A 144,179-nucleotide genomic window follows, 5' to 3' on the forward strand; every position below is an offset into this window, starting at 1 on the left:
CCTGTCGGATACTGCAATGTTCCCTGAGGAGGACTGACTACAGTTTAACCCTCCGAGCAGCTTCTGGAAACTAGCCCAAAGTGTGAGTACCAGTGAGCATGGGACCTACCAGTTCCTGAGTGGCACAACCTTCTGCCGAGGTCACACAGAATGGCAAAGACCACTCGGGGAACACATATATACATGCCCTCTGGGTTAGCCCTTTCTTTTGGTGCGTTATAAATGCACCCGCTCTAGTTTAAGTCCTACAACGCATACCGGCAGGGAGGAGGAGGGAAGGAAATTCACCCTCAAAAGACCATCCCGAGCCTTAGGTCCCCCAGCCAGATGCTAGAGAGGAACCTAGACAGGTTGGCTCTGAAGCTCATGTCTTTGCTCTGTATCTTGATCACAGAAGGGGCGGGGCAGTTCCATTTCAGAACTCCTTCTAGCAGATTGTACTGACTACCTCAAAAATGGCCTGGGTCACCTGTCACCAGAGACATTCAAGCAGATACTAAGCTAGAGATTATCAAGGGAGTGGTATTAGAAGAGACACACTTGACTGGAGTGGACCCAGGGTGGTGAACTCAAGTACCCGGGTGAGACCAGCAGGCATTCTCGTGGTCCTAGCTGGCAGAGTGACTGGCCCCAGCCACAGTGCCAATGGCCACATGAGCTGGGTTTGGTGCTTTTTCAAAAGCAGGTGTGTACTGGAATTAGTTTCCTGACGACTTTGAAAGACGGAAGTTGCTACTGTAAAACCCAAAGGTGAGCAGTTCTGTGAAGAGAGGCAGCCTTGGCCCAGCAGAGTAACTGGGAACAGCTGGGAACACTTGAGGAACTAGGTGGGTGCCGGGGCCATTCTCAGAATTTGCTTTGTGCCCCGAGTCCTTAGTCCTCCCTGGGATACGAGAGCCCCTGAGAAGCGCTCAGGTGTGTCCTCACCTAGGAGTCTCCCCGCCCTGAACTCTGCTGTCCTGGGTGTCCAGAGACTGTGGAGGGAGAAAAAAAATCCAGTGGATGTGCTCCCGCAGGGCCCTGGGGGGAGGAGGTAGAAAGGCCATAGGGCTCTGGGAGGTCCACAGATGGGTTGGGGGCGGGGCTTCCGGCAATGAGCACACGCAGGCTGTACCCCATACGGAACCCCTGCAGCCAGACTCTTAGCCTGACACAGGCAAGCACAGTAGTAGTCTAGCAAGGACCAGAGACAGAGAGGAGCTCTGAGAGAGACAGTGATCTGGCATGCATGTGATCTGACAGCTGAAGTCCTGTCTGCTGCTCCCCTGATGGTTGCTGACCCGCGGGAGGGTGGGGTCTACAGAGGGTCTTCCTGATGCACCACCAGATGTACAGGGAGGGCTGCTGGGTGAGTGTGGCTTCCAGAACACTCAGAGAGGAGGGCTGAGGAGCATTTGCTCCCTCTTACCAGCATGGTGAAACCTTCATCTGCAGAGCTGGCAGGTCAACATGGGGAGGACAGAAGCCGGGCTGAACTGGGGCAGCCTCTGGGGTGGTCCCATCTCTTGGACCCACCACCAGTCTGGTTCACTCACTGAGGCAGGGCCGGAGGGGGATGGGCACTACATAATTTGCATGCAGATCTTCTCCACTCCTGGGAGGAGCCTGAGATCTAGAAAGAGCCTCCTCTGTCCTCAGTTTCCATTTTGTCACAACCTTCTGGGTTGTTTTTAGAGTTGCAAAGGGCATGGAGGGGCCCAGCATTGGGCTTCCTCTGGGAGAGTGTCCAGCTCCCCATAATAAAATGTGACCTTTCCCTTGAAGCATACAAATCTAGAAGAGAGGCCACAGCATCTATGGCTAAAGTCCCATAGCTGACAGAGCCTGCTCTACAGGAGACTCAGGCTCTGTCCTCTACCTGAGTCCAGGCAAGAGTGTTTAAAGCAATGGACGCCATAGAGATGATTCAAACTATCCAATATCACATTTAAAATGTAAGACAAATTAGTGAAACACAGGTAAGAATACATACATACAAACATACATACATACATACGTACATACATACATATGTAATCATATGTATAGACTGGACATGTCTGGTGTGGAATGCTGACTAATGAATCAGTGCACTTATTCAGCCAGGCAGGTACACGTCGATGATCCTAGGCTTTGGGAAGAGGACCAGGAGTTCAAGGTCATCTTAAGCTATAGAATGAATTTGAGGCCAGCCTGGGCTACATGAAACCATGCTTCAAAAACAACAACATCAAAACCAATCCAAGTCATGACCTCAGCAATTGGGTTTGGGCTCTTCCATGGGGTGGTGCCAGGTTTGGCCACGCAGACCCAGCTTCTTTTCTATCTGAGATGTGGTGTGACCATGAGATGGATAAACAGACCACCACCACACTCCCTCCCACATAGGGGATATTGAAGAAGCTATAGGGTGCCAAAACTTAAAACCAAGTTTACAATTTAAAAATACATATCATTAAAATCACTTTTAAGCATAAATGTTGCATGTAATTAAGTCTTTTCCTTTTCTTTCTTTTTTTTTTTTTCTTTTTGTTGGTGACTCAGAGTCACTCTACGAACAAAGAATCCTGGGCTTGATGTGGAAACTAGTCCAGAGATAACCTGGTCTAAGCCATTGCATGGGGGCTGGGGAAAGGGCAATCTAAGGCAGGTATCCTTGGGGACACTGAGGTGGGTGGACTGACTTGTCTTCCAGCTAGGTGACCCCAGGGGGGGGGCTTTGCACTCTCCCCACCACAGGCTGTCAGTTGCCTGTTCCTTCTGCTGCAAAATCCCCTCCTAACTTGTGGTTTCTGTTTCACTTTGGGCATTAGTGGCCATCACTGCCCTTAGAATCAAATGTAAATCAGGAGTCCATGGGTTCCGAGCAGGGGGATTCCAGGGAGTGGAGCTGGGAGTCCAGGCTGCTCACTGCTTCCTCTTCTTATCCCAGGCTCTTCTTCCAAAGATGTTTGTTCTTAGGAGATCGGTGTTGAGGTTGGAGGGTAGGTGAGGTGCCGTTATAAATACATAAGAGGTTTATTAATGGCCAGGCATGCACAGACTAATTGCTTCTTCCTGTTTATGCACAATCAATCACTTCGACGGTGGGAACCACTGGCAAGCGCAGAGTGGATCAGAAAGATGTCCAGATGGGGGCCGACCTCAGCTGCTCATCCTTCAAGTTCAAGACTTTCCTGTCAAAACAAAACAACAGCAAGAAAAGCCAACCCAAACACGCTTGACCCCTCTCCCCTGTCTCCCTGCCGCTCCCCCCACCCCAGCAGGTGTGGGTGTGAAGTCTGTTCTCACTGTGTGGAAAGCCTCCCGCAACCCCCATACCACAAGCTGTGGTCGATACTCCTGGTCCCCTCCAAGCTACACAAGCCTGGAACAGCAACATCATGCCCTGGGATGACAGCATCAAATGGGCCTGGACCACGACTGTATCCCATCTTCATGTTTGCTGCCTCTAAGGCCCCGTTATCATGTTGGTATGTTGTGTCACTGGATCTGGGCACATTCTTGGGGCCCCTCTGGCTACTACCCACCACCCAGGATAATAGTCTGCCAGACCCGACCCTCCTCTCCTCATTAGATCCATTCCAGAGTCAGATGCTTTGTGTGGATAGAGGCCAACCCTTTATGCCTCCGGCAGGCCAGTCCAAGAGCTCTGTGCCAGCTCCTGCCTTCTCTCCAACCCCTGTCCACCTTCAAACCACAGCTCCCTCCATCCAGGTCTTGTCTCAGCCTTTTCCACTGGCGCTGACCTCCCGCTGGGAGATCTGACTATAAAACAACTCCTCCCTTGGCACTCCCCTCCCTTCTGTTCTTGCGGGACCACAAGACACAGGGGGTCTCCTATCATAAATCGCTGGTGCTGTTTGGCCATGGCTCCCTCCTGCACCTGAAGCTCAGCCACCTGGTGACCTTGTGACTTCAGGCAAATCTCCGAACTTCCTCTCTGGGGCTCTGTGCAGCCAGGGAGCTGGGTGGAGGGAGCTACTGAGAACTTTCCACATCTGGAATCACGTGACAGCTCATGCACTGTTCTTATTAATCTTAATAGCAGCCCTTTGAAGTGAGTTCTATTCTTATCTGCATTATCTCTATAGAAATGAGAACCGGGTGGGGAGGGGGGGGTGACATAACTTGTCCAAGATGTCACAGCTGTTAAGTGGCAGGCTCAGATCTGCCTGGCTCCACACTGGGAGCACATAGCCATGAGGTCTCCAGGAGGGGCAGGGATCTGGAGCACTGGGAGGGTGGGTCATGGAGGCCTTGTGGGGGGAGCTGACACAATGCAGGTCCAGGCTATTGATTTATGAACAACCAGGCCTACTGGCTGTCCCCTCACCCCTAGCCTGCCAGCGGGGATATATAGAACAGCTCATAGCCTGCAGAGAGTCCCATGCCGGGAAACCACAGGGAATGGGCAGGGTACTGTTGTTGAGTCCAAAGACCACAGCTGGGCCTGACCTCCCTGCAGGCATAGAGCAGAGCAGGCCTCTCGGAGCAGAGCCAGGGCATGGAGCTCCTGGGTAGCAGCTAGAGGGGCCAAGGTTTGTTGTCAGGATGAAAAGAACATGTGCTTTTTGGCCTTAGACCTAATTCCAACTCCAGGCATGGCCCTTGCTGTGTGGCTTTGGGAGGACACTTCACCTCTCTGAGCTTTTGTCCTGTTTTGTAAAATGAGGACATCGGCACCCGGCCTTTAAGCTCATGGAGATTAAAAAGGGCCCCCAGCACAGAGAAGGCCCAAGTGTCTCACCATCCGGTGCCTGTCTTTTCCTGCCCATCTCAAGACCTCCCCCAGGGATCAGGAGGGAGCGGGCCAGGCCTCATCAGCAGAAAGAGATGTGTTCATATCTCCGATATTAAAAGATAACCTTTCTGTCACCCTGCCTTGTTGGGAGAAGAGCCCACATGGCGTTCTGACAGTTGGGAGCAGTTCACTGTGTCTTATGATGGCTTCTACAGACAGACGAAGGCAGCAGGCCAGTGCTTTGTGACAGGACCCTTGCTGGAGGTGGGGTGGTGGTATCGCTCTAGACCAAGAGGCAGCTGAGGAGGGGGCCAAGGAGGTAGGACCCAGACTTGGAGGCTAAGCAACCTGACGACCTGAGCCTGCTTGTCATTATGAATATCGGAAAGGGGGTGGTGGCCTGTCACTTCTGGGAAGGTCTAATGCCAGGATCATAGCCTGGTCCATGTGGTGCCAGCTACCTTGCCAGCTCCTCCCATCCAGACCTGCCAGCAGCTGTCTGGAGGACTGGCTCCGTGGTACTAATGGCCACTACTGGTTGCCAGTCAGCAGTCAATGCTGTAGTCCAGGGACCCTTGTGGGCAGCTTCACCTTGTCCACCTCAGGGGCTCATCTGTCACATGTGCAAAGACCCCCCCCAAATCATCTATACATCCTTCCTTCTGTGTTCTGTGGGGCCTGACAGTCTGGGGATCCTAGGAGGCACACAGACTCCCCTTGGGGCATTCCAGTGTGCTGGCTGTGAGGTTGGACAGGCCAGGACATCTAGTCACCAGTTCATGACAACCCGAGACAGCGCAGGGACAGCACACATGTGGGAGCAGAGACAGTGACCTTAGAACCAGAGAGAGGAGATGACATCCCTGACTCAGCCCATCCCCCACTCCTCACTCGGCGTTCTGACCTATCCTAGAGACCATCTTACCATGGAGTCACTGCAGACAGGGGAGGCCAGGCTTTGGGTCTGTACCCCATGCCACTCCTCATGATTAAGAGGATTGTGGCACTGTGAACCCCTAGTGGAGCAGGGGGCCACACAGCTGAAAGGAGCTGTCATTAGTGAGGTGCCCACAGTGACCGGGTGCTTTGCAATGCCCCTGTGCACTGGCCGGGCCCGGAGGCTGCAAGGGTCCCAGACCATTCATATTAGGCTCTGTGGAGATTCCTGGTGGGAAAGTGACCTTCTGGAGATCAGGAAGTAGGCAGGCTGAGGTATGTCAGCCTTGTGTATGCCCCATCAGCCAAAGGAGTCCCTAAGATGGATTTCTTGGAGTAACTTGGAAACTAGAGCTCCATTAATGTCTCTGTGCCATTTGAATTTGGAATTGTCTCAAAAGCAGACATGCACCCTGGTAAGTGATGGAGAGTCAGGGACAGCCCTGATCTGCCCTTCCGAGGAGCCCAGGATTTCATGGGGCCCAGTCTGAGGTTCCAGTGCCCAGGGTGGCTGAACACCTACTAACCTCAGGATCATCTTTGAGGGAAGAAGGGTAGTTTCTGCCCATCCTTGCGGCCCACTGGAGCTGGGGCTGAGGCAGGGCTGACAGATGGCTCCTAGCGAAAGCCTGGGAAGGGACTGGTTGGGGAGATGCGGTGACAAGTCCGTGGTGGGACAGTGTCTCCATGGGGAGTTTCCTGGGGTTACTGTGACAACCTCATCTCTGGCTGTGGGAGCATATGAGGTGGACACAGGTTCATGGTCCCCTCCTCCAGCCCCCTTCCTGTGGCTTCCTGAACAAGAGCACAGGCTCAGCACAGCGTCTCCTCTCCAGCAACCTTTGGGACTCACCTGTCCGGAGACCAGTGATCATGTCTATCCCTGTTTAAAACTCTGTCGCAGGGCTGGAGAGATGGCTCAGTGATTAAGAGCACTAACTGATCTTCCGAAGTTCCTGAGTTCAAATCCCAGCAACCATGTGGTGACTCACAACCATCTGTAACGAGATCTGACTTCCTCTTCTGGAGTGTCTGAAGGCTACAGTGTATTTACATATAATAAATAAATAAATCTTTAAAAAAAATAATGAAACTCTTTTGCATCTTTTCTCCTGGTTACAGCTTCGTGAGGAGACTTTTCTGCCTCCCCAAAGCAGGGCATCTCCCTCCATCTCAGCTGCAGCAATGCCCCTGAGCCAGGAAGATGCTCTCCCTCCGTGTCTGTCCTGTGGTTTCTCCCTGGAGTTCTTCCCACATCTTGCTGGCCCCAGGCCACACATGAGAGGCTGGTTCTGCCTCCCACAGACCTGTGCAGGTGTCGGCTTAGACATCGCCTTCTTCTTGAAGTCTTGCCTGGGCCAAAGCCCTAATGTTGAGTAGAATGAACCCACCCACCCCACCCCCCCATCACATATACCTAGACCAGTAGCTCTCAACCTTTCTAATGCTGCGACCCTTTAGTACAGTCCCTCATGTTGTGGTGACCCCCAAGCATAAAATCATTTTTGTTGCTACTTCTTATGAATTGTAATATAAATATCTAATAAGCAGGGTATCTGAGATGCGACCCCTGTGGGGGTTGTGAACCACAGGCTGAGAACTGCTGCCTGAGACTATCTGTCCTTACAGCAGGGTGCTCTCAAAGCCAGGTGGCTGTGCTGTTTGCCGTGCCGTGATGTGGAACTGCACCCCAGCACTGACCGCGGTGACACTTGCTCATTGTTTTACCGACCCAAACTCCAGGCCCTGGAACTGCCCTTGACAAGGGATGAGCGCATATAAGGGACTATCAGCCTCCTGCCTGAGCTTCTGGGGCTCATTCCTGGCTCAGTTGGGTGCTAACTCCAGTGAGTTGGACAACCCTCCTAGCAATGCTGTCTCTTCTCCATACCACTCCCAGATTCCACCCTGGGTTCCGGCCGACCTTTAAAATTCTCTGCCTCGCTCAGTTATGAGATCCCACCTTCCAGATCTCACTTCCAGGTCATCTTGGATCTGCATATCGCATCTGGGAGCCTCACAGCACATCTGGCCTCTTGCCTGGTATGCTGCTGCTGCTGCTGCTGTTGGGTCATGCTGGGTAGTCTGAGAAGCTGCCCTAATCCTGGAACCCACGAAGGCCCTACGCTAGGTTTGGGCTTATAGAAGAGCTCATAAAACCCTTAAAAGCTTAGCTTAGGCCCCGCCTATTCCCCACTAGGGGGAAGGGGCTGGGGGCTGGGCATGATGAAGTCGTCAGAGAAGGCCGGTGCTAAAGATGTAAACGAACCCATGAAATCCCGGTTGACAGCCGTGACCGCCGTAGCTCCAGCCATTAAGCACGGAGCTTTAGCGGCCCTGAAATACACCTGGGGCGCTTGTAGCTGTGCCTGCTCGACACACAGGCGCACATAGCTGTGTGTGAGCACACACTTCTGCAGCTTGGGGGGGGGGGGCTGAACAGCAGGGTCGGAGGAGGGTGAGCAGCCCCTTAAGGGGGCAGGCACAGAGAGGAGCGAGGCCCTCCGGCCTCAAGCCCAGAGCACCTGTGATCCGATCCGTATCCTCTTCGGGCCATGTTTGATCCATGTGTGTGGTGCTCAGTCATCATCCTCTATGCCTTTCTTAAAAGGCCATGGTTCACATGCTTCTTAATTAACAGGATATCTCTTCCTCCCTCCGCCCACCCTCCAAATGTGCGGCCGATGCCAGGCACTGGAATAGACGGGCTAGCTGCTCTGGCCGTCAAGGAACAGTGTGAAGAAATTTCTTCGTTGGTCCAATCTTACTAACGGAGCTGCAAGGCCTGGGTTTCGCCTCGGTTCTTAGTTTCACCATCAGAAAAGGTTCTATCCTGCCCTGCCTTTGGGAGTCTGTCTGAAATTGAGGACTGGGTGTCGGTGGCAGTGGCCACGTCCGCCTGGCAGTGGGCTCAGCACCGGCCTCACATCCCTGCTGAGTCATCTCATGTCGGCATTTCCGGTCATCTAGAACTCGACAGGCAATGGCGGTGCCAGAGGAACACTGCCAGTTGGGGTGGGGGCTCGAAGGAGGGGTTCAGGTGCCTCAGTCGACGGTTTGCTGTGGCCTTTCTCTATGCCGGTGTGTGTTCTCTCTCTCCCCTCCCCCACCGCTTCCCTCCATACATTGGATTCAGCTTTAAACCACTCAAGCCTCTCAAGGTCTCCAAAAGACTCCCCCAAGGAGGGCATGGCGCCCCACAGCTGTAATCCCATCGCTTAGGAGGTGGAGGCAGGATCGGAAGTTCAGGGCCAGCTTGGGCTGCGTAGTGAATGTAACCCTGCCCCCCAAATCCAAAGCCTCCTGTGCCTCCCCACCCAGGTCAACCTCCGGAGTGTCCCATCTTCTCAGACTGATCCTGGCCTCACAGCCCGTGCAGTCAGGGTTCCCTCAGCCCTGGCCCCTGGACAACTTTTTAAAAACTCAGTTTCTTTTCTCTTGTTCCTAAGGTCCTTGGAAGCTCATCTTTCTACTACAGGCAACTGACTTCTGTCCTTCCCAGGGGTTATCACAGATGACAAGGAGAGAGAGAGAGAGAGAGAGAGAGAGAGAGAGAGAGAGAGAGAGAGAGAGAGAGAGAGAGAGACTTTTATTTTGAAGTTCACATGCAGAAGACTCCTCTTCCAAGTGGGCCTAATGGTAGTTGGTAATAAGACCGAAACCCAGAGGCCAGGCCATAGCAGAGGGCAGGGACAGATTCCAGCTGCCTTCAAGTAGAAAGCCATCCTGTCAGGGCTTTAAAGGACACATAGACATTTGCAGAGGACACTGAAATGCAGGCAGTAACTAAGGACCAGACTTGGGCTTAGGGGCCCTGCTAGAGGCTCTGGAGTTGTGGGCGGGGCAGACATCTGCTGGGATAAGAAGTCCGAAGCCCATTTGTAAAACGGTGCTCATGTCAGATCCTCTGTTAATATAGCCATCTCCTGAAACACCGCCTGGTGCTTAGGATTAGCTAATTGTTACTGATGACCGTGAGCGTTGCTATTGTTGTCATCCTGCTGTGGAGCAGCTGCCATGGGCTGGGTGCTGGTCAGGCTGTAACGGGTTTATCCTCGCAGCGCCTTGGGAGTCCAGCCTCTACAGCAGAGGAGGCCTAGAGGGGTGAGGTCACTGGTCTTGGGTCGCAAGACAAGAGAGGTACAAAGATGACCCAGAAGCCCCCATCTGACCCCAGAGTGCCCACTTGGACCTCCTCACCCCTGGGCAAAGGCTCTAAGGGCAGGACCTCTCTCCTTCCTGCTTCCTGGCCCCCATCTGTGGGCAAAGTGTGAGGCTCCTGCAGTAGGACCGTGACTTGGTGAGACTGGTGACTAACTGAGTCTGATCCCTAGGAGCCTCCAGTGGCAGTGACCCTTGGTAGCTGGACATGGCCGGGGCAATGGTCAAGAGGAGAGACCCCCCCTCCTGGTGGCCCTGCCTGCTGCCCAGTGCCTTAGCCCACGGCTTGTTTCCCACCGGGACTCATTTAAGAGCACCGGCCAGCTTGCTAGGGGACTTCAAAGATGGTATTTGATGAGTTTTAGCGGCTTCAGCAAAACTCTAATTTGAATTTCAGGCGGCGGTGTGTGATTTCCTCGGTGACAGCTCCGAGGGATGTGCAGGCTCGGCTGTCATCCAGGGGGCTTCTCCATCGCTGCCGCGCGCGCCTGCCTTCCCGAGGAGGAGAGGGATCTGTGAGGAGCCGGGCTCCATTGAAGCCAGGGGAGGAGAGGGCTGAACAAGTGACTAGGAGGAGACATAATAGCAGAGAGAGAGGGAGAAAGAGTGGGAGGAGGAGGGGGAGGAGGGGGGAAGAGGAGGAGGAAGGGGAGGAGGAGCTGGTACTGATAACTAGGGACGAGAATAGGGGTGAGATTGGAGGATGTGGGGGTAGCAACAGAGACCAAGAGAGTAAAGTGTGTGTGTGTGTGTGTGTGTGTGTGTGTGATTAGATCCAGAGGGAAAACGAGGCAGAGAAAGCCACAAAGAAATGGGAAACCAGACAAGCAGAGACTGGCAGGCCAAAAGCTAGACTGGAGGAGAGCAGGGATCTAGAGATGGAAGACTTGAAAGCCAGCGGAGACAGCTCTAGGGGAGACGGAGAGAACAGGAAAGGACAGGGAGTGGCGGGGGACACTGTAGACAAACTGAGGAAGATGCAGAGGGTGAGGAGGAGATGCAGAGATGGTCACACAGCCAGCATGCATTTGATGAACAGCAGCTACTCTGTGTGCAGCGGACCCAAGACAGGTCCCATCTGGAGGGCTCGAGTGCCTGTGTGCAGACACTGCTTCCAGCCAAGGTCGGAGGTGAGGTGTCTTGTCTCACCATCCTGCTAAGAGCTGCCTTGACCTACCCCCCATCTGATGCCCTGACCCCCTCAACTGGGCAGTTTACAGACAGGAGCTCTCTCTCTCTCTCTCTCTCTCTCTCTCTCTCTCTCTCACACACACACACACACACACACACACACACAAACACACACGCACCAAGTGGAGAGATTGAAGCCAGAAGGAACTTTGCCCAGGTGCAGGAGCCAGAAAGCAGCTGACTAGGGCAAAGGTCTTGGGGACAGAGCTAGGACAAGACCAGTAGCTAGCTTCCACCCTCTCCCAGCCCTCCCTCCTCCCATTCTCTTCCCACGGCTGGCAAGTGTTGGCTAAGTTTTCATTAGGACAAGATTTGAAGGCATAATTTCCCAGAGTTCAAACACCTGCCAGGTGGATTAGGAGCTTGAAAAGGCTCCTGCCAAGGCTGTCAGAAGATCCTGACCTCAGCCGGAGGCCTCATCAAAGATGGGGCCAGAGAATTCATGACACCACAGCCCGGAAGGAGTGCGCTCATTTCAAAAGCCACGGGGGGCTGGGGGGACCGGTCAAGCTGAACTGCAGGCGATTATGGTGTCTGCAGAGCCCTGCCAAAGCTGAATAAAAGACAAGAATGAAGTCCGGAAAAGTATTACCGGCTCTGCGCCTGGGCCTTGGAGGGCCCAGCTGAAGGCCTTGCAAGGAATAAAGACAGTGTCTCGAGCCAGAGTTGGCTCAGTGACCTTGGTAAGGCAGTGCCAGTGGGTGTCACACCCTCCTCTGTGGCAGGATGTCTGAACGTGAGCCTGGAGATCAGGCCAACCTTGCCACCAGACTCTGCTGCTTACTAGCCCTGGGCCAGCCTCCAGGGTACCTGCTTCTTCCCCTGAAACCTTAAGCTGCCTGCTCTGAGGGTGGCTGAGAGGATCAGGCGGGTGACAGATGTGGCTGGCCACGTGGTGAGGGGGATTCACTCAGCAAGCATTTCCTGGACACCTGCACCAGTGGAGCTGTGGGGACCCAGCAGCAAGCCAAGCTGGCCAGGTCCCTGGACTGGTGTGTGTGTGTGTGTGTGTGTGTGTGTGTGCGCGTGTGCGTGTGTGGTGGGGGTGCGGGGTGCTGTCCCCATGGTGGGGACAGAGCTAAAATGTCAATGCTCCGTTCAGAGAGAAACAAAAAGCACGTCAGAAGGAGAGTCTGAGCCACCCTGTGGGGCAGGAAAGCACGCTGTCCTTGAAGGTGACATCAGCAGAATAGTGTCCGGGCCCTGCACTGTAGCTTAGGGGCTGTGTGCTAGCAAAACTGGGGCTGCAGGGTTGGCTGCTGGGGCTTTATCCAGTGCCAGCTCATAGTGTGCCTGGTTGCTTCAGTGTTGAATGGGAGTGGTGGCCGTACCTTGGGGGTGGTGGCAGTCACTCTATCCCCTAGAGACAACCTCTGACTGTAGCTGAGGAGATGGGCGCAGACAAAATCAGCAGAGCCCAGGTTCTGGGACCAGATGCTGCAGCAAAAAGAGCCCCCCCCCCAATTCCCCGAAAAGCTGAGGGGCCATGCTTCTAGATGGGGGCGGGGGTGGGGGTGGGGCGGGGCTTCAAGAACAGAGTGGAGCTTGTCCAGGTCTCCTTGTCCAGAAGTGGAGCAGCAGACCTGGGGGTGGGGTAGCCTGAGTGACAGATGAGGGGAGGATAGTGATGGGGCTGGGGGGCTGGCAGAGGTCAGGTGGGGGGCGCTGGGCGGCTTATTAAGCTGCCAGGACCTTATCTCAGGCTCTATGGGGGGTCCACAGGAGGCCTCTGGTTTGGTCAGATCTGTGTCCAGTGCAGCTCTGACAGCTGAAAGGCCTGAGAAGACAGCTCCGGGCCCCCCCTGGGCTTCCCCTTTCCCTGCTGGGGCTCTCCAGGGTCTCCAGCTGCCCCAGTCCAACTCCTTAGCACGTGCTTTGTTTGTTAACAGCTCCAGGAGAGGCAGACAGGCCTCCCACAGGAAAGCCAAGCTAAGGGAATCTGGGGGTGCCTGCCTCCCTGTCACATACCACCCCCCCCCACACACACACACCACACGCCTGCATTGTCTGCATTCTTACTTGCTCTCCGCCTGCTTTCAGTCACTGGACTAAAAATCCCGACTCTGCTACCTGTGTGACTTTTGACAAGTGACTAACTTGCCCTGTTTCCTCACCTATAGAATCTCTTCCTCACAGGAGTGATGCATTTATCCCTAGGTGATGACCATTGGCTCCTCCAGGCTGTGGGTGAAGCCTGTGGTGGAGATGGTGGGGTCGGGGTTGCAGTGGTGGTGGTGGGGAGACTGTCTTTTCCTCCCGCACACTGGGCACACCCAGTGACTATTAATATAGCCCCTGGTCTGGAATTTTTACATTAGATTAGGTAGCCATAAGAACATCTTCTGCCGTTGAGGAACTAATCTCTGATTGGGGACTGCAGGCAAGGAGTTACCCTGAGCTGGACCCCTTGGCCTTCACCACCCTAACTGTCCAAAGGGACCAGCCCAGGCTGTGCCCTTGCCCGCAGTGCCGGCTCAGTCCTGAAACTTTGAAGCTGAGCCTATTCGCTTCTAGTCCCTGGCCTGGTAGCTCTGGTCATGAGGCGTCATGTCCGATATCCTTGCATGCACCTCACTGGATTGCAGGCTCAGGAGCAGTGTCCTTGAGCTTGGCCATCCATGTTCCCAGCACCAGGATTGGCCAGTGTACTCCCAGCCCTGACCCAGTTCCTCCTCTCTTGGTCTGGGCTGCTCCATCTTAAGTGTTATTCCCCAAGGACCCTTTTAAGAATTTCCCCCTAATGAAAGTTTCATTCTGTAGATGGACTGTGTCTGTGTCTGTAGTCTGTGCACATCCGTGCTTTGCCAGGAACAGGGAGCGGGATTTTTCCAGCCCGGTAGCTCATTATCACCCCCTTGAGGATGCACACCGCACCTCAGGCCGCCCTGGTCCTGGGCACACATGCTGGGTTGGTGTAATTGCTTCACCAAGGCTAATCACTTCTCCAAGGAACTGCTAGATGGCAAAATTGATGTCAGGGCACATTTTGCTGGTCAGCTGTGCATTCTAGGAGGACACAAGGTGCTGACACAGAGCCCTCCCTCCCCCAGCTCGGAGGATGGGGGCTGCAGACGGATCTTGTGAAGCTGTGGGAGGGCTGGGTTCCTGGAGCACCGGGAGACAGTCTGACTCACATTTTACCGATGGGGAAACCTGGCCATTGGAGACCTGGGGGGGGGGGTGGGAGCAGAATCTGGAAGAGGAGGCTGGGGAGGCTGTAACTGGAGTGAGCCCCTGCAGGGAGGTGGGGGGGGGGGAGAAGAGCAGGAGGAGGGGGGTCGATCAAGCCAGTGTTTGTTTCTTGCTGAGTCCTTTGACTGGATCTGACACAGGTTAGACACACAGGGCATATTAGGAAGACAGATGGATAATGGATGGATGGACGGATGGATGGGTGGGTGGACGGGCAGATGGGAAAGCAAACTGACCCCTGTATCTTTCCCACACAGACTTGGTAAGTCAGAGCTGCAGCTAGGGTCTCCAGGGGGGTTCTGTGATGCCAGGCGCCAGACAGGAGACAACAGAGGAACACTGGCCAGCACACTCTGCAGTGCTAAACAGGCACCCAGACTGCAAGCACCCAGCACATTCCTTATCTCTCCCCAAAACGTGTCTCTCTCCAGGTTCTCCCACAGGCCCCAAAGCCCTGGGAGTCATCCTGGACTCTGCTCTTTCCCCTGAGATCCCACAGCCAACTTGCCAGCCAACCAATCGGTTGTCTTTCCTCCACTACCCGCCATTCCCCCCACCCCATCCCCCTCACCTAGAAAAGCCTCAGAATCCCGTTGGCGCCACCGTGTTGTTCCATTTGTATAAAGTGCTAACTACTACCCCAACTACTCCCCAGCACCCACCCTTTCCCTTATGTTTATTCTCTACACTGCAGCCCAGCACTTCTGTTCAAAATGCTTCTTCCGGCCATACCTGTAAAATGACCCACATGCTCTTGTGTGACCGGCGCCCTAGTTACTTATCTCCAGTCTGGAGACCATCTGCCTGCTCTGCTCTAGCCGCACTGGCCTCTTCGATATTCCACACGAATGTTCCTGCCCCAGGGCCTTTGTACCAGCTGCTGCCTCCACCAGAAATGTCCTCTTAAGGGATTTGTTTAGCCACTCCCTGAAAACTAGCAGGTCTTTGCTCAAATCTTTTGGACACGGAGGCACCTCTTGGGTTTACTCACAGCCATGGCATGAACGTACACTTTGAATATGTCATCCAAAAGATCACATGTGGGGAGCACCAGCATTTCTTGGTTCTCTCCTCCTCCTCCTCTCCCTCCTCCTGCTCCTCCTCCTCCTCTTCTCTCTCTCTCTCTCTCTCTTTCTCTCCCTCCCTCCCTCTCTCTTTTTTTTGGGGGGGGGGCTGGGTTTTAAGACAAGGTTTCTCTGTATAGCCCAGGCTGTCCTGGAACTCACTCTGTAGACCAGGCTGGCCTTGAACTCAGAAATCTGCCTGCCTCTGCCTCTCAAGTGCTGGGATTAAAGGCGTGCGCCACCACTGCCTGGCTTGTTTTTCGTTTTTATTTTGAGATGACCTAGTCTCACTGTGAAGCCCTGGCTAACCTGGAACTTGCTGTGTAATCCAGGCCAGCCTTGAATTTATGATCCTCCTGCCTCTGCCTCCTTCGTGCTGGGATTATATCATGCCAGGCAAATAAATCTCATTTCTTTATAAAATACCCAGGCTCAGGCATTCTGTTATAGTCACAGAAAACAAGCTAAGGCACCATCTAAAAAGGTGTGCACAGCCTGACACCATCCTATAAGTCCTTCCGGTTCCAACACTTCTGGTGCTTATGGTTTCAATCGTCCTCTCTGGTGGTCAACCACCACCAAGCACATTCCCACCAAGCACACTCCTCGTTCCTCATCTGTCTTGTCTATTTAAACTTGAGCCCCACAGCACAAGCTGCAGCCTGGTCTTTGCATGATGGTTACTCCAGTGCTCAGCATCACTATCAAGCCTTAATAAATGCTTAGGAAATCCTTTTGAGCTGGGCTGGTGAGATGGCACAGCGGTTAAGAGCACTGACTGCTCTTCTGAAGGTCCTGAGTTCAATTTCCAGCAACCACATGGTGGCTCACAACCATCCTTAAAGAGACCTGACACCCTCCTCTGGTGTGTCTGAAGATAGCTACAGTGTACTTAGGTATAATAATAAATAAATCTTTGAACCAGAGAGAGTGGCGCTGACCGAAGTGAGCAGAGGTCCTAAATTCAAATTCCCAGCAGTCACATGTTGGCTCACAACCATCAGTACAGCTACAGGGTACTCATATCCATAAAATAAATAAATAAATCTTTAAAAAAAAAAACCCTTGTGAGCTGCCTGGATTCTAGGGATCTGGTGAAGCATCATGGGTACATAGGGGAGCAGGGCCTGGCTCGTGCTGTCAAAGCTAGCACACTCTCTTCTACTGCTCTATCATTTTCAGTGCTGGGGACCTCCCAGAGGCAGAGTCACACTGTCAGGATGGAGCCCAGGACCCCTCCCATGCTGAGCCATCCTCCCAGTCCCACGAACTCCTAATCGCTCCTCAGGGACCCTGCAGAGCATAGACACCACACAGACATTGCACAAGTCGTCTCAAGGGAGATCAGCGAGTGAAAGCCACAGAGAGTCAAGTGGCAGGGACAGGGCTGCGGGAGGGCTGACTGGTGCTGGAGAGGCTTCCTTTGGGGTGTTTCATGGGTACAGAGCTGAAATGTGAAAGGCTGGAAGCTGTCTGGTAGTAAGGGCCACAGTGGGAAAGTACGGGTATGCTCGCAACAGCTCAACTGTGCACTTAAAATAAGTTGGTAGATGTTGGTGTCACATATAGTTTACTACTACAATCAAACTGAACCAAACAACAAAATTCCAAAAAACCTAAACATGCACATAAATGACCAGGTGCTCAGCATTGTATTGTCAGTGGAGTCCAGGGAGGGGTCTGGCGTGAATGACAGCTATCTGGAGTATGGAGAAGATGGGAAGGAAGGCTGGTAGTGGATGTAGGTGGCCACAGCTGGGTCAGTAGCTCTGGGAGTGTGTACATATTTGGGTACCCCCATCCCTATGTTTGGAATACAGTGGCATCCCTTACCTCTGGCTGCCCAGGATTGAGCCCCGGAGGAAGCTTTGTGGGAATGCTGGGTCAGGGAAGCTCTCTCTTCTCAGGCCTCCTTCTTAGGCCATCTTTCCAGGATGAGCCAGGAGGGTGTGGCCTCAGAGACTCAGCATCTGGAAGCCCTGGGTGTCTCAGACCTGCCTCTCACAGCTGCTACTGAGATTTCAGCTGGAGGTCCATGGAGATTTCCTAGCAAGAGCCTCCCACCACCCATGGGCACCAGAACCCAGCCAAGGAAGCATGGCTTCTCCATCCAGCAGGCAGGCAGCCCCACTGTGCCCACAGCCTGTTCTGCTGGGCAGCACTCATCATCCCACTTTGGAGAATTTTCCTTCTTCCTCTGTGTGTGTGCCAGCTAAGGGGTCACAAGGCCCTACCTGCTGAGGGGAGGTACATATGGAGTTGTTCTCAGCCTCCATCTGGCAGGCATGTTGGGACACAATCCCTTCATATTTACCTGAGGATGGAGTTTTTCCCATGAGAGTTGGGCCACTGGGGCACAGCACACACAACCCAAAATAACCTAGAAAGGCCTTCGCTGCACACTGGGCATGGGCACAGGTGCTCCTCTTTCACACTTGGCATCAGTAGACACGGAGATGTTGGCACAGATGGGGCACATCTCATGTGTGGCAGTGCACAGTGTGTGTGCAGATCCTCTGTGCAATGGAGCCTTCTTAAGGTCATGGGAAGAAGAGCCTATCAGCTGCCTCTTTGGTCCCTTCTCGTCTTTCTTCAGCCCTGACCCACCACTGGGGTTAAATAGAATGGAGAATATGGGATTCTGTATTCACACCAGCATGACCCTGAAAGCGGAGTGACCTTGAACAAGCTCCTTTTCAGCATTCTGAGTGGCCGTTTGGTCCCTCTGGATGAAGAAGACTGTGAAGGCAGAGTTGGGGTGTGCTTCCTGCGGGACCCCAGGGCAGGGGGACAGCCTTGCTGTTGACAGTGTCTTCTGAAGATCATAGCAGAACTGATGTCACCCATTCAGTTGGTACTGCCTACATCAGGTGCCTTGCCTTCCTGATTTGGGCACCCAGTGGGACTGTCACAGGGTTTGGGACTGGATGGTAGAGGTAGGCTCAGCCACTTGTCATCCCAAGCCTCTGTCTTGTTCCATGCTGTCCAGTGACATCTGATGCTAAGATAGAATTAAAATCAGGTCCCTCCATTGTATCAGATTTCAAGTACCAACAACCACGTGGGCCTAGTGATTTCCATATTGAATGACATAGTAGACTGTTCCCATTGTCATGGAGTCCCATGGGACTCTGCTGATCCAGGGACCTGAACACAGATGTGATGCCTGCATTGGGGATACTCACAGTGGAAGTGACCAAATGGTGTCCCTGTCACTATACCCTGTTGCTATGCATGCCGTCACTTTTCCTTGGGAAGCAGACTTAATGCCAGCTGTCCTGACTGCAGGTCTGATAGCTGTCTTCTCATGTGACACAGTGATCTGCTTTCCTGAAACTTCAGCTTCTGCACCAGCAAAACAACTCCATGTCCTTCCAATCCCAGGAGCACTGATACCGGAATCAATGAGTCAGTGACCAGAGGTGCCAGAAGTGAAATATAGGGGATCAGGACAGACAGCAGGGACAGCATGATGGGGGTGGGGAGGGTGGCAGCTGAGTCAGTAGTCAGGGAAGCCAGACTCTGCCTAGCTGAGGAAGCTTGAGAATGAGGCTGAGGTCACTCAGCATCTCCTTACTACAGAGGGGAAAGTGGCAGGATTCTGCATTCCCATATTGTTAAAGATCTAAAGTACATACACGTATGAACTGACTGAAATAGCAGAGTGCTACTGGGCAGTGAGGCCCCGTGAGACATCTGACATCTGTCCCACTCATCCACAGCTGAGGGTGCCCTTGTTGGGCTGAGCCTTTGCCACCCTGTCTTGCTGAGCTCCACCCACCACAAAGCCTTGAATCTTCTGGCTGGGACAGAAGGGACAATGTATAGACAAGATGACACATTCTGCCCATATAAGCTTGAAGGAGCGCTGGGCCCAGGTATCGGCCCAGTGGCCTCTGCTATGCCTGTTTATACACTTCAGAAGTTTCCAGAGCACCAGCCACGTGCCTGGCCCCCGACAAGTTGGGAGAGACACAGCTGGGACCAAGCCTTACTCTCTGGTATCATTTTTCTCCTCCTCCTCCACAGTCTACCTTGACTGAGGGTTAGAAGCATCCCATGGAGTTTCTGTGCCCAACTCATTAGGTGACTGGTTTATTATGGTCACTGAACACTGATGGCCACCAGCAACTATACCAGATGAGCTTTACATCTCTCTGTCTGTTACTCTGAGAGTGTTTCGTTGTCACCCTATCTTATAGACAAGACCACCAGGATAGGGCAACACATTCAAAGTGACAGCTAACAAAGACCAGGACAGGGACTCAACCCAGAACGGAGTAACTCAGGAGCTGGGCTGCTCCGAGGCTTCCTAGTGTCTTTAGATCTGACACCCTGGTAGGATGGATGTTGCCATGGGAAACATCTTGCTTTAGGAGCCCCAGCTGAGATGAGAAGCCAGAGAAACCATGACTCTTCCTTCTAGGTTTTCGGGTCAAGGAAGCCCCACAGTATGCCACACACTGTACTGGGCTCAGAGACCCACATGGAGTTCTAGCAGGATCTGTGGCTTGCTGCATTCTAGAAGCTCTGACTGAGCTGGTAGGTGTCTGGTGAAGCTACAAGGGGTTCAGGGATCTAAAACAGGGGCAGGTCACTGGCCAGTCGTTCCATAGCAAGACACTACTGCTCAGGTGAATACAGTGCTCCACTGTCATCTCAATTGCATGGACAAAGAGGGAAAGGAGAGCCAGTTGGCAGGGGATGCTGGACAGGCTGTGACAGCACACTGGCTGTGATGGGAGTGGAGGCAGGGACCTGCCACTTCCCTGGATGACCAGGCAGAAAGCAAGAAATACAGCAGGGTTATTATGAAGGATCTCTAGGTCAGATGGCTGGACTCAAGCTCCAGCTGCACTCACAGCTGGCTACTGTGATTTCTCTGACTTCCTCATCGGTCACCCTGGAGCATCAGCATCTAGACCACAGCATGCACTGTGATTTTATGGACTAAGGATCTTAAAGGGTCCTGTCAGTGTCCACTGTGTGGGAAGCACTTAACACCAATTACTAATGATAAGAATTTGTGTGTGTGTGTGTGTGTGTGTTTGTGCACATGTGAAGGTCAATGGTCAATGTTGGTGTCTTAATCATTTCTGCGCCTTTTATTTTTAAGATAGTGGTACCCACTGAGCCTGGAGCTCACTGATTGGCTATATGCTAGGTAGCCATCAAGCCCAGGATGCTATTTCCACCTCCCTGGCACTGGGATTACATGAGTCTGAGGATCTGAACTCACAAATTCATGCTTGCATGACAAGCACTTCCAAAACAATTATGAGACTATTTCCAAGGGGAAAAAAAAGCACCTCTTCAAGACAAATAAAACAAATGAAAATTGTATCACATCTGTAGCCCTCATAGCCTTAGTCTAGACTGGCATGGTATTCTTGAACTTGTGTCTGAGTTCCTCAGGTACAGAAGAAGCCAGGTATCTTTCCAGCCTCATCTCCAAATGTCCACTGCATGTGGTGTGGGATCAGTCACCCCTGGGACCCCTTGTCTGACAGGTTTGTGCAATCAGACACCTGGTGCAGTCAGACACCTGGTGGGCCAGGCTAACCCTTGACGCTCCCATGCATGTACTTGAGCAAGGTTAACGCCAGCCATCTTTGCCCTTGAAGGGGTCATAGTGACAGAAGCCTCAAGTCACTCTGTGACAGTCTGATAATCTCATGCTCCCAAGCTCATTTGCATGACACTTGATAGTTTTCTCCTCTACATGCCCCAGGGATATGTACACAGCCTCCTTGTTCCTCAGCTGCAGCCCCTGGGCTCTGAGGCAGCCCCAGTGCTGGTCTTGCAAAGCTGGCTTCCATCCTAACCCTACCTGGATCAGGCACTTCCATCTTGCACAGGGTGAAAAGCTGCTGGGCCCCCTGCCAGTCTCCAGGGTCCCTTTCACCCCGTCCATTTTTATCAGACCCTCCTGATGCCAGGACTGTGAAATCTCTCCTGGAAAGGCCCGCAGGTCCCTGGACTGTCCTTGTCTGGATGTGTTTGATCAGCTGTCCCTGGCCTGCGCTGGGGGAACCTGGTGTGAGAAGAGGCAGGCATGGTGTTTGATTAGAGCAGCTGGGGAGCTCAGGCTAGCTTGCTCAGCCTTCTGCTAATCTCACCCCAAAGGGCAAAGAAAGGATGTTCCCACAGACTCTCCCATAGGTATCTAAGGGAGCAGCCTCGCCACAGATGTGAAGCAGCGTCAGGGAAAGACAGCCACCAGAGTGCTGGGTCCCCTTTGTTCCTAGCCTGGCGTTCCCCACTTTTCCAGAGGAACAGCCCGTTTGTCAGGTTTGGCTACTTCTTCAAGGCTCAGAATCCAATGGGGGATGGACCGGCATAAGAACTGCAGCAAAAGGCTAACTTCTGCTGCCAGGGGTTCCCATTGTGTAGCAGCTGGAGAGGAGGGCTGGGCAAGCCCCACCTCTGTAGGGTTCCAGCAGCACTCGCCCTAGGCCAGAGCCACACTCTGTCTTGCCAAACTGCAGATGTGCAGAGAAGAATGGATGGATGGGATTATAGTATACGCTGCCACCTGTGGGGAACAGCTCCCGCAGGACGTGAGGCACAGGCCCTATTCCTGCTCAGTGCAGTGTGCCTGGCGGGGATCCATCTCCAGCAGCAAGCACTACCAAAGCATCCAGTGAGCACACTGTACAACCAGTTCTGTAGAGGAGACATAGTAGCTGGGGAACCTATGCCCTGATGGCATTTGGCAGGGAACACGGAGCACAGATGCAGAGAAAAGGGAAGCTTGGTGTCTACACACATCCCAGATGCCTCTTCTCTGAGAAATCCAAGCCATAGTGGAGAAGATAGGCCCCAGTCCTTACTTTCTCCCAGTTCCTTGTGTGTGCACACACATGTCTATATGCATGTGTTTTGAGACAAGGTCTCACTAAGTACCTGGCTGGCCTTGAACTCAGAGCTGCTCAGAGTGCTGGGAGTTAGGTTTTGAACATGAGACTGAGGGTGTAACCACGCTCGCTAGGCTTGGTCTCATGCCTTTACTCCGGCTGTGCTGCTGGGGTCTCCAGGAGTCCTTTTGTCCTAGGAAGGCTGTGGGCTCAGAGCAGGGCAGCTTAGAGGCTGCTATCAGCCGTCCTCCTTTCTAATCCTTCCTAGCCCTGGCTCATCTCCTGGGTCCCTTGAACCGATCATAAACATTAACAGCAACCATTTAGGAAGCCTCTGCACTGTCAGGTACTTAAAAATGTTAATAACTTTTCACATCACTCTTAGGAAAGGCTTGTCCAAGGTGACTTTCTCAGTAAGGGGTGGGAGAGCTCGCCCCTCCTTCCCTTCCGCCTGTTACTCTGCCTCTCAAGTCAGTGACCCCCATCCATGCAGAAGACTATTGGCTCACCAGGGATCCCGCAGCCCAATTTCTACCTCTACTCAAACCGACCCAGGGCAGCCCTCTCTCTATTCCCCTCCCACCAGGGCCCAAGGACATGCTTCAGTTGGACATCACAGAGCGCAGACACTCAAGTTTGAGATGAGACCTGGAGAGCCCCACTTCTGAGAAACCCCTCATGGACAGAAGGGTGAAGCACAGGAGGTTCTGGATATATACCCACGTTTGCACCCAAGACTGTTCCAGGAATGCATGCAGAGCCTCCCTAGGTCCTAGCTTCCCAGCCTTGGGCTCACTCGCAACAGGCATCCCCTAATCTCTGGCCTTCCTAGCATCTCCTCTTGTCGGCTGCCGGCAATGTGACATCTTTGACTCCGCTTTTCTCGTTATCTGCTGCACGTTTGGTGCTTTAGGGGCCACTGACACTCAGTACTAAACGAAAAGTGGTGGGTGTCGTAGGAGTGTCGACGGGGAGACAAGGAGCAAAGGGAGAATGCTCCTTCTATCAGAGAACACGGGAGGCTGGCCCGTGTAAACCTTCTACAGTGTACTGAGTAACCATGAACTCTAACTTGTTCCCTAGCCCTGAGAGTAGCCACCATCTCCGTTCTTACTGCTGGAAGGCCAGGAAGGAGCAGAGCAGGTGTCCCCAGGGCCCCAGGCAGGACACCGAAGGACAACTCAAGTGGACAGAGTGCTCTGAAATGTGACCCACGCTGCTCCTTTGGAAAGAAGACTTAAAGGTTCAATACCACCAGCCTCCTGAAACACACAAACCACAACTGCTTCCAAGTACAGACTTTATTTCTCTCCACAGTGCATGTTGAGCAGTTCCGGTCTGCCATCAGTTTACACATCTCACGGGGCTGGCTGTCCTGGCCATGGGTACAAACAAGCACCAGCGGCCTTGCTCAGGGAGACTGCGGCCAGCTTCACAATTTGGAGGCAATGTAAAATTGCTCAAGGAATGATTTCCTCAACAACACAGTCCCCAAAGAATTCACCACTCTCCTCGTCTTTATAGGCCCAGTTAGACGGAGTTAAGTTTGAGTTTCTGAGTTTTACTATAAGTCCTCAGTGCCCCAAGGTTTCCACAGCAACAAAACTATAACCCGCTTTTGATTCCCTCAGCCCTAAGTCTTTTACTCCCAATCTCTCCCAAGTGTCTGCTGCGACATACAGGGCCCAGAAGAACAAAGCTGGCATGGGAGAGCTGACTGGAGCAAACCAACGCCATCTCCACCACTGACAACGTTCTAGTTCCAGAAGAAGCACTCCTGTTCCCGACAAGCGCTTGCCCACTCTAAGTGGGGCCGCCAGGGTCTCCATCCTTTGTCAGTTCAGGTGCTTAGGCATAAGAAACTTAAAGGCCCACCCTTCCATCCCCAGGGCTACAGAGTTCTTTCCCCCTCATTTGGCATCTGTTTGTCCCTCATCTCAGCCCTAAACATCAGTGCTCAGGCCCTAGGGACAAGGTTGCGGTATCTCCTGTGGTCAGCATGGGCTGGAGGCTTCCTTAGAATGGACAGCACAACACACAGGCACAGAACTTACATCACAGGCTTGAGTACTGACTCAACTCAAAACTTTTCCAACACACGGCTTAGAAGGTGGAGGAGTCCAGCCCTGTAAACACCTGAGAGAGACCTTTATCTGCGGCGCTGGCCTAGGCTCTGCTCGTGCATGTGGACAGCAAGTCTCACCTGTTCACAGCAGTCTGCTCTTCAGTCGCCGGTTTGCTGTCCACACACCAGCGATGGGCCAACCACACTCCAGCTCGCCCTCTGCCTTCCCCTTTGGTGGATGGATCAGGAGCCTTAGGGAGGACTGGGGCCCCACTGCTCAAATACACAAATTCCAAGGGACCTGGAGACTCCTCTAGCTGCTGCCCGAGGGCTAGGCAGGCAGTATTCCTGAGGATGAAGCAAACGGAGCCACAGTTCCATTGCAAAAGCGACATGGACTACGGAGCCCATGTGGCAGGTCTGGGGCAGCGGTGGAGCCTGTCACCTTCTTTAGAGCCACTGTAAAACATCAGACAACTGGGGCAGAGGTTGCTAGTCACCAGCACAGAACTCACTGGGGACAGGAATTGGTCGTCCAGACCCAGCATGGCTGCACCTCCAGCAGTGTGCACTGCAGAACTGAGCATCAAGCAAGCTGCCCTGCACTAAGGCTCTCCACGGCCAGCCACGATCTGCTGACTGAAGGTAGCACAGCACCCAGGTTCCGGGAAACAGAGACTGGGTTTCTCAGGCTGAACAGGGCCTGACACTCAGGCTCTGACTTACAGCTCTTTGTATTAGAGACTGACATTCTCTCTCAGGACCTCTGTGAGGCTTGCCTTTTGCCAGGAAGAGACTTTTTTGGTGACACTCGCTACAGTTCCTAAGTCCGCCACAGCTTGTGAGGTGCTGTTCCTGACAAGAAGCCTGGACGCACGTGCCTCTCCTGTCTCTTAGTGGGCTATGTGATGCAGTCGGACGGAGGAACCATCCCACTACTCATCAAGAGCTCCCCTGGTTGTCTGGCATGGGCCTGAAAGCCAGCAGGCTAGGATGGTGGAGAAACCAGGGAGGTGAAGTCTTGATGCTAGAGCACCATCTTCTGGTCGGCGTTTGGTTTCTGAGGCTGACTTGCTTTGAAAAACATTTACTTTTAGAAAGGGAAGATTCCCTAGCTGATAAGGTCAAAAAGATTTGCATATGCAATGAGGAGGGTGGGGCTGACTGGGAGAGGCTGGCCAGAGCTGGAATCCAGCCTAGACACTCACCAGTGCTGCCTTTGCCAAGCTGAGGCCAAAGGGCAGCAGGCCTTGAACACAGCTGTGGGTTAAGCTGCTGCATCCTGTCCTCCTGGGAGCCAGCTGAGGGATGGTGACAAGGCACCTCCGCCATGACCAGACTTGACCCTCATCTCTGCACATGCTCATGTGAGTTGCACTGGGCAGAAAGGTGTGGGCTTATCTCTGAGAGCAGGTGAGTGTCCAATCAGGGCATTCCCTCTGGTGGGAGTCAGCCACACCAGGTGACAGGGAGCCCCGCCTGATGGGCAAATACTGTGATAGCCCACTCCTCTCTTTGGACTTCTAGAAAAGCAAGCTAAATGCAAGCCCTTCTCTCTGAGCAGCAGGAACCAACATCCATCTAATTGCACTTCCAACCGGATTCCACAAGCCATCAATTACCAGACTGGATGTCAGGAACTGAAGATAAAAGGCTCTGTGACACTCAGACTTGAAAGAAGCATGGTGCTGCAGTAAGCCTGCAGCCAGGGGACCCAGGGAGCAGGCCATGCACCGGGCATGTGGGCCAGCGACAGGAGAAGCAGAGGCCACTTCAGATGCTTCTAATCCGTCACATGCAGGCACAGGCCTGCCTCCAGGGGCTGCTTCATTAGGCTATCACCTGATACAGAGTAAGTCAGCAAGAAGTCTCCAGGCTGGGACAGTTCAGACTTGACTAGTAGAAGGTGTGGAAGGCCTGAGGATCACAGGGGGCATCTGATAGGGAATGCCAGGAACACCCAGCAAGCAGAGGCAGTTGGATGGCCTCCCAGGAAGGATCAGGGATGCTGATGTGACCCTGCACTGTTAACATGACCACCTGTGCTACAGCCTCCAAGGGGCGCCTGAGCAGGGGGTGGGGAGGACAGGCTGCCATGCTGGGGTCCCGGAGGCTGTGTGGGGGCCTCACTGGCAGAGGCACTGGCGGTGTCTGTGGCCCTCTGTTGTCTCAGACTTAGGTAACTCCCCTGCTCCTGAGGGCAGCGAGCATGCTGCATCTCCTTGGCCATTCTGGCCACCAGCTCCCCTCTACTCTGATTCCCTCAGACTGATTCCAGAAGCCAGACTTCCTGGGGGCCTGGGGGTGGGATCCAGGCCTAGGTGAAAGCCTGAGGATCGAGGCTCTGCCACACAGGGTGTAGTACTGGTGTCATCGTGGAGCACAGACACTGTGGATCCCAGGAAAATGACAAAGCCTCTGTTTCTCAAGTGAGAGCACCAGGGGGGAGCTTAGCCAAGCAGTAGAGCAGAGGCAGGCCATGAGCATCCTTGCTGGTATGGCACGGAGGCAGGCCGTGAGCGTCCTTGCTGGTATGGCACGGAGGCAGGCCGTGAGCGTCCTTGCTGGTACAGCACAGGCTTCTTCCTCTACTGAAGGAGTAGCCACTCACTTGGCCTCGCCACAGATCAATGTGACAGTACCATCCAGCAAATCCTCCACTGTCACTGCCACAAGCTCGGAGCTGTTCTGAGAGCTCTGTGAATCTGGCAAGGTCACAAACACCTGTGAGCCGGCAAGCTGTGTCTCCTCCAACGTGATCACCTGCTCGGCCGGGGCTGCTGGCTCTGGAGCTTGGATCACCTGAAGGAAAAGACAGGAAGGCTGCTCTGGGCAGTGTCCACAGTGAGCTAGCTACCCAGAATTTACATGGCTCCCGTCTCACGCCATAATGATGATATTTATATTTTCACCTGAGGAGAGCAATTACTTACACCTAATGGGAAGAGGGAAGTTTCATACACCAGCGATGCAAAAGAGAGGCAGGCAGACAATTTAAATAACTCTGTGCACTAAATTGCTATAATTTTGCTCGGTATGCCACCTCAGGGTGCATGGACTCTATGATTACACTCCAGTGAACAGTGGCATCCCTGTCTCAGGGATGCAGAGTAAGTGTTCGCAAAAGGAGCAAGGAACAGGAGTGGTCTATCCGAGCCTGGGCCCTCAGAGGCTGAAAGCCTTTTTGGTTGGAACGTGGCTCAAGTGTGGCTTCTCCCACTCACTTCACTCACAGGCTCAGGGGCTAGGAGATAAGATGGAGCCTTCTGTCTCCTCCACACGCTGGGCCACAGCTGCCCTGAAAACCTGCACCCCCTGTTAACAGTGGCCTTCTCAGCTCTTGTGCTTCCTGATGCACCTCTGAGCTGGTACGGCTTGATGCGTTGATGTGTTTACGACAGTGTGTCTTACGTGAAAGGCACGGCTACCAGCCAGGACCATCAGGTGGCGAGCGGCACTGGGGAGGAAAGCAGGCTCAGCTCTGTGGCAGGCTGTGGGGCTGACTGTGGTGAGTTAGTACTTGGTGCAGTAGCACTGCTGTAAACTCAACTACAAACTGCCATTTGCCTTTCTTTCCTTGATGAGTGGAATCCTCACCCAGCACAAGGCACCTTGTCTGGACGCCATTCTAGGCAAGCCAACGGCAGAGAACTCTCGGTAGGCTGGCAGCAGGAGCCTCACCTGGAATCCTGCTCATCTCACTTGCCCCGTTCCCCGGAGGCTGCAGAACCAGAGTGCCTGACACCTGATCAGATGACAGTTGGCCAGAGAGTCCTCCATTGGTAAAAACATCCCCACCCAACCTCCCTAGAACAACTGACAGCGGCTGGTTTCTTTTTCTTTCTGCTGCCTCTAGAGAAGATGAGAAAGTGGAAGGCAGAAGGAAGGCAGTTAGTGAAGGCACAGGTGTGGGCAGATGCCTACTGTATCCGGCCATGTGCCGTGGCTTTTGTGAATCACCTGTGCTGATGTCCACTGTTCACTCACGCAGACAGTCTGTGAATGGGACTACACTTCTGCCCAAGAAGCACTTTTTTCTGTTGGCCTTGCCCAACAAGCTTTCCCGGGGCATCCTGACAACCCTCCACATCCCACACACTTCTCAGGTGGGGCTGTGTGAGCTGGAAGGAGAAACTAGTGTTCCATTTTGGCAAATTCCTGTTCCAGGTTCTGTCCACCTAGGGGCCACCGACAGACTAGAGTTTCCTGTTGTCTAGAGTCTCAACAAGAGTCCCACAGAGCAGGACTGAGCGCCATAGCAAAGCCCCCAGAACCTTGTGCTCAAATCCTGTGCATCGAATGGCCCCAGACTCACCTGCACCACTCGAGAGGCAGCTGCCTGGGTCTCAGTGCCTGTCACCTTTGGGTGCTCAGACTCCAAGTGGCCGTCAAGCTGGGCCTGGGAGGTGAAGAGCTCGCCACAGAGCTCGCAGGGGAAGGTGCTTTCTGACTGCTTGAAGTGCTCTGTGGTGACGTGGTGCTGCAGGGCTCCAGGGAAGCGGAAGGTGGCCGCACAGTACAAGCACCGGAATGGCTGTGACCCTGAAGGAGGCAGAGGACATCACTTGGCTGTAGAGGAATGATGGTCCAGAGCAGAACAGGGAGACAGGGGCAGACACAGTGACGACAAGGGAGCAGAGGCAGGGCTCCTGGGATGTGAAGCTCACACTCCCCTTATCATAAAGCCTGCAGCTACTGAGCAGGCTGGGCCCTCTGGCCACAGTGCCATTTGCAGTGCATTTTGTCTGAATCACCCGTGCTGGTGCCAACTGTTCACGCAACAGCAGACAGCCTGTGGATGGGACTGTATTTCTGCTATCCAGGAAGCACGTTTTCCATGCTGGGTATGGAACTTGCCAGGCAAGCAGCCTATCACTGAGCCATGTTCTTGGACTCAAGAAGCACTTCTTAAGACTTCTGAATGGGATCAATGGTGCCCGATGGCTGGAGGCTAGACTGTAATCAGGAGCCATCATCAAAGACCAGGCACACACAAACATCAAGGCTTGTAGAGCATCAAGTTTGCAGGTCAGAGCCCATGGCATAGGAGCACATCTGTAGACAGGACGGGGTACATTCCCACCTCCCAGGGTTCATGTGGCCTAAGAGGGAGCAGGCAAATGAAGCACTGGCTACAGGCCAAGACTAGGAACCCAGAGTCCAGTTTTATAAGGTGTTCAGGAGACCAAACCAATGGCTTCCTGTCATTTGATGGAAGCCTACAGCTTGTGCTCTGTCGATGCTCTGATAGGGCAACACTGGAAAAGGACCAGAGGCTCCTCTGTGACGCTCAAGGCTTCCTTAACTGTTTTCCTTTTTGTATGTGTACTTGAGTGATATGATAAAAATCAGTATCAATTTAGACTAAATGCTTTGAAACTGCAAATACTGCAGACTCTCATGACGAGAAAGCAGTGTCACTGGCAGCACTTCCCTTTCCTACGATTCTTTAGAAATGGTCCCATTCCACATGGCCCAGGTGGGAAGAGAACCAGAGACAATCTCCAGCCTGGAGCCATGGAGCCTCTGCAAGGGGAGAGCCAGAGACAACCACCAGTCTGGCACCAGGGAGCTAGCCTAAGATGCTTATATATGCTTGGCCCATATGCTTATATAGCTTAAGATGTTTATATATGCTCGGCCCAGGCTGTGGCACAATTTTAAGGTATGGCCTTGTTGGAGTAGGTGTGTCACTGTAGGTGTGAGCTTTAAGATCCTCATCCTAGCTGCCTGGAAGCCAGTATTCTGCTAGCAGCCTTCAGATGAAGATGTAGAACTCTCAGCTCCTCCTGCCCCATGCCCACCTTGATGATAATGGACTGAGCCTCTGAACCTGTAAACCAGCCCCAATTAACTGTTGTCCTTATTAGAGTTGTCTTGATCATGGTGTCTGTTCACAGCAGTAAAACCCTAAGAAGTCCCAGGGTGAGCAGACCATGCCCAAGATGATCCCTGCCTAGTGCTTTACTGTACAGGTCAGACATAGCACTCTTAAGATGACCCAGACACTCAGAGACCCCAGACACCACTAAGAAGAGCAAGTAAGTAATGGAGAAATGTAAAGAGAAAGAGACACAGAAGGATGTGGGCACAATGAAGGGAGGCAGAGCTGGAGACTTGAGGGCAGTGAGGAACAGCCTGATGTGAGCAGCTGGTGATGCCACATGGGACGATGGCATTGTCCTGGCCTGTGCTGCCACTGGGGCCATTTCTGGGCCCCTGGTGATGTAGTAGCAGGGGTCTATTACCACCAAAGTCAGCCATACCCCTGGTCTGGGCTGTTGCTCAGGGACATGCTGATGTCTGAGGGCTGTGGAGAACTAGCTCCATCCCTTGCCTGGGCATTATGTGAGAGCTGGCCCTGAGGTCATGCGAGCAGGAGCGCTGGCCTCGCCTCTAGCCAATTGCTGTACTCAGTGGGCCTGCACAACAGCCAGGAAGCACAATAGAGTTGGTCCTGGCTGTGGGAGTTGCGGGTGAGCCCACCCTGAGCACATGAGCATGGGAAAGCTGGCCCTGTCACTTATCTCCCATGCCCCCAGTGCCAGCTGTCCAGAAGAGCTCACTCTGGTGGTGTGGGTGCAGGAAAGTTGGTGGCCTCCGATACCTCTCAGGCCCAGATCTGGGGTTTTGAGCTGGCCCACCCCAACATCTACCCCATCAATGAATGCTGGAGTGCATAAAGGGGCCGGACCTACATATCCAAAGCTATAGGATCTCCATGACACAGGGCAACAGCAGGGCATCTGAGAGGAGTCCCAGCGGGGTTCCAGTATTGGTAGCAGAAGCCAGAGGCCTCACGTACCAGACCAACGGCACATTGCAACGAACAATTGTAAGCAAAGAAGTGTGGACAAAAGGGGATACTGTGGGTCACACTGTGGCACACTATATCTTCCACAATTTCTTTTTCTATTGTGGAGGAGGTTGCAAGGGAGGAAAGGCAGGTACCAGGGGACAGGGAGACGAGGGGGATTGGGGTGAATAATGTGACATTCAAAGAACCAATGAAAAGGTTCAATTCTATTTGGTAAAGCAGCAGTGGCGGTGCTGGCTTTCTCACACAGGGTCCCTCAGCTGCGTTTAGGTCAGGCTGAGGTCTTCATGGCCTCCTGGAAGCTTAGTGCACCATCTTTCAGATGAATGGAGGATAGGCCAGTGAAGGGACTCAGGCTGCGCGGTAGAGCTGTGACCAGCAGAATCAAGACTCATAGCCCACTGCTGAGCTCAGGCATGCGGGCAGAGGGGCCACTGACCTGAATGCTGGCACTTGACGTGAACCTGCAGCAGAGCTGGTGTGGGGAAGAGCTCCTTACACTGGTCACACTCATGGAACTTCAGATCTGTGAGGGGGAGAGAACAAAAGGGTGGCTATGCCACAGCTGGAGGGACTGGGGTGGGCTGGGGAGGTGGGGGGACCCTCATCCCACAGAGCATCTGCGAGTTAGGAGCCTGTGTCTGGAGAGATCTGGGTAACCTACTGGTAAAGAGCACTGCTGTGGTCTAGACTGTAAATGCAAAAGCGGGTGTGGGACTCAGGTGACAGCATACACAGAGTGCTTGGCTGGGGCCCTGCACACAGGAAATGCTCTGTGACTGACAGCTACTGCGATTATCCCCAAATGTACCTGCAAGGGAGGTATTAATAACTTCCATTCTGAAGAGAAGAAAACAGACTCAGACAAGAGATGTCACCTGCCAAGGTCATGCAGCTGCTCAGTGCTGGAGCGAAGATTCCCACCTGGACCCATCTGCCATGAAACCCACACCCTTCCTTTTCAGGTGCTGGCTCGGTCTCCTAAGGGCTAGCTGGAGTTACACTGCTCTGTGCTAAGAGGGTTGAGAATTGCCACTACTTAAACTACTGCTCCTGAGGAACAGGTGTGGCCTCCTCAGGTGTGCTAGGGCAGACAGTCACCACAGAGACAATCACCACAGTGCCTGATCGGACAGCAAGTCCCTCGACCCTCAGCTGCACCCCAGTGTCACCTGCGTGTTCTGTTTTGATGTGCTTCTTGTGTTCAACGGTGTTGGAAAAGGTCTTGTCACAGGAGCTGCACTGCAGCGATGAGAACTTAGGTGACCGATGGTTCTGAGCAGCGAACACATCTGGGTGGTGTGTCCGATTGTGGTACCACAACCCAGACAATTGCTGTAAGGCATTTGGCAAATGTTAGGTTCTAGAAAGTTCCATGGATGAGAAACAGTTCTGAGACAAGCTCAGGATCTAGAATTGTGATGAGCTGGAGGCTGGAATGAGTGGGGAGGGCGAGTGGGGAGGCCTCTATGAGCAGAGCTCAGTGGGCCCTTCCGTCAGCCCTTCGCTCACACATGCTGAGGAGGAGATGTAAAGATCTTCCTGGGCAGACAGACTACTGGACCAAAGCCTGGCTGACTGCTGCATACGCGTTCTGCTCAGTAGGCTTACCTCAGTGCTGCTGAGCCCCGGGGCATCCTCTCTGGCCCAGCTCTAGAAGTGCACTGGGAGAGAGTGTCTGTCTACAAGTCCTCAGTCTCTGAGGGATTATACCCAGCCTCAGCCCTCCCACAGCCACGGTGTGAGGCTGGCACAGGTCCGTTTCTCAATGAGTGGTTGCTCTGCTGTTTTCTATGACCAGTTTCTAACAAGTTTGGTTTACTAGACCTCTGTGTTGGTTCACTTTAATCACACACTCATCTCCAAGGTAAAACCCACGCCCTTCCCTGGGAGACAACTGGGAAGCATCAACCATTCTGAGCACAGCAGCCCTGGGTGTGCTTTCAACCCCCACCCCGCTGCGCTCCTCACACCCCCAGTCAGCTGTCCAGAGTGCGAGCACTGAAGGAGGAAAGCAACACTCACACCACAATGATGCCGGAACCTTCTGTCAACTAGCACTTCCCATCTGCTGTGGACGTAACCAGGGCCTCGTGGATGCTAAGAGTGTACTGGCCTCAGCCCATACTTTCTCAGTCAAATTATCTGTCACATCCCAGAGACAAGCTTGGACAGGATGCGGGCAACAGAAGCCAATGGGGAGAAAGGCAGGGTGGGGCCGTGCTCCTGTGGCCAGCCTCACCTGATAGGCCTTGTTGCAGATCCCACAGCTAAAGGGCTTCCCTCCAACGTGGGTCACCATGTGCCGCTCCAGCATGGACGGGGCGCTGAAGATCTTCCCACACGTGGGGCAGGGGTGATACTCCTTGGAGTGCACCTCATGGATGTGCTTCCGGTGGTCCTGCAGTGTGGAGAAGCTCATCCTGCATTTCTTGCAATCATAAGGATCTTCTATGTCTGCTTCCAGGCAGGGCGTGGGGGGCAGGGCAGAGGGAGACAACAGACAGCAGCAGTCAGTGACACGCCCACCTCACACAGCAAGATGGAAGGCTGTTCAGACTTCTTATGGGCCAGAGTCCAAGGACCCCAAGTCAATGTGGCAACAATCTGGCTCTACTCCCTGTGCCCAAGGAGGCAGGGCTCCTCCAAGCCCGCGGACTCACTGTCTACACAGCATCAGGCTGCTGCTCACCTCCACCCCTCGCTTCCTGTCTCACATGTCAACCTCCGTTCTACTTTACCAGGAGTAGGACGCTTGCTCCTCCTGTCTGCAGCAACATGGCTGGCTCTTTCCAAACACACCTTCTGAGGTGTCACTGCAAACCCTCTGAAGTGTTGCAGTGCCTCCTGCCAGTGGCAGTAGGAAGGCATTTCCTTGGTCCTCACTTGAGACCCAATAGTAAAGCCTTTAAAGCCTTTGCATAGACTTCTGGTATGTATTGGCAGATGTGTTCAGGAACCGTGTGTGTGTGTGTGTGTGTGTGTGTGTGTGTGTGTGTGTTGGCTCCCTCACAGCCTGGTGGAGGAGGCTCTAGTGTGAGTCTTACTTTAATTAGAAAAGAAAATCAAGGTTTAGAGAGCAGCCAAAATCATGTCCAAGGATCTCACTAGGGTCCCTGGGAAGAGGTCTCACCTATTCACCCATGGACACGCCAATTCCTCAGTGGGACCTCAGAAATAAGAACTACTACTGATGGACACCAATGCCATTTAGATGACAGAAAACATCAGTCTTTTTCTTAAAAGTAACTTAAAGCAAAATATTTTGATAATAAAGTCATTTGCCCATAAGAAGGGTCCAAAGCATAAACCTGTGTGTATAGTAACTGTTTACTTAGGAATCCTACCCAGAAGCAGCCTCCAGAATCACTGGCTAGTTTCCCTGGAAATCCCAGGTCCACAGTCTTTTAAGACACTTTGATTCAGTTTCTACTGGCAATACTGTAGTCGGTGAGAGCAGGGCTTGCGTGAATGGCACACTCTAGGGTGTGAACGATTAAGTCCAAAGAGTGTTTCCCTTTTCTGATAGTCCTGCTGCCTGGGAAAGAAGACTAAAGTAGAATGTTGTCATTTCCTGAGGTTGAGAAGACATCAGACATTGGCACTGGGTCAGAGCCATTCATCTCATCTGGAGGCCATGGTGACAGGAGTTCTAGACTGTCTTGCTAACTCCTTGAGGACATGACACAGGAATCCTCTCACATGTTGAACACACAGGAGCTCTGGTAAAGTCTTTGCTGGGTGACTGACAAGAGCTATAGACGACATGTTTACAGAGAGCATATACTGCAACACTGTACCCACAGCCAGAGACTCGCATGAGAAAGAAAGTGGAGGCAGGGGGTGGGAGCAAGGCACTTGGTAAGCAAGAAACATATGCTCTGAGGATGGCATTTGGTACCCAACAGGGCTGTGCTCATCACCAGTAACACCAGTCCCTGGCATTTCAGGCAAGGAATCTAGTGCTTTCTTCATGCTACTTCTGTAGTGGTGTGACCAGAATGGCCCCTAGGCTCATATATTTGGATGCTTAGTCATTAGGGGTGGGGATGCTTGAACAGGGATTAGGGGGTGTGCCCTTGTTGAAATGGGTGTGGCCTTATTTGAGAAAGTGTGTCACTGAGGGGTGGGCTTTGGGAGGCTTCAAATGCTCAAGCCAAGCTCAGTGTCTCTCTCTGCCTACGGATCTGGACTTAGAACTCTCACCTATTCTCCAGCACCATGTCTGCCTGCCCGTTGCCACACTCCTCGCCATGATGATAATGGACTAAACTGTTGAAACTGTAAGCCAATCTCAAGTTAATGTTTCCTTTATAAGAGTTGCTGTGATAGAATACTGATTAAGAGAATTTCATTTAACTTTTCCAACAAGCCAAGGTGGTGGTATTTCTATTACTATTTATTCCAGTTTGAAAGGGGGCAGAGGAGACTCATCAGGGCAAAGACATTCATCTAAGGTCTCGAGGAAAAGTATGTGGGAAGATGAAAACTCAAGTCTAAACTCCCGGGACTCTCGGAGTCCGCCTGCCGCACTTGCTGACTCAATTATACTACACATAGGACACAGCTAGAGCGGAGGACGAGGAGAAGCCAGGGCTCAGCCGCCCTACAGTTTTTCACTCACGCTGTCTCTTGGCTCCATGAGAAAGGCAGGCAGTTGGGCCGGCCCCAAATAACTCAGTGAAACAAATCGGCACGTGGAGGAGAAAAGCCAGGCAGGAGTTTGGTGTGAACACGGCAGCAGTGCCCAGCACAATGGACATTTAACTCAGGACAGCCAGGCTTGCTTCTTTAGCAACAGCAGGGGTGAAAGCAGGATGAATGTGGAGAGGGGAGGGTAGAAAATGGAGGGCTCGGTGGAATTGCCCATGTCCTGTGAGCATGCCAGTGAAGACATTCTCTCTTCCAACATAATTTGCTTCTGCCAGCCAAACACTGTAAGGTGAGCTAAAGAGACAAGGAGATGGCTGGACAGAGAAGCAGGAAGCACAGCAACATCCTAAGAAGGGATTCTTGTTAAGGGAGCAAAGGACTGTGAGCTTTACAGAACCGGGAGGAGAGGGCCCCAGATGGGACCAGCTCTGCCACAGTGATAACTCTGCCATGGCTGGCAGAGGCCTCCTCTGTGTGGTACCTGATGTGGTGGTTGCGGTACGTACTGTGGAAGGTGTGCAGGTGGATGGAGAGGCCGTTGGCTTGCCGGAAGCCCTTTCCACAGTCCCTACAGACATACGGCTTGTCCCCAGTGTGGGTCCTCACATGCCGGGACAGCTCGATCGACTGGGCGAACACAGCATCGCAGTACTGGCATGCGTACATTTTCCCTGCAAACACACATGAGTGAGTGAGAGCACGCACTGAACTCAGATGGCATGCCTGCAAACAGAGTCAACTCCAAAGCACACACCAGAGAAATGTCACTGGCAGGTGACATTACCTCAGGGAATGTAGGGTAAGTTTGAGGTACCTCATCAAACGCACACACCTCACAAACACAGCCCATCACACTGCGGGCGAGCACAACTGGATGGGAACAAAGCTCCTGTCTCCAAGAGAACCTGTCTGTTTATCAGGCTTCCACACAGAGGACACCCCCTCCCCTTCCAGCAACAGGAAGGTCCTTCTGTCCAGAAATGTAACTTAGATCTTGCAAAGCACAGTTTGTTCTCCTTGCAAAACAGCCTAGGATACAGAAGACCCTGTCTCACAATAGAACAAAGGAAACAACATCCAAATATCTAGTGAGGCTTCCCAGTACTACAAGGATGAGCTAGGGATTCGGAGGGGACAAAGCCTTGCAGTGACCCACTTCAGTCAGCGCCCAGCCCTTGATTCCTGAATGTCCCGTGTGCTGCACAGCGTGACCAGAGTTAGAAAACAGGTGATGAGGTAGCCTGAAGAACGAGCATCTGCCACCAGGCCCCCAGCTCCTCCCAGGCCGGGAGGCCACCACTGTGCAGGAGGGGCTCAGGTTCAGCAAGCCCAATGCTAGGCCCCACCCAGCTGGAGCAGGCAGCCTCGTTCTCATCTTTTTACTGACCAGGCCCTGAAGTAACATTTTGTACACGCACACACATGCGTGCAAACACATACGCACAGTGTGAATCCTAGTCCGCTATCACTCCGTTACCTACTCTATGGTGGTCTGTAGTGAGAACCTGTTACTGTCCACTTATAAGTCAAGGCTGTGGCTGAGTCAAATGTCTTGTGATGACAGACTGTGCTAGCCTATCCAGGGAGGATATCCTAGAGGAATCCTGTGAGGGAGGAGAGAGTCCAAGGGAGGCCTGCAATAGGTGCAGAGGCTGGAGTGATGTGGTGCAGAGTCAAGGCAGTGCCTCGAAGCTGCACAGCTCAGGGACTGAGTCTCTCCCAGAGTCCCAGACTCTGATCCCCATCCTTGGGGAACCCTTTAGCTTTTAGGACCCTTTTTAAAAATAAGTTCTAACTCTCTGGTGGTAACAACATGTGTTATTTTAAGTTATTATTATTGGTAATTCATGAGGACAGAAGAGAAAACCAAAGTTCTTTCCTTGGCTTCTAGAAAACCCTGGAAGCCTTCACCCTCGACAGCCCAAATGAACACGCCTCCTAACGCCGTCCCTCAGGATTGTGCCTCCAGCTCTCGGTGGTCCACAGCTCACTTGCACTAAGGAAGGGCGTGGCTAGATTGCTCATCTCTGAGGCATCCCTGATGGTGTGAACAGCACACGCTAGCCCTGTTCTTCGCCACTGCTCCCCAGCGTTAGTTTCCACCAAACAATGACTCTCTCTCCATGTCTGTCACATGTTTGCTGTCCACCTTGTCACTAAAATGTAAGTGCCACAGAGACAGGGCAAGCTTGTCTCCAATCATATGTCTGCAATAGCACTCAGGAGACCCACTCAGTAAATCTGTCTGTCTGTCTTTTCTTTCGGATTTTTGACACAGGGTTTCTCTGTATAGCCCTGGCTGTCCTGGAACTTGCTTGGTAGACCAGGCTGGCCTCAAACTTGGAGATCCACCTGCCTCAGCTTTCTGAGTGCTGAGCTTAAGGCTTGTGCCACCACAGCCTGTCAAGCAAGTGTTTCTTGAGGGCCTTCTGTTGTCAGTCACTCTCCCAAGTTCCCTAGGAAACTAGCAGCTCCATCTTCGCAGAGCCTGCGCTCTAGTGGGGCACTAACCAGGGGTGACTGCACTCTGGTGCAGATGTCCAGCACATGGAGAAAAGGAAAAGAACCAGGTGAGGGCAGTTTCCACTAAGGAGGCCAAAGAGCAGTCACAAGGTGAGCCTGGAGCAGGGAAGAGGAGCAGAGATGTCTGAAGGGCGGAGCCCAAGAAAGGGGACAGAAGCCCTGGAGGAAGTGCCTGAGGCTGATGAGGACCCAACACTTGCAGAAGAGCGTGAGAAAGGGTGAAGAGAGCAGACGGCAGAGTGCAGTCAGGGCCTGAGCATGGCTGGCCTGCAGGCTGCAGGACTCACTGCCCACTGCCGATGAAAAGCCACTGTGGTGTTGAGCAGGGGCGTGGCATGCCAAGCTTTTGCTTTAAAGTAATGGGGAATGCTGAGAAAGAGAGGCTGTGAGGCACCGAAACCATCCAGATAAGGCGGCAGAGGCATGGCTACTCACACCCAGGAGCTCCGAGCTCTTATCCAATGTCACTGCACAGGTCCCCACTGTGTTCTCTACCATCCCAGGATGCTTCCCTGTGATGTGCTGACAGCAATCCACCTGTCTCTGCCCCACCCCACCCCACCCCAGCAGTTACAGGGGCAGAAGGACTCCAGCTGGCACTTGACACAGACTGCTCACAGACGTACTCTTGTCAGGTCTTACTCCGGCTTCAACTCTATCCTAAGCACAATTAATTCCCGGCTGTACATAACTCTGACCACAAAGTCCTAAGGCTGCTCCAGCCAGCTCTCCAAGAGCCCTCAGGGAAAGCTTTCTACAGCCTGTGCAAACATGGCTACCTCTGCCTTTACCTCCCTACCTGGTGTGCCTGCCTCAGCTCCCCCAGTGGCACCCTGCAGGAAAAGGAAGGATGTCCCTCACCTTCCGAGTGCTTCTTCTTGGTGTGGTAAGCCAGGGCTGAGGCCTGTGTGAAGGTCATGAGGCAGTGCTTGCACATGAATGGGCGGTCCCCAGTGTGAAGTCGCAGGTGGTTCTTTAGTGTAGAGTTGGCTGCAAACTTTGCCCCACATTCCTCACAGGAGAAAGGTTTCTCGTCGAAGTGCTCCGTCAGTTTGTGGTACTGCATGCCTAGGTGTGGTACCAGGCCCAGAAGAGACACTGCAGTCAGCGTGAGGAACCCGGCAGGAGGATGCCCACACAAGCTGCACTTGCCAGGCTCATGCTTTAGCCATAGGAAGCCAGGCTACCCCAGCCGCGGCATCCTGCCATGACACTCACATGCCATTGGCCCACTTCCTAATTCCCAGTCATCTCAGCCTCACTCCAGGCTGAATCTGGCATAGAGATTTTTAGCCCATCTTCCCCATCATCCCTCTCTTGAAGGACTCGCCACTCACAAATGAGAAAACGAAACTCACTTTTTAAGTAAGGCAAGGCAAAAATCGGATGTAATGCCCTAGGGTTTCCATACCAATAGGTAAATGGGATGGGCACCCAACAAGCCAGAAGTTAAACATCTGGCTACAGTTATTATAATCGCCAGCGTGTGGGTGTGGTGCTAGATACTTAGTTCTTCTATCTTCAGACTTCCTAACAGTACAGAAAGGTAAGGTGAGGCACGTCCCTGACAGTTGGAGCGCCAGCCCCAGCGCTGCTGTTCTTCTCAGGATGCCATCACGGCCTCTATGAACCTGCCTTGTGCTGAACACATCGCACTCCTGCCGCACACACTGCCGGGCTGGAACCCAAGCGACAGCATCTGCAGCCACGACTGCCTTCTGACATACCTGAGGCATGGGCAAACTCTCTTCCGCAGAGGTCACAGGTCACTGGCAGTCGCTTCTTCTTCTTCTTGGGGGCATCTGGCTCTCCACCTGCACCGCGGGCATCCGGCTGTTGCTTCTCCGGCTCCTTCTCCGGGTCCCTGGTCTCGCTGCCCTCCTTACTCTGCCCCTGCCTGCTCTTGGCCACCCGGCAGCGCTTCATGTGCACCTTCAGACGGCAGTAGAAATGGAAGCTCTTGTCACAGGCTTTGCAGACGAAGCTCTTCTTGGCAGAGTCTGGGGAGGCAGAAGTGTCTTTCTCCTGTGGCTCTGGCACGGGCCCAGGCTCCCCCTGCTCCTTTTCTTCCGTGGCCTGGCAGTCTTCTCCGGCTGCCTTGGCTGCTTCTTCTGCTTTGCCCTTGGCTCCAGGGGGAAGCCGGTCAGTCACCTTCCACCTCTCCTCTCCATTTTCCTTGGTAAGGAAACCTGCACAGGAGAAGACTCGTGGCTCCAGGGCTTGGCTTCTGTTATGCTTGTGACTTCTCTAATACACTCTTAAGAGACTGGAGACTAACTGGATCCTCGGGAAACTCGGACGTAATATAGCTGTCCTCTTTACTCCCCACTAAACATAGCGAGCACCAGTCACACCGGCGCTCCCGGCTGCTAGGTACCAAGCGCACATAAAACGAGCAAATATCTTGAAGCACGACATCCTCTTACATCAACTGCTTCTTCTCAATAGAGAAAGTGCCCCGGGTCTAGCAGGCCCTCCAACCCTGTTCCTTACCAACATGTGCCAACTCCTGCATGAGGGGCTGCAGGCCAGGGAAAGACTTGTGGACACTGCATAGGAGGTGACAGATCGCAGAGGCTGAGACAGATTTCTCCATGGCTCTGCTCAGTAGCACTCTCAGGGAGGCTTCGGGGCTCACTGTCTCAGAGGATATGCTCAGCATCTAAATGAAAACCAGATACCAAGCTGTTTTAACTAACATCAGACTGTCTCCATGGTCTTCAACATCAGGGCAGAAAAACTGAATTCTAGAAGACACAGCGCCATCTTTAGGTGGTCTGTATTTCTCTCAGACACGTGAAGAACCCTGCTTTTCAGAGGACAAGAAAATAAGCAAAATGCAAACCAGGGAAGTACATTCCAAGCTGTGCAGAGAGAACAGACGGAGGCATCCGTGTTTCCTGTAAGAACTGCGTCTCAGCACCAGGCACCTCCCAAAGAGCCTCTCTAGATCTGAGCACAGGCAGCCTGGGGGGGCAGAGTATATAGATTCTAGAAGTGAGCCCAGGAAGAGAGGGCTATAAGATTCCAAACGTGAGCACATGAAGCCTGTGGGAGGGGTATAGGAGTCTAGAAGTTCGCACAGGGGGGATGGTGATGAGCCAGCTACAGCATTTGGCAGCAGCTGCTTCTGTAGAGATCAAGATAATTTTTCATAATATATAATTGTCTCCATGTCTAGAAGTAATTCTGCATGAAGAGTGGCTTCATATTTTTAGACACTTAGATGTACCCTTTTAAACATCATTTTCTTTCATAAAGAAACTGAGCGTTTTAAAGCAGGTTCAAATAGGGGCTTTAAAGAGGCCAGGAAAATGATTTCAAAGCTGTCCTCTTTCAGAATGCTGGGACTGCGGGCAGAGAGTCAGCACACACTGAGAAAATAAAGCAAGGCCGTCACAGATGGCCACATGGAGCTCTCATTGCGGAAGACATTTTACTTTCGCTCTTTTCAAGTCTATCTAAATAAACCTGATGTCCCTGCAGGCAGGCAGGAGACTAATTAGTGAGGCTAAAATGATCAACTGCAGAGGCCCCAGCTCTGAAGAGCATGGCACTCTGGAGAGAGGTGGGCAGATGAGCCTCGCCTCTGGAGCTCTGTGGGAGCATGTGCCAACTTCTTCCTGTCTGGGAGGCAGACTGAGGCGGGGTTGTCACCACTGAGGATGGTTAGAAACTTGCCCTCTGTCTATGTGGATCAAAAGGACGCTCCAGGTACATCTGTAGTTTAATTTTATGTTCCTTTATTATCCTTCTCTGTTCCAGATGTACATGACAGGGTTTAGATATCTCTTAGTCTTCCTCAGTCCCCATCTAGATTTTCTGGGATGCTGGTCAGTATGAGATGCCTCACAGAAAATGAGCTGGCACTATTCGCTGCCCCATATGGGCAAAGCTTTGTTCTATCTATGTGTATCTTGGCTCTGTCAAGAAGTAGAAGAAAGCACACATTAAGACCAACCTCTTGCATCTGAGACCAGCTGCTTGTGAGAACACAGTAGACACAGTTACCATTTCAATTGTCCCCACCGCGCTAAGATGTGCCCACTGGGGTTGGACACTGGGTTCACTGCTTACTCACCAGTGTCCATGCAAGCTTCTGTAAAGGGGATGACATCACCTGCCACCCAGGGCCGAAAGCTGAAGGGGAAAGGTATTCTGAGGAGCTAGTGGCATGCTGCAGAGGAAGACGGTGCCAGGCATCTACCTGCAAAGCTCTACACAACTTCATGGCCACACACCTCCACCTGTCCTCCACTCTACACAACTTCATGGCCACACACCTCCCTCCACCTGTTTTCTGCCCCCCACCTCGTTCACGGTCTCTGCCAGGTGTTCCTCCTCTGAAGAGAGGTGCTCACGCCCTGCCGTCTGCTGGATGGCCTCCTGGACCAGCTTGCTGTGCCTGAGGATGGTTTCCAACACTGTGCTCTCTGGGGCAGTCACTGAAAGGAAGGGAAACTGGACAGTCAGACAAACCTGGGGCATCATTTTCTCCTTCACCTCCCCACTCTGCTCTTCACAAACACAGCCCATCTGTCTCTTCACTTGGGCGAGGTGTGAGCATGGCTGCCAGCACTGTAGCCAGAGCACAGTGACGCACAGTGACGCACAGTGACGGATGGCAGCACCCACATAAGCCTCTGCAGGCATGCACTTCCTGACGTTTCCATGCGTGGATGCCGGGCCATGTTTGAATCAGGGCTCACTATCTAGTTCTTCAAATACCACTTTTCAGAACACACTTGAAATCTTTTCTTCTTGGTCACCTACGGTCAACCCACTGTGTAGGAGAACACAGGAACTTATTTGTTGTTGCTCCTGAGGGAAGGGACATGGGTAGCAACCATATTGAGAGTCGTCTTACTTCCTAGGGGTCGACAGTTGTCTCAATAGGGGCAACACCAAGGCAAAGGGAAGACAACTCACCTGCCCGGAAGAAAGCCCCAGCGCCAGCCTCTCTTCCTACTTCCTCCAGGAGAAGCTTCAGTGGGCAGGTCTCAGTCTCTTGAGCCGCTAGCAGCAGTTGCCAAATGGCTGTTGCAGAGAGAGTCTGCCTTTCCAGAGCTGCTGCCATCAGGGAACTGAAGCCATCCGAGCCAGAGTCCTGTCTCACCAGGGTCTGCATGACCTTCAAGATGCAGCACAAGCATAGGTGTTAAAGATTGACCCTGAGCTGGTGTGTGTGTGTGTGTGTGTGTGTGTGTGTGGTGACTGTATGGGGATTACAGGCATGTGCTACCAACATAGATGCAGACAGATTTCTTATTTGTAACGAAGTTCTTCATTCTTTCTCATGAGCACCTTTCTTTATGACTACAGACATGGCAACATTTGGGCCAGTGAGACTGCTGAGGTAGTACTGGCGCTGGCTACCAAGTCTAATGACCTCAGTTTGATCCCTGTAAGTCACCCGGTAGGAGAGGACTGACTCCTGCAAAGTGTTCACACTACAAACTAAATAAACAAAACCTTAAAATAAGAAACTTCATCTATTCTATTTGGCACTTTCCCTTAGAAAAGGAGTCACCTTCTAGTTCTCCTTCTTGGCATTTCCCAACATAGCCGCACACATGTATTTATAGAAAATGGAAATGGGTGTGTATACATAGCTGTCTTCCCCTCCCAGCTGCTTACCTCTCTGTCCCTGGGGGCCAAGCTCGTCACCCGTGAGATCACCTTTAGTAGCACCTGGTTGTCCATCAGGATCTCAGACAGGTTTTCATGGTACTTCCTCAACAGCTCGGCTCCGTAAGCATCAGGGTCAGGGGCGGCTGTAAGGACAGCATCCGAACGGTAATGTTTGACGTACCTGAGACAGCCAAAGGCTTCTAAGAAGACTAGAGTCATAGACTAGAGAGAGAGAGAGAGAGAGAGAGAGAGAGAGAGAGAGAGAGAGAGAGAGAGGAGAAAACAGCAGCAGCGAGCTGCTTCTGCTGCAGAGCAGAGTCCCGTGGCCAGCCCGGAGCTGCACACACAGAGTCTAGATCTCCTCTGGTCTGATCTACACAGAATCACCAGTGCTTCAGGGTCCTACAGACAGGCGAGTGGTCAGGAGAAGGCAGTGACTGACTGCCCAGCAGGCGGGTAATGAGGACGCAGCATTTGTAAGAGGCTCTGAGGTACAGATTGAGTTCTTCACATGCCCAGGGTAAAGGACCCACATGGTGATCCCAAACACCAGCATCACCAGTCACGGCCGTGCCCGGGACGATGGGTGAGGTCTGTTCGATGCCCCTGAGCTATTCCCGTAAATCATATTTCCTGGGAGGTAAACACAGTACAAGCAAACTGCATGTCCCTCACTTTACAGAATTATGTTTTTATTTTCCTCTTTGACCCAGTAAGTCCACTTCTGGAAACTAAGCCTAAAAAACCCTGAGGGCAAAGGACCACTGCCACCATAGAGCCAGACAATGAGACTGGCTGGAAAGGCGGTAGCTAACATTTGCTGATGGCCTACTATGTGCCAGGCACTTCATTAAGAGCCTAACAGGTGTCATTTCACAAGAGCCACAAAAATAAGCATGACAGTCCTTACACTGCTCGTTCCAGGGACAATGTGGCTCATAAAGTGAAGCTGTGTGTTCAAGGCACACAGACATGGATGGCACGGTGGTGGCTCGGGGCCTCCAGTCTTCCCGTTATACATCTGCCCAGTCCAGGGCACATGTAACACACCTTGCACAGCTTTGCGATTACAAAAAAAAAAAAAAAAAAGCGCACAGCCTTCAAAGGAGACTGGAGGTGTTAGAAATACAAGAGATGCTTTGGTCCTGTTGAATGGGGCAGCCTTACAACTAAAAGATAAGGCACCCAAGGCACTCACTGACTTGGGGAGTAAGACAACAGACTCTTTCCTTCTCCACTTTGGGAGCTGCCCCACTTGGTGTATAAACATTACTATACATTGGAGAAATGTTCCCCTGTTTCCCAGAAATCCATTTTTTTCTTTTCTCTTCTGAAAAAGTATATCTTGAACATATATACCCTGGAATAGGGGCAAAGAAGTTTCAGCTGGGCTAAGAACTGAAATTGGATCACTGCCTTGAGCTAAGGGACACCACAGAGGGGTGGGGTACCTGGGGACTGTAGCGTACAGCTGGGAAGGGAACAATCAGGATTTGAACTTGTCACTCACATCCATCCACACGGTCTGCTGGAACGCACAGCCTCTTGGGCTCCTCTGTCCACTCAGTTGCACAGGTGACTCTGGCCAGGCCTGTAGGAGGAGGGCTCATTAATAAATCTGAACCACAGAGACCCTAGGAGGGAGCTTAATGGAGAGGAGCCCTCAGATTCCAACTGATCTGCGACAGTGAGCTTGCTTCGTAATGCCATTTCTTAACATGTGTCTCATCTTCCCAGCATGGGGCCAGAAGGCAGCTTTAAGCTGTGATTGTCTGTACAAGCAGCTCCTGTCCAGAGAGTGAACAATTAGCTAGTACCTGTGGTGCTGGGGGATTCCGCTACTTTCTGCAAATTGTCCAGCAGGAGGCCCAGGTTTGGGAATGCTGTCCTCACAGCCTGGAGGAGTTTTACCAGACTCTTGGCAGGCAGGGTCTTCTCTTTAGTCACTCTGTGCAACAAACTCTCTATTGTCTCCTTGGGTGTTCTGCCCTCACAGCAGCTCTGAATCACCTGCAGGGGCACGCGATCAAGCAGACACCAGTTACTGCAATTCCCAGTGAATCTGACACACTACCACCGCAAAAGCCAGCTAGAGCCGTGCAAGATGCCCACCTCCAAGCCCTCCCAAGTCGGTCTCTTGTGGGTGAGTGTAAGAAACTGGGTTCCAGAGAGGAGGGAAAACGGGAAGGAGTAAGTGAAGAACTGAGTCAGCCTTGACTGACTGGCAGTCAGGGTGTTTATTTATTTATACAGAGCACAGAAGGCAGGGATAGATTCATGCTGTTCCGAGAGATACAGATCAGATCATTTTTGTCCCCAGACACGTTTGACTTCCTCTTGTATGTCTGGGGTCATAAGTTTAGTCATCATTGATAAACTGTGGTAGAAAAGAGTTATCTTTTACAAATCATTTTCCCTCATCAACTCTGTAACCCAACTTCTAAGAATCTAGAGGCGTATTTTGCCAAAGCAAATATATATGGTAAATGCCAGCCTGCTCTCAGGCCAGCAGCTCTTGTGGTTTCAAGGGCACTAGGTGGAAAGAACATCTCCCAGCCTGCCCAGGCAGATGGTCATGTCCAGAGTGGTGTACTATTAACTCTTAATGGTCCGAGTACCAACTGTCATTAGGCTCAAGAAAAATCCTCAGGCCAAAGCTGCTGCAGTTATTATTTAATCTGTGGTATAAGACAACGTTTATATTATATCTCAGTTATTATTTAATCTGTGGTATAAGACAACGTTTATATTATATCTCAGTTATTATTTAATCTGTGGTATAATACAACATTTATATTATATCTGTTATTACTTAATCTGTGGTATAATACAATGTTTATATTATATCTCAGCTATTATTTAATCTGTGGTATAAGACAACATTTATATTATATCTCAGTTATTATTTAATCTGTGGTATAAGACAACGTTTATATTATATCTCAGTTATTATTTAATCTGTGATATAAGACAACGTTTATATTATATGTCAGTTATTATTTAATCTGTGGTATAATACAACATTTATATTATATCTCAGTTATTATTTAATCTGTGGTATAATACAACGTTTATATTATATCTCAGTTATTATTTAATCTGTGGTATAATACAACATTTATATTATATCTCAGTTATTATTTAATCTGTGGTATAAGACAACATTTATATTATATCTCAGTTATTATTTAATCTGTGGTATAAGACAACATTTATATTATATCTCAGTTATTATTTAATCTGTGGTATAATACAATGTTTATATTATATCTCAGTTATTATTTAATCTGTGGTATAATACAACGTTTATATTATATCTCAGCCCCTGTCTATGGCAGAGATCACTCCAGCCAATTTAACTTTGTTGCTGTATCTTCCTGGAGGGGCATACCATATGCAGCCCCCAATCTTACATGTCACGTAACGCATATAGAAGGAAGAGCTGGTTAATCTGTCTGCTGACAGCCCCTCTAGCCCACCACATCTTGTTGACCTTTTCACATTTACTTTGTTCTGATTATCTTATCCCTGAGTGAGTACAGGGGCAGACGTTCCATGAGTATCTTGAAGCCAGAGCCTCCTAAGGAGATCTCTGGAGTTTTCATGTGAGTCACATCCTTCAAGGTGCAAGATCTTCAAATAGGCCAGATAAGGATATTTCCCTAAAAGTAGGAGGGGCAGTATGCTCAGATGGTCCCGGAGAAACTCAGAAGCAGTACTCCTGGGAGAAAGGTATAAATGATTCATAAGAAAATTCCCATCACCCAATATCCCCAAGTTGCACAAATATTAAAATCTCCCCAAGCATGCCGCGTGCTGCGATGCAGACCCGAAGTGAAAGCTGGCGTGACGGCGGCCATCACGCCATGTGGCTCAGCTTTGTTGGCTCTTTACCAAGCAGCCGTGCTACCTGTATGACTTTCGCTGTGCCAGTCTCTAGCACTGCTATTTTTCATAGTCCTGTCTCTTTTTCTATTTAAAAACAAAAACAAAACCAAAAAAAAAAAAAAAAACCAAAACAAAACCAAAAAAAAAAAAAAAAAAAACCCCAACTCCAAACAAATAGCTCCATGAAACTCTTCCCCAGCGGTAAACCTATGTATAGTCTGTTTCCAGCAGCCTGCACTGTTTAAAAACCATTTTAGAGACAGGACTGGCCTAGTACTTGTTACATAGCCCAGGCTGGCTCTGAACTCATGGCAATCCTCTTGCTTCAGCCTCTCAAGTGCCAGCTAGAGGAAAGCACCTCAGATCTGGCTACTGTGATCTACTAAGTAATGTATATCTGACCAGCTCTTTGGATCCTGTCTGCTTACTGCTTAAGATACCAAGTGTGTGTGTGTGTGTGTGTGTGTGTGTACATGTGCACATGCACTGTTCATGCAAAGACATTGGGTGTCCTGTTCTATCAATTTTGACTTTGTCTCTTGAGACAGGGTCTCTCACTGAACCCAGGTCTTGGCCTGCCAGCCCCAGTGCTCCTCTATGTGCCTGGGGCTCCAGGCACACATGGTGACTTTGCCTACTTAATGCACGGGTGCTATGACCCACACTCAGGCCCTCATGCAGCTAGCTGTCTTACCCAAACCTCTCCCCACCGCCCCCAAGCCACGTGAAATCAGCTATTCCCGAGTCTTCTCATTTTCAATGGCCATGTGTTTCAGCTCTACTCCAGCTCAACAGTCCCATTTCCCTTGCTTGTCTTGGTTTGTCAACGGAGTTTCTGAGCAAAAAGGCTGGTAAAGTTGTTGGAACAATAAAACACGTGACCGACACTTTCCTATTGCCATATAACTATTTGTTTCTTCTTAAAAATTTTATTTATTTTACTTTTATATGCATTGGTGTTTGGCCTGTCTGTGTGTCTGTGTGTCTGTGTGAGGGTGTTGGAGCTCCAGGAACTGGAGTTACAGACAGCTGTGAGCCGCCATGTGCATGCTGGGAGGAGAACCCAGGGCCCCTGGCAGCAGCCAGTGCTCTCAATGCTGAGCAACCTCTGCAGTCCAATAGACTATGTCTTCATGGTCCACGATGCAATGTGCATAGCGTGGCTCTTATGGAAATGAACAGAGTATTTCAGTGTACTTGATCCACAGCTCCCAGTGACTGATCTGTGAGCCTCCCCCTGGGAAACGCCTGCTCTCAGGAGACAGTCAAGCAGATCTATCATGCCAGCCGCTGCCATTATCAAATTAGCTCCCTTCTAAAAGAACGAATTGAGCTTTAAAATCAGTCGTTTTTCCTTGGATAATGTCTAATGTCTATTGTAGATACTGACTAAATGAACCATAATTTAAAATTTAAGAGCTTGTATTTAAAATGTGTGGTGACCACAGCACAACCTTTACTCTTTCTTAAGCAGCCTCTGTAGCCCAGTGAAGCGGCATAGGGATGGCCTTTAAGGCCAGACTGACCCAGCTGGCACCTCAGCGCTGGCTTCTGTGCTGTGTGACTTTGGGCGAGTTACATGCATCTTAGAAGCTTGTTTTTTTCCACTTGCAAATGAAGATAACCAAACCAACCCCTGTACTGTCCTTCTGAGGAGTCTGTAAGAGGAGGCTGCTGCTTCCAGGGCCCAGCGTGACTGCTAAGGACACATGTGTGCCTTCAGAAAAACCAGCATGCTGCCATCAGCCACCCACCATCTGCAAGGTGGTGAGGATGCTCTCGGTGTGCTTGGGCCCAGAAAGCCCAGCAGAGCCTCAGCCTCAACAGGCTCCCAGGAGGCAAATGTCAGGACCCTGAAGCCTTTCCTATATCTCTCAGCAGACTGTTAAGCAGCAAGCCAAAGGCAGCTACAGTAACTGCTATCCTTATGTCCTGAAGTAAAAAAATTGTTGTTTCTCAGTTTTTACACAAAGAAGTCAAGGCTTTTACAGATAATGCACAAAAAGCATAATTTGGTAAAACAAGTTCTGATAGGCCTGGCACTCGTTCCCCTGGGAGACAGGAAGCTGTGGCCATGGACTCAGTCATTTCTTCCACAGTGGGTTGGGCCGTGCCGCCTGCGTCTCCCAGGAGCAGCAGCTGTGGCTGTATGACCCCAGCTTAAAAAGTGTTCCTGTGATTTGCAACTAATTTAAGTTCTGCTGCAGCTGTTTTGTCAAGTAAACTGAAAGTGACAGGGGAAAATGACATCGTGGTCTATCCTGCAGCAGAGCAGAGAGCTGGGGCTGGCTCTACCTAAATGCCGTTTTATAGTGCAGAGTCCACTTTCAGCCTGGTTCATCAGGAAAGCTCTGGGAAGAATAATCAATGAAATCTTTCAACAGGGAATCTAGTGCAAGGAGCAACTCACCAAAACTGAGTGCCTAGAATGACCTCTAATCTGAAACCTCAGGAGGAAAACACCAGCTCATTCTCTACCATGTAAACATTGTCTATGAAGCTTACAGAACTTCAATACACCATGATTTCTAAAATTCAATTTTGAGATTAGAAGCTGCCCCCACCTGTCTGTCTGCCTTGGTTTCCAACCTAAAGTGACTCAGACAGATGGACTCAGCTCACTATGAACCCAGTGCTAACACACCAATGGTTCTGACATTTCTCTCCTGGGCATCTAAGTCACACTGGAGTTTTAGGAAGCAATGCCACAAAAATTCTCTCTCCCCACCCTTTCTTCTAGACAGACATATTTTTAGCACAAAGTTGAAATCGATAATACCAACAAATACAGTTATCTAGTTGCCCTGAGAACTCATGCCAGCAGTCTTATGAGGGTTTTAGCAGCTAGCTGTTGGGAGAATAAACTGGTGTGACCTTCCTGAAGGGCAATGTGACAATGCCCACAAAAACTTTTAAGCTCTATTCTAAAACTCCATTTGAAATTTACCCTAAGGAAATAATATTGAGAAGTCTGCAGAGCTCTGCCTACAAGGATGTCCTCTGCAACATCATTTCCTCACACTAAAATACTGGCAACAAATGCCCAAGAGGAGTGAGCAGGGTGTGGGAGGCTGTGGGAGGAGAGCAGCGCTCCCCAGGCCCACACTGTAGAGACAGCTACGAGGTAGCAGAGAAGGGCCATGAGCTGTCAGGATGCCAAGGACAGAGGAAAGTCCCTGGCAGGGTTCTCCCAACTTAAAAAAAATTTTTTTTGCTTGTTTTCCTCTTTATCTCTCTATTAACCATGTATCATTTCTGTAGACAAGGAAAACATCTTAATTACAAATGTGCCTTAGTGTTCAACTCTTGTTACAGCTGCTTCCAGTAAAGTCAGAGTCCCAGTCACAGGGGGTCATCTGCCCACCCAGCTGCCCAGTTGCCATGTGTTGCAAAGTGCATGGTATAAGTTATGGCAAGAAATGAATGGAGCATGCCACAGGAACTGCAGAACAGCCAAGGTGATTACTATGCAGGAGGTATCAAAATATCGCAGGGCAAAAAGTGCCTCGTGCCGCAGAGGCACTAGAAACACTCTCTGCAGCAGTTCAGAAGGGGGCAGAGGCTCGACACAGTTACCCTTTTTTCGGAGCCTGGCAGGAATTCCTCCTTGGCTGTTTCCAGGAACTCCACAATAGGTCTGAGCTGTGTTACACACTGGATCAGGTCCTCTTTGTGTTCCAGTAACAGAACAGACAAGGTCTTTCCCTCTCCTGCGCTCCCTGGGGGAGAAAGAATTAGAGACACACAAGAGAAGCTAGTCAATTTGAAGAAAATGACAGCGTGGTCTGTCGAGAGAGATCTAACAGAATAGTAAAGTGCTTCTGTGCACCTGAATGCAGAATCACTTTTGGAGAGGAAAATACTTTATTATTCTGTTTAAACTCTATGAAAGGAAAAATGTTTCATTTATCTGTCGAAATACAAAGCTTCGGAGGCAGCCAGAGGTTAACTTCTGGTAGGCAAGGCCACTGCTTTGTACCTAACCTGAACGAGAGCAGCTCCAGCCTTTAAGTGCTGGCTGCGAACCAGTCACTTGAGGCCCTGCTTTGGACTGCGGCGTTTTGAAAGGCAAGACGGCGACGACAGCAGGCTCGGCTTGTCGAGGCACCGGCCTAGATAACTAGGGCAGAGACAGAGGCTCGCATGGAGCCTGTGCATATTCAACACGCAGCTTCTGGGATGGCACAAGAACCTATGCGAAAGCCACCAACGAAACGCATTACTGCCGGAACTCTAAACTGGGTCACCCTGGTGGCCAGAACGCCCTCCTACCTTCTGGCTGATCTGGCTGAATCTGAGGCGCTCTCTCTGCAGGCCTGGACTCCTGGTATAGTCTCAGCAGTGACAGTGCCACCTGCACATCCAGGCTCCCACTGTGCACTTTGTCCAAAATTCTCTGGAAAGCTGAGCCTCCTCCTTCACCCTGGAGACATTCCATTATGGTCTGTGAACCAAGCACACACACACACAAACACACACAGACAGATTAATTGCCTCCAAGAACTACATGTGTGGCGTGAGGACGCCGATATCTTGACCCTCACACCTCTCCATTAGCCCAGCTCATCCTCCGAGGACCACTCCCACCCTCCAGCCCTCCCTAGGGCCCCACAGGCCCACCTCTTCCTCTGCACGGACACACATGCTGTGACTGGTTCATTACTGTTTGCTACACTGACACTTTTAGCAGGTAGCAATTTTGATTCCCGGGCTCTACAGTCTCAGCAAGAAGCCCAGCCTGGCACATAGTAGGTGTGCAGGATATTTTTAACAAATGCAGTGCACTTCTTGCCTAATTATATTCTACCAAATCTTATGACACTGGGTGTTTCTCAGGCAAGGATATCTGAATTTCAAATTGAATGAACTGTCATTTTACTATTTGAGAATGCAATTAAAATCTGTGAGTTAGGGGAAAAAAAGAACACTTTAAGTCATTTACATTCTGAATGATAGACTATTTAGAAAGACATGGGCCTTATTACATTTAGCTATACTCTGTAATAAGGCTAACAATGTGTTGGCTTATAGGTGCCAGCTGTCAGAGAACACGATCCTCATATTAATTACCCCATGGTAACACTGCTTCGACTCTAGAGAGTGTTGAAGTTTCTTCTGGAATAAACACTCACACTCAGCCTGCCTCGCCTCTCAGCAGTGCCACCTGACCTTCCAATAACACTTGGCATGGCTCAGCCTTGGGGTCATAGCTCCTGAACACTGAAGCACTATGGTTAAAAACTCGTGTTTGTGGCCAGACACTTTCAGCCATCTCCCAAATCCATAACCAGAGCAGGGTCTAAGACTGGCCTGAAATGTTGTTTTGAGGAGACACGGAACTGTCACACACCCTGGCTGTCCCCTGCCTCCTGTCAACTCTTGTTTCTGCCCCCAGACAATCCTGTAGAAAAGTTCCAATCTCCAGTCCTCTCTTCTGACATAGAGCCGCCACACAAACCTGTGAGATATGCCTTAGATCCAGGTCTGAGGGTCACAGAACAAGCCTTGACTATTTCATATCACAGTAAAATATCGGAAACCCCAGTGGCAAAATCAACCAACATGCCTCTCTTTGGTCTGACAGAACATCTCTTGTGTAAGTGGGAGAAAGAAGAGTTAACAAGAAGGTAGAGTTAATATTTCTATTTTAGCAAAAATTTATTTTGAAAACTATGAGGTCACCAAAACAAAATTCCATGCAAAGTGCTGCGTGTATACTTATGTACATGAGGATTTCTTATGGTTTCTATTCATCTCCAAAAGTAAGCTTGGACAAAACTGAGCTCAATAATCTACGTTCCCATGGCTCAGAGCACTTGCTGCTCTTACCGAGAACCAGAGCTCAGTCTCCAGCATCCATGATGGGAAGTTCACAACTACCTGTTACTTTAGTTCAAGGGGATCCTGACGCCCTCTTCTGGCCTCTGCATGCATTTGAACACACACTACAGGTGCACAAGTGCACACATGTTTAAGAAAAAAAAAATACATAAAGATCTTACTATAGTAAATGACTTCCATTAACCTTAGGTAACATATCTTCTACTTTAGAAACAAAGGCATCAGGTGAATACTTAAACCCCCTTTGGCCACATGAATTCGACTTCTCGTGCGTTTTGTTAGTTGGTCTACCGTCCCTTCAGAAGGCCCTTCACCGAGAGCAGTAGGAACCCTAGGCTCCAGAGCATGAGCTGCATGACTTACCTCTCAAGACGAGACTATGGCACAAGCCATAGGGCAAGCCTTCGGGAGGTGGTCACTGTGCTTCTCTGTGTGGCCCTGAGCATGGGTGTGCAAGCAAGTGACAGTGTAAGTGTAAGCACGGACTTGCACTGCACACCTGCTGCCCCTCTCTGCCTTGCTCTAGGAGATGCAACCACATATGAACTGCCCTAGGAAGAAGTCACTGGGAAGAAGGGACAGGTCCAATTGCAGCAGAGTGTCGTACAAAAGCATGGCTTCTGGAACCTGCTAAGGTCCTGGGGAGAAGGAGAAGAGACTGTGCCACTGAGCCTGGAGACAGCAGTAGCTGACACTGCAGCCCAAGCCTTGTGAGATTCAAGTCAAGGACCAGCTAGGTACCACCTGACTCCTGACCTTCAGAACCTGTTGGAACAGGTGCGCGTTGTTTCCAGGCTGCTGAATGTTCTGTGACTCTCATACAGGGAGAGGCAGCTAGCTCACAGCAGCCTTCACACCTAACAACCTCGGTATACACACTACTCCCTCTATTTTCCGTCCCCCCCTTCCTGATATCACTCAGTCGCCTTATTCTACCCCAGCCAGGCGGTTTCCTTTATTCACCTATGCCTCTCTGAATAGTTCAAACTCTCTCTGGCATCCACTGTGTCTGGCATTATCATCTGAGTTGAGGGGAATGGAGTTCCCACCATCGGTGTCTTCTGAAGTGCTTCTCATTATACTCTCTGCTGTCTCTCCCTTTGCAGAACTACTGAGCGGTGAAATTAAAACATTTGTTAACTTCACTGCTCGGCAGTGGTCCTCGGTGACCCCCTGGGGGGAGAAGCAGGAGTGGGCTGGTGAAGGGGCAGGAGGAGCTGGCAGCTGCCTGGACAGGCCTGCTCTTCACTCCGGCACCCAGTGGGCATCCACATAAGGGCTGGCACTCCAGGCTTGCAGGCCTTCTGCAGTGCAGCTCTGCCCAGACCAGAATGCCAAGAGGGAAACCATCTAATCTGTCCCTTCACTCAGGCCTTTTCCTTGAACTTATGTGATTATCTCACTGTCTGTGCCTTTTACACTGTTTGAGTGCACTCTTGTGCACTCAGGCTTTCCCTGTCACGCTGAGAGTCAGGGGACAGCGATAGTGAAGACGGGGCTGGGTGTAGCTCTGCGGTAGTGTGCCTGCTTAGCATGTTCAACCAAAAGTAAATGAAAATAAGCACAATACAGACCATAATAGTTCCACACTGTCCTGGTCTGAGTGCACACTTGTTGTGCACTTTACTTCTCACGCTATCCCAGAATGCACTCCTGCTGCACTAGATGAGCATGGGAGAGGCTAAGGAACTTGCCGAAGGCCATAGGGTATCACTGAATGAAACAGTACTCTGAGTGAAACACTGATACATTAAATGCATCTAAACTGGATGCTACTGGGCCTACCAGAACCAGCCACTGGACCCTGAGTGGAACACAGGCAATGTGATGACTCAGAGACTGGCACACAGCAGGCGCTCACAGCAAGTCTAACTGAGCCTTTCCCTATGACTGCAAGCCCTTCTGTACTGCGGGGCCCAGCCTTGATGAACCGTAGAGATCTGCAAAGACACCAGCCGCCGACCTTCACTCTCGTCGACCTGTGAACCGACGTCAGTCACCTGCTCTGAAAGTTACCCCAGCCAATGAGCACTGTCCTTCAGCAACAAAAAGCTGTGCCAGGGGACAAGGCAAAGCAGTGCCACCCCTGAGAACAACAAGCTGGAGGGGAAACCAGCTTGCCCAGGACTTCCGCTCTGGGAGTCTTTCTAGGGCATAAAGTGAAAGTGAGTCAGATAGCCCGAAATCAACAGTGGAAAAGTTAGCTCCTTACTCTTGACAAAGATCACTTTGCTATACACACAATTAATTAAAAGCAGGGACATGGCTTGGAATAAAGGAGGAAGACAATTAAAAGTTTTGGCACAAACTGAAGAAAATATGGGCTGGCGTGAATCATGCTTTCTTCAGCCAGAAGTCACTGTTTACTTTGTCTTAGAGTAGTGGCCGTTAGACTGGGCACCGTCTGGCAGGAGCCGCTCCACGCCCAGCCCCAGGAGACCCAGCCTGATCAGTTCCAGCTGCGGGACTGGCTTGCAGGACCCTTCCCCACATGTTTCAGAGATCGTTGCTTAGGGGATGACTTTTCCACCTTTCAACAGGTAGCTTGGGAGATAAAGCTACCAGGACACCAGGAGCCCAAGTGCTCCCTGAACTCTGTCCTGGTCAGCTGTATACCCTACATCTGTGTGTCTCAACCAGAACCCAGTGCCACTCACCAAAGGTACGAACAGGAAAAACAGCCACAGCAATGACAAAAGCCAAACCCTATAGTTGACTAGAATGTCAGATGTGCTGCTCCAGGGACAGTTCTTGAACATGCTCATGATGGAAGCCTTCCAGCAAGACCCCACCAGGAGCTGGCTACCCTCGTGGAAGGAGGTCTGCACCAAGAAGCAATCTGTAGCGACAGGGATCAGAGCTGCCTGGTTCAGACTGGATGCTCAGAGAACACTGGCTGAACCAAAGGCAAGCGAGAATGGGAACTTTCCAGGACAGCATCATGCTCTCTGTCCTCACTGTAGGTCGCTAACTTCAGCAGTGCTTCTCAAGAGTGGTCCACGGCCCACAAGTACGAAGGTGGGAGCCCACTGGGGAACTCATTCAAGGCAGATTCCCACACTCTAGCACAACCTAAGAACCAGACTCTCTGGAGGCTCACATCTTAACAAGCATTCCAGACCATATAGAACATACCTGGAGAGACTGAGGACTTTGCCCAAGACCCTAGCCCTACAGTTCAGAGGTTGGTAACTCTCTAAACAGAGGCCTGATAGATTCAGCCTGGGGCCACCACTGCAAACATCTCACACGCTAGTGTAACGCACACAGTACTAGGACACCATAGGGCACTCAAGGAAGAGGGGGCCTAGAGGCTGTTGAGGCCAAGGAGCACTGAGGTAATTACAAACCAAGGCAGCAGTTGGTACCTACTGAGCTCCTGCTGTGTGCCTGGCATTTTATGGAAGACACCATAAAAATAAGCCTAATTATGTTATGATGACCCTACAGTACCTGGTGACATTGTCATTTTATGAAGAAAGAAACTAAGATGAGGTTGCTCAAGGTCCCAAGGAGGTAGTCACACTGGGCAAACAAACTGTTAGCCTTGCAGCCGAGCACTACTTAGCAAGAAGAAGGAAAGAACAACAGAATGGCTGGGTCAACAAAGCATGCTAGGAAAACAGACCCTACCCCGCTCAGATTGCATCTGTGTGATACTAGAAAACACAAACTAATTTTGTGTGTTTGTGTGTGTGTGTGTGTGTGTTGAGGATGTTACAAAAGATTTAGTGACAAAATGACTACGAAAACCAAAGTTTAAACCTAACTGGCAATGACTCTGTCGTGTTTCTGGCAGGTTCTATGCTTGGTCTGGCTGCGTGACTTCACCTTGGCTTTGGTTCTGAGTGTTCAATGTATACCGCTTGTTTTGTACACACTGGCAGGCCAGACAGTGTCATGGTCGCTGCATCTGGCACACCAGCTCCGTCCCAGTCAGGACCACTGCTTCTAGGAGCTACAGGGCTTCTGCTGCTCTCCAAGGTTTCTGCTTAAAGAGACTCGTGGTTTACCAACCACAAAGACTTTGTTTCTCCACCACGGCTCTCACCAGGAATGCTGGATCGTGCACTCTGGGTGGTGTCGTGTTAGAATGCTCGTGTTTCAAGTTGATGTTTAAATTGCTGACTTTTATTTATTTTTTTTTTTAAAGGTTGAATGAATTTTGGCTTGGGATTAGAGCAGACTTTCACATCCTCTCTGAAATGGCCCTAAACGTACTTGTGGCAATTTGTGTGAGGCAGCACTCTCTGCACGCAGGACTGTGAAGACCAGGTATCCATCAAAGAGCTGATGATGCTCCCTGCATCCTGTAGTACCAAACAGCCAAGATTTAACTCTCTACATAAATAAGACATCTTTCTTGCTAGTATGCAAGTATGCAAATCTGCTTTTGTCTATAATAAATGATGAAGTATTATACACCAAATAATTATTTTAAAGTAAAGTTCTTGATGATTTATTACCAGTAAATGTTGGGTTTACATACACTTTCTATACTTACATTCCCAGGGTCACATAAACTTTCTCAACCATAGAGGGCTTGTGAATAGAAAAGGTTGAAGCAACTTGATTAGGGGAAAGGTGAATGGAGGGATGGACTGCCCAAGGCCACGGGAAGATTTGGAGTACTGCATGGCTACCTTACCTGTGATTACGCCTTCTGGACAGAAACTATAGCAAACTGCACTTAAAGGCATGAAGCGTACTGCAGCCAAGCACGCCTCTCTAGAGCTGACTGGAGGGACAGAGCAGCTGAGCCTGGTACGAGACAACTCCTCAGCCTACACCTAACTCAGGACTTCATTTGTGCAGTGCTGGGGATCAAATGCAGGGCTGTGCTTACTCCGCAAGACCTCTTCCATGACCTACATCCTCTGCCCTTCTATTTAATTTAATCTTATGTTCTTAAAGATGGTTTCCTTTTTATTTCTAAAGTCTAAAGCTGTATTATGGGCTATAGCAGTTTTAAATACCAAGTTTTAATAAAAACCAAGTGGTTTGTAAAGCTGATATACTGACCTCTAAACTTGAAAAACATTAACATAAGCCTGTAATGGTCACCACCATTGGGGCTTTTCTAAATGCTGTTAAAGTTATTGCCATCAGAAAATTAGAACAGGAACTAGAAAGAAAAGAAAGAAAAAAAAGGAAGTGTGCAACAGACTCACATAAAAGGTATTTTTTTTGTAATTTCTTGTGTGCATGTGAGAGTTCTTCCTGCATGTATGCACACATCGTGTGTGCGCATGGCACGCCCACAGAGGTCAGCGTTACGGATGATTGCGAGCCTCCATCCGGGTGCTAGGAACTCAGGTCCTCTGCAAGAGTAGAGAGTACTCTTAACCCTTGGGCCCATTTCTTGGCTCCTGCAATGGACGCTTTTAGGTAGAATGTTATCCAAAATGGGCAAAGCCACAATTCAAATGAAGAAAGACGTTATCAAGGTAACAAACCAAAGACAAACATGATGGGGTAAGCTGTGAAGAACAGCAAGGGCAGAAAAGAGAAAAGCATAATGTCTTCAGGGCAATCAGACAAAGGGCGCCAGAGATTTATGACTTGAAACACTGCATTCCCCCTTTGCACCCCGAGAGAGATATCAGGGTTGACTTGTAGAAAGCATTGCTCTCAAGTCAACGATCTATGACTGTGGCCAACTATTTATTAATATGGTTAGAATCAATATAAAACCTTGAATTCATTTTCAAACAGTAAACCTACAAGGAGCCAGGCCAACAATGAAACGCTGGCAGGCATTGGCTGACAGAATTAACAGTTAACTGCCTGCAGCAGCAAGCTGCCCCTCCCCATCAGATCAGCCCCCTGCTGGGTCTGCTTGCTGAGCTCTCAGCAGGAGAATGGAGGCTGACAAAGGAAGCAGGTGGGTTCTAAGTGCCTGTGGCACTGAACCCTGCAGGGTACGGTGTGTAGAGCACAGGTGGGGATGGGTCTAGGTTGCCTTCCTGAAAACAGAAAAGGGCAGCTAAAACACAGCCTGACAACCATCTGGCAGTTTCCTGTCAGGCAACGTGTTTACACACACATATGGGTCATTTTCGCCCTGCTGGAATCAGGATAACTCAGTGTGCAGCTCTAAATTCGGGCTGTGTCAGAATTCGTGCTGATGCGTACTTGGTGGTAGAGAACCTACTTCACACACAAAGAAGGTCCTGAGCTCTATCCTCAGTACTACACAAAACAAGCAGAATCCTTGGGTTTGCATTCTGGCTCTGAGTCTTATAGGCTTAGTGCCTCTACCAAGCTATATTACCTCTTTGTATTCTCAGGCATAAAACAGGTCAAAAAATAGAAGCATAATTTCTGTGAGGATTAAATGAGATAAATTATTTATCAAGTTTAGCATAGCATTACCAAACAAATGTTTATCATTGAGTTCTTGATGTTTGATAGGACCACGATAGTCCTCAGGAGATGCCATGTGCTATGCGCTTCTACTAAATACTCTGTATGTGTTCTGAGTTCTCCTTCTCTGATCTGGGGTATCGGAGACTACCTTCTGCCTCAGTTTATCCTTAATTAATTGGAAAGGAATGCTGTGATTATGGACCAAAACTGGTGATACTGTCAGGCATGGTGGTACACATGTTAGGAGGCAGAGGCAGGTGGATGTCTATGAGCTGGAAGCCAGCCTGGTCTACATAGCATGTTCTAGACCAACCAGGGCTACATACTGAGCCCATCTCAAAACAAAACAACAACGAAAACAACACAACTGGTGGTAGTCATCATGGTGCACACCTGAAATCCTAGTGCTTGGGAGGTTGAAGCAGGAGGGACTCGAGGCCAGGCTGGGCTATAGAGCAAGGCCCTGACAAAGTTTTTGTTCAAGAACAGAACAAAAAACTGATGAAAAAGTTTGACTTTCATGTGATCACAACATACGGGCCCCTTGGGAAGCACAGGGCCTGGCAGTCTTTCAGGCCAGCTCTTCCGGGAAGGGAGGGAGGTCATTTCATTTGGGTCATTTCCATTTTTCTCTTGAGGGGCAGTGACTTGGATTCCTGAGCTGGTGAGCTAGAGACAAAGGATGCTCAGGGCACCTACCTCCTTCTGAGGCCCTCCAATCTCTGAGCATCCTTCCAGTCTTCTCAGCATGTCCGGGGTGACCAAGGCTGCACTTGAGAAGACACGTTCATGTTCTAGCAGGAGCATCAGTTGGTCCTGCTTTCTCTCGCACTCTGAATGAATCCAAGAAAGAAATAACAAGGCTTTAGCACTCGAAACGGCGAAAGCACTTGCAGCTGAGGATAGTCCTCGTCGCAGACAGTCACCTAGCACACGAGGGGCAAGCAGGTCATCAGCATCCCAAGGCTTTCCCCTGACATCATCCGACTGGTGACTGTCTTGGGTTGCTCTGGGAAGCAGGGTATTGCTGTTTTAGTATTGCCTCTCTGCTCTGTAGCCCACTTCAACCTTCAATACCAACAAACAAGACATTTTAAAAGAGGATTCCAGGGATGGGCTACAGTACATTGTGGTTTTCTACCCAGTGGTGACCTCTGGCAAATTATCAGCGAAACAAAACATTTGTGGGGCATGGTGATGCATGCCTATAATCCCAAGACACTTGGGAAGCAGAGACAGGAGGATTGCCACAAGTTAGAGGCCAACATGGTCTACATGGTGAGTTCCATGCCAGCTGGGACTACATAGAGGGACTCAGTTCCAAAAGAACAAATGACAAGGAAACAAAGCATTTCAAAAAGTAAAGCCCACCAAATACTGTGCCTGGCAATAGAGTATAGATTTCAATTAAGTACAAATTTAAATGAAATGAAATACAAAATCAAATGATTGTTACCTGCTTCTGTATTGGCTCCCTGTGCCTCACTTGGGATCTGTCCAACAGGGGAAGGGGAACAAACTTCAGCTGTGTGAGGAGTCGTCCCTGGGATTTCTGCAGCCACCTGAACCTCTTGGGCAACAGGAGGGTCTGCATTTATCTCTTGGGTAGCTATGTGAATTACTTCCTGGGTCCTGGCTTTCTCAGGGCCCACTGGCATGGCAGGAACTTCCAGGGAAGATGAGGGCTCCCCAGCACCTTCAGAGGAAAGGACTTCTACTTGAGGTTTCTCTGACTCCTTGCTACCTGCCTCTGAGGACAGCACTGAGATATCCCTTACCACCTGTCCCTGGACAGAGCAGTTTACAAGGTTGGTCAGAAGATTTTTACAGCTAACAGCCACGTCAAACATCTGCAGGCTATCTGCTAAGGAGATGATCTTGGAGAAGTTGTGCTTGCCAACAGGTAGCTTGCCAGTGTATGTCATTTCTAGCAAGAGGGCAAACTCTTCAGGGCTCACCACAGATGCATCGATGGAGATGGCATCTGTGCTGTCCAGCAGGGTTTTGAACAGGAGGCTGGCCGCTGCCAGAACTGGCTTGTGGGCCCTGAAGTAGATGTTGCCGACGGAAATAGTGCAATCACAGAACCGCTGCTCCTTGCACAGGGAATAGAGCTGCAGAAGCAGCTGCTGGCTGTAGTTGGGGAGTTCCATGGTGTGGCTCCACCATTGACCTCTTCCTCTCGCCCTTTAGACTCCAGTCCTAGAGAGACCACAAAGAGTGTGTTAAACTAACAGGTATTCAGGAAAGAAAGGCCTAGGGGGAGATGTTCAAGAAGCCAAAGGCAATTCACTTATCCATTCAGCAACCCATCCATCCATCCATCCATCCATCCATCCATCCATCCATCTACCCACCCATCCATCTACCCACCCATCCATCCATCTACCCACTCACCCATCCATCCATCCATCCATCCATCCATCCATCCATCCATCCACCCAATCATCCATCCATCCATCCATCCATCCATCCATCCATCCATCCATCTACCCATCCATCCATCCATCCATCCATCCATCCATCCATCCATCCATCTACCCACCCATCCATCTACCCACCCATCCATCCATCTACCCACTCACCCATCCATCCATCCATCCACCCAATCATCCATCCATCCATCCATCTATCCATCCATCTACCCACCCATCCATCTACCCACCCATCCATCCATCTACCCACTCACCCATCCATCCATCCATCCATCCATCCACCCAATCATCCATCCATCCATCCATCCATCCATCCATCCATCCACCCACCCATCCATCCGTGTTGCTCAGCAGGGAGGGGCAAGGTACCAGGGCTCCCGAGTTACCCATAAATATAACAGTTATATGATTAGTTAGGCAGGGACCATGCTTAGTGCCCTACATGCATGGTCTCACTGGATCCTCATGGTGACTTTAGAGGGGAGTCATCTTCCCTTCTCCATTCAATAGAGTAGCTGAGGGAAAACCAGCTATGGAAAGGCCTGTCATCAATACTGGCTGAGTTGGAAGCTGGAACTGCTCTGCTGTATGCCCCTCCTACCCCTTGGAGTGTTGGCCAGCAGGAGGGACAGACATAAAGACTGGACATACAATAAATGTCCCAGTACTCAGCTGTCATAGCACTAGGCAGAGACTATCACCTTCCCCCTGTAGGAACTTGTCATGTGGTTCACACTTCCACTGGCCAGGCTTCCCTGTTTCCTTTGCTGGGCATTCTTCACTTCTCCAGCTCAAGACTTCTCTTAACTCCTAGTTTCAACATGCAGTATATCAACTTCCTGTGTCCTTTCTCAATACTTCCAAATGGAAACCTATAGGCTTTTGAAACTTTATGACTCCAAAGCTCCCTTCCATCTTCCCCACTTCCCAGAAATCCTATCCTAACTGTTCACACCAAAACCCTATCATGGGGCTGGAGAGATGGCTCAGCAGTTAAAAGCACTGGCTGCCCTTCTAGAAGACCCAAGTTTTATTCCCAGCATCTATGTGGCAGCTCACAACCGTCTGTAACTCCAGTTCCAGGGGATCTGGATCCCTCTTTTGACCTCCAAGGCTACCAAGCATGCATGTAGCACACAGGTATATATGCATGCAGACCAAACACTCATACACATACAATAAAATAAAAATAGAAATAGAAACTCATAATAACCTCTGATGCTGGTGTTTCCTCATACACTAGATCCAATCTTTTAACATTCCACTGGCTCTACTTGCAATATATGTAAATCCTCGCACCTCCCATTCCTGTGGCCAGTCTAAACCACCATCCCCAATTATCAGGATTTCTGCAATAATCTCATAGCTGATCTCCATGCCTCTGCCTGCCCTACCTTCTATTCAACAGCCAGAGTGATCTACTTAGCACACAGTCAGAGCCAGCATTTCTTTGCACGAATGCCTTAAAGGCTTCAGTGTCAGATCAAAGTCAAGGTTCTTATAATGAACTGTACCATGATCCAACTGCCACTGGCTGCCTAACCTCCCCTGCCCTCAGCTCTATCTGTGCACTGCCTTCTCTGCTGACCTGGCATCACACAGAGCACATGGCAGCCACAGGGCTCCTCACACTCATGCCAGGCTGGCTCTCTCCCCTCCACCAGCTCAGTGCTCAAGGGCTCCATAGGTGGAACATGTATAATCTGAGATGCTTCAGAATCAGACACTACGCCATTCTTTCTTTCTGTTTGCTTTATGACACTATGTCTTTCTTTATATAGTCCAAGCTGGTCTTCCTGCCTCTGCCTCCCAAACTACTGAGGAAATAGAGGCATCAGTTTGTAGGTGTGTGCTACCATCGCCAGCTGACCCCAACATGGTGTCACAGATACAGGCTCAATGGTCAACACTCCAGTGTACTGACAATGTTATCTGAGTATAATTACCTTCAGGCTAGAGTGGGAGAAACAAGAATGAATACTGTGTTTATAATCAGGGGCCTTTCATCAAATCGCTATAGGCAGATATTCCAAAAACCAATATATCCAAGAGAGTTCATGCCTAGAACATTTCCAGGTAAGAACATTTGGTCAGGGTCATTGTCCTCACTTTGTCTCTTTTCAGCTATCATGCATCACCTACAGGTATGCAGTGTGGTGGCCGTGCCTCGCCTGTCCTAGGTAATGCCTGAACTTTACTGGGAGAGGATCTTTACCACCTGCTGTCTCTCAGTGCTTAAAATTCTGCCTTGCACAATATTGCTCATGACTTGGTAGAAAGAAACACCAAGTAGAGGGAAATGCAATGATGGGGATTTGAATATGCTCCTAACAACATAGTTTTGGACAGGGGAGCCCAGGAGTAGGAGAATAGGAGTAAAACTAGGAGGAAGAGTATTGACTGTGTGTGTGTGTGTGTGTGTGTGTGTGTGTGTGTGTGTGTGTGTAAATACCAGCCTACTCTATGCTGGGAGTAGAGATGTACATAGACATCTAAACGCAGGTCCTCGTGTTGTGTAGCAAACACATTCACACACTGAGCCGCCTCCCCAGCTCTCTGAGCTGCATCTTCTGAGCCTCCTCCCCAGCTCTCTGAGCTGCATCTTACGATAAGGAGGTAAGTGGGTGGCAAGGGCAGAGACAGTCCCTGCAGTGTGGCCTGCAGAAGGCACACAGGTAAGTAGAGTCCTCCTGAGCAGGGTCTGGGGTGAAGGAAGGTTGTGAAAGGATCGGTGGTGTTAGAATATGAAGCAGGGGATTGGGCGAGTCAAGAGATTGGTCTGGAGAGGCATCTGTGCAGTAGTCAGTAGGCCACATGGAGAGGCATCTGTGCACAGTGGTCAGTAGGCCACATGGAGAGGCATCTGTGCACAGTGGTCAGTAGGCCACATGGAGAGGCATCTGTGCACAGTGGTCAGTAGGCCACATGGAGAGGCATCTGTGCACAGTGGTCAGTAGGCCACATGGAGAGGCATCTGTGCACAGTGGTCGGTAGGCCACATGGAGAGGCATCTGTGCACAGTGGTCGGTAGGCCACATGGAGAGGCATCTGTGCACAGTGGTTGGTAGGCCACATGGAGAAGTATCTGTGCACAGTGGTCGGTAGGCCACATGGAGAGACATCTGTGCACAGTGGTCGGTAGGCCACATGGAGAGGCATCTGTGCAGTGGTCGGTAGGCCACATGGAGAGGCATCTGTGCACAGTGGTCGGTAAGCCACATGGAGAGGCATCTGTGCAGTGGTCAGTAGGCCACATGGAGAGGCATCTGTGCACAGTGGTCGGTAGGCCACATGGAGAGGCATCTGTGCACAGTGGTCAGTAGGCCACATGGAGAGGCATCTGTGCAGTGGTCGGTAGGCCACATGGAGAGGCATCTGTGCACAGTGGTCAGTAGGCCACATGGAGAGGCATCTGTGCAGTGGTCGGTAGGCCACATGGAGAGGCATCTGTGCAGTGGTCAGTAGGCCACATGGAGAGGCATCTGTGCACAGTGGTCAGTAGGCCACATGGAGAGGCATCTGTGCAGTGGTCGGTAGGCCACATGGAGAGGCATCTGTGCAGTGGTCGGTAGGCCACATGGAGAGGCATCTGTGCAGTGGTCAGTAGGCCACATGGAGAGGCATCTGTGCACAGTGGTCAGTAGGCCACATGGAGAGGCATCTGTGCACAGTGGTCAGTAGGCCACATGGAGAGGCATCTGTGCAGTGGTCAGTAGGCCACATGGAGAGGCATCTGTGCACAGTGGTCAGTAGGCCACATGGAGAGGCATCTGTGCAGTGGTCGGTAGGCCACATGGAGAGGCATCTGTGCAGTGGTCAGTAGGCCACATGGAGAGGCATCTGTGCACAGTGGTCGGTAGGCCACATGGAGAGGCATCTGTGCACAGTGGTCGGTAGGCCACATGGAGAGGCATCTGTGCACAGTGGTCGGTAGGCCACATGGAGAGGCATCTGTGCAGTGGTCGGTAGGCCACATGGAGAGGCATCTGTGCAGTGGTCGGTAGGCCACATGGAGAGACATCTGTGCACAGTGGTCAGTAGGCCACATGGAGAGGCATCTGTGCAGTGGTCGGTAGGCCACATGGAGAGGCATCTGTGCACAGTGGTCGGTAGGCCACATGGAGAGGCATCTGTGCACAGTGGTCGGTAGGCCACATGGAGAGGCATCTGTGCACAGTGGTCGGTAGGCCACATGGAGAGGCATCTGTGCACAGTGGTCGGTAGGCCACATGGAGAGACATCTGTGCACAGTGGTCGGTAGGCCACATGGAGAGGCATCTGTGCAGTGGTCGGTAGGCCACATGGAGAGGCATCTGTGCACAGTGGTCGGTAGGCCACATGGAGAGGCATCTGTGCAGTGGTCGGTAGGCCACATGGAGAGGCATCTGTGCACAGTGGTCGGTAGGCCACATGGAGAGGCATCTGTGCAGTGGTCGGTAGGCCACATGGAAGAACCTGAGTTTTCTCTTAAGGGCAAAGAAAAGTCACTAAAGAGATTTGTGGTAGAAAGAAAACATGGTCAAAATGGTCAATGATGTATTTTAAATGTTATTTCAGTGGTGTTTCTGAATTTAAGGAGGATAATTCTAAAGGCAGACTATCATCAAAAGAGATCCAGAACAGACTAGTGAGAGTCTTCACTAGAGGCAGAGACAGAAAGACAGCTGGAGTGATTTAGGACCTGAACGGCATGAATGAGGAGGAAACAGCCTGCCTGTCACTGACAGGATGATCTAGCAGACACTGAAGAAGACAGGTAATGAGGGCTCAGGTTTGGATTTGTGGACTCTGTTTTTTTTTGTGGATTTGATGACAAGATTGTGGTGTCTCCATGGGGTAAGAGAAGGGTGGAGAATCTCTCTTGAGATAGAAGAGAAATAGTAGCTGCCTTTATTAAATAGTTGTGGCTACTTCTCTTGGCATCTACTGCTAGTCTCACATATTCTGACCCTGGGAAATAGAAATGAACCTTGCCTGGAGTCCAGGCTGCATGTGTGTGGAGGGCACGTAAGGTGCCATGGTCCTGAAAGCTGAATGAGGAGAAACCTTGCTTAGAGGAGAGAGACACTTGCTACCTAAGATGGATGCCAGGCAGAAGCAGAAAAATCACCAGGAACTGAGGCCCTGTGCAAAAGCCTCCATCAAACAAACGTGGCTGGGAAAATCTGAACCCTGACTAACAAACTCATGAAGGCTAAGCACCCAGTCACAGGGCACCCTGCACACTTGCTTATGTTCTCCCTCCTAGAGTGCCAGCAGTGCCCCAGGGTGGCTCATACCCACGGGTAACTCCAGTCCTAGAGGTTATGATGCCCTCTCTGGCCTCCACAGGCACCAGGTACAAACAAAGCACGCAGATGTACATGCAGGCAAAACTCACACAGAGCATAAATCTTACAGAGACTGGGGTTCTTTCCCACTTGTGGCCGTTCCACCGGCACCCACAGCTCGGCAGATGTACCTGTTCATCCTTATGATCTTCAAAGTTTCCTTAAAGAGAGTGGCTGGGGGCACTTAGCCCAACCATTTGACTACAGACTGTTTTAACATTTATGTTACCAAAAGGTACATGGGGGATACACACCTGCAACCCGAGCAGCAAGGAGGCAGAGGGTCACCCCAGGTCTACACAACAACTGCCAGCCCAGCCATGGGTGCCCAAAAGCCACAGAGGAGAAGCCCTGTGTGTCTCTCAGTGCATGGACAGAGGGCTGGGGACTCAGTGAAGCTGGAACAACACGAACAGCATGGGAATCTGTCTCCATCTTATGCCACTTAGAGCAAAGGAAAAAATGCAGGAAATTTACAGTGTAAGCATTGCCCGTGGGATCTTTGTGGTCAAACTACTGGATATTCTTGTTACTAATTAAAAAGAAATTACTAATGCAGTAAGTTGATGAATAAGCAGTCAGGCAGAGTAAGAACAAGTCAATCAAATGACAGGATCTCTTTAAAAAATGGAAAAGAGTAACGAAGATTTTTCTTCATATTTGTGCTATTTGTATGGGTGTTTTGCCTGCATGCATGTAAGTGCATCACAGGCCTACAATGCCCATGGAGGTCAGAGGAGAATGTTGGCACCATGGGACTGGAGTTACAGACGACTGTGAGCACCATCTGGGTGCTGGGAGTGGAGCCCAGGTCCTTTGGAAGAGCAGTCAGACCATCACACAGTGAGTATGGACACTAGCAATGTGGGAGACTTGATCAATAAAACGAGAGTGGAGGTAGTTATGGCCAAAAATGTTCAAGGACAGGCAAGGTCTACCTAATAATATTAAAAGTAAAAAGAATAATACTAAAACTAACAGGACAGCTAATTTCAGAACCGACCTTTGGCAAAGCAGCACACCGAGGTGGCATAAAGTCATCTTTTCTACCTACAGACATACAGAAATGTTGGATAAAACCCACAGAAATGCTTTTAAAATACATAGTCAAGTTAAAAAAAATCCCCAGGCACCTGAAAATGAAAGAGACATCAAAATCAAAGCTGGAATAGTAAATGGGAGTTGAGACCAGTGGCCCCGTGGGCTTTCAAGCTCCCGTGCAGGCTCTGGACTTGAAGGACACTGCAGCAGTGCAAGCAAGAGATGTGGCTTCCAGCAGACCAAGGAGGGGGAGCAGGAACTAAGACCCTGCACGAAGCCCGGGGCCCAGGCCCCGGCCCGTCCCGTGCTAAAGCAGCACTAAGCACCAGGAAGTTGACGGCAGCCCCTAGTTATCTAGACCCGATGTGGGGAACCACACACAGGCCCGGCACAGGCACAGCGAGCAACCTGTGTCTTCCAGGAATCCCAATCTGAGAAATTAACACAAAAATTTGTCTGTGGAATGCATCAGAAGAAACTGGACAACTTTTATAACCTAAAGCAAAGAGACTCCCACAGAGAAACAGAAAGGCCCAGGAAGGATGTTTGCCACCACAGAGCACGTGAAGATGGCCAGGTGAGCAAGTAACAGAAGAAAGTTTCAGAGGGGACCTTTGAAGTGAAGGTAAGAAAAGACTTCTTAAATGGTGCCCGAAAAGAAACAGGAGGGCTTATGTTTTGTGTGTATAGATCAACAGAACTCTCTACCCAGATTCACTAATGGGGGGGAACATCTGCAAAGTTTAAAGGCATCAATGGATTTATAACTAAAAAATATAACAAAGTCCTATAATCTTAGGGGAAAAAAATGGAATGTGCAGGCAGGGGCAAGCGATGTGACTCCCAGGCAGTGGTGCACTTGTTACAAAATAAGGGCCCGTTCTGCTTAGCAACACCTAAAGAGCAGACACCACCCTGTCAGCCGCAGACACTAGCACTATACTCTTTTAGTGATGAGGAGACGAAGGCCCAGAGAAGTTGCTCGGTTTCTTCAAGGTCAAATAGAATCACGTAGCAGAACCTGTGTTTAGGGTACTACTGGTGGGTCTGCCTTCCACACTGTTCTAGGAAGGCAGTCTGGTAAAGAGCTCGGGAGTTAGGCGGTACACACATGCCCTGCAGGCTGGGAAGCATCCTCCTCCGTACACACAGGCCGGTGCTCACTGAGCCCTGTAGAGAGGTGAGAGGGATTGGAAAAGTCCATGACTGAGAGACTAGGTAAGCAGAGATGGAAGGTATACACCACAGAAGACAGGCCATCAGACAGGAAACATCCTGTTACAAAGACACAGACATCAGATCTTCAGTACCCAGGAGTGAATGAAAATAAAACTAAACCAACAGGATGAGACACAGCAGGCAACACCATGAATAAAGCTCTCTCTCTCTCTCCCTCTCTCCCTCTCTCCCTCTCCCTCCCTCTCTCTCTCTCTCTCTCTCTCTCTCTCTCTCTCTCTCTCTCTCTCTCTCTCTCACACACACACACACACACACACACATACACACACACACACCAAGGGAACTAGTCACAGAAATCTATTCACTGCAAACAGATTAGACAGAACTGAAGAGAAAGGTCCTCAGTTGAAGAGAAGTCTGAGACAACTACTCAGTGCAGACAGTAAAATTAAAAAGACAGAAAATAGGAAAGAAAAGGTAAGACTGTAGAAGACAGAAAGACAGGAGAACATATCACTTCTGAGAAACTTCTAAAATTAAAGACAGGCTGGGAAGACGGCTCAGTGAGGAACAGTGCATGCTGTGTAAGTGTAGGGATCTGAGTTTGAATCCCCAGAACTCGTGTAAAGGCTAGGCAAGGTTGTGTGTGCCTATGATGCCAGCACTGAGAGGAAGAGAGTGGGAAGAGAGAGACAGGAAAATTGTTATCCTAGCCCAATGGCTAGTTTCTGACTCAGTGAGAGACCCTCCTGCCTCAAGAGAGTAAGTCAGTGAGTGACATAGGACACCCACAACACTCCTTGGCTTCTGCCATGCGCTTTTAAGAACACACAAGACACAAGCAACCCCCGAAATAAATAAATAAATAAAATTACAGATACATAGAGAAATGGCTTCAGAATGACGATTTCAAAATATCAATTAACACAATGGCAGACATAATACTGACTTCCCATTCACAGAAGCGGTGTCACAAGAAACGGAGGGACCCTGTTCTCACCTCTAGGGATATGCCTATAAACCGAGCACGCACAAGATGATGAAGTGGCATGGGAGATGAGCCTCAGAGAGTGCGACTAGGAGACCATCTGCGACAGGGCCACTGTGGGAGGAAAAAATGAACCAGGCATCAGGGATGAGGTAAGAGAAACAGCAGCAGCAAAGAAACCGCAAAGCTCCCAGCTCAGTGAAAACAAGAAACATTGGGAGTACTGAGAACTGGTCTGTCTTCTGTTGGTGAAGATATAAAGTAACAATTTGAGAAACTGCACATTTTCCTGCTGAAGGAGAGATCCCTGTCTACACTACATCATGGAGGCATTTTAAAGAAACTTCCAGAGAAAGCAGACACACAAGCACACATGACTAGACAAGTCCTGTGTACAGGGAGGGCACAAGTGCAGGCGAAGCTGATGCTACGATACAGTCAGGCAGTGGCACCAGGCAGCTGTTGCTGGGCACAGAAAGAGAATGAGAAGCCAGTCAGGACCACAAGGTGAGACCACGTCTGTCTCACCCTTGGCAGGTGCGGCTGCTGTATCACATGTGGGTCAGTAGGAGGCAGAGAAGAGAGAGGCTTTGGTTATGCCCAGTGTTCTGACCTATGAACATCTGAATGAGTAGTAGCCTAACCCTGAAAAGAGCCTGAGACAAGGGCCAGCCCAGCACCCTGGGGCCTGGAAGAACTCCCAGGGCAGGAAGTTAGCAGGAGATAAACCCTGCCTCGGGGCCCAGCAGGAGCCAGCTGAAAACTAGAGGAAACCGGACAGGAACAGTAGGCCTCAAACCAAGCCATACTTAGCCCAAGACAGATGACCCCATGCATGCGGCCTGTGCTGCCACTGGGAGCCACATCTGGGTCCCTGGCCTCACAGCAGGGGTCTGTTACCACCAAAAGCTAGGCAGGTGTTCCTGGTCTGGTCTGCTGCCCAGGGACATGTTGAAGCCTGAGGGCTGTGGAGAACTGGTCCTGGGGTCACGAGAGGAGGAGAGATGACCCTGTAACTTGCCTGGGCAGCAGAGTAGAACTGACCTTGGTGGCAGGAGTATGAGCAAACCCACCCTGAGGGTATGAGCATGCGAGAGCTGGTCCCGCCCCTTGTTTGCCCCGTGGTGACATGGGTAAGGGAGAGATGCCCTCCCATACCCTTGTCCCTTGCCACCTACAGCAGGCAGAAGAGCTGGCCCTGGGGTTATATGAGCAGGGGAGTGGGCTCTGCCTCTCACCTGCTACAATCCTTGGGAGAGAGGGCCTGCCCCTTGCCTAGCACAGAAGAGCTGGCCCTAGATGGGGGAATTGTGAGTAAGCCCCCCACCCTGTCCCTGCATGAGTGAGGAAGACCAGACCCTGACTCGTATCTGCTGTTGGTGGTGAGAAAGAGGAGAAGATGTATGTCCTCCTCCCTTCCTTGTCACTTGCCACCTATGACATGGCCCCAGGATCATGAGGGCAGGAAAGCTGCCCCTGCCCCTTGTCTGAGGCAGTACTTGGGAGAGTAGGTTCTTCACCTCCCCCTGATGGGGTGGGGGGAATGAGCCTGCCCCGAGGGCATGAGAACAGGAGAGCTGGCTCTAGCCCTTGCTGGCTGTGGCACTGGATGGGTTGGCCAGGTCAGGGCAGGGGAGCTTCACCCCAGTGGTGGTGGTGTGGGACAGCTAGTGGGGTGAGAAGCTCAGATACTTCTCAGGCCCAGCTCCAGGGCTTTGAGCTGGCTCACCCCACCATCTACCCCATCAATGAACTACTGAAGTGCATGAAGGGGCTAGTCCAAAACCACAGGACCTCCATGACACAGGGCAACAACAGGATAGCCAAGAGGAGTCCCAGTGAAGTTCCAGAATTGATAATGCAGCAGAAACCAGAGGTCTCAAAACAGACCAATGACTCATTGCAATAAATATTTGCAAGCAAGAAGTATGGACAAAATGATATACCATGGGACACACTGTCTCTCTCTATAGCTTCCACAAGACCAACTGCTGCTACTGAGGTGTGTGGTCTCAGACACCAACAGGCTGACTCTTGGAATTAGAGACCAGCTGAGATTAGACTCATTTTCTATCAGTTAGAAGACATATCAGTTAATGACATATAAGGAGTATACGTGTGAATCTAAGGAGAGAGGCCCCAGGGCTGGGGCAGCGCAGTGATAGGGTAGTTCCTATCCTAGCTCGCTTGTGATCCTTAACAGTAGATACAAAGAAAGGAGGAATTTATAAACCAAAGGTATAAAAAGGTATTTACAAATCAGAGGTATAAAAATGAATAAGGAAAATAAGATTAAACCAGTAGCGAGTGAGGGAAAAGGAAGACAAGGGAAGTGCACTAAACAGAAACAAATGAAGACGGAAGCAATAAACACATACGTATTAGTGATCACACTAAGTAAACAGACAACAATTTTCTTGTCAAGAAGTGGGGATCCTCTGCTTGAACTTTTAGAAACTATAGTGTATGTTTGCATGTGTGTGTGTGTGTGTGTGTGTGTGTGTGTGTACCCTTAAATAGTGCCATGTGCATAAGCATTAGTGAATTAGCTACATTTACTACCAAGAGAGGTTCCAAATAGTTTTGAAACCAACCTTCTGACTTAAGTATCTGTCTTTAAGAAACAAACTATAAATTGGGCAGTGGTGGCGCACGCCTTTAATCCCAGCACGTGGGAGGCAGGATTTCTGAGTTCGAGGCCAGCTTGGTCTACTGAGTGAGTTTCAGGACAGCCAGGGCTACACAGAGAAACCCTGTCTCAAAAAACCAAAAAGAGAAGAAAAGAGAAGAAAAGAGAAGAGAAGAGAAGAGAAGAGAAGAGAAGAGAAGAGAAGAGAAGAAAAGAAAAGAAAAGAAAAGAAAAGAAAAGAAAAGAAAAGAAAAGAAACAAACTATACAACCTTTGCAGACCACTGCGGGAACCGGCTACAGAAAGCCCAAAGCCCTGGCTAAGCTACACTTGAGAAACAAACTATACAACCTATTCAACTTTTGCAAGGCACTTTCTGCTACAGAATTCTGTTACTAAGTAAATGCATGTGATGAGCCATAGAGCTGTGGCTGGGGGTGGGGGACAACTGGGGGTGCTGGAACAACAGACCGTCCAGAGAATGGCTACACTTGCCACAGCTTCCACCAAGCTTTCCTGTCTCAGCCTAACTCCCTTTGCAGGGAAGTTCCATGGAGAGAAAACAGAAGACTCTGTACAGTGTGGTTTGGGAGGTAAAGAAACTTAAGATCTCTAAGTGTTGAAATCTCTAAGTGTTGAAGATTGACACAGGAGCGATATAAAGTATGTTATGAAGCACTTGAAGAAATTGCTAGGCTGGGGGAAATTGTCAAAGGTCCCGTGGGGAAAACATTTAAGCAACAAGAAAGAACTCCAGAAAGAAGGATGCTCCTCAAAGGAGCACTATTAAAGCCTCAAGAAAGGCTATACTGACTCAGAATAAAGACAGCAGACAGAAGAAACTTAATTGGCTGAACCAAGTGCTGTATAATGACCCAAAACACAAATGGGAATTCAACACAAAGTAGAAAACTAGGCCAGCTTTCTAAAAGGGGCACAAAGAATATTTATTTATTTAAATTCCTACCCTAACTCCTTCCAAAAAGGATTTGGAAGTCCTGAGGATCCTTATGCTACAAAGAACTCAGGAGAAAGCAAGCAGGAGCTCTGGCACAGTTGGGGGGAAGGTGACATCTCTTTAAAGAACATAGAAGGAAATAACGCTGCAGGTTACACTGTCCATATACATGGTTAAATAAAAACGTTCTGCCCTCCACAGCCTCAGGCAAGTTCCCTAGCAAGGCATCGGTGGGCACACTGCTAGGTGTTGTGGGAGCCCAGTGGAATACAAATCAAGACCCATGCCCATGGGAGCACCCAGTTCACCCAGCACTGGCACAACTGCAAAAGAACTCTCCAATGGGTTCAGTCTCAGGTCAGAGGAAGGAAAGGAGGGAGACAGCAGATTCTCACAGCCCCTGCTGAGTAGCAGGGGAAGGCAAAGGTTTGGAGCTGTGCTTGCTACTTAGACATGACTTTAACAGGTGAGCACAAAGCCAAGTGTTCTAGGCAGAGGAGACCATTGGGCTTATTTCTTGAAGGGACCCCATAGTACTGCACCAGGTGATAGAGGTGTCACCACCAAGTGACAGCAGTGTGGTGGGCATAGCCAGACACTGAGCAGAGGAAAGGGCACCTGCATTTTGAGGGCAAAGCTTCCAAAACAGGAAGAACCCAACTGAGTCGGAGCATTAGGAGAGCTCAGATGACCCAGGAGAGGGACCAGCAGCGAAGACAATGACCCGACATCCTACCTACACTGCCTATCAGTAACCAGCTGCATGTTCCCAATGGCTGGGTTTCTGTTGTAGGAGAGAGAAACTATTCTAATTAATTCTTGGTCAAAGATTGTCAGTTTGGGTCCCATACTAATTCTACCTCTTGCTTTAATGTCTCCTCTGCAAACTTGCTTTCTGTCTAGTCGCCTGGGCTCTGTGGCAGGCAGAGCTGAGGGACCTTGGAGAGCCCTTTTGGTTGCTTTCATGGCACAGGATTTCATTACTTTATCTGTCACGTCCTCCTGTCACACGACCAGATGACCTTAGTCCAATCTCCTCCTTTTCAAGGGAAGAGACTGAGGTCCTAAGAGGCTGAGCTTCTCTCTGATCCTGGTCCGCCTTAGCCTTGCGGCTGTTTAGTAGCTCACAAACAGCCAGGGCCAGGTGAAAGAAGAAGCTCTCTCAACATAATTAGAGCAAAGATCACACACTCGAGACAAGAAATGGGGGATTGCTGCACACGAAGAGATGATTTCAAATGTAAGCGACCAGAGGAATCAGTCAAGTTAAAAGAGAAGCCCTGGCAATTATTTCTGAGAACGCGGAGCCGGTTGGTGAGGTTAGAAAAGGGTGAGTGCAGCCTTCAGCAGGCCTGGATTTCTCAAGTTCAAAAGCAGCTGTCAGCTGGATCTTCTCTAACACTGCCTGATAGGCAGAGCTGCAGTAAGCAATGCAGACTTCCGTGTGCTGCTGCAAGGCTCTGCCGTGTCTCTCACATGTATGTGTCTCTAATCTTAGCACCACCATCCTCATTGCTCTGCCCCGAATACTAATGTTCTTGATTGACACAACAACTCCTCCGTGGGCCAGTGGTCTTTCCTAAGGCACTCTGGTCACTGGGAATTCCAAGCAGCCAGAACAGCTCCGGAGAACTTCAGCATGGAAGGTCTAAGGGCCGACTCAGGCAGAACAATACCCTCAGGATTTGGGAGGCTACCTCCTGAGCAAGGAGCTGCAGACACATAGCTTGCTTATATACTGGGATTGATAGCACACGATCCCATTTACCCTGTGCACAGATGCAAACAAGGCACAGACACATTCGATGCTTTGTGAAAGAACCATATAGCTAATGAAGACTAAGTCCTAAGCTAAGTCTGGGTTCTGACACACAAGCCATGGTTATGTGCTCTGCAATGCAGGGCTGCACTGGTTGCCAAGACTTAGCCACCCCCATCCCCTCCTACAGGCAACTCTTCTCCCATCGGCTGAGCTATCAACCACTGGTTACTTAACAGAAGCACTCTAGCCTCTCCTCAAGGACAGGGAACTAACCACGCTACCTACCACCCAGCAGCTCAGGAGACCCTGCTTCTGTCTTCTCTTTCATTCTCCATTTCTTCCTTTTGTGAGGTTCTAGGGACCAAACTGAGGGCTTCCTAGATGCTGACTGAGCAAATGCTGTACAGTCTCAGCTTCTTAAACTGAGTTCTTGTTATACAGCCCAGCCTGGCTTCTCCAGGGCCACTATGTCTGGTGGCCAAGTTTTCTAAATTGCTAATCCATTGCTTTCTGTCAGCACTGACAGCCTGATCTTTCTTTCTACCAAGTTATACCAGGATGTCACTTATCAAAGCATCACCAAGAGCCACCATAATGATGACCCATACTATGTTTCTAAGCAATTCTTAAGCTGTTTAGTGCTTACAACCCAGTGAGGCATTGCGCTCCATTTACAATAAAGCCTTGCCAGTGAAGACATTAAATAACAGCTCAAGGCTCTATCTACTCAGGCAAGTCAACAAAGGCAGGGAGTGTCTCACCCCATCTGTCTGTGGAAAGCGCACTGCCTCCATTTTACAGTGAAGGAAACTGGTATCCAGCAAGGGAACTGGCCCAAGACAGCACCGTAGTCATTAATGCTAGGCACAGCTCAAATGCAGATCTGCCTGGCTCCTTGCCCTTAAAAAAATTATTTATATTTTGGAGGTGGGGGAGATGTCACAGCACACACATGCAAGTTAGAAGACAACTCTGTAGAGTCACTTCTTTCCTTTTAACTTTGTGTTAATTGTTAATTATCACAGCCTAGAGTAACCTGAGAAAGGGAGTCTCAGTTGGAGCACTGCCCAGATTTGGGCATGTCTGTGGGGAACTGTCTTGATTATTAATTGATACGGCAGGCCTGCCCACTGTGGGTGGTATCATCCCCAGGCAGCCGGTTCTGGGCTGTATACAAGGAGACCAGTCATGCAGGAACCTCTGCACGCACAAGCCAGCAAGCACTGCTGCTCCATGGTTTCTGCTTTCAGGTTTCTGCACTTGAAAACCCAAGTTTTTGAGTTCCTCCACTGCTTTCTCTCAACAGCAGACCGTAACCTGTAAGCTAAAGTAACCCCTCCCCTCAGGAGCTGCTTGTGGTTGGTGTGTTTTATTAAAGGAACAGAAAGGAAACCAGAGCATATGGATGACTGGACCAAGCGCAAGTGACCAGACTTACACAGTAAGTGCCTTTCTCCACCGAGCCACCCTCCTTCTCACCCGGCCCCCGTTCTCAGGACCTCAGTTTCTTTGGTTGCCAGGGCTTCCAGGCTCCTCAGGCCTCCCCCAGGAGAGAGAAGTGCTAGCCAGCCTGATGGGAATCCCCCATTAAGGATCCTTGCTCTTACTGTACTTTGCTACAGACTGAGTGAAGCTATGTATCTCAGAGAGTGCTGCTGGCACGGGCCAGCTAGCTGGCTGCCAAGAAACCTCCTCAGATGGTCTGAACTTAATTTACCAAAAGGTCTGACTTGGCTATCAGCCTTGCGGATACATAAACCCTATCCGTACAGTCTCACAGTTGGCTAGACTTGAGAAACATAAAGAACTCAATACAGATCAGAGAACGGACCCATAATGTGAGCTCTGCCTATTCTTTGTAATAATCTGTGAAAAAAAAAAGCAAGTGGCCAGAGAAGACAGCATCAGAAAGCCCTTTACAAATCACAGAAGACAGCAGAAGGAAGTTGGCTATACGGAGCCAATGTTTAGATAAAGCCCCATAAATCACTTTGGTCATTAGTGTAAATTCAGCATGCAAGTTTTGGGATTAAGGTGCAATGCCAAATGGCAGTGTGTTTGGTCCCTTCCACCACTGAGGTCCTGTGCTCTCCTGCAGCCTGGCTCCTCCTGTGACAGATGCACGTGGGTCTCTGATGAGCCACCCATGAGCTAAGGGTTTGCAAGGAGGTCCCTCACTGATGTACAAAGCCTTTCTTGTACTCCGAGCATCCATCTGTGGCAGATCAGCCGCTCCCTCTTCCAAGTCGCCTAATTCCAAGGAATCTCCCAGTTTACTTCAGACTCAGCTTCATCCTGTTCCCTTCCTTGTCACCAACCGCACGCTGGCTGCAGACTCAACCCTGGGTCCCTCTGTTCCCCTCGGCCTCGCTCCTCCCTGGCCTCCTCCACAGGCCTCCTCCACTCCACTCGTCACTCAGTCCGCCTTCCCACCACTCATCACCAGATTAAAACGTAGTAAAGAAATTCGTTCATCGATGTACACCACCATGAAATGACCCTTTGTAAAAAGGCGATGAAAGCCAGTATGGTGGTACCTGTACCTCAGCACAGGGGAGAAGGATGGGGAGTCAGATGCCAGCATGGACTACCCAGCAGGATGCTGTCAAAAACTAATAGAGGGCTGGAGAGATGGCTCAGTCGTTAAGAACACTGACTGCACTTCCAGAGGTCCTGAGTTCAAAGAAATAGAATTCAGAAAACTCATTTATTTATGCTTAGAGACTACACAACTCAACTGTATTCATTTATGAAGAGACAGACAGAAATTAAGTAGCCTGCCCAAGTTGTTCTCATATCTAAGCAATGCTGAGGTCAGAAACCAGGATCGCAGCTTTTGAATCTTATGTTTGTATTTGGGCCAAAACAAAAACACTCAACTTCTAAGCAAACAATAGAGGCCTCAGCTGGGAGGATTGTGTCTCAGGCTGTGCAACACTGGATATGGTACACAGCACCTTTGTCACTCCTTCTTTGACTGTGATTAAAATATCAACCGTTGGGGTTAAAGAGTTAATACCAACCACTGGGGCTCAGTAGTGAATAGCACTGGCTACTCCTCCAGAGGACTCAAGTTTGATTCCCAGCACCTACTTGACAGCTCACAGGCATTTACAATTCCATTTCTAGGAAATCTGATGTCTTTTCTGGGCTCTGTGGGCACCAGGCATCCAAGTGGTACACAGACATACACACAGGCAAAACACCCATGCACATTTTAAAAAAATTAAAAACATAATATAATTTGGAAGCAATTAAATCAGAAAGTTTTCTCAATGGTAATATTTAATTGGGGAGTAGTGGTTTTTACAACAGAGGACTCACTGTTAAACTTCCCTGGAAAACTTCAAGTTATCTGAAGTCCTACCTGCTCATCTAGAATATCCTTTGATAAGATAGGAATATTTGGGGATAGGGAACAATATATTTACTTGTGCTGCTGTTTGACTGTTTTACCAAAATGAATTTACATATCAGACATATAAGTACAGAAAATGAGTGGTACCTGATAGGAAGAATATATGTGTTCTTTAGATCCATTCTAGAATTCTATCAGTACAGAGAAAGGACGTGAAATGTTCATCTGCACTGTATTCAAAGCACTAGCATTTGAATAGGTTTGAAAAAAACTCTGAAAACTTAAAATAGAGATTATTAAATAAATATAGCATAGAGTCGCACTTAGGAACTATTATGCAGCCATTCAAACAGGCTGGCAGCTGGAGGTGTGGCTCACGGGGAACATGTGACTAGCATTCACAAGGGCCGGGTTCAGCACTCAGCACAGGACAAAGGACAGGTAACCAGAGACAATACAGAAACTGGATTCCATGTAATCTTAAAGCTTTCAGATCCTGGCATGGTGGCACATACCTGTGATCTGCACACTTGGGAGGTAGAGGCAGGAAGATCAGAAGTCAAGGCAGACTAAGCTACACAAGATCTCAAAACTAAACCAGCCACCTAATTATCCTGTATCAAACGCCACCATTGTGAAAGTAAAATGATGACTCAAAGAATAGAATAGAATCGTGGCACTTAGAAATCAGCTGGCTGATAAGAGCATTCGAGCAGAGTGGGCATTCACAACATTGAGAGGACCCAGAAGCCAACCGAATGTGAACAAAGGACTGCTCAGACCAGGCAACGCAACCAGAGAGCACAGGCCAGGATCCTTACAGGCTGTAAGGAGGCAGACAAGGAGAGAAAACCTGTGCATGCGCGTGCGGTGGAGTGTGCTACAGGGCTGTGAACCTGCAGAAGCGCAGGGGGGCATGCAGATGCTGCAGCTGCCCTGGGAAACAAATACACTCCGCAGATGTGGTAGTGCACACCTACCGCTCAGGAGGCTCCAGCACATAGTGAGACTTTGTCTCAAGAAAAAAAAGTTAAATAACAAATGACCCAGCAGCTCCACTGCCAGGATACACTCAGGAGAACTGAAAACACACCCACAAAGAAATTTCTGCAATGGTAGGAACTGGGACATTAAACACAGCAGGCAGTGCTAACAACCTAATGGACATCAGCTGATTAACGGGCCCAACACACCTCTACAAGGTGGAACAATATTCAGCCACAGAAAGAAGTAAGTTCTTAACCCGTGCTACCTCCTGCATGAGAATGCCCACAGCGGGCAAACTGAGACAGGATTAGTGGTTACCACAGGCTGCAGGGCAGGAGGGAAGAGTGACTGAGTAGGACTGCTTTGAAGTGATCTAAAAAGAGATCCTAAAATTAGTAAGTAATGGTTACAGACATTAACCATGCAATTTAAACTGAATTACATCTAAATAAATTAGATCTAACAAATTACATCTAAATACATTTTCTGGAAAAAAAAAAAGACACCTTAACATTTCTAATAGCATGGGGAAAATGCTGTCTCCTACTCCTCCTCTTCCTCTTTGTCTTTCCATGTTTTAAGACAATGTCTCACTGTGTAGCCCTACCCACACTGGACCTTGCTATGTAGACCAGGCTGGCCTCAAATCACATAGACCTGTCTGCCCCTGCCTCCTAAGTACTTGGCTTAAAAGCCAAGTACACTAGCATGTGTGTATATACAGACACAGGGTTTTGTATAGACTGGGCTCCCTCCAACTCCTGATCCTCCTGTCTCAGATTTGAAAGTGCTAGCATTGCTAGCATGCACCATCATGGCCAGTTTGGAAAGGGGAGCAGCCAGTGCTTGACGGAACCTGAGCACAAGTGTACTTTAAAAGCACATGGACGTGCATATGTATGTGCAGAGAGGATATAAAATGTGTGTTAATGCTAATGGTGGTAATTCCTAAGTACTGTCCTAATAGGGGATTCACTGTCCTCTTTATGTACCAATTAATTAATTAATTGGTGCTGGAGAACAAAACTGGGCCTCAAATGCTGGGCAAGCAAGCGCTCTGCTATTGAGCCTCGTCTCCTGCTCAAGTGTGCGCTATATAGCCAGGGCATTTAAAAAATCAGAACCCGGGGGCTTACAGTGCAGCTCACTTGGTATTGTGCTTGCCTAAAACCTGAAGCCCTGGGTTCTAGCCCAGCATCATATAAACAGGTACTGTGGTACATATCAATAATCATAAGCCCAGAACTCAAGAAGTAGGAACAGGGGGATAGGAAAGTTGCCCTGGAACACAGTTTAGGATACACTAACTCTAGGATACACGAGTTTCTATTAAAAAAAAAAATTTAAAACATCAGAAACTTGGTAAGCCTGTGTAGACTGCTTCAAAGCCAGGATCTGACACAGCTCACCCTCTAAACATTTACACTCCTGCTATGTGTAAACCTTTGTAATCAAGACACTGACGGCCAGGAGGATATTTCCTTACACAGGGTGGGGTTTAAGCACACTTAACTCAGGGAAAGAGAAGCCATACATTTCTTACATTACCCACAGACGCTCACCTGCGTCCTTTCTGTGGTAGGCGTTCTCTCTCCGCAGGTGTGGTTCAGTACTAAACCAAACTACACAGATGTGGTGTCACCCCCAATGGTAAAACAAACTATGCTGTAGATTATTCGATCTGTGTGGGGCTCAGGTTCCTCCCCTCCCCTCCCCAAAGGCTGGGTGAGCCCAGCAAAGGCACTGCCGGTCAAGAGCACAGCAAGTGCTTATCAACCAGGCACCTGCTAATTTAATCTCCAGTGTCACCACCACCTCATCAGCTCTGCAAGGAAACAAAGACTGGAGAAAAGGGGGCTGGATCGATGTTTCAGTGCTTAGGAGCATATCTGTTCTTCCAGGAGACAGTAGCTCACAATCCTGTAACTCTAGTTCCAGGGGATCTGATGCTGGATCATGCCTCCATAGGCACCTGCACAAATATACACTAACCCACACATATACACATTGATTTAAAATAAATCTATAAAACTATTTTAAAAATTTAAAAGAAATTTACAGATCACTGGGACGGCTGGTTTCCACAACTCCATTGCTGGGAGCAGGCATCTGATTCCTATCCTGCCTCTAACCACCACCCTAGGCAACTAATTGCTTTTCCCAGATTCTCTCGATTTCTAATGAAAGTCTTCTTGAGGCGTTTTACAAGATACAATGAAGCAAAAACATCAAAATAGCATAGCAAACTGCTCAACCCCTCTCAGCAGCTGACTAATTCATAGAAACAAGCGATTCTGCACGGCTATTACAACAGAAGGAGGCTCTGCGGGACTTAGGTGCCTTTCTGGGCACGCTGCTCTGATCCAGTTCATCCAAGATTACTCTTCACAGACTCCACTGCAAAATCCCCTGAGCAGCACAGCCGCCTAATGAGCGACTGGGGATTGTGACTGCATTACACTTAATGCCAACTTTCCCGCCTTGCAGTCAAGAGTCTCAACAAGCAATCACTGCTTTAATGCTTTCAAATCCAGCCTCTTAAGTGTACAAAAGACCCTTGGCTTTGTCACTGATAGGCCTTTTGCTCTGACCTGAAAACCTGGATGACTTGCAAGTTCTCCTAACTTGATTATCTGAATATATCTTTCTTCGGCAGGGAACACATCTGGACTGCACATTTAACACAGGGCCAAATCCCCATCTAATGCACAAGCGAAAGCGCCCAGGCAGGGACCCAGCATCCCACTAAGCGCTGTGCTGCCAGAGGCTGTGTGCTCAACAGTAAAGGTCTGGAGTGTGCCCTCTAGACATAACTGCCCAGGAGTGAACGTCAGCTTGGCCCCAGTGAGTTAAGACTTGAGGCAAGTTGATTATTCTTGGGAACTCAGTTTCCTTGTGGGTAAAATGGAGATGACATCAGGGCTTTCTTGGCTCACAGGTAGTGTGAACATAGCCTACTCTACATAAACAAGTCCACATATACCAACAGCTCCTGCAGGACCTATCACAGACGCTCACAGTGAGCTCTTACCGCCCCACACGGGACGATGCTTCGAGGAGAGGAACATGAACGTTCTCCCGCTGAAATGAAATGTTTGCTTTCACTGCTGGGCATCGTCATTTTTAAGTTATATTTTTGTCTTTGATATATATCAGATATTACATAGTGGCTTTTGTGAGCAAAGAGTTGATACATTCTCATTGTCATCTCACATAGCTGATTTGGGATGGAAGCCAACTAGGAAAGGGGGGGATGGGACAATGTGAGGCCTCTCCTCCTAAGAGCCCCAGGCTAGGGTCTGAGTCTCATACAGACCCTGCATATAACAGGAATGAGGAACTTCTTAGGTGACCCCAGCCCAGTTCTCAGGTGTCATAGTTGAGTGTTTTATCTTGAAGTTCCTTGTCCATGGGAGTCTAGGAAGAGACTCTTCCTGTTTCCTATCTTACATGTGCAGCTGCATCTCATGCCAATGGTCTAGGACATCCTGTGGATACCTACCATTCCTCACTGAGAAGTCAACTGGAGCTGGGGATTAAACCCAGGGCTGAGAGTATTCACCCCAGACCCAAGTCCTTATTAAATTCACAATAATAAATAGCTGTCCTTTGGCACCTGTATATGTTGATTTTAGTCCCTATCAGTTATCAAAGCCTTTGGATGCCCAAAGCTCACAGAACATGTGTGCAGAACTCTGAATTACCCATACACATCCTGTGGTAAACTTTTATGTCCTGCAAATGCTTTGTAAACAGCTGTTCCAGCAATTGTCCAGGAAAGGAAAACTTGTGAACATGTTCAGAACAGGTGCATTCTTCCCCAAATAACAAAGTTGGCTGAATCCATGGATGAGAAACCCATAGGCAAACAGGGTCAACAGTAATTGTAAAAGGTAGGCAATGAGGAAGACAATAGCTTCCTCGCTGAGGAACAGGATAGATGAAGACAGCCGCAAGGTTGCCATAGGGACTCATTGGCAGTAGGCACCACTTCCTAAGCATTTCTTGTACTCTAAGCATGGCAGTAAGTATCTTATACAAGTGGCACGACACAATCCTGTAAAACCAGCGAGTCACTTACCAATAGTAACCTCTTTCCACTGAGGAAGAGGAAGCTTGACAACAAGAGGCGATCTGCCCAAGTAAACAAGTCAGTAAATGAACTCACGCTGTCTGATGTCACAGATGACACATTGTTACCAGAAAGCTCTAAGGCCCAAGCCTGAGAACATCAAATTAGATGAACCTAGTCCTCTTACATCTGAGCAACTGCTCAGAGGTACCACACAGAGTAAGCAAGGTATTTCTGGCATCAGAAAATAGGGGTGAAGTTCCCATGCACAGCACCTGCCCAGCACCAAAAAGGCCCTGGATTCCATCCCCAGCATCATTGAAACTGACAAAACAATAAAGCCTTCTTAGTCTCTGCTGTACGAAGTCCTGGTACAGTGTAAACCTTCAATGCTCTCACAAGCCCACATGCTAAAAGCATGAACCTCAGTAGAGCTACAGTGAGGTGGTGAAAGTTTAAAAGGTGAGGTGCCCGGGAAGTTGGGCACTGGGGCATGTCCTAGAGGGGACAGTGTATTCTGCTCCTAGCTCACCACAGGTCCCAAACCATCAGAGTCAACCAACCATGGGGCAAACCAGGAGCCCAAACTCTTCTTTCGTGGCTTGCTGGATCTCTTGGGTGTTTTATATGACCTCATGCTCGGTTTCCCAGCGGTGTCTGAGAATGGGGTGTGCCCGTCCACCCAGAACTCTACCGACCTCAAGCCAATGCCTTTCAGGATGCCCGGCACTCTATAGATAAGACACTTGGCTCTCAGGGAGCTCATTGCCCAGCTGGGAAAAAGAACCCTCTCTCTGCCTAAATCTGCCTTTTCTTTTGCCTTTGTAGAGAAGGCTGGGAGCACAGAGCGACTCCAGACACCTTTCTGCACCATGTCCTACCGAAATGCTCAGATCACTCGCCCTCAGGACCCTCTGTGTGCGCTCCACAGAGCGACCACGACCACGGGCATTCTCCTCTCCTATGCTGTTAACTTCTTCCTTTGTCTTTGAAGAATTGGGAATTGCTTTCATCTCTAGCTTCCCCCAGTCCATCACTGGGGAGTGTAACAAGAGGGTTATCTTAAGGAACTAACAAAAAAAAAAAAAAAAAAAAAGCAAAAGTGTAGCTTCTCCACTGCCTTTAACTCTGGCAGAGAGCCTGTGGGATTCCATCGTTATTTGCTCAAAAAATGTTCAAAGGGAAACAGGAAAATTTTCATCCTCACCATTCTACAGCCTAGGAAAGAAACCCAGAACTCAAGGGGCCAATTACTCCACCGTCTGGACTTTGACCTTCAGAAGTCTCCCTCTGGTTTTCACCTGACTGGAACTGAGGGCAACTGACAGCAGAGGGCAGCTGAACGAGCAGCTTGTGTCCAGGGTGATCATATGTAATGACTGCCAGGCCCTCAGAGAGACGCTCCGGAGCTCCAGTGCCATGCAGACCTACAGGCTAATAGAGCACATTCCACTGTCCCTGCTTTAAAGTCCCTACCTTCCTGATCGGGCTAGGAGCTGGGCACTCAGAACCAGGGCAGCCCTTTGAAAACCAATCACGCCTGGCGGCTCTAATAAAGCCAGGGGAGGGGCCAGAGCAAGCAGAACACACAGAGGCAGGGAAGCGTGGGCAAGGGTGGCTCTGCCCACAGGAGGGACAGGAGTGAGGAACATTCTGGAAGATCGGGCCAAAGCTAAGCACACAGCCAGGCTAGGGACAGCACTCCTGTCTCCCTTTTTCTGCTTTTCTCATGACAAGTGGAACTGAAAATTTAAAAAACAATCTGGAGAGGGCCTTCTACAGAGCGAAGCCTCACTTACCTTGGCAGTTCTAGTACAGAGCCTTCAACGCTTGCAAGACTAGGAAGGAGTTTACCACAACCTTATCCACAAGTTAATATACTGGAAATAATCTTTCTTCATAATTTTTAGAAATGGGAGCTGGGAGCAAAACTGGTTGATTCTAGCTCAGTGGGAAGCACCACCATGCATGCGCTAAAGGTCCTAGTACCACCACCACAGTAATAACTAAGGAAAAGAAAAGAAAGACTAATAATTGGGACCTTAAATTGTAAAAATAAACACATAGGAAGAACAGCGAACGGCCTCAGCAGGTTATATCTCTCTATGTACATACATGCAGAGCTCATGTTATATCATGTTATATCTCTCTTTGTACATACATGCAGAGCTCATGGAAGTGAGAGGGGCTCAGGGGACAGTGAGGGGAGACTGTGGGGTGGAAACGATGGAAACATGGGACTCACATATAAAATTCTTAAAAATAAAATGTTCAAATGCTCAGTGCCAAAGTTCTAAAAACTGTAGTAATTTGAGCAATGGAGCTGGGGCCCCTGTGGGGCCTTTTGTCTGAAACAAAGGCTGGCTCGCAGGCTGCGCACTGGAGTACACCTCAGCTTCAGTGACATTGGTATTCACTGGCTTCCACTTCCAGTTAGAATCAGAAAATGTGAAAATCTAACTAAAATAGGGGAAAGCTCTTCATTCAGGTGACTCTACCAAAGGGGTGGGGCCAGCAGGATCCAGTGCCTGTGGCCGTGGCCGTGAGGGTCACACAGGACAGAATTATGTAAAACACCTAGCGCAGTCCACGGCACTCTGATCAACAGCAGCATTTTATCACCGACATGCTACTGCCAGATGGGTTAAGGCAGAGAACTGCTCTGAAGCAGGCTGCAGACTTAGGGGTTCCTGGGTGTGGAACAGCAGGGACCTTTTCAGGTACAGCTCCCAATGTCCTCTCCCTGTTGCAAAGCACTGAGTGACAGGAGCTTTAATCAGAGAAGAAAAGAAGCAGAGACCAACAGAAACAGGGGCTCAACCCACAGCAGCTTCTCCCACTGCCTCCTGCTTACGTAGAGAGGTCGGCGTGTAACCCACTAGTGATGTGTAATACAGTCAACAGCTGTGTTGGACACCTTACAAATCACACCACAGAAAAGAGGACCAGTGATGAAGCCGTATGCCAGGCTACACGCTGAGCAAGTGCAATCCCTTCTCAGTTCAATCCCTCGCACTAAAAAGAAATACATCAAATCACCTTAAAAGAAGAAAGTGTGGCCCACACTGGCAATCCCAACATTAGGATGAAAAGGCAAGAGAATTAGGAATTCAAGATCATCCTTGTTGACACAGGGAACTCAAGGCCAGCCTGCGTCACATGAACCCATCTCAAAAAGAAAAGCAGTCAGGGTCTGCTAACGGGGTTGATAAGAGACACCACCCACTTCTCACTAAGGTCCTAACATTCACAAGGCATTTTTAAAGCACACCCTTAAGCTTGTCAACTAGGTCTGACCAGTTCATACAAGAAACAAAACCTAAAAAGGCACTTTTGGAACTCTAGACACCAAGGTCACAGACCTGAACAAAGCGGCTTTCCTTTGGTTGTTACATACAACATTCCAACACTCGTTATCAGCTCTGCTCCTCGAGGGGTCAAGGGCCCCGTGAGATCTGATTGAGGTGATGGGCTTTCCTCCAGGAAGAGTGAATGGCATTGGGGGGAACTCTCAGGCATCTTCGAAGGACTCATAGATCCACTGAGGGTCAATATTCCCTGGAGATTAAAGACCTTGGGTTTTGTGGATCGGTTATCCTGCATTTACTCTGTGTAAGGAAAGGAGTTACTTGGTGTTGTGATTCTGGGATCTGAGTTAAATAGCACCAAGGAAACAGGAGGAAAGCAGCTTCCTTTCCTTGCCCTCCATTTCCTGGAGGGCTGCCAGGGCCTCACAGTGTGCTTTCTCCAAATGAAATACAGTAGCCTCTGCATAGCTTAAAGAAAATGACTGCTTCACACACACACACACACACACACACACACACACACCCCGCCTCCCAATTCAATTTCCTTGGAAAACCAAAGCACTCTCGGGGTTGAGAGTTGAGGGAGGCTGAAGGCTGGTGCCTTCCCCCGGGTGTCAGCCCAGGTGGTGCTGGGGAGGGGTTATGTGAGTCCTTGGTGTGAGGCAACAAGGCACACCAATTTGTTTTTCAATCTCTTTTCCTTCAGTTCAGAGCATCATCGCAGACAGACAGCCCAGGAAAACAAGCCGCACTTTGGTTCCTCCCAGCCTTCCTCAATCTCCAAACGCAGCTGAGTGTTGCCAAAGTGCGGCTTGTTTTCCTGGGCTGCTGTCTGCACTGATGCTCTGAACTGAAGGAAAATAGATTGAAAAACAAATTGGTGTGCCCTGGCTCCTCCTGCAGTTTCATACCATGCTTCAAAGCTGGCGTCACCACCTACTCTTTACTGGAACCCAACAGACCCAAATCACAAAGTAGAAACAGCAAAGCTCAGATGGGAAGGTCCCACCCAGACCCAAAATAGCAATTTAATTCTGGGCTTGCAGTTCAACACTGCATTAACCTGCCACTCTGTGGCCAGCTCCCAGCTCCATGCTCTGGCCTGGGTGACATCTTCTGATGACATGCCCAACACGGTTACTGCATACAGTTTAAAGCAAACCCTGACATCCATTCTTTCATATGACAGCTCCAGCAATCCCTTAGCTTAGCACAGCCTGTGGTTTCTCATGCTCACGCTCTGTTCAAACCTATTCAGAAGGCCTGGTGCTTTTCAGGTATTGCATACCATAGTACAGGACGCTACGGTTTTTTGTTTTTTGAGACAGAGCCTCATGATGCTCGCTTTATGTTTCTGGGCTGACCTCAGACCCACAGAAACCCACCCTGTTCTTGCTTTTGAGTGCACCAAGTCTGGCTTAAAGGATGCAACTTTGTTAAGAAGATTTTGAAAGGAAATCCACAATCGATTGCAAACACACCCTGTAGGTAGGATGCAGCACTTCCCCCTAAGAAAATGCAGAAAGTGTAGCTCAGGTACAGCGCACTTGCTTGGTATGGTGCAGGCCTGGATTCCATTCCCGACACCCTCCAAAGTTCAGGTGTCTCCCTCCGACGGAGGAACACAAACAGCTGCGAGCTTAAAGCACTAAAATGATTAAAAATTTTCTGTGTAGACAGTTGTATAGCTTGGTTTTTAAAACTACATTCTGGGTGGATGAGATGGCTCAGTGGATGAAGGGAACCTGCCGCCAGCCTGTCATCTGAGTTCAGACACTCGGGGTAGAACAGCATGGTGGGAGGAGGAGAGAACCAAGTCCTGTAAACTGTCCTTCTTTCTCAGTCACACTGCTGCATTCAGGTACCCACACCTGACCACCACACGCTTGTCTCTCCCCTCTCCTCTGTCTGCCCCCCCCTCTCTCTCTCACACACACACACACATACACAATTAGTATATGCAATTAATGTAATTTTTAAATAATTTAGAAGAACAATTAAATTCCACTTGGGAAAACTGTTCTTTACTTAAACCTAGGAGAAACCTGTCTTCCCCACTCCCCAAAAGATGGAAAACCGCCTATCCTGTCACCCTTCATTTTGCTAATAACGTCTGAATTTACACTGTTATTTAGTACATCTGAGGCCAAATTTGGGTATTTCCAAAGAGATGTAATTACATGTAAGAGCAAACACACTGTATCCCAGCACTCCACACTGAGGCCAGAGGATAGGTTGCCTTACCAGTTCGAGACCAAGAAGACCCCACCCTAGAAAGAAAACTTGAAACCTATTAGGATAGATTCTCTTCTTCAACAAAGACTTTTTTTTTTTTTGAGAAACCCCCACTGTCCTGACTGTAAGGGCAGACAAGGACTCTGGACTCTGGGATACACCAAGTCACCCAGCTGAGCTCTTGGTGTGAAACAAATTCCTAAGTATTTGTTCAACGGCTCCTCAAAATGTGTCTATTTACTGTCCTTATGGATACATCAAGTGTGGCATCGGCGAGTAGCTGAGCCCACAAAAAGTAAGGTGTGGCATTACTCTTGTGGACCTCAGGAGCTTGCAGGAAAGACAGCAGATGGAACACAGCATGACATGATCTCTTTACTTTGGCTCCCTGCTCCCTATGCATAAACCACGTAATACCGGCCATCTCCCCCTCCTCCCTCCCCCCCCCCCCCCGGGGTAAAATGTTAATCCTAACACTATCTGTGTCACAGACTGAGTGACAGTTCACATAAGCCTTAGTGCTAGTGCCTGGCATGAAGACATTGCTCGGTGAGCGTTAACTACTCATTTTATTGCTATGATGCTATGAGATGTGTCTGAAATTATTCATTCTTGCCAGACAGGCAAGCAGGGGTAATGTAGGACTGTAATTCCAGCATTTGGAAGTTGAGGCAAAAAGATCTCAAGTTAAAGGTGAACCTGGGTGGCAGAGCAGGCTTATTTATTTACTTATTATTTATTTATTTATTTTAGGAAAACCATTTCTGTGTACTTGTACATTACCCAAGCACTTTGAAGAATTTCATTCCACAAAGAGGCAGAAGTCGTGGTTATCTTGTGCAATAATACATTTCTAGGAATCATATCTGCACATAGTAGAAGCACCTAACGTATTGCTTAAACTCATTTATGCAAGCATAGGTGTAAAAAAAAAGCCAAAAAACAAATAACTATTAAATGGGTGATGGAGATTGGCAACCTCACCACTTGGAAGACCGAGGAACAGGAGCTCAAGACCAACCTTGAAGGTGTGTGTGTGTGTGTGTACACATATATGTATATTTATTTCCAGGCCAGCCTGGGCTACATAAGATCTTGTCTCAAAACAAACAAAGGACAGGGATGGGAACCTGTCACAGAAGAACCATGTCTACATTGACAGGTGAGCATAATTTATGCCAAGCACTGAAAATTTGCACTTCCTAACCCTAACCCTAGATTGCTTAAACAGCTATAACCCATACCAAAATTTGGATACAATTACGGGGAAGAACACTCCCAGTGGGAGAAAACTTAACAGTGTGAGGCAATCTGACATAGGCTACCATATGGGGGTTGGGTGGGGGTGGGGGATTTCCCAGTGACAGCCTCACATTGCCAGCCCTATAACCTAGCACACCCTAAAACAGCATAATCACATCTCACGTTTTGTGCATGGGTAAATAAACTGCAAAGCTACTATAAACATAAAATAGATGGCCAACTGCACACACTGGGCAGAGGATAACATTGTAAAGAATGAGAAACTACTAGCTTGACCGTTTCATGGAAGCCAGGGTATCGTGTCAATGGAACACTAGCTCAATCTACTTGTGCCTCGGGCCAGGGTTGGCAAACTCCAGTAAAGCGCCGGAGAGAAATGACCAACTCCGGCTTTATGGGCCATTCCATCAAAGCCGAAAAGCAGCCAGGCAACTGCGCACACTCCCCCGCCCCGCGGCAGGCAAGCGGCCCAACACATTAAAAATAATAAATAAATAAATCCAAACGATCATGGCTGACTCTCCGTGCAACTTCACTTCTGGGAGCTGAAGTTTTATTTCTCCACAACTGTTTTAAAACGGATAAGCCAGTCTTGCCTCGCAGTAAACAAAAGCTGAGAGCAGAGAGGGGAGGGAGTCCTCCGGGCGTCGGCATCCGCAGCGCAGCCCGGGAGCCCGGTAATAAGGGCCGCAGTTGCCAGGCAGGGTCCCGCGTCCTCCCGCGGGACGCTACGACCGAGACTACGCCCGGAGCGGGGGCTGTCCCCGGGGCCGCGTCCGGAGGACAGCGGGCGGCGGCGGCTCGGACCGACACGAGCCCAGCGGAGCTCGCTACGCGCGTCCCCTGCGTCCCCCAGGGGTCCCGGGGCGCCCCTCACTCAGGAAGCCTCTGGAGCCTCTGCCGCAACAGGGGTCTCCACGCGGAGTCCCAGCGCCGTTTCTATGGTTACCTGTTCAGTACCGATTCAAACTGCCGTTCTTTATTGACAGCGCCATAGAGGACACGAACACTCCTGCCCGAAGGGAACAATAAAGCTTTCTCCATTCAACAGCGCTGGAGACGCCAAAAGGCAGCCATCTTGGCGCTGGAGAAACGCCGAGGGCCGTAGCCCGGATGTGCGCACGCCGCAGTCACGTGCTGGGGGCGGTCTCGCGAGAAGGTGGTGCCTGCATCACGTGCACGCTCTCCACCAATGGGAGGCTCCCAGGATAAGTTGGTGGTCTGCTCTTGACCTTTGACCTTCCTTGGGAAAAATTTCCTTAGCCTGATCCACCCTCCCTTGCCCAGCTCCCTCTCACGATAGCAGCGATTCCTTCTTTCATAACAGTCACGTGCAGGGCGGGAACAAAACTGATTTCCGGACTGGGCTTGGTGTGAGTGTACACAGCGTTTCTTTTGCCATTATTTTCTCTTGTTTTGACCAATAGCACCACACGATGGTTTTGAACCCGGGCCTGGTGTCCTGGCAGTCAAATGGATGTGAATCGGATCTAGTTACCATGAGCCCACTGGCGCTGGCCATGAGAGCTGTCCCTGCATCACATGGAGACCTATTTGTCCCTGCTACTGATGCTGAGATCCAGGCCTCTGGTTGCAACGTCGAGCTCCCAATGTGATTACAACTGTTCCGTGGGCAATGACAATAGTCGTCCCTGGGCTGTTGCTGTCAGCTTGACTCGATGCATTGCCTTTAAAACAGAAACCCAACCTATGGAGCAGAGCCATCACTCGAATTGCTATCATCTACTACTTACTGTGACTGCATTTGCAGCCGCTGCCAAAGATAATAAACTGGAACAGATTGGGTCATTAGAGTACTCTGGCCAGCTGTATTAGTTCATTTTATAAAATATCCTGACCCCCCCCCCCAAAAAAAACCATCATAATGAGTCAGGTTTGATGGTCCACCCTTTAATCCTGGTGCTTTGGAGGCAGACACAGAGGCAGGCAGATCTCTGAATTTTGAGGCTAGCTTGATAGATAGATAGATAGATAGATAGATAGATAGATAGATAGATAGATATAGATAGATATAGATATAGATATAGATATATAGATATTTCCAGGACACCCAGAACTACATAATTAGACCCAGAATGTAGAAGAGGGGAACCAAGGGGGGAAAGTTTTTACATCTTACAATTGCAAGTTAGTCCATCACTTTGGAGAAGTCAAAGCAAGACAAAGACTTCCAACTGCTAATCACATCACATCCATAGTCAAGAGCAGAGAGAAATGAATGCATACATGTTCTTGCTTGTGCCCAGTTGGGTTATAGGAACAGTTCAAGACCCTTGGGGAATGGGGCCACCCACAGTGGACTGGCAATTCTGACATTGATTGACTCGAGATACCTCCCCCACTCTCAGACGCACACACAGGAACCAACCCAATGTAGACAATCCCCTAGTGACTCTAGGTCGTGTCAAGCTGACAAGATGGCATACCAGGTCCCCTGTTGGTGGCTTGTCAGCACTCAGCTACCTTCTTGCCAAGTCAAACCAATATCTGATAGGGCCCTGCCTGGTGCACTCACCTGGTCACTGTTATCCGCACAGATCACTGTCGCCTTCAGCATCAGATTTATCATTTCCATAGCCTCTAGACCTCCACCTACAACAGTTGTGAGTGCTGATACCCCTACATCTAGCAGCCCCATCCCCCAAATGTAGAGCTGTGAGGTTTAGGAAATACCTAGTGCTCAGCACATAAGTGCTCCACAAGTAGGTACTAAATTATCGTGGTTTTGTAAAGAACAATATGGCTACTGGCCACTGTTCTGTCTAGAAATGTAGTTGACTTGCATCTCAAGCAATAGGAATAAGTTTTAAGCTCCTCTGTTTAACCAGGTTCTGTATTACATAAAGATTATAAGGAGGGATCACAAGACAAGAGGCCACTATGCATAAAGAATTTTTGTGACAGTGGTTACAGAGAATAGGTCCTTTTCAGTGTTAGAGATCAACCCCAGATCTTAAAAATGATAGTGAAGGGCTCTTCCAATGAGCTACACCTCCTAGTCCCAAGAGCAGGATATTTTAAAGCTTTGGTTTTTTCTTATTTTAAATGGAATATCTGGAATCAAGCAAAAATATCTCAGCAGGTAAAGTCACTTGCCACTAAGCCTGATGACCTGAGTCTTACCCCTGGGACCTCATATGTTGAAAGAAGATAACTGATTCCCACAGATTCTCCTCTGACCTTCACACATGCTGTGTCATATGTCTGCCCCCACACAAATAAATAATACGCATGTAATGAAAAGACCACATGGCCAGGGAAATGAGGCAGTGAGTAAAAGCTCTTGTCATACAAGCCTAACCTGAGCTCCATCGCCAGCACCCATGGGGAAGGACAAAACCAACTCTAGAGAGTTGTCCTCTGACCTCTACTTGCGTGTGCTCACACACATGTATGCACATCATACATGCATAAGTAGAACAACAAAAAAACCGCCTTCCCTAGTATGCAAGTACACACACATGGAGGGAAGTGGGGAGAAAAACGGAGGGAGAGAAGGGGAGGAAGTCAGTGAGCCTTAACTGCAGTTTCCAGGTAACATCTACTTGATGTTTGACTCTGAGTATCTCTAATTTAAGAATATGAAGTCCAAAATGTTTCACAACTCAGAAGAATTTCCAGTGGCAATAGACAGTCATAAATAGAAAAAAATTCACACTAGGTGTCACATGGCAAATTGCAGTGAAAACATAGGTAAAGGATCTAAAGCAGTGGCATAGAGGTTAAGGGCATTGGCTGCTCTTCCAGAGAACTTGGATTCCACTTCCAGCACCCACAAAGGTGGCTCACAGCCATCAGCAACTCTATACAAGGGATCTGATGCCCTCTTCTGCCCCCCTCAGGCACCAGGTACCCACATAACGCACAGACCTACATGCAAACACGCAAACACACACACACAAGTACACTGACAATCTAATTTTAAGTAGCCTTCAGTCTAAAAGGCACCTGTATTAGTCCGGGTTCTTTAGAGTCACAGAATGTATGGGCAGTGTCTATATAGTTAGGGAATTTGTCGATGACTTACAGCCTGTAGTCCAACTCCCCCACAATGGTCAGCAGCAGCTGTGGGTGAAAGTCCAAGGATCTAGCAGTTGCTCAGTCCCACAAGGCAAGCAGGCAAGGAAGAGTAAGTCTTCCTTCTTCCAATGTCCTTATATAGGTCTCCAGCAGAGGGTCCCAGATTAAAGGAGTGTGTCACCACGCCTTTAATCCCAGAGGACCTTGAACTCTGAGATCTCCTTGCCTTAATCTTCTGGAATTCATAGCCGCTATGCTTCAAGATCTCCATGCCAAGATCCAGGTCAGAAAATTATATCTCTGAGCCTCCAGATTAGGATCATAGGTGAGCCTTCCGATTCTTGATTGTAGTTCATTCCAGATACAGTCAAGTTGACAATCAGGAATAGCCACTACAGCACCTATGACTTTCACATTTACATGTGAGCCAATCCACCACAGCAAATATTCCAAAATCTGAAATCCAAAATAATTCTAGTCCTAAGCATGTTCAACTAGCATGAGACATTTAAAAAAAGTACCTCTTATTTATTCTTTGACAATTTCATACGTGAAAACATCTCGATCGTATGCACCCCAGTTCCCCCATTTCTACTCCCCTTAACGAGTCCCCTCCCACTTTCATGTCTTCTTTTTAAAAACTGTTTGGAAACCCCTGAGTCCCATTGGTGCTGCCTGATGGAACCCTGACTGGTCTTGTTGTAAGGCAACCGTGGATGCGGTGACCGTGCCATGTCCCAAAGGCAAAGGCAGCTCACACAGCATCCCTTCCTGCCTAGCCCCCTGCTCTTACATCCTCTCCACCTCTCTTTGGAGATGTTCTCTGAGCCCTGGCAGCAAGGTAGAGGCAGTAACCTGATGCAGAGCTGGGCGTTCAGCTCAATAGACACTTACTGCCAGGGTTGCATCTCAGCACCAACTGTTGCAGAAAGAAGTGTCTCTGGCCAAGGCGGAGATGAGCACTGAGCAGGAGACAGTCTTCTGGAAGTGACTTGCCTACGATTCAGGAGGAGAGGCACTGGAAGGCTGGAAGGAGGGTTCATGGTAGGTTGGGGTTACAGAAAAGACGGGTCCTGGCTTCTGGCTGGTTGCCCCATGGAAGAATAAGAAAACAGTGTCTGGACCTTCTACTTCAATAGCTTCACTTTATCAGAGTAGCCACAGCTTTTGTAAAAATAGCGTGTGCTTCCCTATTGGTAGAAGCTTGACCTCGATGGGAAAGATACTTGGAGATTTTCAACTCTTTCCACCTTAAAGAGGTGCTTCTCGGGCCACTGTAAGATGCCCGGCATGGTTCCAGTTCACCGATCCCCTGGGGAGTCCTAGAAGTGTGAACACTCAACTATTATTCAAGTGGTCCTGAGTTTGATCCCCGGCACCAAAAGATGAATGAAACGAAGAACTGCTGTTCCCACCATGCCAAGCCCATACCAGGACATGGACAAGGGACCTACAGCAGCCACCAGCGTTTTACTGCTCACTACAGCAGTTGTCGTTTAGCTCTTTGTATCTCCCTATCATGTGCCGTGCCATGTGAGTGTCTGGATTATCTCATTTAACTCTCATAACTACTCAGGGACCTGGGATTGTGAGGCTGGAAAGATAGTTCAGCAGTTAAGAACATTTGGGACGGAAGAGATGGTTCAGCAGCGGTTAAGAACACTGACTGCTCTTCTTAGGGACCCGGTTCAACTCCCAGCACCCATAGAGCAGCTCACAGCTGTCTACAACTCAAGTCCCAGGGAATCTGACACCCTCCCAGAAGCAGACAAAACACTGATGGACATAAAAATAAAATATTCATGGCTCTTGCAGAGGGCTCTTGAGTTTGGTTCCCAGTACTTACACCAAGCAGTTCACAACCTCCTGTAACTTCAGCTCCAGGGGATGTGATGGCCTCCTCTGGCATCTGTGGGCACCTGTGCTCATGGGCACATAGCCCCCGACATACACACACACACACACACACACACACACACACACACACACACACACTTAAAAATAAATATTTTTTAAAAGGAGGAAACTGACTCAAAGAACGCCAATGATTTGCCAACAAACGCACAGCTCTTCAAAGAATCAGAGGTCTGACTCCAGAGACTGTATATTTTTCAACCTTGAATATTAACTTCTGTTTTATAATATAATAAATATGTTCACTATAAGGAATGGAAAGATTACAGGAAAACACAAAGACAAGAGCAGGAGACCCGAGACAGTAAAGCTCACCACTCAGCTATACTCCGTCATTAGAGCTGAGCATCTCTTCCCCTCTGGATGTAGTTACATTAGTCGGTGGCTGTGGAGACGGTGATGACAATGACAGCTTGTACTCACTGATCGCTGCGCAATGCACATTATCCCAAGCCCTTGCCACAAACCAACACACTCGATTTACCCGGAGAGAGGTGGAGAGACATCATTTTATTAAGATGAGTTTATTGAGCATATTCAGGGTCCACAGCAGCAACCCCCCACACTGATGCTTCCCCCTTAATCTGGTTCCTTCCATGGTGTTGCTGCCTTCCAATCAAATCCCAAGCCCAGAGTCCTGAGCTGCAGAAGCTGAGTCCTTAAATAGCAATTTCCATGCAGCTGCTGCGGGGTCAGCTATCTCTGCTGCTCCCCAAAGCAGTGGTGTTATTTGTGGAATCAAAGTCAGCTACATACAGGCTGCACGCGTGCTCTGTGTTAGTTAGAGCAAGTATCAGGGCTTTGGGTCCCCCTTCCTGCCTTTCCAAGTTCAGTTTCTCCGCCCTTCCTTTCAGTCCCCAGTGAAGTCCCAGTCTTTCAGATCTTGCCCGGTGGCCACCTCAGTCCCAGACAGCGCTGCTGTTGGAATTTGCCAAATATCTCAGAAAGGTCAGCTGCCTGCTCATCTGTCCTAGGTGACAAAAGACAAAAGGGCAAGCGTCTTGCTCCAGCTGCACTGCCCAGCCCGGGGCACTTCTCGAGCCCTGCGCCTGCTGATATATTATAGATGAGTTCAGGGTTTTGGTCTGGCCTAAGGCCAAAGGCATTCTCACATTCTGGAAGTTGGAATCAATGTGTCTGCTGACACATTTCACAGACCCCTCATGTTCCTCTCACCCAGGACGCAAGGGCTGGTTCCCCCACCCCCCTCCTGAAGCCCCCATTGGCCATTCTCCTCAATGTTTCTCTTTCTAGCCTTCAACCAGTCTTCAGCTCCCGTGGATTTTCACTCTGGTTTGATGTCCAACACTACAGGCATGTGCTCACATTCATGGACACATACCACAGAGAGAGACTGTTTAAAATCTCTTTTATCATCTGAGCCTTCGGTGATCTATCTGTCTGCAGAAGGGTTCTGGGGAGATGGAACCAGGAAGTGTGCACACGCTCCCAGTGAGCGCCACCTGCCAACCCACAGCATAATCTTTTTGCCTTGGTGTGGATGGCTTGGTGTGGTGGCCATTGCTGATGCCTGGAGTGACTGGCAGTTTCTTAGAACAAGACCACAGTGACTCTCCTGGCTAGTTTTATGTCAGCTTGACACAAGCTAAAGTCAGCTGAGGGAATGAAACCTCAATTAAGAAAATGCCTCCACCAGCACTCTGGGGGGCAGAGGGAGACAGAGTTCTGAGTTCAAGGCCAGCCTGGTCTACAGAGTGAGTTCCAGGACAGCCAGGGCTATACAGAGAAACCCTGCCTCAAAAAAACCAAATCCAAAACAAACAAACAAAAAAACCAAAAAACAAAAAAAAATGCCTCCAAAAGATCAGGCTATAGGCAATTTCTTAATTAATGATTTATAGGTGAGGGCACAGTCCATTGTGGATGGTGTTACCCCTGGGCTGGTAGGTAGTCCTAGGTGCTCTAAGAAAGCAGGCTGAGCAAGCCACAATGAGCAAGTCAGTAAGCAGCACCCCTCCATGACCTTTGCATAAGCTCCTGACTCCAGGTTCCTGCCCCTCCTGCTTTTCATGATGAACTGTGAGCAAAATAAACAACAGTAACCCTGACTAAGACAGAGACCTTCTGTGTGTTGTTGACTTACAATGCTAGGGACTGCAGCAGGGGCTCCTGCATGCAGACACATGCTCTACCACTGAGTCACATCTTCAGCCCTCACTTGACGGTATCAACATTCACACAAACAACATTAATCTCATTGTGTGTCTCAACAGAGCTTCTGCGTAACTGTGTACATTGCCAATAGCAACATTTTGAAAGCAATCCTTTCCCCTCCCCCCAACAGTGGGTTTAAAATATTCAGAAAACCACTTTGAGAACAGATGTACACGAGTCGGGGATTGTTCTGTATCTACCAAACAGGCAGAGGAGGGATTTCTATAATCCTTTTAAAAATTATGTTTATAGACTTTATCCTAAAAAGCCTTGCATAAAAGCATGACATATCCAAACTCGCCAGACCCAAAGTTTATACAGCTCAACGAACTTCTGTACGGTTAGCACGGCCATGCAGAACAGATGCGGAGCTTCATCTTAAATCTCATGCATTTGGAACCAAATATATTTTATGCTCTTATACTCCACTAAAACCAAAACAAAAAATCTTTGACAGATTTAGAAAATCAATTATGCTCATCTCCTCTGCCATAGCGGTGTCTGTCACCTGCACTCTGCCCTTCCTCCCCTCCTACATGTATCCTTAGTCTTACGTGTATCTATATCCATTCTCTGTGTTACACTGTAGACACCTGTGCATTTGTTTACATGTCTACATATATCTTTGGCTGTATTCCACATGTGAAAGATAACACAAGGTTTATTTCTGAGGTTTTGTGATCTTGCTTACTATCATACACTCCAAACCACCCGTTTTCCTGCCAAGTTTTTAACCTTCATTTTTCTTCAGAACTGAGGCATGTTCCTTTTTTACATATGTCCATTAAATATTTAAAAATTCCCATTGTCCATTCTTCTGTTGATGGAAAGCTGGGTTGGTTCTGTTTCTTTCCTCATCCTCTTCAACATTTGTCTTCAGACGTAGCAAAGACAGCCATGCGGACCAGGGCAGGGTCGTATCTCACAGTCGTTTTAGTGTGCATTTTCCTGGAGACTGAGGATAGTGAACTCGTTTAAAAATAGCTACTGGCCATTTGTGTTCCTTTCTTTCTTTTAAAAACTCTCTACTCAGTTTATTTGCCTATGTGCTGATTAGTAATTTTAATTTCTGCATTCTCTGTAAATTCTATACTTTAGTCCCCGTCTGAAGAGGAGCTGGTTAAGATTTTCTCCCACTCTTTGGACTGTTTGTCTGTTAACTCTGCTGATTGTGTCCTGTGTTGTGCAGCAACATTTTATACTCACGTGTCTGTTGATATTGGAGTTACTTCCTGTGCCGTCGGTGGTCAATGTTAAAAGTTCTTGCTAAGCTAGGTGTGGCAGCTCTCACCTTTAGTCCCAGCTCCCTGGAGCAGAGGCAGGTGAATCTCAAGGCCAGCCTGGTCTACAAAGTGAGTTCCCGGACAGCCAGGGCTACACAGAGAGACCCTGTCTCAAAAATACAAACAAGTAAGTAAGTAAATGAAAAGTTCTTGCTTACCCTAACATTTTGAAGTTTCTTGTGCTTTCTACTAAAAGTTTTAGTGTCTTGAGTTTTAAGTAACGGTATTTAATCTATTTTGAACTGATTTTTGTGCAAAGTAAAAGAATCTAAGTCCATTCTCCTGTAGGCAAAGTCCATTTGTTGAACAGGCCATCTTTTCCCCAAGGCACATCTCGGGCCCCTCTGTCACAAATTTGCTGGGATAGCTTTGCCGGTTCATTTCTACGCCCTCTATCCTGCTACACTGTTCTTCTGTCTGTGTGCTGGGCTGTCTTTATCACTATAGCTCTGTGGAATGATTGCACCTCAGCACAGTTCTGTCTTTTTAGCATTGCTTATCTATTTGTAGTATTTTGTGGTCCCCTTTGAATTCATACATTAATTTTTCTAAACCTGTGGGATACGACATGGGAACTTTGATAAGCACTGCATCTAATTCTGTGTATTAATTTTGGTTATAGATATTTTGCCATATTAATTCTTCCAGTTCAAGAATATTGATCGAATCTTTTCCCATTATCTAATGTCTTCCATATTTTTTCTTTTTCAGTAACTTGGATTTTTGTTGTAGAGATCTTTCATTCTTTGGTTAGATTGTATTTTATATATATATATTTTTTAAGACAGGGTGACTCTGCATAGTCCTGGCTGTCCTGGAACTCACTGTGTAGACCAGGCTGGCCTCAATCTCACAGAGATCCACCTGCCTCTGCATATTCTATAATTCTTAAAGGCTCTGGTTTTCAGAATGGTAAATGGGTCTTACCTTCTGGGATGGTTAATAATGTCAAATTGACATGGTCTAGTATTACCTAGGTGTCAAAGCTCTGGGTACGCTTGTGAGAGTTAATCTAGATTATGTTTACGAGCTCACCTTAGCTGTGGGCATCGCCAACCCCCTGCTGCTGTCCTGGACTACATACAATGAACCTGGGCACTTTGCTTGTCTGCTGCTTCCATTGTGGCCACTGTGACCGGCTGCTTCAGGCTCCCTGCCTTGATTTCCCTGCCGTGATGGGCTGTGCTATGAACTGTGAGGTCAAATACACCCTTTCTCCCTTAAGTTGTTTTGTCAGAGTATTTTTACCACAGCAACAGGAAAAGAAACAGCTTCAGCTTGAACCAGCCAGCGACATTAGCCCCTCATCTGTCAGCCTGTGATATGACCTTGTCTTCTCTACAGGTATGTTGTGGTGGCCCATAGGGACTGGCACTGTTAGGAGGTGTGGCCTTGTTGGAGGAAGTGTGTCACTATGGACTTTGACGCTCCACCCAGCATGGAGGAGTCAATTTTTCTCCCGGCTTCAGTCAGATCAAGATGCAGAACTCTCAGCTCCTTCTGCACCATGCCTGCCTGGATGCTGCTGGGCTCCTGCCTGGATGACAGTGGACTGAACCTCTGAACCTGTGAGCCAGCTCCAGTTAAATATTTGTCTTTATAAGAGCCATGGTGTCTCTTCACAGCAATAGAAACCCTAACTAAGTCTCGATGACCTCCTCCAGTGCAAACCAATTCCTCTCCACCAGGAGGACCCTTTTGTGTACGATGGTGACTTTTATCAGTGATCAGAGCTACTGCTTCTGGGTCCCTTGTGCCGCTGGTGTCACCTCATTCCTCCATGGAGGTGGCTTCTCTCCTCAAACCTCATATTTCTGCGAGCTTCCCGACCCCAGAGTTGACCCAATTAGGCCCTGGCTCTGGATTAGATTTTGGCTCATGGAATGTTGTGGCCATTTGATCTTTTGTCCAAACCATTGAAGCTTCTCTGTCTCAACAGTGAGGCTCTCCTGTCTTTCCTGTTTCTTGCTCCCTGGAGGAGTGGATCTATTCATAACATAACTTCCCTCATACACGTTAGCATACTGAGAGGCAAGAAGCCTACACTTGGCCTGTCATAGTTTTCGGCCCTTTTATGGACTTGAACACTCAGAGGCCACGTAGAGTTAATAACTGGCCTGATTTCGGTGCTGTCTTAGTGAGGGGAAGCTGGAGGGGAGGGAGGGCGGGGGTAACAATCGTATGTGGATGGAGAGCCCAGGTGATGCACATTCATTGGTTCTGCACGTTATCTCTTCTGGGCACAGTCCATAGCAACACCAAACAATTAAAATAGCAGCAGTAAAAGGTCAGTCACTAAAGGTCACCATAACAGGTACAATAATAGTGAAAAGGCTTGAACTACTTGAGAATTACCAAAGCATAACTCCGTGACCCAAATGTGCACAGGCTGTTGGAAAGCCAAGCTGGCAAACTTGTTCAAGGCAGGGATGCCTCACACCCTTGATTACAGAACAAGGGGCACTTCCGGCCCAGTGTCTCAGGACGACAGAGAGAAGACTGGTTCAAACTACCGCAGAGACACACCCACCCTGACTCTCTGTGCTGTTTTCACAATAGCAGGGGGAGAGGGGCAGCCTAGCTGTTCATTCTACTGATGGATGGACAAAGAAAAACATGGTTACACACACACACACACACACATGCATGCACATACAAACACAAGCAAAAACACACACATACAAACATACATGCACACAAGCACAAATGCACACAATCACATTCACATATACATACATACACAAGCATGCACACAAATGCACATGTACATAAACACATAAGTACATTCACACGTACACAGGCACACACATGCACACAGACTGGAATTTTATTGAGCAATAAAGAAAACCTGAAATGAGATTGCAAGACAATGGGTGGAACTGGGAAATACATTAATAGGCAACTAGCCTTCGAACAACAAACCTCATGTTCTTGACATGTGCAGATACCAGCTTTGAACAGTTACATGTGTGCATTTGTGTGTGTGTGCATAGGGGAAAGCTGGAAAACTAGAAAAAGGAAAAAGGCCTGTTTGATAAGGGAAAAGATGTTTTATTTTTTTAAACTAAGTTTTCTTTCTTTTTAGGTGTCTGAGTATTTGCCTGCATGTATTTATATATGTGCACCATGTATGTACCTGGTGCCTTTGGAGGCCAGAAGAGGACATCAGATCCCCTGGAACTGGAGTCATAAATGGATGTGAGCTGCCACGTGGGTGCTAGGAACAGAATCCTGATCCTCTGCAAGAGCAGCAAGGAGTCTTGACCACAGGCTCTCTCTCTCTCTGGCCCCTTCCAGCATAGCTTTTAACATTTTTTCCTTTAAGCAGACTTTCTTTAAGTAGATATATGGGCACATAGCAATTTTGCATGTTCATGGAGTTGAGTGTAGCTTTCCATATGTATGAATGATAATTATGCCAGATAATGAGGCTAGCTTATCTACCACCTATATAGGAAGTAACATTGTATCATTTCCTTCTTTAGAATACAGTCAGCATCCTCTCTATGAGCTGTGAGACTCAGGTACTAATCTTGGTCATTCCACTTTGTCAAGTACTCTTATCCAAGCTTACCATGTTATTTTACGTTTGACTCATGTGACATACATTATTTGATTACTTGGTGCATTAATATATATTATATACCAAATAATATATACAATTAATATTTAATGAAAACAAAAGAAAGCTAGGACAACAATGTATCCAAATGAACCAGAAGGACCACATAGATTGTTGTTGTTGTTTTTCTAAAGTCCTTTCTCTGAGGAGACAGTGGCAAACACCAGGCAGGAGGAACCCGGTGGGCAAGTGAGCTTCCTGGTGACAGTCCGCCACCATTTGCAGAGCTGTGATGGATGTACCTCAGAGAGGCACAGCCCCAGGGGTTCGTCTCTGGATTGCTTCTTGCTGCTGCTCTGCCTTTTCATGTTTCTTATTGCTGTATTCCTCATGTATCTTGGGCGTGGGAGACCCTCACTGCCTTTAATCTGACGCGATTGTCTCCTGGGAGACAGCCCACTCTTTTGGGAAATTTCTCTGCCGATCAATAGAAGATAAACTTTGATAAAATAATATTATTTGGATGAACTAATGATTTTATGGAATTCTTGATTTGATTTAAATAGTTTTAGGAAGTTTGGGTAGTTGATAGAAAGTTTAAGAAAATGGTTTAAGTGATTTTGCCAGAAAGATATAATAAAGTTAGAATTAAAAATAGAATGTGAGCCGGACTGTGGTGGCATATACCTGTAATCCCAGCACTCTGGGAGGGAGAGGCAGGCGGATTTCTGAGTTCAAGGCCAGCCTGGTCTACAGAATGAGTTCCAGGGCTACACAGAGAAACCCTGTCTCGAAAAAACAAAAACAAAAAAATAAGAAAAAGTAAAGTTGTTGGAGCTTGCTCCATCTACCAAATGTGTATACGTGTGTGTGTGTGTGTGTGTGTGTGTAGGTATAATGTATATGTATGTATGTGTATTATGTATATATGCATATATTGTATATGTACATACGTATATGTGTTATGTATATATGTATATTTGTATATGTGTATATGTGTATATATGTATATACATATGTATATATTGTATTTGTGTGTATACATGTATATGTGTACATATGTATGTGCATATGTATATATTGTGTGTGTGTGCATGTATGTATGTGTATAGTTGCTTGGCACTTTGCTCCATCCACCCAATGTGTGAATGTGTGTGTGTATGTATGTGTATGTGTGAAGTTGCTAGGGCTTGTCTTGCTTCATCTATCTAGTGTGTGTGTGTGTGTGTGTGTGTGTGTCTATGTCTGTGTAGGGGAGTTTCCATAGCAGGGTTGGCCAACTCATAGTGGTAGCTGCAGATGGGAACGCATTTCTGACAGAGAGCAAAAGCAAAGGCATGGGGTGTTTGAGTACTCAGCATAAATAGATTAAAAAGACCCACCCCCAAGCCCAGGACACTGACAGTCCCCAAGCACAGGGGCCCAGGACACTGACCTGCCACCAGCCACACAAGATTCACAGAAGTGGGTCACCTGCTGAGCTCCAGAAGAATGGAGGAGTTCCTACGAGTTGAAAGAGTCCTGAGCAATTAGCCAAGTCAGGCAGGAATCAATAATTAAAAGTTGCACGAGTCTAGAAACCCAGGCTCACGCCATTAATCCCCGGGGCAAAGATGGTGTTGTCAGGGAGATTAATATCTAAGACAGACGCACAAAACCAGAAAAATGTTGTCAAGGCATTTTTACCAGGGAAATTAGAACTTTGAATGCATTTCTTAGAAGTGGGAAGGCAGAGAGAGGAGGGTTGCAGAGGGTTCTGGGCCAGCCTGGGCTACATGGTCAGACTTTATCTCAAAAAAAACTTTTAAAAAGGTGTACTTTCTATGTGTCAGTCCTAAAAGGTGGTGAAAATGGAACAAACTGAAATAGGAAACCACAAATTAAAGGTATCAATCACAAGGGAAGGACAATATATGGGATTAATGGACGTGGGGTTTGGGGCTTTGTTTTTTTAAACTTTTAATTGATTCTTTGTGAAATTCACATCATGTACCCCGTTCCCACTCATCTCCCCATCCCCTCATCTCCATCCTCCACCCTTGCAACCCTCTCTGCCCCTGGAAAAGGAAATTAAAAACCAACAACAACAACAAGACAAAAAAAAACAAAAAAACAAACAAACAAAAACCATCTCTCTGTGGATGCTGCCCTGTGTCCCACAGTGCACACTTTTGTCTACACATCTGTACTTGCAAATGTCTGAGTCACTGGTCTGGTTGGAGCCCTCTAGCTTCTGTTACACTATCAACCCTGGATCTTCGCTGGGACTCCTCTCGTATATCCTGTTGTTTTCCTGGGTCACGGACATCTCACAGCACTGGATCTGCAGGAATAGTCCCTTCACTCGAACCAGAGGTTCACAGGTGGAGAAGATGTTGGAGTGTGCTAACCCAAAGCCCTGCATCTGTGCCTGGCTGGTAGCTGAGCTGGTCAGCCAGCCAGATCCCTGCACCCACACCACCAGGGCAAGTTCTCCAGCACTGCCCAGCTAGCTTACACAACGTCACAGCCAGCAAAGGGTGGGGCCGGCCCTCCCACTCTCGGGCTCTTAGGCCAGCTCACCTGTACCCCAGCCAGCCTGGTCAGCTGTACTGTGCTGCCCAGGTGAGGTGCAGGGTCCGATTTTCCAAGCGCTGCAGCTGTTGAGGGACAGGGAAAGCACTCCAGCTCTCATGACCTAGGGCTGGCTCTCTTGCCTGCCAAAGTAGGGCAAGAGATGGGGAGAGCATCTCCCCCTCACCCACACCACTGAACGGCAGAGAAGAGGTGGGGCCAGCTCTACTGTGGTGCCCAGGTGAGGTCCAGGTGAGGTGCTGCAGTTGCCCAGGGGCGGGCCTAGCCCTTCACAGCTCTTAGATCTCAACATGGTCTTGGACAGCACAGACCAGAGACATCTGCATGACCCTTCGACACTGACCCCTACACTGCATGGCCACAGTCCAGACGTGTTTCCCAGCAGCACGAGTTGGATTTCACCATGGCCTCAAGTGGCAGGGCAGGCCACTCACGTCAGACTGTTCTCTCCATCCTCCCATCTCCCATTCTGCCTCCCTCCATAGTGTTCAAACCCTTCTGCTTCCCTTCCTCCCCCATCTCTCCACCACATACTTGCACATCATAGCAGCTCCTGCTTCCGGTGGGCCGCATGGCAGGTGGGCCTGGAGGCCGTGGGCAGGCTTCACAATGGACTTGTTTTTTTAAAGAAGGGTCTGTTGACTTGGTTCAGTGAGTGTTAAATTTACTTTCCATTGCTGTGATAAAGCACTATGCCCAAAAGCAGCTTGTGGAAGAGCCTGTTACATCTTCAGGTTGTCACACCCCGCCGCTGGGGGAAGCCAGGGCAGACACTTGAGGTAGGAACCTGCAAGCAGGAACTCATGCAGAGACAATAGGGGGAGCACCACTCATTGGCCAGCTTCCTGTCTCTAACGATGGGGGAACATCACTCATTGGCTAGCTTCTGTCTTGTGACATTGGGGGAACATCACTCATTGGCTAGCTTCCTGTCTCTAACGATGGAGGAACATCACTCATTGGCTAGCTTCTGTCTTGTGACATTGGGGGAACATCACTCATTGGCTAGCTTCTGTCTTGTGACATTGGGGAACACCAATCATTGGCCAGCTTTCTGGTTCGTGTTCATTTCAGCTGCTTTTCATATACCTCCCAGGACACCCGCCTAGGGGTGACACCATCCCAGTGCACCATTCTCTCCCACATCATTCATCAATGAAGATGACGCTCCTGGCAAACTCTAGTTTCTGTCCAGTTGACCAAACCTAACCAGCACAGTTGGTCAAGGTGCTTACCAGGCAAGTCTAAACGCCATGAATTCAATCTTTGGAACCTATGGTGGACGGAAAGGACCAACTCCAGATTGGTGTTCTCTGACCTCCACATTCAAGCTGGGGTGTGTCCCCCAATACATTTTAAACAAAGATATGAGAAGAGGCAATTTCTGAGAAAGAGGGAGCAAAGAACGCACAGTCTGGGCTGGAGAGGTGGCTCAGCAGCTCAGAGCACACACTGCCCTCTAGAAGACCCAGCTGAGTCCCAACATCCATAGGACTGTGACTCCAGCTCCAAGGGACTGGGTTCTCTATTCTGGTCTCCGACCGCACCTGCACACACATGGCACGCAGAGCATAGGTGTATTTAAAACATAAAAAGAATTAATAGCTGTCATGGGACCATTTGTATACAACAGCAAGAAGTTTGCTGCAGCACGATGCGCTGGATGGTGGTGATGGTGGTGGTGGTGGTGGTGGTGGTGGTGGTGGTGGTGGTGGTGGTGTAGGACCTCCTTTTGGGGAGACCCCCACTCTATTCTTGGGATAGCATACACCCAAGGAAATGTGAGAGACCAACTTGATGCAAACGCATGAGGTAGTTTATTATCAGAGCTCTGGATCGACACGTATCTCACACAGGAGACAGAGGAGTCGACTCTGAGGCTCAAAAGTTAGGGGTTTATATAGGAAAAGTCAAGGGGGTTGTCAGGGGGGGTTGGCGCGGTTATACATGATTTGCTGATTTAAACATTGGTGGGGGATTCTGGAGCACAAGGTGGTTTTTTTTTTTTTTTTTTTTTTTGGCATACGTGCAGATCGGGCCGTCAGCAGTGTAGGAGGGCAGTTTATTTTTCTTAGCAGGAAGGTCATTTTAAACTGCATCCAAGGACAGGAGACAGGAGACTCCAGTCCAGATAGTGTCTGACCCATAGGAGTTTTCCCAGGCATGCCCCTTATCTTTTAGGGCTGGTCTGTTTGTGGAATGGCTCAACCACAACCTTGTTTCAAGCTTGTCCAGCATGCCCTGGCTCTAGTCTGCTTGCTGCCTCAACTATGGATTCTGAAAAGTCCCAACTCCCTTCAGTGGTGGTGGTGAAGTCTGTTATAAATTCGATAACAAGAAGCCCAAGAGTAATGTAGTTCAAGGACTTGTGTTAACATCATCAGCATCAAGTTTCTTTCTGTCCTCAATGCACAGTCTTAATTTGCACACTGGCTGCTCTTAGACACAAGATGGCTGCAGGAGCACCCGCCTTCACATCACCACAGCTATGTTCACTAGCAGAAAACTGACTCTCGGTTGTTTTTGTCTGTTTGTTTTTTTCTTTCTGGTTTCCTCTTTTGTCAGAGAATTAAAATTTAAAAAAAAAAAAATCCGCTCTTCCCAAACTCTGTCTGCTGAGCCCTCCCCAAGATGAAGGATATTGGAGTGGCTTCAGGAGAGCCAGACAACGGACCATGAGAGGAACCAAGAGTGCCAAATCTTATGAGGATCTAGAACAATGGGAGACTGTGGGACCTTTAGGGGTAGGGTTTGGCTGGGGGAAGTGTCACTGGAGATGGGCCTTAGAGGGTCATAGACTGGCGGTGCAGACTCGTTTTATGTCACCTTGACACAAGCTACAGTTGTCTGAGAAGAGTGATCCTTAACTGAGAAAATTCGTTCACAATATCAAGCTGGGTCATTTTCTTAATTAATGATTAACGTGGGAGGGCTCAGTGTATTGTGGGCGGGTCCTGGGTTCTGTAAGAAAGCCAGCCAGGAAGCAGCACCCCTCCACAGTCTCTGCGTCAGCTCCTGCCTCCAGGTTCCTGCCCTGTGTGAGCTCCTGCCCTGATGTCCTTCAAGGAATCCCAGTGCTGTGGAAGTGTGAGCCAAACAAACCCTTTCCTCTTCAAGTTGCTTTTGGTCACAGTGTTTCATCACAGCCATAGCAGCCCTAACTAAGCCGCTGGCCCTGTTTGAGTCCCATTCTCACCTTCCTGACCCACACCTTCTCCCTGTGCTCTTGCTGCCACAGGATAAACCACATCTGCTGCTCTGGCTTCCCATGATGAGCTCATATAAACCTTTCCTCCGCCAGACTCTTCCTGTCCCATCCAGAAATCTACAGGAAGCAGTCCTCTGCTGGGAGGAGCCAAAACTGGCCCAGCCAGCGTGGAGAGCAGTTTAGTGATGTGCTGCCTGGTAGCGTGGACCTCGTTATAACACCAATCACATCGGATCTAAACTCACCCAGATGCATCACGGCCTTGTTACACCACTCACTCGGATGCAACGTCAGTTTCCTCCAGTAGAGAATTCTTCAGTAAAACACGATGTGCGTGACGGAAGGATTCAGGGTCACCGTCCAAAAGAACTAACGCCACCCCAGTCAACATCACCACATCTCAAAGAAAGAGAACAGCTGATACAGCCGCATACCGGTTATATACACACACGAGACATAGAACAAGCTGCTTGGCTAAGTGGATATGCGTGCTTAAAATGTAATGCCTCTGTAAGCACAGACCAGATGACAGAGAGCTGAGAGTCATGCTTACGGCGCAAGAGGGATGGGGCTGGAAATAAAAGACAAACAGTAAAAGATGAAACTGAAGAATACAACAGTAAATCAAACGCTTAGCCTGGCACCAGACGGAGCCCTCGTAAGAGCAGATAGGAGTTCCATTCATCTTTAATGTTTAATCTTTCTGAGATAGGATCTTAAGAAGTCCAGGCTACACGCAGAGCCTCAACTCACTGTGCAGCAGAGAATGACCTTGAACTTCTGATCTTCTTGCTCTGACCTCCCTAGCACTGGAGCTGTGGGCATGTCCAGTTTCTGGGGTGCTGAGGATGGAACGTGGGGCCCCGTGAATATTAGGCATGCTGCTAACTGGGCCCGTCCACGTACCCTCAGCTTATTTTTCTTTCTTTCTTTCTTTCTTTCTTTCTTTCTTTCTTTCTTTCTTTCTTTCTTTCTTTCTTTCTTTCTTTTTTTTTAAAGATTTATTTATTTATTTATTATGTGTAAGTACACTTTAGCTGTCTTCATGCACTTTTTCTTCTCTTTCTGGCCCTACTTACTCTGGACCAACTCACTCTGGTCCAAATATTTATTTATTTATTATATATAAGTACACTGTAGCTGTCTTCAGACACATCAGAAGAGGACATGAGATCTCTTTTTTTGTTGTTGTTTTTTGTTTTGTTTTTTGTTTTTGTTTTTTTTGAGACAGGGTTCCTCTGTGTAGCGCTGGCTGTCCTGGAACTCACTCTGTAGACCAGGCTGGTCTTGAACTCAGAAATCTGCCTGCCTCTGCCTCCCAAGTGCTGGGATTAAAGGTGTGCACCACCACTGCCCGGCTCGGCATCAAATCTCATTACAGTTGGTTGTGAGCCACCATGTGGTTGCTGGGATTTGAACTCAGGACCCCTGGAAGAGCAGTCTGTGCTCTTAGCTGCTGAGCCATCTCTCCAGTCCCTCAGCTTATTTTTCAAGTCAGCAAACATGGAGTGCTGAAGACACCTGACTGCTCAATTATAGCTCCTCTTCTGAGAGAGAGAGTCTTACTATGGGATCCAGACTGACTGGAAACTCATAATCCTCCTGCCTCAGCAGCACAGGTGCTGGTACTGAAGGGGATCACCACTATGCCCAACTAGTATTTCCTGTATGGGCAGCATCTTAGTTAGGGTTTCACTGCTGTGAACAGACACCATGACCGAGGCAACTCTTCTAAGATCAACATTTAACTGGGGCTGGCTCACAGGTTCAGAGGGTCAGTCCATTATCATCAAGGCAGGAACATGGCAGCATCCAGGCAGGCATGGTGCAGGAGGAACTGAGAGTTCTACATCTTCATCTGAAGGCTGCTAGCAGAAGACTGACTTCCAGGCAGCTAGGAGGAGGGTCTTAAAGCTCACACCCACAGTCACACAGCCGCCCCAACAAGGCCACCCCCACCCCCACCAAGGCCACCCCCACCCCCAACAAGGCCACACCCACCCCAACAAGGCCACACCTACTCCAACAAGGCCACACCTACTCCAACAAGGCCACGCCCACTCCAACAAGGCCACACCTTGTAATAGTGCCACTCCCTGGGCCAAGCATATACAAACCATCACAAGCAGGCTATCCCCCTCACCCCAGAAGACCGTCTCTGAGTGGGGTGTGCATCCACCTGGGATCTCACAATGACTAACCTGATTATCTTCCTCTGCAGAGCTCCGTAGCATTTGCCTCCAAGTGTTTAATGTCATAGAGAGGGGCGTCCAGAAGCTTCCAGTTATTTAGCAGAGGGGCCTTGCTGGGGCTGTCTTCCAGCGCTGTTTTGTTCTCCTCATTTGGAGTTGTGTTTCTAAAGCATCTCTTCCCCCGGCAGGTTTGGAGCTGTCCGCCAGAAAGGAGGCACTTAAGATTTCAGGAGCAGCGGAAACAGATTAAGCAAAGGTTGGCCTTTCATGTGGAGTGCATTTCTGTTCCGCTTTCAGGTCTGCGCCTCAAAGAACCTTTATTTTGTTTCAGTCGATTGAAATTGAGGCCTGGGTACCGGATGAAATGCCTTCGCGCTTCTTTCAACTATTCCAACTGTGGAGGAAATCTCCTGCCTCAGATATCCACATGGCTTCCTTCATGTCTCTGCCCAAAATGTCATTTTTTTTTTATTTTGGGGACATCCGGGCTTGAGCCCAGGGCCTCGCACATGCCAGACAAGTGCTCCACCACTGAGCTGCCCTGAGCTGCCCTCCTGGCTTCAATGTTATCGTTTTCTTTTCTTTCTTAAGCTAGGATCTCACTTTGTCTCCCTGGCGGGCATAGGAATCTGAATCCTTTAGTCTCAGCCTCTCAAGTCCTGGAATTACAGGTGGGAGCTACCACGCCCGGCTCATAACCATCTTCAGAGAGGCTGTATTTACAATAGCGTCTCCACGGCCCCGTCATGCATTTAGCCTGCCTTCTTACCCCCTTCTTATATATCTATGTGCGTGTCTATCAGTCTCTCTCTCTCTCTCTCTCTCTCTCTCTCTCTGTGTGTGTGTGTGTGTGTGTGTGTGTGTAGGTCAGAAGTTGGCACTGGGTGTCTTCCTCAATTTCTCCCCACTATATTTCTTGAAACAAGGTCCATCCCTGAACCTGGAGCTTGCCTGTTTGCCTAGATTGTCTGACCAGTGAGCTCCAGGGACCCTCCTGTCCCCCAGCTTCTAGCACAGGATGGCCGTCACAGACCACATCTGTCTTTTTGCATCGATGCCTGGGATTCAAACTCAGGTCCTCACACTTAGACTGCACATGCTTTACCAACTGAGCTGTCTTCGCCCCTGGCTCACTTGGTTTTCCCTCACGGCACCTCTGACATCACAGTGTGTGATTATATTTATTTATGATCCACTTCCCCACGTGGGAACGTCAATCCCTTCAGGGCAGGGACCTTGTGTCACATCAGGAGTAGGGTCTGGAGCAGAGAGAATACTCTCCTTAGGTATGAGTTTGAGATCAGGGGTGCCTCGCCCTGTGAAGAGGTGTGTGCCAGCCTCTCCATCGTGTACAGTTTCCTCCCCTGTAACTCTGTAACCAATCCAGATGGCGCGACTCCTTCTGCCGGTGGTCATCTTCCCACTGAGTGTACATGCATTTCGTTGATATTTATCGAGCTCCTGCTGTGTGCCAGCTGTTGCGAGTTTCTGTGGCCAATGAGAGACAGCAGGCCTCGGGGACTTTCATTTAAGTGACTTTCATTTCTGAAGCTGGCCCAGGTATTAGAAGTTCTAGGTTGGCTAGATGGCTCAGCTAAAAGTGCTTGTGGCGTAAGCTTGCTGGCCTGGATTTGATCCTTGGATCCCATGGTGGAAAAAGAGAGAACTGACTCCATAACACACACACACACACACACACACACACACACACACACACAATTTTAGAGTTGACATGGAGAGAGAAGTAAAAAGATAAGTATTTGGCTAAAGTTATATGAGACTCCTGTCAAAACCTAAACAAAAACCTTAGCCAATGTTGGGTGAATCCTGGGAGGCACCTGGGCTAGAACCACGTATAATAGCTTTAGAGCCCTGACAGTGTCCTGTTCCTCTCCAGCCTCCTAGATTGCTTTAGTGACTGTCTCTTCCCAGGGGTGGCTTCTGCTGCCTTCTCTCCAGTAGACACACACAGCGTGAGACTGTATTTGACATAGACCCTCTTTTCATGACAGACTCAGTACTCACTGTCCATTTGCTAGAAAGGATTCAGGAGACACCTAGTTTGTGGGAGTCTTTTTTATATAGCTTAGTCTGGCCTTAAACTTGCAACCATCCTCCTGCCTCAGCCTCCTGTGTGTTTGGATTACAGGCAAAAAACAAAACAAAACAAAACAAAAACAAAACAACAACAAAAAAACCCCACTGTACTCCACAGTCTAGGGTTCTTTATTCCACTTTAAAGAGAAGGAAATTGGATATAGGTAGGTTTAGAAACTTCTTCAAGGTGGGTGTTAACTTAGGAATCACATCCAGCCTTGACTATGAACCCTCTGCACTCCTCCACTGACACCTTTGCCCCTAAGACATCCGTGGAATCCTTCTGTTGTTGTGGAAGTTAAAATTGCTCCTGCAGTATTCAACAAGGGTTCAGTGCAAAGACTTCAGCTCTGTCTCTTCTTCCTGGAGCCATTCTGCCCTTTCCAGAGCCACACTCTCTACAGAGCCTCCCAGTTCAGCAGGGAGCAGGCCAGTCTAACCTCCATTCTCCCTCCTATGGACCACAGGAATCCATTTACGCGCATAGAACACACCCATGTAAGTAAGGATGCAAGCGTGCGTCGTGCGGAACACGGCTTGACTCAGATCAGAGGTGATCCCAGGTGATCCCAAGGGGGACATTCCACACCCACTGTGAAAGGTCTGACTTGAATCCAGGGGGGAGGCTGCACACCCAGGCAGGCATGTGGTGGGTCAGCTGAGGGAGGTCTACAGAAGATGCCTTCAGGGCTAATCCCTGCTTCCGGGATTTCTCTAATAGTTAAGAAAATTCAGCATTCCAGAGATGAGATGATGGTTGGAGGGCCTTCTTGGTCATTAAGTCCTGAGAATATTTTCCCATCTTATTAATCTTCCTGGATTTTACTTTGGGAGCGTGTTGACAGGAACTCCACAATACCGGCGATTAAAACCCACCCTAGCTCTTCTCCTTTGTTTGAGTGTAATCTATGTGTGTGTGGACTCTACCTGTGGTCTCTAGTCAGACGGCTGTATGTCTTTGGCCTGCACTTCACCACATCGGGAGCTAACAGGTGTCTACGCACAGGCATGCAACCATTTCGCTTTCCACCCTCACCTGGATGGATCCCCTTTCACGCAGGTCGAAGCACTTCGCTTCCTCAGAAAGCTCATAGCCCTGAGCTCTCCACAAATGCTCTTCCCTCAGTCCCTCTCTCTACCTCAGCTGTACTGTTGGGTTTGCTAACACTCGTCACTGTGTGAGGGCACACTGGATGCTGATGTGGTTCCAGAGTCACAGACATTTGAAGACCCATGTTACAGAAGGGCTGAGACTTGGTCTCCATATGTTTCTGATGATGATGGTAAATGGTGCTTAGAGGGTGGGCAGTGGGGGGAGGGCATCTCAAGGACATGGCAGAGATAGGGGAGTCACCTAAGAATCAATGGGAGTGACCTTAGCTGTGACTCACAGAATTGGGGATATGGAACCTGAAGAGGCCACCTCCTGTAGCCAGGCAGGAACCCAACCCACAAAACTTCTGACCCAAAACTTATCCTGCCTACAAGAAGTGCAGGGATGGGGATGGAGCAGAGACTGAGGGAATGGCCAACCAACAACTGGCCCAACTTGAGACTCATCCCATGGGCAAGCATCAATCCCAGATACTATTAATGATAATCTGTTACGCTTGCAGACAGGAGTCTAACATCACCGTCCTCTGAAAGGCTCCACCCAGTGCTGACTCAGACAGATGCCAACTCCCATAGCCAAAGAGTGGATGGATCTTGGGGATTCTTATGGAAGAGGCCTGAAGGGCATAGGAACTCCACGGGAGGACCAACAGAGTCAAGTAACCTGGACTCTTGGAGGCTCTCAGAGACTGAACCAGCCAACCAAAGAGAACCCTCCCACCCCCCATCACCACGTGTACATAGCAGATCTGCATCTTGGTCTTCATGTGGGTCCCTGAATAACTGGAGCAGGGCCTATCCCAAAAGCAATTGCCCATCTGTAGGCTATGTTCTTCTGTCTGGGCTGCCTTGTCTGGCCTCAGTGGGAGAGGATGAATCTAGCCTCGCAGAGACTTGATGTGCAAGGGTTGGGGGGGGATACCCAGGGGTCCTCCACTCTCTCAGAAGAACAGGTAAGTGGATAGGGGGAAGGACTGTCAGAGGAGGTGACCAGGAGGGGGTGATGAGTGGGTTGTAAAGCGATTAAATAAAAATAAGTGTTAATAAAAGCAAAACAAAAATTAACTTACCATTTGTAAAACGTTTGTAAATACTTTGTAACTTCTATGTATAAAGGCAATACCTATGATCAATAAGAGTTTTAATTTTCACTACTTATATAGTTTCAAGAAGAACTATTTTTCATGGCAATATTTAATACTGTGTTAAGAATCACTTAAATACTTTCATATATATTTAATGGGGACATTTCTATTTAAAGGTGTATTACATTTTCATGTGAGGGAAAGCATTCTGTTTAACTTTCAAAAATATAAATAAGTGGGGCTTGGTGTGTGGGAGACACTATAAATATCTGCCTGAACGGCCATGTGCCATACATGGGAAGGCTCCGCATGTCTTACTCAATACAGCCATCATGGTCAGGCAAGCGCTCACAGTGGGGTACCACCTGACTTGCTCCCCCGCTCCCAGCTACTCTGACAGAAGCACCTTGAGAGAGATCAGGTTTACTCTGGCTCACAGTTCAAGAGTACAAGCCACCATGGTGGAGACATCAAGGTAGCTAGAGCTTAAAGCCGGTTCCTCGAATCCAGGATCCCGACGACGACAAACTACCTACCATGGGAACAGGTCTCCTAACTCACATGATCATGACACCTCTTCACACACAGAGACCCACTTCCCAAGTCACACTTGAGTCTATCAAGTTGACAGCCAACGCTAAGCAACACAGGAACATTGCAGGCTCACTGGTTGCTAGAAGGTTCTTAGACACTGATAAACACAATCTTGGCTTGATGGTACTATTGCTTGGACTCGGGTGAAGCGAAGGGTAGTGGAGAGATTAGAGGGAGATAGCCAGGAACAGTAGCACACACATCTAATCCCAGTACTTAGGGAACAGAGGCAGGAGGATGGGAGTTGGAAACCAGCCTCAACTATGTACGAGATGGGGTGGGGTTATCCTTGACAGGTCATGAGCAGAGCAGGAATTAAGGGACAGGTGGCCATTCAGCTGAGTGGATGAGGTGCCACTCACAGCATGTGGCTGTCACCTGCCTGCAGACATCACTGAAACCTTAAGCTCATGAGGATGATGCTAGGACTTCCCAGTGACTCCCAAGCACACTGGGCAGAGACCAGACCCCCTTCAGATCCAATCTTCTCAGAGCGGGGTTGGGGTAGCTGGAGAGGGTGCACCCACTGAGCAGGGACTGCTGGGAGCAGCTGATTGTCAATGGTTGAGCAATGTAAGCTTCCTGGTTTCTGAGCAGTTCAGACTCCCAGAGGACCCTGAAAAGAAATATCAGCCAATAACCAGCAAATATCCCTGGCCTCCCAGAGACACAATGTAGCTAATGACCTTCAGGGGAGCATCCAAGCAGCACAAAGACAGCTGCAGAGAACTCTCCACCCCAGGAGGCCCAGCCCCAGAGGCTTCAAAGGGCACCAGTGCCTGGATCCTCTTCCTGGCAGCGATTATAATTCCCCTAGATTAAACCAGTGAACAGGAGGGCTTGGACTGAGTGACTTCACTTCAGTGGGCACCCTGGCCTTTGCTTCTGGCAAATCTCAGGGCACAGCGTGATACCAGGGCTCCATCCCAGGCTTGGGTCCCAGCATAAGTCCCTACTGGACTCTCAGAGTCACTCCTTAGATGTCACTGATTCTGGTCTTATTTAAAGTAAATTGCAATTGATCACATACCAACTTCTCTGGCCCAGTTGTCTCTTAATCATGGAAGGGCTAGACACCTTGCTCAGGCCAAGTGCCCCTTGGCTCCTCCTCCTCTTCTTCCTCCTCCTTTTCCTCCTCTTCCTTCCCCTCTTTTTCCTCCTCCTCTTGCTCCTTCCCCTCTTTTTCCTCTTCTTTCTCTTCCTCTTTCTCCTCCTCCCCCGTTTCCTCCTCTTCCTGCTTTTTCTACAGTCCTGTTTTCTTCCCCCCTCGAGTGACCAAGAGTTGAACGCAGGGATTTGCCCGACACATGCCTGGTAAGCACCCACCACCAAGCAACATCCACAAATTGGCGCCCATCCCCAACTTTTAAAGATTAGTGTGAGACCAGGGCTTTCCATGTTTGTCCAGGCTGACCTTGATGTTTCAATCCTCCTGCCTCAGCCACCCAAGAGCTAAGATTACAGTAGCTCTCTGCTGCACCTGTCTCCTGTCCCTTCTTTCCCTGCCACCCCTCGCCTCTAAGGCTGCAGATCTATGGCCACGTGGTCACGTGGTCACATGATCATGTGGTCACATGGTCACATCCTCCAGCAGTTTCTTCCTGGCATTCTTACTGGTCCAAGCCCCCCCACTCCCAGTGCTGACACCCCTACACTGGTTTCTCTGAGTGCTTTCTTGCTTTCTTCCCTCTAGACCTGTGGAGATGGGAACAGCACACCAACCTTCTTCAGATTCCGTGTGTCTAACGCTACATGGCTGTGGACAGCTAAGGATTGTGCAGGAAAGAAGAAGTCACCTTCAAATATTACATTAACAGAAAGGAAATGGAAAATACCAACTCTGTGCATGACTATAGGAATAGTAGAGCTCTTTTAAACCCACCAGGGTGGGACACATCAGGACACAGGTGGGTGGGAGGTGGTGGGACCCACGCTCCCACTGCTGCCTTATACTGACTTCTTGCTCTTCCTCAAGACAGGCTTTAGAAGGGTCAGGTTGGCCATGTAGAATTGAGGCTGCTCAGCCACTCATTGGCTGTGGGACCCTGGGCGTGGCAGGAATGAACACATAGTAGGTAGGAAGTTCACAAGGGTGGGGCCTATGCTTGGTGCTTCCTGTTCCTTTCCTTACTGTTCATGGCCCTACGGCACAGGCAGTGACATCATATACGTGTGCTTAGTGGAGATTCAGAGGACTGAAAAACCTGACTTGCCCACAGCTGGCTGGGACTTCAATGTCATGACCTTTTTCCAGGGTCCTGCCCCTGCCTTTCAGCTGGATCCCCCAGGTAGCCGAACCCTCCTATGAGCCACCACGCACAGTAGCACAACAGATACCTATGATTTTTAGTGTTGTGGATAGAGCCCAGGGCCTGGTACCTCCCGGGCAAGCTTTCTACCATTGAACTATGACCCCAGTAGTCTCACGCGCGCGTGGGTGTCCTCGTAGCTTCATATGCAAGTGGTTTTTCCCCCTTTCCCTCTACCCTGTTGCTTATAGCATTTAAGTCTCAAATGGATGCAGCCAAGGAGCTGGACAGAGCTACGCTGGAATCGCAGCCCTTCTGCACATCAACAGTGCAGGTTGGACGTGCCCCCTCACCTCTCTGAGCTGGGGAAGGTGCCTGTCACGTGGAGATAGATGGAGTCTTCTACCTCAGCAGTCAGAAGGATTAAATGATACAGGCAGATTGCCAAATGTAGGGAGCCAGATGCCTAGGACGATCTGAGTCCGACCAAATTGGCATGATGATACGGCCGTGTCAGTGTAAGACTTCAGGTGCACTTGTGTAATGAAATAATTGGATGCACTCTGTGTTTGGTTGGACAGATTCAGCGTCAGAGAAAACCTTTTGACTAAGCATCTGTCCTGTTGGCAGCAATCCATGAACTTTAGAAACGTCTAGAGTTCTCAACCTTCCCAAGTCTGCAATTCTTTAATACAGTTCCTTATATTGTGGTGACCCCCCCAATCATAAAATTATTTTGTTGCTGCTTCATAACTGTAATTTTACTACTGTACATATCTGATATGCAATCTCCAGATCCGGTCACGACCCACGGTTTGAGAACCGCTGGTCTAGCATTTTAGTTGTGGCTTAGCTGGTGCAGTGCTAGCTCAGCACACACAAAGGAAGCCCTGAGGCTTGTCCTCAGCACTGCAGGTGCTCTGTGTCTTAATCCCAGCACTTAGAAAGTGGAGGCAGGAGCATCAGAAGTTCAAGGTCATCTTTAGCTGCTTGGTGAGTTCAAAGTCAGCCTTGGCTACACGAGATCCTACTGAAAAGAAGGAAGGAAGAGCCGGGCAGTGGTGGTGCACGCCTTTAATCCCAGCACTTGGGAGGCAGAGGCAGGTGGATTTCTGAGTTCGAGGCCAGCCTGGTCTACAGTGAGTTCCAGGACAGCCAGGGCTACACAAAGAAACTCTTTCTTGAGGAAAAAAAGAAAGGAAGGAAGGAAGGAAGGAAGGAAGGAAGGAAGGAAGGAAGGAAGGAAGGAAGGAAGGAAGGAAGGAAGGAAAGAACATCTCTGTTGAGGGCTGTGCCTGGCATGCCCTGACTCTCAGGAGACTGTGGGGACTAGGGTGAATTTGCTTTGAAGCGTTGGATTCACCCAAGTATGGGTGATATCCCATCAAAGTGTCATCAGTGGATTTGAGTGAACAGAACCTATATTTTAGCTGCAGATTCTTGAAACTGCTCTTCTGAAACACAAACTGAAACACAAACCAAGTTCATGACTTGAGAGAATCAGTCCTGCAAACCAGTCAATTCCAGCCAAGCTCTATCTTGGTTTCTCAGCCAAGGGCGCCACCTTGTGGCTTGACAGTTGCAGTGAGGATCTGGCCATAATTGTAATACAATGTTATCACATGGTGGCCACCTTAGCCCAGTGATACATTGTTACCAAGGACAGTAATAACAGTTACCGTTCCTGGTCACCTGGGACACACACTAATCATTGAACACCTATGGGTGTCCTCTCCTCCTCCCTCTTCTGTGTGATTCCCCAGGCCACTGTCCTCCAGGGGAGGTTCTACCTCAGATACCTCCAGCATCCAGGAGAAAGAATGGCTCCTGTGGGAAGCAGGGCCCTGGTATACCTGCCTTCTCCACACATCCTGAGCCCTTTCCCCCTTCAGTTTCCTAATGGAGTTATAGGTAATAGCCTCTCTTCTTGTGAGTATTACCTGAGATAAGTCCTAGGTATCCAGTAACCCTGGAGGGCTCTGCATACATGATGGAGGTTATAGATGAATGTATGGAAGGCCACATGAGCAGATTGATGGATAGACAGATGGACAGATATATAGGGTAGATGAAATGATCAATAGATGTGAAGAAGTAGATGGATATATGGATGAATGATTGGGATGGATAGATGGATGGATGGATGGACTCAGTGCTGGTCAGGAAACATGTGGAGCAGAAGTATGTGGGGCTTGCTGAAGACAGAGTGCACTTTGAGTGCCCTCTCCATCACTGATGTCATCACCATGAGACTTTAGGAGGCATCTTCATGTTTTTGAGTCAGTGCTTTGCCCCACAGAAACAGCTCTGTGGGTAAGGTTGGAGGACATCACCTTTATAATCCTCCAAATGTTTCTGCCTAATTAGTGGATAAACATTGGCTCTTGTAATCCATTCTTCCTTGTTTAGCCATATCATCAGTCCATCTATGCATCTATCTGTCCATCCATCCATCCATGCATGCATGCATCCATCCATCCATCTGTACACCCATCTGTCCATGAATCCATGCATCTATCCATGCATCCATCATTCAACCATCCATCCATCCATCTATTCATTCATCCATACATCTATTCATGCATCCATCTGCCCATACATCAATCTATCCATCCATCTATGCATACATTTATGCATCCATCCATCCATCCATCCATCCATTCACCCATGCATCCATGCATCTATCTGTCCATCCATCTGTCCATCTCATCCGTTTATTCATCAAGCCAATTAGCCAGGACTCCTTCCATACATCCATGCACTCATCCATCCTCTTGTTCTCCCATCAATTCAGTTCATTTATCTATCCATCCATCCAACCAACAAATCATCTTTCCCTGCATCTATTCAACATCCAATTCATCCACCAACCATCTTTCCAAACATTCATCCATCCATCTATCCCAATCACCCACCCATCTATCTCAGTCATCTATCCATTTATCCCAATCATCCACCAATCTATCTATTCATCCATCCAGCTCTCCCAATCATTGATCCATCTATCTATTCATCCATTCATCTATTCATTCATCCATCCATCTATCCTTTCACCCCATTCATCTACCCATTCATATATTCACCTACTTCCTCCCATCCATTGATAATTTCATCTACCGTATGTATCCATCCACCTGCTCATGTGTCCTTCCATGCATTCACCTATCCCATCCATTCTGCCATCTGTCTACTTGCCCGCCATTCATGTATCTGCCTGTAAATTAATCTGTCTAATCACAACCATCCCTCCCTGTCCTCTATTCATCCACCCACCCATGTACCCACCCACCCATCTATACTATTTCCCTGACTATTCTTCCACAAGCTCATCCACCTATCCCAATCCATCCATGGTTTATTCCCCTTCATCTACCCACCCACCAGAATATCCATTTAACAATCTGTTAAACTTCTACAGGTCAGACCCCAGGCTGGTTACTGGGGTAAAATAATAATTGAGACAGGATTATTGCTCTGGCCATTTTCAGTCCCATGGGGGAATAGTAGCAAATGGTTACCTCTATTTATGGAACACTCTACCAGGCAGCAGTCACTGAGGTAAGACTAATAAAAACACACCCAGCAATACCTCATAAAAGCCAGGTAAGCAGCATGCAGAGCCTCTCTCCTCTCTCTCTCTCTCTCTCTCTCTCTCTCTCTCTCTCTCTCTCTCTCTCTCTCTCTCTCTCTCATCTCTCAGGTCCACTACCCAGGAAGCATGCCAGGTAGAGTGGGGAGAGCTGTCCTGTGGGGTGGGTCTGCAGCAGAGTGGCTGCTGTCATCAGAAATGGCTGGTACTGCGGAAGGAGTGAAGGAGAGTGGGAGGAATGATGGGTGGAAGAGTGGGGACGCCAGAGTGCATTGTGTGTGTGTGTGTGTGTTCCAGAGTGGGGTGTGGAGAGGAGTTAAGATGATGACCCTAGCATCAGTGTGGCATTTGAAAGGAGAACCTGGTGAGGCAGAGCAAATCATAATCTGGCCCTGGAGAGAGTAACGGCTGGGTGGGGCGGGGGATCTGTGAAAGGGCAGAGAATGGACTCCCAGAGCGGCTCATGAGTCCACAGAAAAGGGAGAGCCGAGACAGCTCCTGTTGGTGGCTATGGAGAAGATGCTACCACGGGACAAGGACTCCAAGGGAAAGGCAAGATTTGGTTCACACAACATGTAGAATTCAAGAGTTATTCCTGTCAGCCTCCCTCCTCAGCCCCTCCTCTGCGTATTCTATCCCTGAAGAGCAGGGCAATGAACGGGATCAGAGCAGGTACAGGATGGAGAAGGAGCCCCGGGCTTCCTGCTGGGGTTGCAGGAAGGGGGGAATGATCTGAGTTCTAATCTGTTTCATCCTGCTGACTCATGTGGCCGTCCACGGTCCTCTGGCTTCAATAAGATCCCCTGTGCTTCTAGGATGTCCTTTTAAATGATTATTCCATTTCCTTTTGGGATTATTTAAGAACCCCGTGTCAGGGTGTAAAGGAACCAATGACCAGTGAGGGCAAAAGTCTGAATCTCTTGTCCCCTGTGCGCTGCCATTGCAAAGTCAATGCAACCCTTGCTGCTGTGATGGCCACTGGGTGGCGCTGTCTGCCTACAGTTCTTGCGGAACTCACCTACGGGGCCATGCCAGAAGTGAGTGATTCAGAGGCTCTGAATTAGTGCCTGGATGGCCTCTGGACATTGTTGGACCTACAGGAGCTGAATCAAGTCTGTAGGATCTGAAACAGAGAGGGGATGTATCAGAGAGAGACCTGGACAGGTGCAGGGGGAGGCCTGGAGGTCAGGGTGCCTGGAGGCCTGACATTCAGGTCAACTTGGAGCAAGTGCTTCACCTCTTTGAGTTGTTCACAGCTCTGTAAAATGGAGATTGTGATGTCTTTCCTATGGGACTGCTGTAAGGGATGTTGTGCTTTGAGCACAGCTGTTCCTTATGCTGTAGTAAGTATGTCTGAAGCGCCCCCTAAGAACCTTAAAACTGCCTCAGACAGATGGGCTGTCTCTCAACATTGCCACAGAAAGCTCTGTGAGACCTCAAGTATTAGCATCTTCATCTCACAGCTGGGGAAACTGAGGCTCTGAGTGGATGTGGCTTCTTCTTGGTTCCCCAGCTACAGGGCTGTCTGTCTGGAGATCAAGCTTCAAGCCTCTGGATCCATGACCTTGGCCTCCACAGCCGTGTGCCGGAAGGACGGGTTGATACATCAATCCCCAGCTTCAGAGAGTCCCTTACTGAGTCCTTTGTAGGCTCAGGCTCCATGCCCAGCTGCCTTGCTGTTTCCTTGGTACAGCCACCCCTGTCCACAAGGTCAGGGTCCCGGGCTTGCCCTCACAGGTCTCTCTCTGCCTTTGAACTTGTGTAGGATTCTTCCTGGGAAACATAGCCAGGCCTGGGGGGCAGAGGGAGCTATTCTGAAGCTTGGCAGAACTTTGTCTTGTGTGAAGAAGCTTGACCTCGGTTCCCCAATATGCTCCTCGAGCGGTTCGGAGTAACAGGCTGTGTGGTGGGGAGGGCAGCTTGATTTTCTGCCTGGGTGAGTGACAGGCACCCATTTTCATGGCTGTGCCTCAGTAGAGCAGTGAAGAGAGATGAGGACAGAGTGACAGCCAGTCAGGGAACCTCGGGTCTCCCCCAGCCTGGGGATCCTTGGGGTCCCAGAGGCATGGAAGTGGTACCCAACAGGGATGGGGCGCTCCAGAGCTTAGGGAAGATAGCTGTCTAGGACAGAGAGGAGCCACTGAGGCTCAGGGAGATGACCAGATGACCCTGGCTGGCTGGCTGGTTAGCCACAGGCTGGGACCAGACCCTGCCTTTTTTTCTGGTCTCCTGCCAACTCGTTCTGCTAAGTCACCCTCTGGCTGGCATGTGGTTAGGTCAGAAGACTTCGCTGAGGAGCCAGGGATGGAACTATGGAGGGGACAGGGAGAGGCTGACCTTGGTCTTTGAAAGCACTAGAGGGGAGTCAATTGTCCTCTTCTGACGTCAGCCCTGAGTAAACACTGGCCTCGGAAAGCAAATATTTTGAAAGTAAACGTGTAAACCAGTAGAGCTCTGGGGACAAATGGCTGAGGGCTTCAGGCTTCTCAACTGTACCCTTCCTTGCTGGGGGACCAGGGTCTCATCAAAGGCGAGAGGGTGGGTTCCCTGAGGGGCCAAAATGAGCTGAAGAATGGGGAGAAGTGAGGGGAGATTTGGAGAACTGGGAAAATAGACATGGTCAGAGAGAGAGAGCACACAGAAACAGGAAAGACAGAGCTGTCCGTCAGGAGCACCCATTTGTGTCAGGTCCCAGGGACACTCTGTCAAGACTGTCCATCTCATAAGCTTCCCCTTGGCAGCCATTGCTGTCACCACAACTATATGCACTCTAGATCAGAGTGGTCAAGCAACCTGATTGGAAGCAACCTGCACACAGTCTGGTGTGGAGCAGTAATCCTGTCCTTACTCTGTCTGGTGGGTTTCAAAGTATAGACTAGAGCATCCTGCATCAGGACCACCAAGAACCCTCTGTATGGGCTGTAGAGATGGCTCAGCAGCTAAAAGCACTAACTGCTCTTCCAAAGGTCCTGAGTTCAAATCCCAGCAACCACAAGGTGGCTCACAACTGTTCGTAATGAGATCTGATGCCCTCTTCTGGTGTCTGAGGACAACTACAGTGTTCTTAAATATAATAAATATATTATTATATTATTTATTAATGATATAATTATATGCTTTACATTCCCAAATATAATATAAATATATTATTAATAAATAAAATAAATAAACCCAAAAAAAGAACCCTATGTATTAGTTATGGTTCTCTAGAGTAAGGGAACTTACAGAGTGAGTCTCTATATAAATATATAGGAAGGGGATTTGTTAGGATGATTTATTTGTTAGGATGACTTACAAGCTGTGGTCCAGCTAATCCAACAGTGGCTCGCTATGAAAGTATCATGTCCAAGAATCCAATAGTTGCTCGGTCCACACAGCTGGATCTCCCAGCCGGTCCTCAGTTCTGGAATCCCAAGGCAGTAGGTGTGCTAATCATGCTCCCCTAAAACTGTTTCTACAAGAGTGCCAGCATGTAGATTCTGGGACCCGCCCTCAGTTGGTTCTGATTGGCAAATAAAGATCCTGGCAGCCAATGGCTGGGCAGGACAGACACTTGAGGGAGAGGAGGGAGAACTGCTGTGTTGGGAGAAAGAGGAGGAGGAGGAGAGGAGAGCCGCCATGCCTGAGAGAAGTGGAAGGCAGGGAGGCATAGCTGGCCTATGAAGGAGCCGGGAGAGTGTGGCCCAGGGGGCAGCCCTCTGGGTTCAGAGCAGCCAAGGTAGAACATAGAATTTAGTAAGTGATAACTTGGGACTATCGGTGGGAGGTAGATTACCTATAGGAAGTGGTCCAGCTCTTGCGCTGTTTAAGCCATATCAAAATATAAAGGGTGTGTGTGTGTGTGTGTGTGTGTGTGTATGTGTTTCATTTGGGAATGTAAAGCATTGGGCAGGTGGCAGGAACCCGCCGACTGGACACACACACACACACACACAGTAGGCTGTAGGCTCCAATGCCAGTGATGAAATGGACTTGCTAGCAAGGCGAGAGCAAGCAAGCAAGAATGAAAGCTTCCTTCTTCCATGTCCCTACAGAGGCTTCCAGCAGGGCTCCTGCCTTGAGCTCCTGCCCTGGCTTCCTTCAGTGGCAGACTATGTGTGATCCCGTGAGCGGGACACACCTGTTCTTTTCCAAGTTGCTTTTGGCCATGGTGTTTAGTCAAAGGAAAAGAACCGTTAGCTAGGAAAGTGTGTTCTCAGCACAAGTGCGGAGACTTGATTTCAGATCCCTAAGACCCACATACAAGGCTGAGTACAGTGGCTGCGTGCTTAAAATCCCAGCTCTGGAGAGCAGAGACACCAGGATCCCAGCGGGTCACTGGCCAGCTAGGACTAACTGGATCAATGACTCTGGAAGCAATGAGAAACTGCATAAAAAATAAGGTGGTGGTAGATTGAGGAAGACACCTGACATTAACCGCCAGCCTCATAGGCTTACAAACATGTCATATGTGCACCCTATACACATATGCACATGAATGTACACACAAAGTCATAGATACTCAAGATGATGCTCAGACTTCACTCGGACCTGTACAATCAGACTGTACTGGCTGGTTTTGTGTGTCAACTCGATACAGGCTGGAGTTTTCACAGAGAAAGGAGCTTTGGGTAAGGAAATACCTCATGAGATCCAGCTGTAAGGAATTTTCTCAGTTAGTAATCAAGGGGGGGAGGAGCCCCTTGTGGGTGGTGCCATCCCTGGGCTGGTAGTCCTGGGTTCTATAAGAGAGCAAGCTTAGCAAGCCAGGGGAAGCAAGCTAGTAAGAAACATCCCTCCATGGCCTCTGCATCAGCTCCTGCTTCCTGACCTGCTTGAGTTCTAGTCCTGACTTCCTTTGGTGATGAACAGCAATGTGGAAATGTAAGCTGAATAAACCCTTTCCTCTCCAACATGCTTCTTGGTCATGATGTCTGTGCAGGAAGAGAGACCCTGACTAAGACACAGACCTTTGTGGAGATCTGGCAATCTGGCCAGACCATCTGGCAATGGTTCCTAAAGAGCAGAAGGAGGCGCCCTCAGGACTTGAGGAGATGTTCTCCATAGTGGAAGTCAGCCCTAGTTTTCCACAAAGGGCTAGACATTAAGTCTGGGGTTTTTCATGATTTCAGATTCTGAGGAATATCTTCTGCCATTATAGCTCCAAAGCAGCCACAGATGACATTGTGACAAACCTGGCCATGTGCCAATAAAACTTTATTTACAAAGTGACCTACAATAATGTTTGCTTCTCCCTCTTGCTGCTTTTCCAGAAGCCACGTTTCAAGGCTCTCTGATCCCCATTCTACAGATGAAGAGAATGAGGCACACAGAGGCATGATGTCAGAGTTGCTTGGGAAATGTGTGACAGAGCTGGGATGAGAGTAAGCAGACCTCCTGATTCCAGGTCAGGATGCCGGAAAGGGTGCGGCCTGATAAGGATTCCCAGGGCTTTGTGGGACTATTGTTCAGGGAAACTCTCACTGACCCGTGAGGGTCTGCATGGCTGGGTCAGTCACTACCTGTTTTTAGCTGCTGGCTAGATGCTGAATGTCACTGCCTCTGTCCCATGGGATGTCACAACTATCCTGGGATGTAGAGAGATACCTGCAGCATGTAAAAAGAAAAGGCTTGTCTCAGGTGTCCCCATAGTGACGTTACATCTGGATGACGGAAAGGGATAGGTTGCCCATTGGTTTCCCTGTGGCTGAAAGTGTTCCCTCTCCCTCTCCCTCTCCCTCTTCCTCCCCACTCCAACCTAAAATAGACATATGGTATGTTCTGGCACCATCTTGTCCTTAAGAGAACACAAAATCCAGGGCTGTAAATGCTCCATTTGATTGACAGACCAGGAAGTCTAGGGGTGGGAAGAGCGCAGGGTTTCTGGTCTCCAGAAATCCCCCGCTCTGCCCCAGACATGCTGGGCAAACTTAGGAGTGATCTTCTTTGTTTACAAAATGGGTGCTACTTTCCCAGTTCTCACACTGCATGGGAAATGGACTCCCCTCTCCTTGAAGCCATTCCTCACATCAATTCTGAGATTAAATGCTAACGTCTAGAGCTAAGCACAGCAATGTCTTTTCAGTCTGAAACCCAAAGATTACAGATTGCCTTTTCTCACTATTGAAAAGTAACCACACAAGTAATGGACTCTTTGGCTCTTGTGCCTTGTGCTAGGACTCTCTGTAGATCAGAAGTTTATCTCCCCTATATGTATTGTGGACCTTGGCACTATAATGACTCACCAGTTCAACCATCCATATATTTGCCCACCCACCCACCCATCCACCTGCTTATCCATCCACCCACTCATGTATCCATTCATTTTCACATGCATCCCTCCACCCACCCATCCATCCATCCATCCATCCATCCATCCACCCATCCATCCATCCATCCATCCATCCATCCATCCATCCATCCATCCATCCATCCATCTCAATAATATGTCCATCTATCTTCCCAATCTTCCATTCATTCATCTACCTATTCATTCACCAATTCATCTTTCCAACCATCTATCTATCTATCTATCTATCTATCTATCTATCTATCTATCTACCAATCATCTATCCAATCCATCCACAAACTTACACATCTACCTTCCCAATAGTCTATCCGTCCATCTTCCTCATCTTCCAACCATACATGGAACCCATTCATCTTTTCACCCATCCATTCATCTATCTACCCATCTTCCCAATCATGCGTCTAGTCATCCTTACAGCCACCCATCCACCCACTCTTAAGCCACACCCCTTTCTATCTAGCCATCTTCACAGCCAATCCTCTTGTTCCATCTCCTCCCTCACACCTCCATCCATCCATCTGTCAGTTCTACCCACGTTTTTTGTTGCTCCCTTGCTTTTGTCATACCTACTGGCCCACTGCCACGAGGTCTGCAGGGCTGCAGTAACTGTGGTTTGGGTTGAAAATGGTGGTATACTTGGGCTTTAGGTAGCAATCATTCTCAGTGTTCAGAATCCAGGAGATTTCTGGATTCCTGTAGAATAGGAACAGCCACTGAGTGCCTTCAGCTACTCACACCTCCTCTTTCTAAACATAGCTCTGCTCTGGCCTCAAAGAACACTTGAGTACTTGGTCTTAAGTACACTCAAGTGAGTGAGAAGACCGCAACATGGACACTCGAGTACCACATAGCCATGAAAGGAATTGAATACTCACACATATCACCGTACAAAACCGGAAACACAGCTAAGTGAAAAGCTATGCAAAAAATTATACACGGCAGGACCCTATGCATGTGAAAGGTCCAGGACAGATGAATCCATAGAGATAACAAGGACATTGTTAGTTACTAGAGGCTGAGGTGAGAGGGGGAATGAAGATTTCAGGGTGATGGAATATTCTGGAATTAAATAATGATGATGGTTGTGTGATCTCGAAACAAAGACCACAGGAGGGTACAGTGTAGCAGGATGCAGTTAGAACACACACATACACACACACACACACACACACACACACACACACTAAAAGCCAGGCATGGTGTCACGTGCCTGTAACCTCAGCTTTTAGGAGACAGAGGCAGCAGCCTGGACTCTGTGAGACCCTGTCTCAAAATGAATAGTATTCCTATGTATTACGGCGTTCGCTCCCCCATCTTCTGGGTAGGCAGTGCTGAAGATCTATAGAGCTGAGGAGAGGAAGCCTGAGAGGGTGAGGCACCTGTGAAGTGGCCTAGCTAGGTTCTTGGCTAAGTGACCTGCATCTTGTAGCTCTGCCTGACCAGCCTGCAGTGCCCCCAAGCTGATGCCAACCAACCAGTCTTGGTCTGAAGGACAGTCAATGTCCTGCTCAAGTCTAGCGCCATGGCTTTTCTTTGGTCCAGGGTTTAATGAGCTTTCTTTCACGACTTGGATAGGTACTTTCTATATCTCTGCTGACCTGGGCTTCCTCAATTGCCACCTATCATATACAACAAACTTCTTCCCTCTTGGCACAGCCATTTGGCCCAGGACTCTCTGCCCATGGTCACTGTATCTCTTGGTGACCCGAGGCCTGACTGTCCTTGCATCTGAGATCCTTCATTATTCCCTGGAAAACCTGGCCCTGGGGCTTACAGCCACTGGTGACTTTCTAAAACCACTGGCATTTGATCAGTATGGAATTTGGTCAGTATGGAATAAAGGGAAAATGCAGGCGCTCTGGATTGGCCGTGGGGGAGGGGGATGGGTGGATGGCTTCTGAGAGAATGGAGACTCTCCTCCACCCAGTCCTGAGAAATGAGACAGAGGAGGCTGGCCCAGACCTGTGGCTTGGTCCCCAAACTCTTCCTCCAAGGTCCAGAGTCAGCCTGGGGAAGGGAGCCTGTTACTGCTCAGCAGGTAATGTGCTTGCCACCAAGACCAGTGGCCAGAGTTCGATCCCTGGAGCCCATATGGTGGAAGAAGAGAGTGGGCAGCCTTGGCTCCTCCCCTCCCCGGCATTCCCCTGTGCCAGGCTCCACTCGAAGGCCTACATCTGAGTGTGGATTACACAGACCGAAAATGCAAGGAATCTTGCCCACTGTGCTGGAGACATGGTGATGATTTCATCCTGCGGAGACAGCGGGAGCTCTGCAGCACATTGCCCCCTATCAGGCTGGCAGGCAGGCAAGTGCCAGCCTTCACTCCTCCAATGCTCGGCGTGGGACTGCTGTGGCATCTCACAGAGGAAGGAGCCGCCTCCTCCGAGACCTCTGCTTTCCTCTGTCCCTACATCGCACTTCATAGTTTAAATTTGTATTTACATATTTTTCTCAGGTCCTGATCCATTTCTTGTTTGGCACACGTACCTGTGAGTATTGAGGTTGGGCAGTCACTACTAGCTAGGATTATGGCTGGGCACATAGGGAGACTGCTGTACCTATTATCCCGGTCCTCCTCCACTTGTGTTGGGAGTTTTCAAAGTTTCTTCTAGCTGGTGTGAATTCCTGTGGGTGGTGGACCGTGGTCTCCTAGCACTGCTAGCTAGGAAGCAACCCTCCCAGCTGTTTCCCAACCTGTTAACCAGCCCTTCTCCCGGATCCCCCTTGCCCCACCCTCTTCCTGCCCTGCTGACCACACTCCATTCTGTGCCTCCATGAGAACGTCTTCAGCTTTCACACGGGAACGAGGCGGGGCTGGTCCTTGCTCCTCTGTGCCTGGCTTATTTCACTTCATAACGGTCTGCCAGGCGCATCCATGCTGCCTCCAAGGGCAGGATCTCGTTGGGTTTTCTTTTCTTTCTTTCTTTCTTTTTTTTTTTTTTAATGGCTGAATAGCATTCCGTTGTGTCTGTAATTTGTTTCTTTTCTGTATAGCTCTGACAGAACATCTGAGAAAGAGCAATTGAGGAAGGAGGGGTTCAGAGTTTGGCTCATAGTTTGAGGGTGCTATACACTGGGCAGCAGGTCACCTTATATCTGAAGTTAGAGAGATAGATGCGGGTGGTCTGCTAACTTTCTCTTTCATATTCAGTCCTGGAGCCCAGCCCATGGGATGACGCTGTCCACATTTAGAATGGGTCTTCCCACCTCAGTTAGCTTCATCTAGAGACTCCCTCGTAGCCAGGCCCAGAGCTGTACCTCCTAGGTGATCCTAGACCCCATCACGTTAATAGCAATATTAACAAGCACACTGGCTATAGCTACATTTTATTCACCCAGGCATCAGCGAGGTTGAATCTGTATCTTGGCTACTGTGGCTAGAGGTGTGGGTAACGGGGGAGGGTCGAGCTGACGTCCTCTCTTTGAGATGTACCTGGAGGGATGGGGTTGTTAGAGTCCATGGTGGCAAGGATATGGAGGAAGAACACCTGGGAATGCAGGCGAGCATCTAGATAGGGAATGACATTGCGATGCCTCAAAATATTAAAATGGAGCCAGCTTCCAATGCAGCCATCTCTCTCCGGGTTATAGAGGTCTCTATATGGAGGAAGCCCTGTTCCGCCATGTTCATGGCGATGTGATTCTCCACAACCAAGAAGTGGAGTTGACCTCAATGTCCATGGATGATGAACACACCAGGGTGGGAGGTGAAAAGACAGACAGACAGAGAGAGACAGAGAAACAGAGAGAGCCAGTGTGTGTTGTATATGAAACTATTAGGTAGGTCATCATTACAGATGAGTTGAGGAGCATTAGGGGGGCCAATTCTCTATCTATTGATCATGAATCTGAAATCCAACCCTGGGCCCCCAGTTGTAATATGCCCAGGCTCCTGTTTCTGTGTTTTGTTTTGTTTTGTTTTTAAATATGGAAGTCAGAGTCCTTGGAAGAGAGAACTCAATAGTCAAAATAAAATGAAGTTGATAAAATAAGTGAATATGCATTGAGAGGAATCGCACTGAAGCTCATGTCTTTACAGTGCTCCAAAGCAGAAATCCAGGCTGGTGTCAACAGCCAGCCTTGTTGGGCAGTGGAGGGTGGCTCTTCTCTGGGCAGAGCACCCCAGCCTGGGCTCTGGAGGGGGCTGCTCCACGCTCTCTGGGACTGCGACCACGTGGCTTTTATCTGTCTGGTTTGAATTAGAAGCTGGGTCTCATTAGCGGTTTCCTCACCCAGCCTGGCGCCTGTGAGATACTAACAGTTTATTGTTTCCTTGCTTTTTCTTTCTTATTTCTGTCTCTCTTCCCACCCCCCACTTTCTTTATTATCTCAAATTTCCTCCTCATGCCACAAAAATGCAAAGACTGCCACATTCCCCAGGGGACACGCAGACACAGTACCTCTCACGCCTATGTCCCTCTATGCTCTCTAGCAGCGAAACCAGGTGCCACAGGCTGGGACCCACAAGTGACTCCCACAGGTACAGTCCAAAGGAGTGTGTCTCATCTCGCCCCACACCTAACACACCATGCAGCCCAAGCTATGCCTCTCTGGTGACACGGGTAGCACAGCTGTCAGCCAGCATTCCTGGAGCCTGGGTTTCTTCCACTCAGTCTGTAGGCAAGTCATTCTTCTTAGTAACTCAGCCTTTACAAACTGAAAAGCACGTGTACAAGAAGCATTTGCCTCCGGGAGTCAGAATAGAAGTCGCCTAGCTCAGACTGTGCACACAGCAAGGGCTTAATAAGCAACACCATGCGTGTCACTCTGCTAAGGTCAGGGTAGCTGATGGGTAAGGGGGAATGAAACGTTGAATTGGTTCAGTTGGGGTGAAAGAGGTGGGGGGCACACATTCATCAGCAGAGCTGTGGTGGTTTCCATCATCAGCATCATCGCAGTGACAGTCATCAGTGACAGTCAACTGTAGTCATCATCACTGTCACCGTCTCTCACTATAGCGTGAGTCCTCCCACTGCTCCTCAGCAGACAGTGGGAGACAGCACAGCCAGGAGAGAGGAAGAAGGACCAACCAGACCAGGAAGAACCTGAAATTCTTGAGCAAGAGAGATGGTTAAGCCAGAGGGTCTGCCAGGCAGGCATCGGAACCTGGAGGACGAGGAGCTTAGAGACCATCTCAGATCTGTTTCTGATCATAGTTGGTAACAAGTGACGTCATGTACAGGGGACCAAGGTTACCCTCCTAGCGATCGATGATCTCAGACTGGGCAGGGTGAGACCCTGGTTGAGCTGTCACATCAAGTCTGAGGGGAGACTGAGATATTGCAACAGAGCCCCAGAAAGCTCCCCCATGCACGGCCACCTGATCTGGCTAGGACAGCTCGTGCCAGTAACTGGCCAGTGACTTCAGTCAGTGTGCACAAAGGGAACTGGGTCCCTTATGAACCTGAATCTGGGAGCTTGGTATCTGGAGATATGAGGGCCTCTAGGAGGTGACTCCACGGGCCAAAGATGTGCAGCTTTCCTACCTGTGTCTCTCCCTCTCCCTCTCCCTCTCCCTCTCCCTCTCCCTCTCCCTCTCCCTCTCCCTCTCCCTCTCCCTCTCCCTCTCCCTCTCCCTCTCCCTCTCCCTCTCCCTCTCCCTCTCCCTCTCTCTCCCTCTCTCTCCTTGTCGGCAACTTTGAACCCAGACCCTTTCCCTCCTGCCTGAAGCCCTGTCTCAAGGACACCACAGGTGCCTTTTTGCCTCCCAGCTGGAGCACCCGGGACATGTCTGTCCTCCCTCCCGGGCTGTATTAATTATCTGTATGATTGTTGTGACCAAACACCTGATAAAAGCGAGTGTCTGTGGTGGTTTGTATAAGCTCGTCCCAGGGAGTGGCACTATTAGAAGGTGTGGCCTTGTTGGAAGAAGTGTGTCACTGTGGGGATGGGCTTGAAGATCTTCCTCCTAGATGCCTGAGGATGCCCAGTCTGTTCCTGACTTCCTTTGGATAAGGATGTAGAACCTTCAGCTCCTCATGCACCACGGCTACCTGGATGCTGCCATGTTCCTGCGTGGATGATAATGGACTGAATCTCTGACCCTGTACGCCAGTCCCAGTTAAATGTTCTTCTTTATAAGACTTGCCTTGACAAATCGGCAACCAACAAATTGGGAAAAGATCTTCACCAACCCTACATCAGATAGAGGGCTAATATCCAATATATACAAAGAACTCAAGAAGTTAGACCCCAGAAAACCAATAGCCCTATTAAAAGTGGGGTACAGAGCTAAACAAAGAATTTTCACCCGAAGAACTTAGGACGGCTGAGAAGTATCTTTAAAAAATGCTCAACTTCATTAGTCATTAGGGAAATGCAAATCAAAACAACCCTGAGATTTCTCCTTACACCAGTGAGAATGGCTAAGATTAAAAATTCAGGAGACAGCAGGTGTTGGCGAGGATGTGGAGAAAGAGGAACACTCCTCCACTGCTGGTGGGGTTGCAAACTGGTACAACCACTCTGGAAATCAGTCTGGAGGTTCCTCAGAAAACTGGGCATGTCACTTCTGAAAGATCCTGCTATTATACCACTCCTGGGCATATACCCAGAGGATTCCCCAGCATGTAATAAGGATACGTGCTCCACTATGTTCATAGCAGCCCTATTTATAATAGCCAGAAGCTGGAAAGAACCCAGGTATCCCTCAACGGAAGAATGGATGCAAAAAATGTGGTATATATACACAATGGAATACTATTCATCCATTAGAAACAATGAATTCATGAAATTCTTAGACAAATGGATGGAGTTGGAGAACATCATACTAAGTGAGGTAACCCAGTCTCAAAAGATCAATCATGGTATGCACTCACTAATAAGTGGATATTAGCCTGGAAAACTGGAATACCCAAAACATAATCCACACATCAAATGAGGTACAAGAAGAACGGAGGAATGGCCCCTTGTTCTGAAAAGACTCAGTGAAGCAGTATAGGGCAAAACCAGAACAGGGAAGTGGGAAGGAGTTGATGGGAGAACAGGGGGAGGGAAGGGGGCTTATGGGACTTTTGGGGAGTGGGGGGCTCTGAAAAGGGGAAATCATTTGAAATGTAAATAAAAAATATGTCGGGGGGGGGGAAAGACTTACCTTGGTCATGGTGTCTGTTCACAGCAGTAACACCCTATCTATGACAGCATCTGAAAGGAGGAAGAGTTTACTCTGGCTCATAGCTCGAAAGTACAGTCCATCATGGTGGCGAAGGCACGGCGGCAGGAGTGAGAGGCAGCTGCTCGCATTGCATACCCAGTCAGTAAGCAAAAAGAAATGGACACTGATACTCAGCTTGCTTTTTCTTTTTTATTTGGTTGAGACCTCAGCCCATGGGATGGTGCCGCCCACATTATAGTAAGTATGTCTTCCCATCTCAGTTAACCTGATCTAGACATTCCCTCACAGATGTGCCCAAGGTTGTCCCCTAGCTGATTTTAGACCCTGTCTAGTTGACAATATTAATCCTATAGGCTCTGTCTACACTCCTCCTGAGCTCTGCCCAGACTCCAGCATCTGTGCGCTGTCCTCGTGAGCTCCTGCACTGTGAGTTTGCGGGTTCAAGTCTCCTGCGCACTGCTGACCCCTCTGCCTTCACCCGGCTCTGCCTTTGGCCTGAGATTTTCAGGTTCCTCTCAGAGGTGTTCTGCCACCTCTCCGGAGGCACTTTTGAGTCTGCCTCTCCTCCTTTCTTAGTCCTGTAGGTACACCACACCCAGGTCACCCAGTTTCCAACCATGGAATTGTCCTGCCTTCCCTACCACTCCCACCAGCATCTGTCTGTCCATCAGTAGATCTGGCAGGCAATGCTTTGATCACCCCCGCCACTCCTTGAACCCATTCTGCTCCCAGTGCTTACTTCCTCTGGCGCAGCCAGCCTGCTCCGGCCCTTGACTGCCTGTTAGTTGCTGTGTCCCTCCCCACCCTTCCCCACTCCCCGTCCAGTGATCTTTCAAATGTGGACGTCAGATTTTATGGCCTCTCTGCTTAAGGTCTCAAGTGCTTCTTAGGTGATGTCATAACCATCCCTGGTAATTCTGTCTCTCTCCTGCCGGCTCCAGCCCGGTCATTCTTCCGCTCAGTCTTTCCCAGACCGAGTGTCCTCCTTCCTGTTCCTTAGCCCCGCAAACTAGTGCAAGGCTCGCCCTGGCCTCAGGGCTGGAGTGTTCACCATTCTTCATGAGTGGACCGCACACACCACCTGGCCCTACAACTCGCCCTTCTGTGTGTTCAAGTCACTTTCCCCAAACTCTGCCATTCAAAAGGCCTTCCCTGGTGGCCTTTCTTGATGTCTTGCCTTGTCTTCCACCCCTCTCTGTGCAGTCCACCCCCCCCCACTCTATTCTTCACAGATGAATCCAGCACCCATCACTGTCTCAGAGCTTCTATCTCTCCCTTGAACCAGGGACTTTGCCTCTTCTGTTCTCCCTGTGCCTGGCACCAGGCCTGGCACACAGCTGGTTCTCAAATAGGAACTGACTAGATGCTCTAATACATCAGTGTTCACGAGGCTGAATTGCGCGAATGTATTTACCAGAGTCCCACACACCTGTGTGCTTGTTGAACGAATGAACATGAGGCTGTGGTTTTTGTCTTTTAGCCATTGGCTGATTGATGACAGATTCATAGCTCACTCATCCTGGTATTGTTTATGATGCTTGAGAAGCTGTGTGACCTCAGGTAAGTTGCTTCATCTCGATGGACTTCGGTTTCTTGGTTTGTAAAAATGGCACTGTTGTGGTACCCATGTCCAAGGTTAGTGGGACGATTACATGAATGGATTCATGTAAACCCCTGACAACACTGCCTGGCACAAAGTAAATGCTCAGGAAACACATGGTCTTATGATCTCTCTGGTTTTGAACTGAGGCGGTGTGTTAAGACCAACAAGGCTGGGCTCGCAGCAGATGAAGTGCCCCCCCCCCCCAGGCTGAGCCCAGAGAAGCCTGCTTGCATGGTCCATTTTTTCCCCAGACCAGGAACTGAGGAATCACCCAAGAGTATGGCCTGCGTTGAAATCAGAGTCCACTCCATGCCATCCCTCACACCACCGAGCCTCTGGTCAGCCAAACCCCAAAGCCTTTCTTTGCTGCCTCGCTAGCCGGCCAGTGCACCCTCATCCTGTGTCTGTGGGTTTTGCTTTATTTCTTGTGGTCTTTGGCTTTTTTAATGTTCCAGATTATAAAAGTAATATATGCCCAGTGCGGAAAGTTTACAATGAGCATAAAATTACAAAGGGCAGGGGAAGAGGCGGCTGCAAATCAGCATGAATGTTTGATGCGCTTGCGTAAAATGTTTTTGTAGATTTATAAAGAGAGATGGGGCTGCCAGGGAAAGAGGAAAGAGAGAGAGAGAGAGAGAGAGAGAGAGAGAGAGAGAGAGAGAGAGAAATTCCGACTGTCAGGATGATGGGAGATTTGCTGGGCCATCCCGTAGCTGAATATTGCATGATTTTTTTTTTTTACTCTTCTATGTTTTTTGATGCCTTTTGATTTTTTATAATAAGCATATCTTATATTTTTCAAAAATAAAAGCACTGACAAATCGTTTGAAAATAGAAAGCAAATCATTTTACCCCCTTTCTAAAATGCCAGGCAGCTGCTTCATCCATTCCTGTCACGTAAGTTGAACGAAGCAATGCCCCGGCTGGCTTTTCTCCTCCCTTGACTGTGAGTCCTCAAGGCTCCCACAGTACTGTTCTTTATAGCACGTGAATTCAACCAAGCAGGCCATGAGAAGTAAACCCGTAACCACTGCCTGCCCCGGCCCCCCTCCATGACTACCTGTGAACCATAAGCTGAAATTAACCCTTTCCTCCCAAGCTGATGTTCATCACAATAGAAACCAAACTAGACTGCTCAGATTTGCTCAATCTTTCATTTATTGTATTCACTGGGAGGTCCACTGGTCGTTCTATCCTGTCTCACCTTTTTAAGCTGTCAAGACATAGTGAGGGGGGAAAATGAGTTTATACCAGCCATTCTCAACCTATAGCTTACGATCCCTTTGGGTGCTGACTGCCCCTTTCATGGGGGTTGTCTAAGACCATCAGAAAACACTGGTATTTACCTCACAATTCATAATTGTGATGTAATGTATTACATTACAAATAAATTACAATATAGTTCAGTAGCAAAGTGACAGTTATGAAGGAGCAACAGAAATAATCTTACAGCTGGGGGCTCACCACAACTCATGGAGAAACGCACCAAAGGGTCGCCACGTTAGGAAGGTGGAGAAGTGCCGAGTCTGCACTCTGAAGCACAAGCTATGGGGACGCAAGGGAGGCAGCAAGAAGGAACAGCTCTGATGCTCTCCCTGTCTGGAGCTGGGCCTGAAGCCCCGTGCCTGCAGCTGCTTGTTCACCTTCTGGGCATCACCCCAGGGGTGGGGGGGACCCTGCACCTTCCCTCAATTCTCCCTTCTAGGTAGGAGATGCGGGCTCTGCTCCGGGATGAGAGTGGAGAGACTTTGGTGGAGATGGTCAGTGGGACCCTGGCTCCACAGTGTCCTCTGGATTGGCCAAGAGCCAGTCTGAGCTCTGGCTAAAACTGCTGCATGCTCATCGCCCAGCAACTGTACGTTCTCCCAACTTTAAACAACGTTCTGTTTTCTTAATCTGCTGTCTTGGGACAAGCCTCTCAACCCCATGGAGGAGCTGAGCTTTCTCGTCAGAGGATTATCCGGGTCCCACTGGCCCCAGCCCAACCTTGGAGACAGTATGAGGGATTCTCTCCTGCTCTCTGCACGGGACAGAGTTCAGCATGCCTGATGAAGCCAAGACGCGTCAGCACTGGGCTCTCATTGGGGATGCTCTGTCTTTCTGTATGTGTGGGCTGCCTTCGCAGCCGAGCTGTCCTCAGGACAAAGAAAAAATATGCCACGTCATGGGGCAAGTGTTTGTGTGTTTGGTGATGAAGCAATGTATAGGGTGATATTTATTCTGGTTCTAGGGCCAGGAAGAGGGTGTGTGAGGGTCTCAACCGCACAGACTGTCTGATAAGAGGAGCAATGTCAAGAGAGCCCTCCACTAGGCCCTGGCCACCAGTGGTCCAGGACTTTGTGGTTCTGGGTCAATGTATCTGGACTGAGTGTTACTAGAGGTTTCCGGCTTCTTGAGGCTGGGCTGTGGCATAGCACCCAGGCAAGATGAGGTAGAGCCACAGCAGGGGTAAGGCAGAGCTCTGGCGGGTTGGGTGGAGCTGGACTCTGCCCTCAGCTGGATACCACAGTGTGACTGGCCTTGGATGGACCTCCATCTCTTAACCATGGCCTCTTAAGACCCTCACCATTGTAGATCTGAGTGACTGTTACCATGTCCCTGATGTTTCTGACCTTCACCATGGAGGTGTGTGTTGGGGGGGGGGGGGATTGCCTTGTCCCTGTGATAAAATGTTTGACGGAAACAACTGAAATAGAGGTTTTAGTCAGCGAACATGATTCCATTTTGGCAGAAGCCAAGTGTGGTGGTTTGAATGAGAAATGTCCCCCATAGGTTCACATAGTTGAACACTTGGTTTCCACTTGGTGCTACCGTTGGGGGGAAGGTATGGAACGTTTAGCGAAGGAAGTACATCATTGGAGGCAGATTTTATAGCCCCACCCACTTCCTGTTCCCCTCTGTGCTTCCTGTGCATGTTAAAGGTAACAAGCCCAGTTTTTGTTCATGCTGACATGCCTTCCCCATCATGACAGACTGTTCTATCTCCTCTGGAGCCACAATTCAAAACAAGTCCCTTCTTCCTTAAGTTGCTTTTTAGGGTATTTTTCTCACTTATTATGTAATTTGTTACCAATAGTAACTAATATAGAAATTGGTACCAGAAGTAGGGCTGTGAGGACAGTAACCACGCGGCTTTTATGCTTTGGAGGATTCTGTGGAAGGATTTGAAACTTGGAGCTGAAAGAGCCTCTGAGTCCTGCAGGCAGAAATTAACGTGTTGTTCTTGGGTGAGCTTAGAAATGAATGTTGCTGAGAGAAACACAGAAAATGAAGGCCCGGCTCATGAGATCTCAGAAGAAAGCACATGTTAGGACCTGGGCTAGGGGCTGTTAGTATGTCACGTTGGTTAAAAGTCTGGCTGCCTTCTGCCTATGTCCAGAGAATTTCAAAGCAGTGTAATATCTGTGGCATTATCTGTACTGATTACTCTTGGGCAGGTCTACAATGAAAAAGAACAACAAGTGGCGTAGAAAGAGATACAGTGTACACTGTAGAGCTGCCAGGCAGTGGTAGCACACGCCTTTAATCCCAGCACTTGGGAGGCAGAGGCAGGTGGATTTCTGAGTTCGAGGCCAGCCTGGTTTACAGAGTGAGTTCCAGGACAGATAGGGCTATACAGAGAAACCCAGTAGAAAAAAAAAATTGCAATCTTTAGTAAGGGGTTTTAACTGCTAGGGAGTTTAGTGCCCTGAGGGGGGAAACTTCCTGCTCAGCACTGAACAATGGTGAGTTCTCTGAGGGCAACACAACACCCAACTAAGGCTCCAATTGGGGCTTAAGGAGGGAGTCTACGGGATTTCCTCCAGAAACAAAAGCTCCTTCCTACCAGCTGGGGTCCAAGGGGACAGAGCTCCATCCTGAGCAGACAGCTGAACTGGACAGTGTCACATACTTGGTATGAGTTTTGGAGAGGTCATGAAATCTTCACCATTTCAAAGAGCCACCGAGACTAGGCAACATGTGGCAGGGTCAGAGTCCCTGTAAGGTGGCCCTGAGTGGCCACTTGTGAGAGTGAAGACTGTGTTGCCGTGGAGACCCCAGGATATCGGAGGTGCCAATGTCAGAAGACATCTACTAAGGAAAGTGCATACAGGGAGTGGAACCAGTCCAGGAGAGAGATGTTACAGGCACCAAAGCCAGAGACACTGAGCCACCTGCGTCCTTTGAAAGGTAAGCCCTGGATACTGAATGCAGAGCTAAGGATTTGGCGTCTGCCCTGCTGGATTCTAGTCTTGCTTTGCCCCAATCTTTCTTCACTATGTCCCCATTCCTTTCTTTCAGAATGGAAATATATATTTTGTGCCATTATATGTTGAAAGTATATAATTTTATTCTTAAAGGGGGAAGACACAGTTAAAAGATTATCTTGAATCTCAGAGGAAACTTTGGGCTTTTGAGTGGTGTTTAGACTATTAGAGACAACGGGAACCCCTGAAGTTAAAAACCAAATGCATCTGGTTTAACTTCAAGGTTCCCATGGCGTGTGAGTCTAAGGGCACCAGGGGTGGTATGCTGTGGTTTAAATGAGAAATAGCCTTTATATTTATGTTCTTGAACACTCAGCCTCAGTAGGTAGTGTTTTTGAGACAGTGGAGGCTTGCTAGAGGAAGTATGTCACTGAGGGGCGGGCTTTGAGGTTTATAGCCCCACCCTACTTCCTGTTCTCCTTCCCTGCTCCCTGTGTGTAGATAAAATGTGATTAGCCAACTTTCTGCTCCTTTTGTCACGCTTTCCTGCCATAATGGGCTGTTACGCCTCTGGAACTGGAAGCTACAGATCAATGAGTTGCTTTATCAGAGTATTTATCACAACAGAAGTTATGGGCACAGCATCGCCCGTGTAACTCCACAGCTGTGAGGACACAAGGGGACTATTGCTCAGATTGTTACAGAGTAAGGAAGCAGAGAGCTTCGGTGGCACTGAGTGGCACAGGGCCAACCCTAACCCATACCATCCACTCTCCAGTGACCTTTTCCTCCATGAAGCCTCCACCTCCTAAAGGTCCACACCCTCTCAGAACAGCTCCACCAGCTGGGGACCAGGTAACCAAATATGTGAGCTGTGGGTACATTTCACACACAGGTGTTAATGCTGCAGAGGGTGGCGCTTACTCTGGGAGTTATCTCTGTTCCCTGGAAGGAACGCCACTCACAGGGCCTACAAGTCTTCCAGGAGCAGGGTGGACATATCGGGCTGTGAACAGCCAGGGTGCTAGGGTTCCTGCAAAGCCATGGAAGTGGGAAGGCAAGTGGACCCTGGAAAGCTAGAGACACAGTTAAGAGGACACAGCTAACACTGCATGGGAGTGTGCACATATATGCATGGGGGAGTCTATATGTGTGTAGATATATGAGCATGTATATTACATATGTGTGTACATGAGTACATAATGCTTGTATGTATGACAGAATCAGTGCACAGATAAATGTGTGCGTGTGTGAGTATGTGTGTGGGCATACTTCTTTGGGTATGTATGTGTGTACATATGTATGTGCACCTGTATGTATGTGAATGTATTGTATGTATGCATATACATAGCTGTGTGTATGTGTTCATGTATGTTTGTGTGTATGTGTGTATATGTGCATGTATGTATATGTATGTGTGTATATGGCTACATATGTGTGTGTGTTTATGTGTGTGCATGCGCATGCCTCTGTGTGTGTGATGTGTGTGTGTGTGTGTGTGTTGTACTGAAAGGACCTGATCAAAGAATGACTGTTGGTGTTTGCTGTGTTTGTAGTTGTTTATAGTGTTTGCTGTAATATCTAAATCCACTGTGGTCCTTGTTCACTGTTGGGGTTTTGTCTAAGCTCCACCCCACACCTACCTGGCAATAGCCAGGTATGCCCCGCCCCAGAGATCTGGCCCACTATAAGAAGGTCTACTTGCTCCTCCTCTCTCTCTTTGCTCTCTGCTCCCCCACACTCTCTCACCTCTCTGCCCCTGGGGCTCTTCCCCCCTCCACGTGGTCATGGCCGGCCTCCACTCTCTCTATTCTCTCTCTCTCTCTCTCTCTCTACCTCTCTCTCTCTACCACT

At 49.1% G+C, this 144,179-nt stretch overlaps 1 protein-coding gene and 1 non-coding gene across 4 annotated transcripts; one reads left to right on the plus strand and one right to left on the minus strand.

The window, feature by feature from the left end:
- Positions 1–23,410: 23,410 nt before the first annotated feature.
- Positions 23,411–92,560, minus strand: Zbtb40 (zinc finger and BTB domain containing 40). 3 transcript variants are annotated; one of them, XM_052177799.1, is made up of 20 exons: positions 92,406–92,560; positions 70,897–70,998; positions 61,368–62,113; positions 60,611–60,744; positions 51,974–52,145; positions 51,278–51,420; positions 45,631–45,823; positions 45,324–45,404; positions 43,820–43,956; positions 43,112–43,313; positions 42,494–42,627; positions 40,676–40,844; positions 39,910–40,371; positions 39,044–39,250; positions 36,166–36,330; positions 33,249–33,466; positions 32,179–32,341; positions 31,446–31,532; positions 28,505–28,731; positions 23,411–26,991 (listed from the first exon to the last, which is right to left on the minus strand). In XM_052177799.1, the coding sequence occupies exons 3-20, from the start codon at positions 62,062–62,064 to the stop codon at positions 26,797–26,799; spliced, it is 3,786 nt and encodes a 1,261-aa protein (XP_052033759.1). In that variant the 5' UTR covers positions 62,065–62,113; positions 70,897–70,998; positions 92,406–92,560; the 3' UTR covers positions 23,411–26,796. The 3 variants fall into 3 exon arrangements, with proteins under 3 accessions (XP_052033759.1, XP_052033760.1, XP_052033758.1); XM_052177800.1 differs by lacking the exon at positions 70,897–70,998 and having other exon boundaries at positions 33,249–33,463; XM_052177798.1 differs by lacking the exon at positions 70,897–70,998.
- LOC127681956 (small nucleolar RNA SNORA17) lies at positions 71,403–71,531 on the plus strand. Its single transcript, XR_007977292.1, has one exon. It is a non-coding gene; the product is annotated as a small nucleolar RNA SNORA17 (small nucleolar RNA).
- Positions 92,561–144,179: the final 51,619 nt, after the last annotated feature.

The sequence above is a fragment of the Apodemus sylvaticus genome, chromosome 3 (assembly GCF_947179515.1).
Source record: "Apodemus sylvaticus chromosome 3, mApoSyl1.1, whole genome shotgun sequence".
In the NCBI taxonomy this organism is placed as follows: Eukaryota; Metazoa; Chordata; class Mammalia; order Rodentia; family Muridae; genus Apodemus; species Apodemus sylvaticus.

Coding starts and splice junctions, on each gene's coding strand:
- Zbtb40 (XM_052177798.1), bottom strand. CDS start 62,064: ATGGAACTCCCCAACTACAGCCAGCAGCTGCTTCTGCAGCTCTATTCC. Junction 43,957..45,323: donor AGCAGACCGTGTGGATGGAT/GTGAGTGACAAG, acceptor CTGTCCTTACAG/CCGCCCCTGACCCTGATGCT. Junction 40,372..40,675: donor GCAGGAGTTGGCACATGTTG/GTAAGGAACAGG, acceptor TCTCCTGTGCAG/GTTTCCTTACCAAGGAAAAT.